At 52.3% G+C, this 122,830-nt stretch overlaps 10 protein-coding genes and 12 non-coding genes across 30 annotated transcripts in view; 12 read left to right on the top strand and 10 right to left on the bottom strand.

Annotated features, from left to right (window-relative positions):
* The first annotated feature begins 1,593 nt into the window (after nt 1-1,593).
* On the top strand, nt 1,594-1,666 carry TRNAA-GGC (transfer RNA alanine (anticodon GGC)). Its single transcript has one exon. It is a non-coding gene; the product is annotated as a tRNA-Ala (tRNA).
* A 7,027-nt stretch (nt 1,667-8,693) lies between these two features.
* On the bottom strand, nt 8,694-8,766 carry TRNAA-GGC (transfer RNA alanine (anticodon GGC)). The gene has a single exon. It is a non-coding gene; the product is annotated as a tRNA-Ala (tRNA).
* Nucleotides 8,767-14,673: 5,907 nt separating this feature from the next.
* Nucleotides 14,674-14,746, top strand: TRNAV-AAC (transfer RNA valine (anticodon AAC)). The gene has a single exon. It is a non-coding gene; the product is annotated as a tRNA-Val (tRNA).
* A 4,095-nt stretch (nt 14,747-18,841) lies between these two features.
* TRNAV-AAC (transfer RNA valine (anticodon AAC)) lies at nt 18,842-18,914 on the top strand. The gene has a single exon. It is a non-coding gene; the product is annotated as a tRNA-Val (tRNA).
* A 1,052-nt stretch (nt 18,915-19,966) lies between these two features.
* On the top strand, nt 19,967-20,039 carry TRNAV-AAC (transfer RNA valine (anticodon AAC)). The gene has a single exon. It is a non-coding gene; the product is annotated as a tRNA-Val (tRNA).
* A 1,487-nt stretch (nt 20,040-21,526) lies between these two features.
* Nucleotides 21,527-21,599, top strand: TRNAA-AGC (transfer RNA alanine (anticodon AGC)). The gene has a single exon. It is a non-coding gene; the product is annotated as a tRNA-Ala (tRNA).
* Nucleotides 21,600-24,873: 3,274 nt separating this feature from the next.
* On the bottom strand, nt 24,874-24,946 carry TRNAV-AAC (transfer RNA valine (anticodon AAC)). The gene has a single exon. It is a non-coding gene; the product is annotated as a tRNA-Val (tRNA).
* Nucleotides 24,947-30,150: 5,204 nt separating this feature from the next.
* Nucleotides 30,151-30,223, bottom strand: TRNAV-AAC (transfer RNA valine (anticodon AAC)). Its single transcript has one exon. It is a non-coding gene; the product is annotated as a tRNA-Val (tRNA).
* Nucleotides 30,224-32,394: 2,171 nt separating this feature from the next.
* Nucleotides 32,395-32,467, top strand: TRNAV-AAC (transfer RNA valine (anticodon AAC)). Its single transcript has one exon. It is a non-coding gene; the product is annotated as a tRNA-Val (tRNA).
* Nucleotides 32,468-39,022: 6,555 nt separating this feature from the next.
* TRNAV-AAC (transfer RNA valine (anticodon AAC)) lies at nt 39,023-39,095 on the bottom strand. Its single transcript has one exon. It is a non-coding gene; the product is annotated as a tRNA-Val (tRNA).
* A 1,085-nt stretch (nt 39,096-40,180) lies between these two features.
* On the bottom strand, nt 40,181-40,253 carry TRNAV-AAC (transfer RNA valine (anticodon AAC)). The gene has a single exon. It is a non-coding gene; the product is annotated as a tRNA-Val (tRNA).
* A 967-nt stretch (nt 40,254-41,220) lies between these two features.
* Nucleotides 41,221-41,293, top strand: TRNAA-AGC (transfer RNA alanine (anticodon AGC)). The gene has a single exon. It is a non-coding gene; the product is annotated as a tRNA-Ala (tRNA).
* A 10,105-nt stretch (nt 41,294-51,398) lies between these two features.
* Nucleotides 51,399-60,364, top strand: POLDIP2 (DNA polymerase delta interacting protein 2). Of its 2 annotated transcripts, none has more exons than XM_037213334.1 (8): nt 51,399-51,570; nt 55,314-55,406; nt 55,824-55,988; nt 56,205-56,310; nt 57,085-57,262; nt 57,906-58,069; nt 58,700-58,905; nt 60,099-60,364. In XM_037213334.1, exons 2-8 carry the CDS (start codon nt 55,324-55,326, stop codon nt 60,205-60,207), a joined length of 1,011 nt encoding a protein of 336 aa, XP_037069229.1. In that variant the 5' UTR covers nt 51,399-51,570; nt 55,314-55,323; the 3' UTR covers nt 60,208-60,364. The 2 variants fall into 2 exon arrangements, with proteins under 2 accessions (XP_037069229.1, XP_037069230.1); XM_037213335.1 differs by lacking the exon at nt 51,399-51,570 and adding an exon at nt 51,626-51,713.
* A 4,006-nt stretch (nt 60,365-64,370) lies between these two features.
* LOC119089734 (dihydrolipoyl dehydrogenase, mitochondrial) lies at nt 64,371-68,623 on the bottom strand. The gene is made up of 2 exons (XM_037212548.1): nt 68,543-68,623; nt 64,371-66,315 (listed from the first exon to the last, which is right to left on the bottom strand). Exon 2 carries the CDS (start codon nt 66,310-66,312, stop codon nt 64,804-64,806), a length of 1,509 nt encoding a protein of 502 aa, XP_037068443.1. The 5' UTR covers nt 66,313-66,315; nt 68,543-68,623; the 3' UTR covers nt 64,371-64,803.
* Nucleotides 68,624-77,501: 8,878 nt separating this feature from the next.
* LOC119089639 (WD repeat-containing protein 76) lies at nt 77,502-85,751 on the bottom strand. Of its 3 annotated transcripts, none has more exons than XM_037212428.1 (10): nt 85,742-85,751; nt 84,996-85,229; nt 84,218-84,324; nt 83,594-83,717; nt 82,869-83,008; nt 82,171-82,337; nt 80,660-80,874; nt 79,667-79,848; nt 79,142-79,260; nt 77,502-78,232 (listed from the first exon to the last, which is right to left on the bottom strand). In XM_037212428.1, exons 2-10 carry the CDS (start codon nt 85,190-85,192, stop codon nt 78,086-78,088), a joined length of 1,398 nt encoding a protein of 465 aa, XP_037068323.1. In that variant the 5' UTR covers nt 85,193-85,229; nt 85,742-85,751; the 3' UTR covers nt 77,502-78,085. The 3 variants fall into 3 exon arrangements, with proteins under 3 accessions (XP_037068323.1, XP_037068321.1, XP_037068322.1); XM_037212426.1 differs by having other exon boundaries at nt 85,714-85,743; XM_037212427.1 differs by lacking the exon at nt 85,742-85,751 and adding an exon at nt 85,640-85,706.
* Nucleotides 85,752-86,072: 321 nt separating this feature from the next.
* LOC119089695 (uncharacterized) lies at nt 86,073-92,057 on the top strand. 6 transcript variants are annotated; one of them, XM_037212509.1, is made up of 7 exons: nt 86,073-86,078; nt 87,287-87,337; nt 88,051-88,156; nt 88,788-89,113; nt 90,361-90,483; nt 90,678-90,827; nt 91,725-92,057. In XM_037212509.1, the coding sequence occupies exons 2-7, from the start codon at nt 87,295-87,297 to the stop codon at nt 91,904-91,906; spliced, it is 930 nt and encodes a 309-aa protein (XP_037068404.1). In that variant the 5' UTR covers nt 86,073-86,078; nt 87,287-87,294; the 3' UTR covers nt 91,907-92,057. The 6 variants fall into 6 exon arrangements, with proteins under 6 accessions (XP_037068404.1, XP_037068402.1, XP_037068401.1 ...); XM_037212507.1 differs by lacking the exon at nt 86,073-86,078 and adding an exon at nt 86,085-86,221; XM_037212506.1 differs by lacking the exon at nt 86,073-86,078 and adding an exon at nt 86,085-86,351.
* Nucleotides 92,058-92,098: 41 nt separating this feature from the next.
* LOC119089696 (39S ribosomal protein L46, mitochondrial) lies at nt 92,099-97,123 on the bottom strand. Its single transcript, XM_037212510.1, has 6 exons — nt 97,049-97,123; nt 95,370-95,574; nt 94,800-94,939; nt 94,405-94,547; nt 93,108-93,242; nt 92,099-92,774 (listed from the first exon to the last, which is right to left on the bottom strand). Exons 1-6 carry the CDS (start codon nt 97,113-97,115, stop codon nt 92,619-92,621), a joined length of 846 nt encoding a protein of 281 aa, XP_037068405.1. The 5' UTR covers nt 97,116-97,123; the 3' UTR covers nt 92,099-92,618.
* A 3,017-nt stretch (nt 97,124-100,140) lies between these two features.
* On the top strand, nt 100,141-109,283 carry LOC119090681 (dymeclin). The gene is made up of 12 exons (XM_037213527.1): nt 100,141-100,209; nt 101,013-101,228; nt 101,721-101,825; nt 102,214-102,347; nt 102,808-102,999; nt 103,668-103,849; nt 104,418-104,543; nt 105,123-105,236; nt 106,493-106,684; nt 107,063-107,239; nt 107,660-107,773; nt 108,144-109,283. The coding sequence occupies exons 1-12, from the start codon at nt 100,154-100,156 to the stop codon at nt 108,294-108,296; spliced, it is 1,761 nt and encodes a 586-aa protein (XP_037069422.1). The 5' UTR covers nt 100,141-100,153; the 3' UTR covers nt 108,297-109,283.
* A 734-nt stretch (nt 109,284-110,017) lies between these two features.
* Nucleotides 110,018-111,537, top strand: LOC119090009 (serine protease 27-like). The gene is made up of 3 exons (XM_037212806.1): nt 110,018-110,234; nt 110,866-111,066; nt 111,411-111,537. Exons 1-3 carry the CDS (start codon nt 110,080-110,082, stop codon nt 111,535-111,537), a joined length of 483 nt encoding a protein of 160 aa, XP_037068701.1. The 5' UTR covers nt 110,018-110,079.
* A 280-nt stretch (nt 111,538-111,817) lies between these two features.
* LOC119089686 (transmembrane protease serine 13-like) lies at nt 111,818-113,475 on the top strand. Its single transcript, XM_037212491.1, has 3 exons — nt 111,818-111,895; nt 112,199-112,322; nt 112,872-113,475. The coding sequence occupies exons 1-3, from the start codon at nt 111,884-111,886 to the stop codon at nt 113,045-113,047; spliced, it is 312 nt and encodes a 103-aa protein (XP_037068386.1). The 5' UTR covers nt 111,818-111,883; the 3' UTR covers nt 113,048-113,475.
* On the bottom strand, nt 113,434-117,043 carry LOC119089685 (cytoplasmic dynein 2 intermediate chain 1). Its single transcript, XM_037212490.1, has 5 exons — nt 116,905-117,043; nt 116,537-116,688; nt 116,012-116,225; nt 115,482-115,608; nt 113,434-114,531 (listed from the first exon to the last, which is right to left on the bottom strand). The coding sequence occupies exons 1-5, from the start codon at nt 117,021-117,023 to the stop codon at nt 114,409-114,411; spliced, it is 735 nt and encodes a 244-aa protein (XP_037068385.1). The 5' UTR covers nt 117,024-117,043; the 3' UTR covers nt 113,434-114,408.
* A 340-nt stretch (nt 117,044-117,383) lies between these two features.
* LOC119090008 (cytoplasmic dynein 2 intermediate chain 1) overlaps nt 117,384-122,830 on the bottom strand; it is a 6,907-nt gene continuing 1,460 nt past the window's right edge. The window contains exons 3-8 of the mRNA XM_037212805.1: nt 120,892-121,044; nt 120,595-120,702; nt 119,781-120,089; nt 119,306-119,445; nt 118,213-118,378; nt 117,384-117,455 (exon numbers count right to left, since the gene is read on the bottom strand). Coding sequence (XP_037068700.1) covers nt 117,384-117,455; nt 118,213-118,378; nt 119,306-119,445; nt 119,781-120,089; nt 120,595-120,702; nt 120,892-121,044 — 948 coding nt within the window. The remainder of the gene's footprint in view (nt 117,456-118,212; nt 118,379-119,305; nt 119,446-119,780; nt 120,090-120,594; nt 120,703-120,891; nt 121,045-122,830) is intronic.

Raw genomic sequence — 122,830 nt, 5'->3', positions numbered from 1 at the left:
AGGAACTCGAACCCACCCTGCCACGGGTGGGCGGATCGGAAGGCAGGCGCTCTAACCAACTGAGCCACCGGGACGGGGTCGTAGCTCCAAATCTTGAATTTTTCATCCTCCCTCCCCACACCGACAGACGTTCGGGGTGGGGGAAGGGGAATGAGAGATAAAGGGGAAGCACATCAAGCACAAAGGTGTATTCATCCTACCATTCACTGCACACGTACTCGGTGTTAACTTTAGAACAATTCAGGCGTTGCAGTCAATATATAACAGTGTAAGAAACATATTTGCCACTGGCTTCTGCCCTTTCCAGTTTATGGCCTTTGCGTAATACAGGACATTGACTTCTTGCGTTTTATTTTTATCATATCGCACGTCTTGCCTCTTGCATTTTTTCGCCTTTGACAATGTCCCTCAAATTTACGCCCTTCCATTGCTCTGCTGGGTCGCGTCAACTGTTCATGGGGCAGACGAGTGATAACGTTATGCTCTCTTTTTTTGTTAACTGACCTCATGCCCGCCTTACACAGCAACCATATCGTCCCTACAACCTAAACGATGTTTCCGCCCGGGATCGAACTGGGGGCCTTCCGCGTGTTAGGCGGATGTGATAACCACTACACCACGGAAAAAGCTGACAGCTCCTGATGAGCCGGCTGGTCGGGAGACAGGAGCCGACCGACTGACCTCGACTTGACCAGCTCCTCGGGAGCGGGTCCACCTCAAGTGAAGGCTGACCAGATGGTCAGCCATGGCGTCCCAACTATTGACGTCATGTTGGAGTACTACCGGAGCTGTAGACCAAGTGGTAGAGCGCTCGCTTTGCGTGTGATGGGTACGAGGGTCGATAGCCCGCAGCTCCAAAAAGTGAGTTTTTGGATTTATATGACAGGGATTGTTTTACATTGGAAAATATTAAAATAAGCATAAGATGAGATGAAACAAACTCTTTTATACCTACTAGTATACTTTTAGGTAGAAAAGGCTGCTATAACCAACACCGTGTCCCTTTTTAGTAAACATGGTCCTCGAGATAATTATCTTTTCACGTCATCATACGTAGCACAGCGTGACTGAGAACCAACTGGCAGCCATCATACCTGAAAATCATGCTCACAAATGCCAGAGATGAACGAATTGATCCTTTTTCTTGTTTTTGCCATTGATCGCCGCATTGGCTGTGCAATCACGGTATTTGAATGACGTCATGTTGACGTCATAAATACCAAGGTGACCTTGAGGTAGTCTTCCCCAAAATAGTCTCCCCATTTGCACGGGTGTGTGGATTAGAAACTAGATCGGTTAGATCTGCAGAAGGGAGGGCTGTGAACTACACCAAATGATCTTCAAAAGTGGCTATTTCAGCTACCTCCCCCGCCCCGGAAATGACAACAGTCCCTACACTGCGTGTGGTAAGTGATGACAACTACACCACGTAAACAGCGGACGCCTCCTGATGACCCGGCCGGTCGGGAGGCAGGGGCCGACCGACTGACCTTGATATGGCCAGCTCTCCGGGAGCGTGTCCACCTCAAGTCAAACCTGATTATTCAGTTAGCCATAACGTCCCAACTTTTGACGTCATATGTCAAAACCAACGGGGCTGTAGCTCAGGTGGTAGAGCGCTCGCTTGGCATGTGAGAGGTGCGGGGATTGATACCCCGCAGCTCCAATTAGTGCATTTTAGCGTTACCATGTGGGCAGAGACTCGGGGTGGGGAGGGAAATTAGCTAAGAAGGGGAAGCACAACAAACTCGGCGGGTGATAAAGCTACGACTTGGAGCTGCGGGCTATCGATCCCCGTACCTCTCACATGCTAAGCGAGCGCTCTACCACTTGAGCTACAGCCCTGGCGGCTCTCACAAATGCCGTCAATAGCTGGGACGCCGGGGATGACCGACTGGCCAGCCTGCACTTGGGGTGGACCCACTACATAAGAGCTGGTATGTCGAGGTCAGTCGGTCGGCTCCTGTCTCCCGACTGGCCGGCTCATTAGGAGGCATCAGCTGTGTCCGAGGTGTAGTGGTTATTACATCCGGCTGACATACGGAGGGTCCTGGCTCAATCCCTGGAGGAAGCAGCCTGTGGCATGTAGAACTGCTGCGGTGGTTATTGGGCAATATCTGGACCAAGTTAGTCAACAGTAGGCATATTGTGTCACCATGTTACTAGTCGTCTGCCTAATGGGCAGTTGGCGTCATCTGGAACAGCAATGAGGAGGTGGAAAGTTAAAGGGCACTGTCAAATGACAAACAAGTAAGCTGTCAGGCAGTCAATCAGGATAAAAGTTAAGCGTGCATGGACAAAACTGAAATGAGTCAGATGCCAAGAGGCCAAAATAATGCAAGTAAGCTCCAAAATGTCACCTGAGCCAGAAGTCAAAGGAGACAGAAGTCAAGTGGACATGTGCGATGATATTATACAGCAATGTCCCTCCCAACGTGAATGAACGCCCGTTGTCCCATCATGAGGACGGGACTATACGGCCGATCAAACCGGTTGACAGCTCCATGCTCTCAGCCTAATGCACCGAATGACATGAAACCTTCAACATTCGATGCCACTTGGTCGATTAGTCTTCCTTCCCAGACAATGTTGACCTTTAGTTCGGTGAAAGACTATCAAAAATATAAAAAAGGAAAAAATATATTCCCAGCCCCCCCCCCCCATGCTCCGAGTCTTTGGCACTTATGACCATGACACCCTCACCAGTTGATGCGCCATAGTCGATATCCTATTCTTCTCAGAATATGGTGATCTTGGATTAAGTCAAGGGCACCAAAATTCGGCACAAACCACCAAAGTTGGCTGCAGACATCCCCATGCTCTAAGCCTATGGCACCGAACACCACGAAACCTTCACCATTCGCTGGGCCATAGTCGATGTGCTATCGTTTCCAGAATGTGGAATTCGAGTCCGGTCAAGAGTCACCCAAATTAGCCAAAATCACCAAATTTACTGCAGAATCACCAAATAGATACCTTGGACGTGAAACCTGTTGACCTGACTCAAGATCACCTTGTTCTGGAAAGGATAAGATATAGACTATGGCGAATCGATTGGTGAAGGTCTCGTGTTGATCGGTGCCAAAGACTCTGAGCATATGGTTGTCTCCAGCCAATTTCCGTGGTTTCCGTTTTTAGTGACTTATGACCTGACTCAAGGTCATATGTTCATATGAACTGGTGTGTCATATGTCATATGTCCTTGTATGACATATATGACATACGACATATGGTCATATGTCAAGGTCACTATGGCCATTCTATCCTATGACCTGACTCAAGGTCACCATGTTTGTCAAGGCCACCAAGGCCACATATCCTTAAGTTTTCCACATTGCAATCGTTGTCCCGAATAGCGTCGGCCGTTCATGTGGAACTCAGGTGACTGCATCTGAATGCAGTGTGACTAATAATGACACATCTGTGCTGGTGTTGCACTATAAACGTAGGGCTTTTGCGGACTAAACGATGTTTCCGCCCGGGATCGAACCGGGCGCCTTCCGCGTGTTAGGCGGATGTGATAACTACTGTACCACGGAAACAGCTGATGCGGCATGATGAGCCTACTGGTCGGGAAACAGAAGCCAACCGGCTGACCTCGATATGACCAGCTATTCGGGAACGTGTCCGCCGCAAGTGAAGGCTGACCAGTCGGTTAGCCATGGCGTCCCAACTACTGACGTCATGTTGGAGTACTACTGGAGCTGTAGCCCAAGTGGTAGAGCGCTCGGTTCGCGTGTGGTGGGTACGAGGATCGATAGCCCGCAGCCCCAGAACGTGAGTTTTTGGGGTTTATATGACAGGGAATGTTTTACATTACAAAATGTTGAAGAAAACACGTGATAAGATAACCCTGCCGAGCCCAGCTCGGACCTTGTCTTCATTCCATATCGAAACTTATTCTACTTATCGTAAGTTGTTGAAAAGACAACTTTGCAAAGATACGTTCACACTGCATTAAACTCTAGCTTAAGAGAAAAACACTAAACTTGCAATTCAAATGCCCAGTCCATCACGGTAATTGGTAAACAATCTTAGGTAGTGATGCAGTCATACAAGAAACTTTAACACATGACTTTCAGGGTGCGCAATGAACAGAAAAGGTAGGCAAATTGCAGGACCTTGTCAGTTTACTCTCTAAAGCTCCTGCAAAAGCGCGGCAGTGGAAGTGGTGACAACACGTGATGTCATTGACGCGAGCGTACGAAAACAGCAGCTGTAATGGCGTAAGTAAGGATATTGCGCCAGCACGTATGCTGTCATTAAACATCTGTTTTAACCTGTACCAAGTATGATATCCATAGGCTGCAGGCACGTAATGGTCTGACCACCTCCTCATCCGGCTTTAAACTCCATGCAAGGAAGACAACGACGTTGAATGAGCTTGGTCATGCGTACCTCTTGGCTTCAGCGAGACGCTGAGATTCTCGCTCTTGGATTGACGCTCTCGGCTGAGACGAGACGCACAAAGACGCTGGGGATGGCGAAGAGGTCAAAAGCTGGCCAGAGGCACTATAGGTCAGTGCACTCATGTCTCGTGCGAAAGAGGCGACATATTCTTGTAAATACACCTACCTTTGAATATGTATATTTATAGGATTATTAATTGAAAATGTAGGGGTCAGGATCCAATTAACTGATTCAGAAGTATGTGTTACTATAAACGCAAGATTGCACGATTTGGAGCTGCGGAGTATCGATCTCCGTACCTCTCACATGCAATGCGAGCGCTCTACAGCATGAGCTACAAACCCGGAGGTGATGTAAAATTATATTAATAGTTGCAACGTCATGGCTGACTGACTGGTGAGTCTTCACTTGAGGTAGATCCGCTCCCAGAGGGCTGGTCATGTCAAGGTCAGTCGGTCGGCCCCGCACTTCCGACCGGCCGGCTTATCAGGAGGCGCCCGCTGTTTCCGTGGTGCAGTTGTCAGCACTTCACACATATTGAAGGGACTGTTGTCGTTTTTGGGGCGGGGGGAGGTAACTGAAATAGCCATTTTGAAGATCATTTGGTGTAGTTCACAGCCCTCCTTTCTTCAAATCTAGACGCTCTAGTTTCTGATCTACAGCCCGTGCAAATGGGAAGACTATTTTGGAGAAGAGTATTTCAAGGTCACCTTGGTATTTATGGCGTCAAAATAACGTCATTCAAATACTGCGATTCGACAACCAATGCGGCGATCAAAGGCAAAAACAATACAGTGATCAAGTCGTTCATCTCTGGCGTTCGTGAGCACGATTTTCAGATATAATGGCTACCAGTTGGGTCTCAATCACGCCGTGCTAGGCATCATGACGTAGATAGATAATGATGCCAAGGAGCATATTTACTAAAAAGCGGCATGGTGTTGTCTAGAGCAGCCTTTTCTACATAAAAGTATACCAACAGGTAAAAGTGAGCTTGTTTAATCTTATCTCATGCTTACTTTAATATTTTCTAATGTAAAGCATCCCCTGTCATATAAACCCAAAAACTCACGTTCCGGAGCTCCGGGGTATCGACCCTCGTACCTATCACGCGCGAAGCGAGCGCTCTACCACTTGGGCTACAGCTCCTGTAGTACTCCAACATGACGTCAGTAGTTGGGACGCCATGACTGCCCAACCGGCCAGTCTTCACTTGAGGTGGACCCGCTACCGGAGAGCTGGTCAAGTCGAGGTCAGTCGGTCGGCTCCTCTCTCCCGACCAGCCAGCTCATCAGCAGCTGTCAGCTGTTTCCGTGGTGAAGTGGTTATCGCGTCCGCCTAACACGCCGAAGGCCTCCATTCGATCCCGGGCACAAACGCTATTTAGCTGGTGGAAATGCTACGGTTGTTGTGTATGGTCAACATGAAGTTAGTCATCAGTAGACAGATTAGGCTAGCATACCTCTCCCGTTTTCAATCACGTTTTGTGCTACGTAATACAACATGTTGGGCATGTCTGATGATCATTACAGGAATAACACGGGTAATTTATAAACCTAAGAATAGTGTCATAACCGAGAATGCGAACAGAAGTGAACAGCTCAGACTCATGAACAGCTATGAAAGAACACGACGGGAAAGAATTAAAATACGAACAAAACGACATTTGCTTCAGCAAACCCGTCCAGCACTACCACCGCCATCTCTCGGCAAGTTGAACTAAGAATAGCTTCGTTGTCAGCTGTCAAGACGATATGAAATTGCGTACGATACTAGCTGTACTGAATTGGTTGGAGGAGCATTCCCCTGCAGTGTCCATCGGCTTAAGGCTACCATGCAGTGACTTCGCACTCGCGCGATCTTTTGCCATTGGACTTCATGTGGGATAGCCTGGAAGACAAATTCCTCGAGGACAAAGCAGCAAACCATCAAGAGCCCATGGTCGCAATCAGACTTGAGATGAGCCGAATCACCATCGGCCAGACAGGACAACCAACCATCTGAAGCAGGTTCAGCTGTTGCGCTTCCTGAACCGCCAGGAGACCACCAGGAGCGTCTTTGGTCGGCATTATTTGAGGGATGGAGTATCTCAGGCTACCATCAGCAGGAGAATCATCAGTCTGGGCAGTCCAGAAGTAGGATTTCCCACCAGCCCGTAGGAATGTCCGAACTAACGTTAACGTTCGATAAAAACGATACTAACGATAACGTTCAGTACTCACCCGAGCTGTCTCCTATGGACTTCGTGCGATCTGCAGGAATGCACATAAGCTTAAGCTTAATCATTAGGGGTTTAGCCCCCCCCCCCCCCCCCCCCCCCCGCCTTGGGAGGTGTATTGTGACGCTCCTTCATCTAAAGCTTGGATGCATGATGTATATTCGTGAATGTTGGCGCAAGGCTCTGTCTGATACATGTCTCCGTGAGGATGACAGCATTGTGCATTTGTCTGCTTCTTGTCAAGGTTGTATATCCTCCAGACAGTGTGACCTAGCTACAGCCGAACTTGTATGGCGATAGACGTCTGACATCCAGAGATTGGGGTGCAAATGTACGCATTTATGGCATGCATTGTTCAGGAAATAGGAGATTAATGGTGATATCCATTATGCACGTGCATTGTAGACATATATGTATGCCTACTGTTACTGTGCATTGTAACGCTTTGCTGTTGCTGCATCGGATAAAGTAAAGATTGTTTCGCTAAAGGGTCATGGGCATGTTGTCAGACGGGCAGTCCAGAAGGGAGAAAATATGAACATATGACCATATGATCATATGAACATATGACCTTGAGTCAGGTCATAAGTCACTAAAAACGGAAAACCACGGAAATTGGCTGGAGACAACCATATGCTCAGAGTCTTTGGCACCGATCAACACGAGACCTTCACCAATCGATTCGCCATAGTCTACATCTTATCCTTTCCAGAGCAAGGTGATCTTGAGTCAGGTCAACAGGTTTCACGTCCAAGGTATCTGTTTGGTGATTCTGCAGTAAATTTGGTGATTTTGGCTAATTTGGGTGACTTTTGACCGGACTCGAATTCCACATTCTGGAAACGATAGCATATCGACCATGGCCCAGCGAATGGTGAAGGTTTCGTAGTGTCCGGTGCCATAGGCTTAGAGCATGGGGATGTCTGCAGCCAACTTTGGTGGTTTGTGCCGAATTTTGGTGCCCTTGACTTAATCCAAGATCACCATATTCTGAGAAGAATAGGATATCGACTATGGCGCATCAACTGGTGAGGGTGTCATGGTCATAAGTGCCAAAGACTCGGAGCATGGGGGGGGGTCTGGGAATATATTTTTTCATTTTTTTTATATTTTTGATAGTCTTTCACCGAACTAAAGGTCAACATTGTCTGGAAAGGAAGACTAATCGACCAAGTGGCATCGAATGTTGAAGGTTTCATGTCATTCGGTGCATTAGGCTGAGAGCATGGGGCTGTCAACCGGTTTGATCGGCCGCACAGTCCCGTCCTCATGATGGGACAACGGGCGTTCATTCACGTTGGGAGGGACATTGCTGTATAATATCATCGCACATGTCCACTTGACTTCTGTCTCCTTTGACTTCTGGCTCAGGTGACATTTCGGAACTTACTTGCATTATTTTGGCCTCTTGGCATCTGACTCATTTCAGGTTTGTCCATGCACGTTTAACTTTTATCCTGATTGACTGCCTGACAGCTTACTTGTTTGTCATTTGACAGTGCCCTTTAACTTTCCACCTCCTCATTGCTGTTCCAGATGACGCCAACTGCCCATTAGGCAGACGACTAGTAACATGGTGACACAATATGCCTACTGTTGACTAACTTGGTCCAGAAATTGCCCAATAACCACCGCAGCAGTTCTACATGCCACAGGCTGCTTCCTCCAGGGATTGAGCCAGGACCCTCCGTATGTCAGCCGGATGTAATAACCACTACACCTCGGACACAGCTGATGCCTCCTAATGAGCCGGCCAGGCGGGAGACAGGAGCCGACCGACTGACCTCGACATACCAGCTCTTATGTAGTGGGTCCACCCCCAGTGCAGGCTGGCCAGTCGGTCATCCCCGGCGTCCCAGCTATTGACGGCATTTGTGGGAGCCGCCAGGGCTGTAGCTCAAGTGGTAGAGCGCTCGCTTAGCATGTGAGAGGTACGGGGATCGATAGCCCGCAGCTCCAAGTCGTAGCTTTATCACCCGCCGAGTTTGTTGTGCTTCCCCTTCTTAGCTTATTTCCCTCCCCACCCCGAGTCTCTGCCCACATGGTAACGCTAAAATGCACTACTTGGAGCTGCGGGGTATCAATCCCCGCACCTCTCACATGCCAGGCGAGCGCTCTACCACCTGAGCTACAGCCCCGTTGGTTTTGACATATGACGTCAAAAGTTGGGACGTTATGGCTAACTGAATAATCAGGTTTGACTTGAGGTGGACACGCTCCCGGAGAGCTGGCCATATCAAGGTCAGTCGGTCGGCCCCTGCCTCCCGACCGGCCGGGCCATCAGGAGGCGCCCGCTGTTTCCGTGGTGTAGTTGTCATCACTTACCACACGCAGTGTAGGGACTGTTGTCATTTCTGGGGCAGGGGAGGTAGCTGAAATAGCCACTTTTGAAGATAATTTTGTGTAGCTCACAGCCCTCTCTTCTGCAGATCTAACCGATCTAGTTTCTAATCCACACACCCGTGCAAATGGGGAGACTATTTTGGGGAAGACTACTTCAAGGTCACCTTGGTATTTATGACGTCAACATGACGTCATTCAAATACCGTGATTGCATAGCCAATGCGGCGATCAATGGCAAAAACAAGAAAAAGGATCAATTCGTTCATCTCTGGCATTCGTGAGCATGATTTTCAGGTATGATGGCTGCTAATTGGTTCTCAATCACGCTGTGCTAGGTATGATGACGTGAAAAGATAATTATCTCGAGGACCATGTTTACTAAAAAGGGACACGGTGTTGGTTATAGCAGCCTTTTCTACCTAAAAATATACTAGTAGGTATAAAAGAGTTTGTTTCATCTCATCTTATGCTTATTTTAATATTTTCCAATGTAAAACATTCCCTGTCATATAAATCCAAAAACTCACTTTTTGGAGCTGCGGGCTATCGGCCCTCGTACCCATCATACGCAAAGCGAGCGCTCTACCACTTGGTCTACAGCTCCGGTAGTACTCCAACATGACGTCAATAGTTGGGACGCCATGGCTGACCAACTGGTCAGCCTTCACTTGAGGTGGACCCGCTCCCTAGGAGCTGGTCAAGTCGAGGTCAGTCGGTCGGCTCCTGTCTCCCGACCAGCCGGCTCATCAGGAGCTGTCAGCTTTTTTCCGTGGTGTAGTGGTTATCACATCCGCCTAACACGCGGAAGGCCCCAGTTCGGTCCCGGGCGGAAACATCGTTTAGGTTGTAGGGACGATATGGTTGCTGTGTAAGGCGGGCATGAGGTCAGTTAACCAAAAAAAGAGATCATAACGTTATCACTCGTCCGCCCCATGAACAGTTGACGCGACCCAGCAGAGCAATGGAAGGGCGTAAATTTGAGGGACATTGTCAAAGGCGAAAAAATGCAAGAGGTAAGACGTGCGATATGATAAAAATAAAACGCAAGAAGTCAATGTCCTGTATTACGCAAAGGCCATAAACTAGAAAGGGCAGAAGCCAGTGGCAAATATGTTTCTTACACTGTTAAATATTGACTGCAACGCCTGAATTGTTCTTAAAGTTAACACCGAGTACGTGTGCAGTGAATGGTAAGATGAATACACCTTTGTGCTTGATGGGCTTCCCCTTTATCTCTCATTCCCCTTCCCCCACCCCGAACGTCTGTCAGTGTGGGGAGGGAGGATGAAAAATTCAAGATTTGGAGCTACGAGCCCGTCCCGGTGGCTCAGTTGGTTAGAGCGCCTGCCTTCCGATCCGCCCACCCGTGGCAGGGTGGGTTCGAGTTCCTGTGAGACCCTCGCTATTTGTCCTTGGCAGATATGGCCTGCGGCCGGTGGCAACAGTCGGGCTAAATGTCAGCTGACGTCAGAGGGCAGGACGGACCGTGGCGAGCATTACGGCACGTTAAGTTTTCGCCACTAAATTCTGCCGTTGCCTGGAATTGCGCGATCAGATGGTGGGGGTCAGGGCTCACACAACAAGCACTGCTTAGCTAGAGTGCTGATCCTAAAAATCCATCTATTCAAACCGTTCGGATCAAATTTAACAACTAAAAAATACGAGTCTTCGATCCCTGTATTTCCCATATGATAAGAGAGCGCTCTTCCACTTGAGCTACAATCCCGGTGGTACTCAAAGATGACGTGCAAAGTTGGGACGCCACAGCTGACCGACCGGTCAGCCTTCACTTGCGGCGGACACGTCCCGAAGAGCTGGCCATATCGAGGTCAGCCGGTTGTCTCCTGTCTCCCGACTAGTAGACTCATCACACCACATTAGCTGTTTCCGTGGTGTAGTGGTTTTCACATCCGCCTAACACGCGGAAGGCCCCCGGTTCGATCCCGGGAGGATTCATCGTCTAGTCAGCAAAAACCCTATGTTTATAGTGCAACGCCAGCACGAACGAGTCAACGTTTGACACATTGGATTCAGATGTAATCACCTGATTTCCACGTGAACGGTCGGCGCTATTCGGGACAACAACTGAAATGTGGAAAGTCAAGGGGCATGTGGCGTTGGTGGCCTTGACAAACATGGTGACATTGAGTCAGGTCATAGATCACTAAAAGCGGAAAGCAATCGAAATTGGCTGGAGACAACCATACGCTAAGAACTTTTGGCACCGATCACCACAAAACCTTCACTAATCGATTCGCCACAGTCGATAACTATGGCACGTCAATTCGTGAAGGTTTCATGGTCATCAGTGCCAAAGGCTCGGAGCATGGCGGGTCTGGAAATATATTTTTTCGTTTTTTATATTTTTGGTAACCTTTCACCAAACTTAAGGTCACCATTGTCTGGAAAGGATAGGTTATCGACCAAGCGGCACCGAACGCTGAAGGCTTCATATCATTCGAAGCAATAGGCTCGGAGCATGGGGCTGTCAACCGGTTTGATTGGCCGTATAGTCCCGTCCCCATGATGGAACAACGGGCGTTCATTCACGTTGGGAGGGAACTTGTATAATATCATCGCATATGGCCACTTGGCCTCTGTCTCCTTTGATTTCTAGCTCAGGTGACTTTTCGGAACTTACTTGCATTCCTTTGGCCTCTTGGCACCTGACTCATTTCAGTTTTGTCCATGCGCGTTTAATTTTTTCCTGATTGACTGCCTGACAGCTTACTTGCTAGTCACTTGACAGTGCCCTTTAACTTTCCACCTCCTGAATGTTGTTCCAGATCACGCCAACTGCCATTGGGCAGACGGCTAGGAACATGCTGACACAATATGCCTACTGTTGACTAGCTTGGTACAGAACTTGCCCAATAACCACCGCAACAGCTCTACATACCAAAGGCTGCTTCCTCCCAGGATTGAGCCGGGGACCCTCCGTATGTCAGCCGGGTGTAAAAACCACTACACCTCAGACACAGCTGGTGCCTCATAATGAGCCGGCCAGTCGGGAGACAGGAGCCGACCGACTGACCTCGACATACCAGGTCTTTTGTAGTGGGTCCACCTCAAGTGCAGGCTGACCAGTCGGTCAGCAACGGCGTCCCAGCTATTGACGGCATTTGTGAGAGCCACCGGGGCTGTAGCTCAAGTGGTAGAGCGCTCGCTTAGCATGTGAGAGGTACGGGGATCGATACCCCGTAGCTCCAAGTAGCATCTCTAGGTTTCCGCATACCCCTGGAGAGGTGCCCAGGGTAGGGGAGCGGGTAGCTGGCCCCTTGCTATTTGCAAAGGGGGTGGGGGGCAAATACATCTCCCGTCCAGTCCGTTTTTCACTTTTTTTGTTGAGAGAAACATTTTTATGACATTTTTCATAGCAAAACTTAAACGATTTCAGCCTTCCAGCAAATGAACCCGAACCGATTGAAAAAGTGGAGATAACCTGGCATAGAGTGGACTAGAAGTTCAAAAAAGCATGTCTTTCAAAAAGAGCGTCCCTCTGTAGATCACCCACCGAGTTTGTTGTGCTTCCCCTTCTTAGCTAACTTCCCTCCCCACCCCGAGTCTCTGCCCACATGTTAACGCCAAAATGCACTATTTGGAGCTGCGGGGTATCGATCCCCGTACCTCTCACATGCTAAGCGAGCGCTCTACCACTTGAGCTACAGCCCCGGTGGTTTTGACACATGACGTCAAAAGTTGGGACGTTATGGCTAACTGAATAATCAGGTTCAACTTGAGGTGGACACGCTCCCGGAGAGCTGGCCATATCAAGGTCAGTTGGTCGGCCCCTGCCTCCCGACCGGCCGGGTCATCAGGAGGCGCCCGCTGTTTCCGTGGTATAGTTGTCATCACTTACCACACGCGGTGTAGGGACTGTTGTCATTTCCGGGGCGGGGGAGGTAGCTGAAATAGCCACTTTTGAAGATCATTTGGTGTGGTTCACAGCCCTCCCTTCTGCAAATCTAACCGATCTAGTTTCTGATCCACACACCCGTGCAAATGGGAATACTATTTTGGGGAAGAATATTTCAAGGTCACCTCGGTATTTATGACGTCGACATGACGTCATTCAAGTACCGTGATTCCACAGCCAATGCGGCGACCAATGGCAAAACCAAGAAAAAGGACCAAGTCGTTCATCTCTGGCATTCGTGAGCATGATTTTCAGATATGATGGCTGCCAATTGGTTCTCAATCACGCTGTGCTAGGTATGATGACGTAAATAGATAATTATCTCGAGGACTATATTTACTAAAAAGGGTCACGGTGTTGTCTATAGCAGTCTTTTCTACCTAAAAGTATACTAGTGGGTATAACAGAGTTTGTTTCATCTTATCTTATGCTTATTTTAATATTTTCTAATGTAAATCATTCCCTATCATATAAACCCAAAAACTCACTTTCTGGAGCTGCGGGCTATCGACCCTCGTACCCATCACACGTGAAGCGAGCGCTCTACCACTTGGGCTACAGCTCCGGTAGTACTCCAACATGACGTCAATAGTTGGGACGCCATGGCTGACCGACTGGCCAGCCTTCACTTGAGGTGGACCCGCTCCCTAGGAGCTGGTCAAGTCGAGGTCAGTCGGTCGGCTCCTGTCTCCCGACCAGCGGGCCCATCCCCGGTTCGATCCCGGGCGGAAACATCGTTTAGTTTGTAGGGACGATACAGTTGTTGTGTAAGGCGGACATGAGGTCAGTTAACAAAAAAAAGAAAAAGATCGGAACGTTTTCACCCGTCTGCCCCATGAACAGCTGACGAGATCCAGCAGAGCAATCAAAGGACAGAAATTTGAGGGACATTGTCAAAGGCGAAAAAATTCAAGAGGCAAGACGTGCGATATGATAAAAGTGAAACGCAAGAAGTCAATACCCTGTATTACGTAAAGGCCAAAAACTGGAAAGGGCAGAAGCCACTGGCAAATATGTTTCTTATACTTTTAAATATGGACTGCAACGCCTGAATTGTTCTTAAAGCTAACACCGAGTATGTATGCAGTGAATGGTAGGATGAATACACATTTGTGCATGATGTGCTTCCCCTTTATCTCTCATTCCCCTTCCCCCACCCCGAACGTCTGTCAGGGTGGGGAGGGAGGATGAAAAATTCACGATTTGGAGCTACGAGCCCGTTCCGGTGGCTCCGTTGGTTAGAGCGCCTGCCTTCCGATCCGCCCACCCGTGGCAGGGTGGGTTCGAGTTCCTTTAAGGCCCTCGCTATTTGCCCTTGGCAGATATGGCCTGCGGCCGGTGGCAACGGTGGGGCTAAATGTGAGTTGACGTCAGAGGGCAGGACGGACCGTGGCGAGCATTACGGCACGTTTAGTTTTCGCCACTTAATTTTGCCGTTGCCTGGATTTGCACGATCAGATGGTGGGGGTCAGGGCTCACACAACAAGCACTGTTTAGCGAGAGTGCTGATCATAAAAATCCATCCATTCAAACCGTTCGGATCCAATTTAACAAATAAAAAATACGAGGCTTCGATCCCTGTATTTCCCACATGATAAGAGAGCGCTCTTCCACTTGAGCTACAATCCCGGTGGTACTCAAAGATGATGTGCAAAGTTGGGACGCCACAGCTGACCGACCGGTCAGCCTTCACTTGCGGCGGACACGTCCCGAAGAGCTGGCCATATCGAGGTCAGCCGGTTGTCTCCTGTCTCCCGACGAGTAGGCTCACCACGCCGCATTAGCTGTTTCCGTGGTGTAGTGGTTATCACATCCGCCTAACACGCGGAAGGCCCCCGGTTCGATCCCGGGCGGAAACATCGTTTAGTCAGCATAAGCCCTACGTTTATAGTGCAACACCAGCACAAATGAGTCAACGTTAGACACATTGGATTCAGATGCAATCACCTGATTTCCACATTAACGGCTATTCGGGACAACGATTGAAATTTCGAAATTCAAGGGACATGTGGCCTTGGTGACCTTGACAAACATGATGACATTGAGTGAGGCCATAGGACACTCAAAACGGAAAATCGCCGAATTTGGCTGGAGACAACCATATGCCACCATATGTTCACCACGAAACCTTCACCAATCGCGTCGCCATAGTCACTCTCTTATCCTTTCCAGAATATGGTGATCTTGAGTCAGGTCAAAGGTCACATTTCATAGGTATAGGTTTGCTGACACTGCAGTAATTTTGGAAATTTTGGCTATTTTGGGTGACCTTTGACCGGACTCAAGTTCCCCATTCTGGCAACGATAGCATATCGACTAAGGCGCATCCAATGGTGAGGTTTCGTGCTGTTCGGTGCCATAGGCTTGGAGCATGGGGTTGTCTGCAGCCAACTTTGGTGGTTTGTGCTGAATTTTGGTGACCTTGACTTAATCCAAGATCACCATATTCTGAGAAGAATAGGATATCGACTATGGCGCATCAACTGGTGAGGGTGTCATGGTCATAAGTGCCAAAGACTCGGAGCATGGGGGGTCTGGGAATATATTTTTTCGTTTTTTATATTTTTGGTAATCTTTCACCGAACTAAAGGTCAACATTGTCTGGGAAGGAAAAGTTATCAACCAAGTGCCATCGAATGCAGAAGGCTTCATGTCATTCGGTGCATGAGGCTCAGAGCATGGGGCTGTCAACCGGTTTGATTCGCCATGTAGTCCCGTCCCCATGATGGGACAACGGGCGTTCATTCACGCTGGGAGGGAACTTGTATAATATCATCGCACACGTCCAGTTGACTTCTGTCTCCTTTGACTTCTGGCTCAGGTGACTTTTCGGAACTTACTTGCATTCTTTTAGCCTCTTGGCACCTGATTCATCTCAGTTTTGTCCATGCGCGTTTAACTTTTATCCTGATTGACTGCCTGACAGCTTACTTGTTTGTCATTTGACAGTGCCCTTTAACTTTCCACCTCCTGATTGTTGTTCCAGATCACGCCAACTGCCCATTGGGCCGACGGCTAGGAACATGGTGACACAATATGCCTACTGTTGACTAACTTGGTACAGAAATTGCGATTTTTGGCGTTATTCGGGCAACGATTGAAATGTGGAAAATCAGGGGGCATGTGGCCTTGCTGGCCTTGACAAACATGGCGACGTTGAGTCAGGTCATAGGTCACTAAAAATGGAAAACAGCCGAAATTGGCTGGAGACAACCACATGCTCAGAGCCTTTGGCACCGATCACCACGAAACCTTCACCAATCGATTCGCCATAGTCGATATGTTATCATTCCCAGAACATGGTGACCTTGAGTCAGGTCAAAAGATTTTAGGTCAAAGGTATATATTTGGTGATTCTGCAGAAAAATTGGTTACTTCGGCTATTTTGGGTGATCTTTGACCGGACTCGGATTCCACATTCCGGACACGATAGTATATCGACTAAGGCGCATCGAACGGTGAAGGCTTCGTGGTGTTCGGTGCCATAGGCTTGGAGCATGGGAATGTCTGCAGCCAACTTTGGTGGTTTGTGCCGAATTATCGATTATGACACATATCAATATCACAACAACAACACTGCAACACAATATCAATTGATGAAGGTTTCATGGTCATCAGTGCCAAAATCTCGGAGCATGGGTGGTCTGAAAATACATTTTTTCGTTTTTTTTAAATACCTTTTTGGGAATCTTTCACCAAACTAAAAGTCACCATTGGCTGGAAAGGAAAAGTCATCGACCAAGTGGCATCAAACGCTGAAGGTTTTATGTCATTCGGTGCAATAGGCTCACAGCATGGGGCTGTCAACCGGTTTGATTGTCGGTACAGTCCCGTCCCCAAGATGGGACAACGGGCGTTCATTTACGTTGGGAGGGAAATTGTTGTATAATATGATCGCACATGTCCACATGACTTCTAGTTCCCTTGACTTCTATCTCAGGTGGCTTTTCGGAACTTACTTGCATTCTTTTGGCCTCTTGGCACTTAACTTATTTCAGTTTTGTCCACGCACATTTAACTTTCATCCTGCTTGACTGCCTGAGAGATTGCTTTTTTGTCATTTCACAATGCCCCTTAACTTTTCGCCTCCCGATTGTTGTTGCAGATCACGCCAACTGCCCATTGGGCAGACGGCTAGTAGCATGGTGACACAATATGCCTACTGTTGACTAACTTGGTACAGAAATTGCCCAATAACCACCGCAGCAGTTCTACATGCCAAAGGCTGCTTCCTCCCAGGATTGAGCCAGGACCCTCCGTATGTGAGCCGGTTGTAATAACCACTACAACTCGGACACAGCTGATGCCTCCTAATGAGCCGGCCAGTGGGGAGACAGGAGCCGACCGACTGACCTCGACATACCAGCTCTTTTGTAGTGGGTCCACCTCAAGTGCAGGCTGACCAGTCGTTCAGCCATGGCGTCCCAGCTATCGACGGCATTTGTGAGATGCGCCGAGGCTGTAGCTCAAGTGGTAGAGCGCTCGCTTTGCATGTGAGAGGTACGGGGATCGATACCACGCAGCGCCAATTATTATTATCTTTAGGTTTCCGCACACCACTGGAGAGGTGGCCTGGGTAAGCGAGTGGGTAACTGGCCCCTTTCTTTTTGCCAGGGGGGGGGGGGCAAATACATCTCCCACGCAGTTTTTCACCTTTGTTTTGTTGAGAGAAACATTTTTATGACATTTTTCATGGCAAAATCGTAAACAATTTCAGCCTTCCAGCAAATGAACTCGAACCAATTGAAAAAGTGGAGATAACCTGGCATGGAGTGGACTAGAACTTCAAAAAGCATGTCTCAAAAAAGCATCCCTCTGTAGATCACCCGCCGAGTTTGTTGTGCTTCCCCTTCTTAGCTAATTTCCCTCCCCAACCCGAGTCTCTGACTACATGTTAACGCTAAAATGCACTGTTTGGAGCTGCGGGGTATCGATCCCCGTACCTCTCACATGCTAAGCGAGCGCTCTACCACTTGAGCTACAGCCCCGGTGGTTTTGACACATGACGTCAGAAGTTGGGACGTCATAGCTAACTGAATAATCAGGTTTGACTTGAGGTGGACACACTCCCGGAGAGCTGGCCATATCAAAGTCAGTCGGTCGGCCCCTGCCTCCCGACCTGTCGGGTCATCAGGAGGCGCCCGCTGTTTCCGTGGTGTAGTTGTCATCACTTAGCACACGCAGTGTAGAGACTGTTGTGATTTCTGGGGCGGAAGAGGTAGCTGAAATAGTCACTTTTAAAGATCATTTAGTGTAGTTCACAGCCCTCCCTTCTGCAAATCTAACCAATCTAGTTTCTGATCCACACACCTGTGCAAATGGGAAGACTATTTTGGGAAGAGTATTTCAAGGTCACCTTGGTATTTATGACGTCAACATGACGTCTTTCAAATATCTTGACTCCACAGCCAATGCGGCGACCAATGGCAAACACAAGAAAAAGGATCAAGTCGTTCATCTCTGGCATTCGTGAGCATGATTTTCAGATGTGATGGCTACCAATTGGTTCTCAATCACGCTGTGCTAGGTATGATGACGTAAATAGATAATTATGTCGAGGACCATATTTACTTTAAAGGGACACGGTGTTGTCTATAGCAGTCTTTTCTACCTAAAAGGACACTAGTAGGTATACAAGTGTTTGTTTCATCTCATCCTATGCTTATTTTAATATTTTCTAGTGTAAAACATTCCCTGAAATATAGACCCAAAAACTCACTTTCTGGAGCTGCGGGCTATCGACCCTCATACCCATCACACGCCAAGCGAGCGTTCTACCACTTGGGCTACAGCTCCGGTAGTACTCCAACATGACGTCAATAGTTGGGACGCCATGGCTGACCGACTGGTCAGCCTTCACTTGAGGTGCACCCGCTCCCGAAGAGCTGGTCAAGTCGAGGTCAGTCGGTCGGCTCCTGTCTTCCGACCAGCCGGCCCATCAGGAGCAATCGGCTGTCTCCGTGGTGTAGTGGTTATCACATCCGCCTAACACGCGGAAGGCCCCCGGTTCGATCCCGGGCGGAAACATCGTTTAGTTTGTAGGGACGATACGGTTGTTGTGTAAGGCGGGCATGAGGTCAGTTAACAACAACAAAATAAGCTCCGAACGTTATTACCCGTCTGCCCCATGAACAGTTGACGCGATCCAGCAGAGCAATCGAAGGACGGAAATTTGAGGGACATTGGCAAAGGCGGAAAAAATTCAAGTGGTAAGACGTGCGATATGATAAAAGCAAAACGCAAGAAGTCAACGTCCTGTATTACGTAAAGGCCAAAAACTGGAAAGGGCAGTAGAAACTGGCAAATATGTTTCTTATACTTTTAAATATGGACTGCAACGCCTGAATTGTTCTTAAAGCTAACACCGAGTATGTATGCAGTGAATGGTAGGATGAATACACCTTTGTGCTTGATGTGCTTCTCCTTTATCTCTCATTCCCCTTCCCCCACCCCGAACGTCTGTCAGTGTGGGGAGGGAGGATGAAAAATTCACGATTTGGAGCTACGAGTCCGTCCCGGTGGCTCAGTTGGCTAGAGCGCCTGCCTTCCGATCCGCCCACCCGGGGGAGGGTGGGTTCGAGTTCCTTTAAGGCCCTTGCTATTTGCCTTTGGCAGATATGGCCTGCGGCGGGTGGGAACGGTCGGGCAAAATGTCAGTTGACGTCAGAGGGCAGGACGGACCGTGGCGAGCATTACGGCACGTTAAGTTTTCGCCACTAAATTCTGCCGTTACCTGGAATTGCGCGATCAGATGGTGGGGGTCAGGGCTCACACAACAAGCACTGCTTAGCGAGAGTGCTGATCCTAAAAACCCATGCATACAAACTGTTCGGATCAAATTTAACAAATAAAAAATACGAGGCTTCGATCCCTGTATTTCCCACATGCTAAGAGAGCGCTCTTCCTCTTGAGCTACAATCCCGGTGGTACTCAAATATGATGTGCAAAGTCGGGACGCCACAGCTGACCGACCGGTCAGCCTTCACTTGCGGCGGACACGTCCCGAAGAGCTGGCCATATCGAGGTCAGCCGGTTGTCTCCTGTCTCCCGACCAGTAGGCTCATTAACAGCAATCAGCTGTTTCCGTGGTGTAGTGGTTATCACATCCGCCTAACACGCGGAAGGCCCCCGGTTCGATCCCGGGCGGAAACATCGTTAAGTCAGCAAAAGCCCTACGTTTATAGTGCAACACCAGCACAAATGGGTCAACGTTAGACACATTGGTTTCGGATGTAACCACCTGATTTCCACCTGAACGGTCGGTGCTATTCGGGACAACAATTGAAATGTGGAAGGTCAAGGGACATGTGGCGTTGGTGGCCTTGATAAACATGGTGACCTTGAGTCAGGTCATAGGTCACTAAAAGCGGAAAACAGCCGAAATTGGCTGGAGACAACCATATGCTCAGAGCCTTTGGCACCGATCACCACAAAACCTTCACTAATCGATTTGCCACAGTCGATATCTTATTCTTTCCTTAACATGGTGATCTTGAGTCAAATCAAAAGGTTTAAGGTCAAATATATATTTTGGTGATCCTGCAGTAAATTTGGTGACTGGCTATTTTGGGTGACCTTTGACCGGGCTCGAATTCCACATTCTGGAAACGATAGTACATCGACTATGGCGCATCGAACGGTGACGGCTTCGTGGTGTTCTGTGCCATAGGCATGGAGCATGGGGTTGTCTCAGTCAACTTTGTGGTTTGTGCGGAATTTCGGTACCCTTGACTTAACCCAAGATCACCATATTATGGGAAGAATAGGATATCAACTATCGCACATCAATTCGTGAAGGTTTCATCATCAGTGCCAATGGCTCGGAGCGTGGGCGGTCTGGAAATGCATTTTTCCGTTTTTTATATTTTTGGTAATCTTTCACCGAACTTAAGGTCACCATTGTATGGAAAGAATAGGTCATCAGCCAAATGGCATCGAATGCAGAAGGTTTCATGTCATTCGGTGCATTATGCTCAGAGCATGGGGCTGTCAACCGGTTTGATTGGCCGTGTAGTCTCGTCCCCATGATGAAACAACTGGCGTTCATTCCCGTTGGGAGGGAAATTGTATAATATCATCGCACATGTCCACTTGACCTCTGTCTCCTTTGACCTCTGGCTGAGGTGAATTTTCGGAACTTACCTGCATTCTTTTGGCCTCTTGGCACTTGACCCAGTTCAGTTTTGTCCATGCGCGTTCAACTTTTATCCTGCTTGACTGCCGGACAGTTTACTTTTTGTCAATTGACAATGCCCCTTAACTGTCCATCTCCCGATTGTTGTTCCAGATCACGCCAACTGTCCTTTGGGCAGACGGCTAGCAACATGGTGATGCAATATGCCTACTGATGACTAGCTTGGTACGTAACTTACCCAATAACCACCTCAGCAATTCGACATGCCAAAGGCTGCTTCCTCCCGGGATTGAGCCCGGGGGCCCTCCGTATGTCAGCCGGATGTAAAAACGACTACACCTCAGACACAGCTGGTGCCTCCTTATGAGCCGGCCAGTCGGGAGACAGGAGCCGACCGACCGACCTCGACATACCAGCTCTTTTGTAGCGGGTCCACCTCAAGTGCAGACTGACCGGTCGGTCAGCCACGGCTTCCCAACTATTGACGGTATTTTTTAGATCCACCGGGGCTGTAGCTCAAGTGGTAGAGCGCTCGCTTAGCATGTGAGAGGTACGGGGATCGATACCCCGCAGCTCCAAGTCGTACATTTAGGCTTTCGCACACCGTTGGAGAGGTGCTCCGGGTAAGCGAGCGGGTAACAGGCCCCTTGCCATTTGTCAAGGGGGCAGATAGATCTCCCGCGCAGTCCGTTTTCCACTTTTTTTTTAGAGAAACATTTTTATGACATTTTCCATGGCAAAAACTTAAACGATTTCAGCCTTCCAGCAAATGAACTTGGACGAATTGAAAAAGGGGAGATAACCTGGTATGGAGTGAACTAGAAGTGAAAAAAGCATGTCTTTCAAAAAAGCACCCCTCTGTAGATCACCCGCCGAGTTTGTTGTGCTTACCTTTCTCAACTTATACGCTTCCCTACCCCGACGTCTCTGTTGACATGTTAAACTAAAATGTGCCATTTGGAGCTGCGGGGCATCGATCCCCGTACCTCTCACATGCTAAGCGAGCGCTCTACCACTTGAGCGACAGCCCCAGTGTTTTCGAGATATGACGTCAAAAGTTGGGACGTTATGGCTAACCGAATAATCGGGTTTGACTTGAAGTGGACACGCTCACGTTTTTTGCTACGTTATCCAAGATGGTCTGCATGGCTATTGGTCAGTACAAAAAAAAAACACTTGTGATCGATTAACCTCAGAATAGTGTCACAACCCAACATGTGAATAAAGGTAAACAACTAACACTCACGGGAAAATACGCAAGGCCGCGACAAGCAAGGGCCAAAACACGAGCAAAAGGGATACTCGCTTCAGCAAACACCTCCACTACTGCTACCGTTGCCTCTCGGCAGTTGAAGTAAGAATGGCTCCATGAAGACGGTATGACATTGCACATGGCACGGGATTCGCTGAATTGGTTGGAGGGACATTTCCCTGGAATGTCCATTAGCTTAAGGCTACCGTGCAGTGACTTCGCACTCGCCGATCTTTTGCCACTGGACTTCATGTTGTGGGCTAGCCTTAAGGACAAGGCCCCTTGAAAATCTAGCGAACCTTCAAGAGCCCATGATGCATTTCAACTTGAGATGGACCGCGTCACCATCGACCAGAAGGACAGGACAACCGACCAACTGTAGCAGGTTCAGACGTTATGCTGCCTGTAGCGCCAAGAGACCACCTGGAGCATCTTTAGCAGTCGCAAGTTGACGGATGGGGTATCTCAGACTACCATCAGCAGGAGAAATTTACATCAGTCCAATCCATCCGGAAGAAAGAATTCCCACAAGCCCATAGAAAGGTCCAAACTACCGTTCAGTACTCGCCCGACCTGTCTCCATTGGACTTCATGCGATCACCAGCAATGCACATTAGCTTGAGCTTAAGTACTGGGGTCTAAGCCCCCTTGCTTCGGGAAGTGTATGTTATGACGCTCCTGCATATACAGCTTAGATGCATGATATATATTTGTGAATGTTGGCGCCAGGTTTTCTCTCATACATGTTTCGGTGGGGAGGACAGAATATTATATCTTTGTCTGCTTCTTGTCAAGGATGTATATCCCGTAGACAATCTGACCTAGTTAAAGCCGAACTTATGTGACGAGAGGCATCTGGCATCCAGAGATTAGGGTGCAAACGTGAGAATTCATGTCACGTAATGTTCACGAAATAGAAAATTAATGGTGATATCGGTTCTGCATATACATTGCACGTATATATTGCCCATTGTCGCTGTGCATTGTAACATAATGTTATTGCTGCATGGGATATAGTATTATAAAAATGGTCTCGCATGACATATACAACTTAAAGACAAATATTGAAAACATATAAAGATTGTTTCGTGAAATGTAACTTGTTATTTTGTCAACCACTGCAGCCATGAAAGGCTACAGGCCTTTTTCAATATTTGTGCCTTGCTTGACCTCGCGTTGAGCTAACCCCCAATGGCGGGTCGTGATCCGTCCGTAGTCTGGTGCCGAACGAGTCCGACGCCGACCGACTCCGGCGTACCCGACTTCGCACAAAGTCGAGTAACATAACGGGAAAGTACAAGTATGCACCACATGAATATGAGAACAACAGTTTAAAGCATGCTGAGTTCGTGTCACCGTTTTGCTAAATTTTCGTTATTGAAGGTAGGGCAACACCGTGCGTATCCGAAGAGGGCATATCGTCCGGTTCCCTAGGTGCAGAGAACACGGCGTGCGGCGCGTGTTAACAATTACTCCTGAAATGTGAGACGCGGAAGAGTAGGCATTGGGCACCTAGTAGCTGACCGCATGTAGCAACACGGCGGCCAATGCCAGAGTATCATGATGTTGTGGCGGTGAGGAAGTGGCAACTGCAGTTTGCAACAACACCAATGAGGCGATGATCGTCATCATGACAGGGACAGAATGTGCTAAAGGTAGTCGGCACCTGTTTCGGTCAGAGGTGCCACTGTTGCAGCGTTTTGATCCGCACATTGTGAGTCCACGAGCTTAATGGGGTGTTCCATTGCCTGAGATTTTGAACTGAAATATCCATTTTGAGTAGCATTCGGTGCAGTTCCCAGCCTTACCCTTCTTAAGACCTAAACTCTTCAGTTTCCCACCCACACACTCGTGAAGATGTGCAGACGTTTCTGCGCGGGGTTGGAGGGACGTTTGTTGGTTATGCTCATCAGCTTAAGGCTACCATGCTGCTTCACACTCGCCCGGCCTTTCGAGACTGGAAGGTATTGAATTATATGTCGTTTGAATTTTGACCCAGTATACTTTTTGCAAATGGCTTTTCGTTATTCCATTGCTATCCTAAATGTCTATGCCCCAGCCATGGGGCAAACGGGTGATTGCGTTCTGACCTTGTTTTTCCCTTGTTAACTGATATCATGTGCGGCTTACACGGCAAAAGTGGCGTTTCTACAAGCTAAACGATATTTCCGCCCGAGGTCGAACCTGGGGCCTCCCGCGTGTTATGTGGGGGCCTCCTCGTGTGCGACGTCTCACCGTCTTCATGGAAACATTCTTACTTCAACTTGCCGAGAGGTGGCGGCAGCAGTGCTTGACGTATTTGCTGAAGTAAATGTCGTCATTGCTCGCGTTTTTGGTCATTCTCCTGGTGTTCTTCAAAATTTGTCTGTGAGTCTAAATTGGCTACTGTTATTCACATGCTCGGTTATTGCACTATTCTTAGGTCATCGATTAAACGTGTTATTTCTATGATGATCATTGGTGATGTCTAACTTCCTGCGGTATGTAGCACAAAACGTATTAAAAGAACGAGCAATTTCATCCTAGCCTAACATTTATATTGTCAATTGACTTAATTTTGTCCTTACGCAACAACCGTAGCGTTTCTACAAACTAAACGATGTTTCCGCCCGGGATCGAACCGGGGGCCTTCCGCGTGTTAGGCGGATGTGATAACCACTACACCACGGAAACAGCCGGTTGCTCCTGATGAGCCGGCTGGTCGGGAGACAGGAGCCGACCGACTGACCTCGACTTGACCAGCTCTTCGGGAGCGGGTCCACCTCAAGTGAAGGCTGACCAGCCGGTCAGCCATGGCGTCTCAACTATTGACGTCATGTTGGAGTACTACCGGAGCTGTAGCCGGATTGGTAGAACGCTCGCTTCGCGTGTGATATGTACGAGGGCTGATACTCGCAGCTCCGGAACGTGAGTTTTCGGGTTTATATGACAGGGGTTTTTACGTTAGGAAATATTAAAGCAAGCGTGAAATAAGATGAAACAAACTCCTTATACCTATTCGTATACTTTAAGACAGAAAAGACTGCTCTAGACAACACCATGTCCCTTTTAAGTAAATATCTTCCTCGACAGCATTATCTATTTACGTCATCACACTTAGCACAGCGTGATTGAGACCCAATTGGCACCCATCATATCTGAAAATCATGCTCACGAACGCCAGAGATAAACGATTTGATTATTTTTTTGTTTTTGGATTTGATCGCTGTATTGGGTGTGGAATCACGGTAATTGAATGACGTTATTTTGACGCCAAAAGTATCAAGCTGACCTTGAAATACTCTTCTCCAAAATAGTCCTTCCATTCGCACGGGCGTGTGGATCAGAAACTAAAGCGGTTTGGTTTGAAGAAGGGAGGTCTGTGAAGTACACCAAATGATTTTCGAAATGCCTATTTCGGTTACCTCTCCCGCCCCAGAAACGACAACAGTCCCTTCAATGTGTGATAAGTGATGGCAACTACACCACGGAAACAGCGGGCGCCTCCTGATGAGCCGGCCTGTCGGGAGGCAGTGACTGACCGACTGACCTCGATATGACCAGCTCTCCGGGAGCGTGTCCACATTAAGTCAAACTTGATTATTCGGTTTGTCATAACGCCCCAACTTTTGACGTCATATCTCAAAATCACCGGGGTTGTAGCTCAAGTGGTAGAGTGCTCGCTTAGCATGTGAGGGGTACGGGGATCGATACCCCGCAGCTCCAAATCGTACAGTTTAGCGTTAACATGTGGACAGAGACGTCGGGATGGGGAGGAGGATAAGTTAAGAAGGGGAAGCGCAACAAACACGGCGGATGATCTACGGAGGGATGCTTTTTTGAAATAAATGCTTTTTTGAACTTCTTGTCCACTCTATGCCAGGTGATCTCCACTAGTTCGATTGGTTCGAGTTCATTTGCTGGGAGGCTGAAATCGTTAAAGCTTTTGCATTCCAAAATGTCATAAAATGTTTCTGTCAAAACAATATCGAAAACGGACTACGCGGGAGATATATTTGCTCCCTTGGCAAATGGCAAGGGACCAGTTATCCGCTCAGTACCCCAGGCACCTCTTCAGGGGGATGCAAAGACCCAAAGACACGACTTGGAGCTGCGGGGTATCTATCCCCGTACCTCTCACATGCTAAGCGAGCGCTCTACCACTTGAGCTACAGCCCCGGTATTTCTAAAAAATGCCGTCAATAGCTGGGACGGCATGGCTGACCGATTGGTCAGCCTGCACTTGAGGTGGACCCACAACAAAAGAGCTGGTACGTCTAGGTCAGTCGGTCGGCTCCTGTCTCCCGACTGCCCGGCTCATTAGGAGGCGTCAGCTGTGTCCGAGGTGTGGTAGTTATTACATCCGGCTGACATACGGAGGGCCCCGGCTCAATCCCGGGAGGAAGCAGCCTTTGGCATGTAGAACTGCTGCGGTGGTTTTTGGGCAAGTTCTGTACCAAGCTAGTCAACAGTACGCATATTGTGTCACCATGTTACTAGCCGTCTGTCCAAAGGGCAGTTGGCGTGATCTGGAACAACAATCGGGAGGTGGGACGTTAAGGGGCATGGTCAAGTGACAAAAAAAGTAAACCGCCAGGCAGTCAAGCAGGATAAATGTTAAACGCACGTGGACAAAACTGAAATGAGTCAAGGGCCAAGAGGCCAAGATAACGCAAGCAAATTTCGAAAAGTCATCTGAGCTAGAAGTTAAAGGAGACAAAAGTCAAGTGGACATGTGGGATGATATTATGTAACAATGTCCCTCCCAACTTGAATGAGCGCCCGTTTTCCCATCATGGGGACGGAACTTAACGGCCAATCAAACCGGTTGACAGCCCAATGCTCTGAGTCTATTGCATCGAATGATATGAAACCCTCAGCGTTCGATGCCGCTTGGTCGATAACCTATTCTTTCCAGACAATTGTGACATCTAGTTCGGTGAAAGAGTACCAAATGCATAAAAAATAAAATAAAATATGTTGCCAGACCACCCAACCTCCGAGCCTTTGGCACTGATGACCGTGAAATCTTCACCAATTGATGCGCTATAGCTGACATCCTATTCTTCCCAGAAAATCGTGATCCTGGGTTAAGTCACGGGCACCAAAATTCAGTCAAAATCACCAAAATTGGTTACACACAACCACATGCTCCAAGCCTATGGCACCGAACACCACGAAACCTTCATCATTCGTTGCGCCATAGTCGATATACCATCCTTTCGAGAATAAATATGGAGCTCATATTTTGTCAGTAAAGAGGGATGAAAGTTTCACAAGCCGATATTTTATGCATATTTATTCCGCAGCTACGACATGACTTGAACAGTTCCAAATGTTTACCTTGCTCAGAGAAAAATAATAACGCGAGTAACATAATTATAGTAATAACACATTACGGCAGCAATAAATAACATCCAAACCCCGCCCTGCTTGAGGATCGTGGAGTTTACATACTCCTTTCTGATCTGAACCACCACCGTTTATGATGCGGCTCTAAGCGCAACTTCGAACTTCCGCGCCGACAAACATTTTAGATAACAAACGCAAGGTGCAGCGCGCACTCTGCTGCAACATGACGTCAATAGTTGGGACGTCATGGCTGACCGAATAATCAGGTTTGACTTGAGGTGGACACTCTCCCAAAGGACTGGTCATATCGAGGTCAGTCGGTTGGTTCCTGTCTCCCGACTGGCCGGCTCATCAGGAGCGATCACCTGTTTCCGTGGTGTAGTGGTTATCACATCCGCCTAAGAGGCGGAAAGGGCCGGTTCAATCTCTGGCGGAAACATCGTTTAGTCCGTAGAACCGTTGCGGTTGTGGTGTAGGCTCACATAAAGTTACTGTGCAGAGGACAATGAGGAAAGGATGAAGTAGACCCTTTCAATCACGTTTTTTGCTGCGTTATGCAAGAAGGTCTGCATAGCTATTGGTCAGTTCAGAAATAACACGTGTGTTCGATTAACCTAAGAATAGTGTCACAACCCAACATGTGAATAATTGTAAACAACTAACACTCACGGGAAAATATGCAAGGCCACGACGAGGAAGGGCCAAAACACGAGCAAAAGTGATATTCGCTTCAGCAAACACTTCCACTACTGCTACCGTTGCCTCTCGGCAGTTGAAGTAAGAATGGCTCCATGAAGACTTTATGACATCGCACATGGCACGGGATTCGCTGAATTGGTTGGAGGGACATTTCCCTGGAATGTCCATTAGCTTAAGGCTACCATGCAGTGACTTCGCACTCGCCGATCTTTTGTCACTGGACTTCATGTTGTGTGCTAGCCTTAAGGACAAAGCCCCCTTGAAAATCTAGCGAACCTTCAAGAGCCCATGACGCATTTCAACTTGAGATGGACCACATCACCATCGACCAGAAGGACAGGACAACCGACCAACTGTAGCAGGTTCAGACGTTATGCTGCCTGTAGCGCCAATAGACCACCTGGAGCATCTTTAGCAGTTGCAAGTTGACGGATGGGGTATCTCAGACTACCATCAGCAGGAGAAATTTACATCAGTCCAATCCATCCGGAAGAAAGAACTCCCACAAGCCCATAGGAAGGTCCGAACAACCGTTCAGTACTCGCCCGACCTGTCTCCATTGGACTTCATGCGATCACCAGCAATGCACATTAGCTTGAGCTTAAGTACTGGGGTCTAAGCCCCCTTGCTTCGGGAAGTGTATGTTATGACGCTCCCGCATATACAGCTTAGATGCATGATATATATTTGTGAATGTTGGCGCCAGGTTTTCTCTCATACATGCTTCGGTGAGGATGACGGAATATTATATCTTTGTCTGCTTCTTGTCAAGGTTGTATATCGCGTAGACAATCTGACCTAGTTACAGCCGAACTTATATGACGAGAGGCATCTGGCATCCAGAGATTAGGGTGCAAACGTGGGAATTCATGTCACGTTATGTTCACGAAGTAGGAAATTAATGGTGATATCGGTTCTGCATATACATTGCACGTATATATTGCCCATTGTCGCTGTGCATTGTAACATAATGTTATTGCTGCATGGGATATAGTATTATAAAAATGGTCTCGCATAACATATAAAAATTACCAGCCTAGGTACGCCTAGGATCTTGCCCTTCTCAAGACCTAAACCCTTCAGTTTCCCATCCTCACGCTCGTGAAGATGTGCAGACGTTTCTGTGCGGGGATGGTGGGACGTTTGTCTGTAATGCTCACCAGCTTAAGGCTACCATGTTGCTTCACACTTACCCGGCATTTCGAGACTGGAAGGTATTGAATTATATGTCGTTTGAATTTTGACCCAGTATACTTTTGCAAATGGCTTTTCGTTATTCCATTGCCATCCTCTATGTCTATGCCGCAGCCATGAGGCAAACTGGCGATTGCGTTCTGACCTTATTTTTCCATTGTTAACTGATATCATGTGCGTCTTACACGGCAACAGTGACGTTTCTACAAGCTAAACGATATTTCCGCCCGAGATCGAACGGGGGCCTCCCGCGTGTTAGGTAGGGCCTCCCCGTGTGCGACGTCTTAGCGTCTTCATGGAAACATTCTTACTTCAACTTGCCGAGAGGTGGCGGTAGCAGTGCTTCACGTGTTTGCTGAAGTAAATGTCGTCATTGCTCGCGTTTTTGGCCATTGTCGTGGTGTTCTTGAAAATTTGTCGGTGAGTCTAAGTTGGCTTCTTTTATTCACATGCTCGGTTATCGCACTATTCTTAGGTTATCGATTAAACGTGTTATTTCTGTGATGATCATTAGTGATGTCTAACTTTTTGCGGTATGTAGCACAGAGCGTACTAAAGGAACGGGCGATTTCATCCTAACCTAGCATTTATATTGTCATTTGACTTAATTTTGTCCTTACGCAACAACCGTAGCGTTCCTACAAACTAAACGATGTTTCCGCCCGGGATCGAACCGGGGGCCTTCCGCGTGTTAGGCGGATGTGATAACCACTACACCACGGAAATGGCTGGTGCTTGCTGATGGCCCGGTCGGTCGTGAAACAGGAGCCGACCTACTGACCTCGACATGACCAGCTCTTTTGTAGTGGGTCAACCTAAAGTGAAGGCTGGCCAGTCGGTCAGCCATGGCGTCCAAACTATTGACATCATATTTGAAAACTACGGGGCTGTAGCTCAGGTGGTAGAGCGATCGCTTAGCATGTGGGAGGGGATCGATACCCCGCAGCTCCAGGTAGTGAATTTTGGATCTTAAATGGAATGCATTGTTTCACAATAGAATATATTTAAGTATTCTTATTTCTTAACTTATCCCCCTTATTATTTCTTAACTTATCCCCCTTCCCATCCCAACGTCGACAGAGACGTTGGGATGGGAAGGGGGATAAGTTAAGAAAGGGAAGCACGACAAACTCGGTGGATGATCTACAAAGGGACTCTTTTTTGAAAGGCGTGCTTTTTAACTTCTTGTCCACTCCATGTCGTTATCTCCACTTGTTCAATTGGTTTGAATTCATTTGCTGGAAGGCTGAATTCATTTGCTGGCGCTGCCTCTGGGCGAGTCGAACTTAGGTAAAGTCAGTTCTGAAAAATTAATTGGTTAGAGCGCCTGCCTGTCGATCCTCCCTCGCATGGCGTGGCGGGCTCGAGTCGCTTTTGACGCTCGCTAATTGTTCTGGACAGGTGTGGTCTCTGGCGGAACCATCATATGATTTTCATCATATGATATGATGAAAAATCAGGTTTGACTTGAGTTGGACACGCTCCCGAAGACCTTGTCATGTCGAGGTCAGTCGGTCGGTTCCTGTGTCTCGACTGGTCGGCTCATCAGGAGCGATCTGCTGTTTCCGTGGTGTAGTGGTCATCACATCCGCCTAACAGGTGGAAGGAGCCCGGTTCAGCCTCTGGCGGAACCATCGTCTAGTCCGTAGAAACGTTTCGGTTGTGGTGTAAGGTTCACATAAAGTTACTTTGCAGTAGGCAATTAGGAAAGGATGAAATCGACGCTTCCAATCACGTTTTGTGCCACGTTATGCAAAAAGTCTGCATGAATATTGGTCAGTACTGAAATAACGCGTGCAATCGATTAACCTAAGAATAATGCCATAATCCAACATTTGAATAAAAGTAAACAACTTACACTCACGGGAAAACATGCAAGGCCACGACGAGAAAGGGTCAAAACACGAGCAAAAGTGATATTAGCTTCAGCAGATAATTCCAGTGCTGCTTCCGCCACCTCTCGGCAAGCTGAAGTAAGAATGACTCCATCAAGGCGGTAGGACATCGCACATGGCACGGGCTTCACTTAAATTAATTTAGTATTGCTCTTCATTTAAAGCATTTAAAGCATTCAAAGCATTTAAGGCATTCTCCAAATTTACAGCAAATAGACAGCAACCAATGAATAACTGGCAGAATTTGTTGAGGGGCGCGTCATCCTTTCCGCGGGGTAACCGAAATAGCCATTTCAAAGATAATGCGGTGTATTTCACAGCCCTCGCCTTCTGGAAACCCAGTCATCTCCAATTTCTGGGCTACATCCCTGCGAAAGTAGAAAGACTTTGGAAGGGAGGTTTCAAGGCAACTTTGGTATTTATGACCCTGTAATAACGCCAACCAAATGTTGTCATTCCATAACCAATGCAGCAATCAAAACCAAAAACATAGCGTGATCAAGTCACCCATATCTGGCGTATATGAGCACGAGTTCCAGATATGACGGCCGTCAGTTGGCTCTCAATCAATGCTGTGCTGGTTATGAAGGCGTAAATAAACCATGATGTCGAGGATCATATTTACTAAAAGGAAAAATTGTGTTGTTTAGAGCAGTCTTTTCTACCTTAAAACATACAAATAATTACAAGTGTGCTTGCTTCATCTTGCCTGATGCTTACTTAAATATATTCTATTGTGAAACAATGCATTCCATTTAAGATCCAAAATTCACTACCTGGAGCTGCGGGGTATCGATCCCCTCCCACATGCTAAGCGATCGCTCTACCACCTGAGCTACAGCCCCGTAGTTTTCAAATATGATGTCAATAGTTTGGACGCCATGGCTGACCGACTGGCCAGCCTTCACTTTAGGTTGACCCACTACAAAAGAGCTGGTCATGTCGAGGTCAGTAGGTCGGCTCCTGTTTCACGACCGACCGGGCCATCAGCAAGCACCAGCCATTTCCGTGGTGTAGTGGTTATCACATCCGCCTAACACGCGGAAGGCCCCCGGTTCGATCCCGGGCGGAAACATCGTTTAGTTTGTAGGAACGCTACGGTTGTTGCGTAAGGACAAAATTAAGTCAAATGACAATATAAATGCTAGGTTAGGATGAAATCGCCCGTTCCCTTAGTACGCTCTGTGCTACATACCGCAAAAAGTTAGACATCACTAATGATCATCACAGAAATAACACGTTTAATCGATAACCTAAGAATAGTGCGATAACCGAGCATGTGAATAAAAGAAGCCAACTTAGACTCACCGACAAATTTTCAAGAACACCACGACAATGGCCAAAAACGCGAGCAATGACGACATTTACTTCAGCAAACACGTGAAGCACTGCTACCGCCACCTCTCGGCAAGTTGAAGTAAGAATGTTTCCATGAAGACGCTAAGACGTCGCACACGGGGAGGCCCTACCTAACACGCGGGAGGCCCCCGTTCGATCTCGGGCGGAAATATCGTTTAGCTTGTAGAAACGTCACTGTTGCCGTGTAAGACGCACATGATATCAGTTAACAATGGAAAAATAAGGTCAGAACGCAATCGCCAGTTTGCCTCATGGCTGCGGCATAGACATAGAGGATGGCAATGGAATAACGAAAAGCCATTTGCAAAAGTATGCTGGGTCAAAATTCAAACGACATATAATTCAATACCTTCCAGTCTCGAAATGCCGGGTAAGTGTGAAGCAACATGGTAGCCTTAAGCTGGTGAGCATTACAGACAAACGTCCCACCATCCCCGCACAGAAACGTCTGCACATCTTCACGAGCGTGAGGATGGGAAACTGAAGGGTTTAGGTCTTGAGAAGGGCAAGATCCTAGGCGTACCTAGGTTGGTAATTTTTATATGTTATGCGAGACCATTTTTATAATACTATATCCCATGCAGCAATAACATTATGTTACAATGCACAGCGACAATGGGCAATATATACGTGCAATGTATATGCAGAACCGATATCACCATTAATTTCCTACTTCGTGAACATAACGTGACATGAATTCCCACGTTTGCACCCTAATCTCTGGATGCCAGATGCCTCTCGTCATATAAGTTCGGCTGTAACTAGGTCAGATTGTCTACGCGATATACAACCTTGACAAGAAGCAGACAAAGATATAATATTCCGTCATCCTCACCGAAGCATGTATGAGAGAAAACCTGGCGCCAACATTCACAAATATATATCATGCATCTAAGCTGTATATGCGGGAGCGTCATAACATACACTTCCCGAAGCAAGGGGGCTTAGACCCCAGTACTTAAGCTCAAGCTAATGTGCATTGCTGGTGATCGCATGAAGTCCAATGGAGACAGGTCGGGCGAGTACTGAACGGTTGTTCGGACCTTCCTATGGGCTTGTGGGAGTTCTTTCTTCCGGATGGATTGGACTGATGTAAATTTCTCCTGCTGATGGTAGTCTGAGATACCCCATCCGTCAACTTGCGACTGCTAAAGATGCTCCAGGTGGTCTCTTGGCGCTACAGGCAGCATAACGTCTGAACCTGCTACAGTTGGTCGGTTGTCCTGTCCTTCTGGTCGATGGTGATGCGGTCCATCTCAAGTTGAAATGCATCATGGGCTCTTGAAGGTTCGCTAGATTTTCAAGGGGGCCTTGTCCTTAAGGCTAGCCCACAACATGAAGTCCAGTGGCAAAAGATCGGCGAGTGCGAAGTCACTGCATGGTAGCCTTAAGCTAATGGACATTCCAGGGAAATGTCCCTCCAACCAATTCAGCGAATCCCGTGCCATGTGCGATGTCATACCGTCTTCATGGAGCCATTCTTACTTCAACTGCCGAGAGGCAACGGTAGCAGTAGTGGAAGTGTTTGCTGAAGCGAATATCCCTTTTGCTCGTGTTTTGGCCCTTGCTTGTCGCGGCCTTGCATATTTTCCCGTGAGTGTTAGTTGTTTACCTTTATTCACATGTTGGGTTGTGACACTATTCTGAGGTTAATCGATCACAAGTGTTTTTTGTTTTTTTGTACTGACCAATAGCCATGCAGACCATCTTGGATAACGTAGCAAAAAACGTGAGCGTGTCCACCTCAAGTCAAACCCGATTATTCGGTTAGCCATAACGTCCCAACTTTTGACGTCATCTCGAAAACACTGGGGCTGTCGCTCAAGTGGTAGAGCGCTCGCTTAGCATGTGAGAGGTACGGGGATCGATGCCCCGCAGCTCCAAATGGCACATTTTAGCGTAAACATGTCGACAGAGACGTCGGGGTAGGGAGGCGTATAAGTTGAGAAAGGTAAGCACAACAAACTCGGCGGGTGATCTACAGAGGGGTGCTTTTTTGAAAGACATGCTTTTTTAACTTCTAGTCCACTCCATGCCGGGTTATCTCCCCTTTTCCAAGTTCATTTGCTGGAAGGCTGAAATCGTGAAAAGTTTTTGCCATGGAAAATGTCATAAAAATGTTTCTCTAAAAAAAAAGTGGAAAACGGACTGCGCGGGAGATATATTTGCCCCCTTGACAAATGGCAAGGGGCCTGTTATCCGCTCGCCTACCCGGAGCACCTCTCCAATGGTGTGCGAAAGCCTAAATGTACGACTTGGAGCTGCGGGGTATCGATCCCCGTACCTCTCACATGCTAAGCGAGCGCTCTACCACTTGAGCTACAGCCCCGGTGGATCTAAAAAATACCGTCAATAGTTGGGAAGCCGTGGCTGACCAACCGGTCAGCCTGCACTTGAGGTGGACCCGCTACAAAAGAGCTGGTATGTCGAGGTCGGTCGGTCGGCTCCTGTCTCCCGACTGGCCGGCTCATAAGGAGGCACCAGCTGTGTCTGAGGTGTAGTCGTTTTTACATCCGGCTGACATACGGAGGGCCCCCGGCTCAATCCCGGGAGGAAGCAGCCTTTGGCATGTCGAATTGCTGCGGTGGTTATTGGGTAAGTTACGTACCAAGTTAGTCATCAGTAGGCATATTGTGTCACCATGTTGCTAGCCGTCTGCCCAAAGGACAGTTGGCGTGATCTGGAACAACAATCGGGAGATGGACAGTTAAGGGGCATTGTCAAATGACAAAAAGTAAACTGTCAGGCAGTCACTCAGGATAAAAGTTGAACGCGCATGGACAAAACTGAACTGGGTCAAGTGCCAAGAGGCCAAAAGAATGCAAGTAAGTTCCGAAAATTCACCTCAGCCAGAAGTCAAAGGAGACAGAGGTCAAGTGGACATGTGCGATGATATTATACAATTTCCCTCCCAACGGGAATGAACGCCAGTTGTTTCATCATGGGGACGAGACTATACGGCCAATCAAACCGATTGACAGCCCCATGCTCTGAGCATAATGCACCGAATGACATGAAACCTTCTGCATTCGATGCCACTTGGCTGATGACCTATTCTTTCCATACAATGGTGACCTTAAGTTCGGTGAAAGATTACCAAAAATATAAAAAACGGAAAAATACATTTCCAGACCGCCCACGCTCCGAGCCATTGGCACTGATGATGAAACCTTCACGAATTGATGTGCGATAGTTGATATCCTATTCTTCCCATAATATGGTGATCTTGGGTTAAGTCAAGGGTACCGAAATTCCGCACAAACCACAAAGTTGACTGAGACAACCCCATGCTCCAAGCCTATGGCACCGAACACCACGAAGCCGTCACCGTTCGATGCGCCATAGTCGATATACTATCGTTTCCAGAATGTGGAATTCGAGCCCGGTCAAAGGTCACCCAAAATAGCCAGTCACCAAATTTACTGCAGGATCACCAAAATATATATTTGACCTTAAGCCTTTTGATTTGACTCAAGATCACCATGTTAAGGAAAGAATAAGATATCGACTGTGGCAAATCGATTAGTGAAGGTTTTGTGGTGATCGGTGCCAAAGGCTCTGAGCATATGGGTGTCTCCAGCCAATTTCGGCTGTTTTCCGCTTTTAGTGACCTATGACCTGACTCAAGGTCACCATGTTTATCAAGGCCACCAACGCCACATGTCCCTTGACCTTCCACATTTCAATTGTTGTCCCGAATAGCACCGACCGTTCAGGTGGAAATCAGGTGGTTACATCCGAAACCAATGTGTCTAACGTTGACTCATTTGTGCTGGTGTTGCACTATAAACGTAGGGCTTTTGATGACTTAACGATGTTTCCGCCCGGGATCGAACCGCGGGCCTTCCGCGTGTTAGGCGGATGTGATAACCACTACACCACGGAAACAGCTAATGCGGTGCGATGTGCCTACTCGTCGGGAGACAGAAGACAACCGGCTGACCTCGATATGACCAGCTCTTCGGGAACGTGTCCGCCGCAAGTGAAGGCAGAACGGTCGGTCAGCTGTGGCGTCCCGACTTTGCACATCATCTTTGAGTACCACCGGGACTGCAGCTCAAGTGGAAGAGCGCTCTCTTAGCATATGGGAAATACAGGGATCGAAGACTCGTATTTTTTATTTCTTAAATTGGATCCGAACGGTTTGAATGGATGGGTTTTTAGAATCAGCACTCTCGCTAAGCAGTGCTTGTTGTGTGAGCCCTGACCCCCACCATCTGATCGCGCAATTCCAGGCAACGGCAGAATTTAGTGGCGAAAACTTAACGTGCCGCACAGCTCGCCACGGCCCGTCCTGCCCTCTGACGTCAACTGACATTTAGCCCCACCGTTGCCACCGGCCGCAGGCCAAATCTGCCAAGGGCAAATAGCGAGGGCCTTAAAGGAACTCGAACCCACCCTGCCACGGGTGGGCGGATCGGAAGGCAGGCGCTCTAACCAACTGAGCCACCGGGACAGGCTCGTAGCTCCAAATCGTGAATTTTTCATCCTCCCTCCCCACACTGACAGACGTTCGGGGTGGAGGAAGGGGAATGAGAGATGAAGGGGAAGCACATCAAGCACAAAGGCGTATTCATCCTACCATTCACTGCATACATACTCGGTGTTAGCTTTAAGAACAATTCAGGCGTTGCAGTCAATATTTAAAAGTATCAGAAACATATTTGCCAGTGGCTTCTGCCCTTTCCAGTTTTTGGCCTTTACTTAATACAGGACATTGACTTCTGGCGTTTTACTTTTATTATATCGCACGTCTTGCCTCTTGCATTTTTTCGCCTTTGACAATGTCCCTCAAATTTCCGTCCTTCGATTGCTCTGCTGGATCGCGTCAACTGTTCATGGGGCAGACAGGTGATAACGTTCTGAGCTTATTTTTTGTTGTTAAGTGACCTTGTGCCCGCCTTACACAACAACCGTATCGTCCCTACAACCCAAACGATGTTTCCGCCCGGGATCGAACCGGGGGCCTTCCGCGTGTTAGGCGGATGTGATAAGCACTACACCACGGAAACAGCTGACAGCTCCTGATGAGCCGGCTGGTCGGGAGACAGGAGCCGACCGACTGACTTCGACTTGACCTCTCGTCTCGATCTTGACCTCTCGATCGACCTCCACGCGATCTCGACTTGGCCTCGACGACGAGGAGGTGGAAAGTTAAAGGGCACTGTCAAATGACAAACAAATAAGCTGCCAGGCAGTCAATCAGGATAAAAGTTAAACGCGCATGGACAAAACTGAAATTAGTCAGGTGCCAAGAGGCCAAAAGAATGCAAGTAAGCTCCGAAAAGTCACCTGAGCCAGAAGTCAAAGGAGACAGAAGTCAAGTGGACATGTGCGATGATATTATACAACAATGTCCCTCCCAACGGGAATGAACGCCCGTTGTCCCATCATGAGGACGGGACTATACGGCCGATCGAACCGGTTGACAGCCCCATGCTCTGAGCCTAATGCACCGAATGACATGAAACCTTCAGCATTTGGTGCCACTTGGTCGATAACTCTTCCTTCCCAGACAATGTTGACCTTTAGTTCGGTGAAAGATTACCAAAAATATAGAAAACGAAAAAATATATTTCCAGACCCCCATGCTCCGAGTCTTTGGCACTTATGACCATTACACCTTCACCAGTTGATGCGCCATATTCGATGTCCTATTCTTCTCAGAATATGGTGATCTTGGATTAAGTCAAGGGCACCAAAATTCAGCACAAACCACCAAAGTTGGCTGCAGACAACCCCATGCTCCAAGCCTATGGCACCGAACAGCACGAAACCTCACCATTCGATGCGCCTTAGTCGATATGCTATCGTTGCCAGAATGGGGAATTTGAGTCCGGTCAAAGGTCACCCAAAATAGCCAAAATTTCCAAAATTACTGCAGTGTCAGCCAACCTATACCTATGAATTGTGACCTTTGACCTGACTCAAGATCACCATGTTCTGGAAAGGATAAGATAGTGACTATGGCGACGCGATTGGTGAAGGTTTCGTGGTGAACGGTGCCAAAGACTCTGAGCATATGGTTGTCTCCAGCCAAATTCGGCGATTTTCCGTTTTGAGTGTCCTATGGCCTAACTCAATGTCATCATGTTTGTCAAGGTCACCAAGGCCACATGTCCCTTGACTTTCGAAATTTCAATCGTTGTCCCGAATGGCGCCGGCTGTTAAGGTGGAGATCAGGTGATTTCACCCGAACCCAATGTGTCTAATATTGACTCATTTGTGCTTGTGTTGCACTGTAAACGTAGGGTTTCTGCGGATTAAACTATGTTTCCGCCCGGGATCGAACCGGGGGCCTTCCGCGTGTTAGGCGGATGTGATAACCACTACACCACGGAAACAGCTAATGCGGTATGATGTGCCTACTCGTCGCGAGACAGGACACAACCGGCTGACTTCGATATGACCAGCTCTTCGGAAACGTGTCCGCCGCAAGTGAAGGCTGACCGGTCGGTCAGCCATGGCGTCCCGAATTTGCACATCATCTTTGAGTACCACCGGGACTGCAGCTCAAGTGGAAGAGCGCTCTCTTAGCATATGGGAAATACAGGGATCGAAGACTCGTATTTTTTATTGGTTAAATTTGATCCGAACAGTTTGTATGCATGGGTTTTTAGGATCAGCACTCTCGCTAAGCAGTGCTTGTTGTGTGAGTCTTGACCCCCACCATCTGATCGCGCAATTCCAGGTAACGGCAGAATTTAGTGGCGAAAACTTAACGTGCCGTAATGCTCGCCACGGTCCGTCCTGCCCTCTGACGTCAACAGACATTTAGCCCGACCGTTCCCACCCGCCGCAGGCCATATCTGCCAAGGGCAAATAGCAAGGGCCTTAAAGGAACTCGAACCCACCCTGCCACGGGTGGGCGGATCGGAAGGCAGGCGCTCTAGCCAACTGAGCCACCGGGACGGACTCGTAGCTCCAAATCGTGAAGTTTTCATCCTCCCTCCCCACACTGACAGACGTTCGGGGTGGGGGAAGGGGAATGAGAGATGAAGGGGAAGCACATCAAGCACAAAGGTGTATTCATCCTACCATTCACTGCATACATGCTCGGTGTTAGCTTTAAGAACAATTCAGGCGTCGCAGTCAATATTTAAAAGTATAGGAAGCATATTTGCCAGTGGCTACTGCCCTTTCCAGTTTTTGGCCTTTACGTAATACAGGACATTGACTTCTTGCGATTTGCTTTTATCATATCGCACGTGTTGCCTCTTGAATTTTTTTCAACTTTGACAATGTCCCTCAAATTTCCGTCCTTCGATTGCTCTGCTGGATCGCGTCAACTGTTCATGGGGCAGACGGGTAATAACGTTCTGAGCTTATTTTGTTGTTGTTAACCTCCTCATGCCTTAACCAACCAACCAACCAACCGACCTCATGCCCGCCTTCCACAACAACCGTATCGTCCCTACAACCTAAACGATGTTTCCGCCCGGGATCGAACCGGGGGCCTTCCGCGTGTTAGGCGGATGTGATAACCACTACACCACGGAGACAGCCGATTGCTCCTGATGAGCCGGCTGGTCGGAAGACAGGAGCCGACCGACTGACCTCGACTTGACCAGCTCTTCGGGAGCGGGTGCACCTCAAGTGAAGGCTGACCAGTCGGTCAGCCATGGCGTCCCAACTATTGACGTCATGTTGGAGTACTACCGGAGCTGTAGCCCAAGTGGTAGAACGCTCGCTTGGCGTGTGATGGGTATGAGGGTCGATAGCCCGCAGCTCCAGAAAGTGAGTTTTTGGGTCCATATGACAGGGAATGTTTTACACTAGAAAATATTAAAATAAGCATAGGATGAGATGAAACAAACACTTGTATACCTACTGGTGTACTTTTAGGTAGAAAAGACTGCTATAGACAACACCGTGTCCCTTTTAAGTAAATATGGTCCTCGACATAATTATCTATTTACGTCATCATACCTAGCACAGCGTGATTGAGAACCAATTGGTAGCCATCACATCTGAAAATCATGCTCACGAATGCCAGAGATGAACGACTTGATCCTTTTTCTTGTGTTTGCCATTGGTCGCCGCATTGGCTGTGGAGTCAAGGTGTTTGAAAGACGTCATGTTGACGTCATAAATACCAAGGTGACCTTGAAATACTCTTCCCCAAAATAGTCTTCCCATTTGCACGGGTGTGTGGATCAGAAACTAGATTGGTTAGATTTGCAGAAGGGAGGGCTGTGAACTACACTAAATGATCTTGAAAAGTGGCTATTTCAGCTACCTCTTCCGCCCCAGAAATCACAACAGTCTCTACACTGCGTGTGCTAAGTGATGACAACTACACCACGGAAACAGCGGGCGCCTCCTGATGACCCGACAGGTCGGGAGGCAGGGGCCGACCGACTGACTTTGATATGGCCAGCTCTCCGGGAGTGTGTCCACCTCAAGTCAAACCTGATTATTCAGTTGGCCATGACGTCCCAACTTCTGACGTCATGTGTCAAAACCACCGGGGCTGTAGCTCAAGTGGTAGAGCGCTCGCTTAGCATGTGAGAGGTACGGGGATCGATACCCCGCAGCTCCAAATAGTGCATTTTAGCGTTAACATGTAGGCAAAGACTCGGGTTGGGGAGCGAAATTAGCTAAGAAGGGGAAGCACAACAAACTCGGCGGGTGATCTACAGAGGGATGCTTTTTTGAGACATGCTTTTTGAACTTCTAGTCCACTCCATGCCAGGTTATCTCCACTTTTTCAATTGGTTCGAGTTCATTTGCTGGAAGGCTGAAATTGTTTACGATTTTGCCATGAAAAATGTCATAAAAATGTTTCTCTCAACAAAATACAGGTGAAAAACTGCGTGGGAGATGTATTTGCCCCCCCCCCCCTGGCAAATAGAAAGGGGCCAGTTACCCACTCGCTTACCCAGGCCACCTCTCCAGGGGTGTGCGGAAACCTAAAGATAATAATTGGAGCTGCGGGGTATCGATCCCCGTACCTCTCACATGCTAAGGTGATTGAGAACCAATTGGCAGCCATCATATCTGAAAACCATGCTCACGTATGCCAGAGATGAACGACTTGATCCTTTTTCTTGTATTTGCCATTGATCGCCGCATTGGCTGTGGAATCACGGTGCTTGAATGACGTCATGTTGACGTCATAAATACCAGGGTGGCCTTGAAATACTCTTCCCAAAATAGTCTTCCCATTTGCACGGGTGTGTGGATCAGAAACTAGATCGGTTAGATTTGCAGAAGGCAGGACTGTGAACTACACCAAATTATCTTCAAAAGTGGCTATTTCAGCTACCTCCCCCGCCCCGGAAATGACAACAGTCCCTACACCGCGTGTGGTAAGTGATGACAACTACACCACGGAAACAGCGGGCGCCTCCTGATGAGCCGGCCGGTCGGGAGGCAGGGGCCGACCGACTGACCCTGATATGGCCAGCTATCCGGGAGCGTGTCCACCTCAAGTCAAACCTGATTATTCAGTTAGCCATCACGTCCCAACTTTTGACGTCATATGTCAAAACCACCGTGGCTGTAGCCCAACTGGTAGAGCGCTCGCTTAGCATGTGAGAGGTACGGGAATCGATACCCCGCAGCTTCAAATAGTGCATTTTAGCGTTAACATGTGGGCAGAGACTCGGGGTGGGGAGGGAAATTAGCTAAGAAGGGGAAGCACAACAAACTCGGCGGGTGATCTACAGAGGGATGCTTTTTTGAAAGACATGCTTTTTTAACTTCTAGTCCACTCCATGCCAGGTTATCTCCACATTTTCAATTGGTACGAGTTCATTTGCTGGAAGCTGAAATTGTTTAAGTTTTTGCCATGAAAAATGTCATAAAAGTGTTTCTCACAACAAAAAAGTGCAAAACAGACTGCGCGGGAGATGTATTTGCCCCCCCCCCCTGGCAAATAGAAAGGGGCCAGTTACCCACTCGCTTACCCAGTCCACCTCTCTAGGGGTGTGCGGAAACCTAAAGATACTACTTGGAGCTGCGGGGTATCGATCCCCGTACCTATCACATGCTAAGCGAGCGCTCTACCACTTGAGCTACAGCCCCGGTGGCTCTCACAAATGCCGTCAATAGCTGGGACGCCATGGCTGACCGACTGGCCAGCCTGCACTTGAGGCCGACCCACTACACAAGAGCTGGTATGTCGAGGTCAGTCGGTCGGCTCCTGTCTCCCGACTGGCCGGCTCATTAGGAGGCATCAGCTGTGTCCGAGTTGTAGTGGTTTTTACATCCGGCTGACATACGGAGGGCCCCGGCTCAATCCTGGGAGGAAGCAGCCTTTGGCATGTAGAACTTCTGCGGTGGTTATTGGGCAATTTCGGTACCAAGCTAGTCAACAGCAGGCATATTGTGTCACCATGTTCCTAGCCGTCTGCGCAATGGGCAGTTGGCGTGATATGGAACAACAATCAGGAGGTGGAAAGTTAAAAGGCACTGTCAAATGACAAACAAGTAATCTGCCAGGCAGTCAATCAGGATAAAAGTCAAACGCGCATAGACAAAACTGAAATGAGGCAGGTGCCAAGAGGCCAAAAGAATGCAAGTTCCGAAAAGCCACCTGAGCCAGAAGTCAAAGGAGACAGAAGTCAACTGGACATGTGCGATGATGTTATACAAGTTCCCTCCCAGTGTGAATGAACGCCCGTTGTCCCCTCATGAGGACGGGACTGTACGGCCAATCAAACCGGTTGACAGCCCCATGCTCTGAGCCTCATGCACCGAATGACATGAAACCTTCAGCATTCAATGCCACTTGGTCGATAACTCTTCCTTCCCAGACAATGTTGACCTTTAGTTCGGTGAAAGATTACCAAAAATATAAAAAACGAAAACATATATTTCCAGACCCCCCATGCTCCTAGTCTTTGGCACTTATGACCATGACACCCTCACCAGTTGATGCGCCATAGTCGATATCCTATTCTTCTCAGAATATAGTGATCTCGGATTAAGTCAAGGTCACCAAAATTCGGCACAAACCACAAAGTTGGCTGCAGACAACCCCATGCTCCAAGCCTATGGCACCGAACACCACGAAGCCGTCACCGTTCGATGCGCCATAGTCGATATACTATCATTTCCAAAATGGGGAATTTGAGTCCGGTCAAAGATCACCTAAAATAGCCAAAATGGCAAAAAAATACTGCAGGATCAGCAAACCTATACCTATGAATTTTAACCTTTGACCTGACTCAAGATCACCATGTTCTGGAAAGGGTAAGATAGTGACTATGGCCACGCGATTGGTGAAGGTTTCGTGGTGAACGGTGCCAAAGGCTCTGAGCATATGGTTGTCTCCAGCCAAATTCGGCGATTTTCCGTTTTGAGTGTCCTATGGCCTCACTCAATGTCAGTTGTCCCGAATAGCGCCGGCCGTTAATGTGGAAATCAGGTGATTTCACCCGAACCCAATGTGTCTAATATTGACTCATTTGTGCTTGTGTTGCACTGTAAACGTAGGGTTTCTGCGAATTAAACGGTGTTCCCGCCCGGGATCGAACCGGGGGGCTTCCGCGTGTTGGGCGGATGTGATAACCACTACACCACGGAAACAGCTAATGCGGTATGATGTGCCTACTCGTCGGGAGACAGAAGACAACCGGCTGACCTCGATATGGCCAGCTCTTCGGGAACGTGTCCGCCGCAAGTGAAGGCTGACCGGCCGGTCAGCTGTGGCGTCCCGACTTTGCACATCATCTTTGAGTACCACCGGGACTGCAGCTCAAGTGGAAGAGCGCTCTCTTAGCATATGGGAAATACAGGGATCGAAGACTCGTATTGTAGTGTGTGTTTCTGTTACGTGTTACTTTACCCTGCTTTACTTTCTGTTACTTCACCCTGCAAAACTACACATTGGAAAAGGGGGACGTGGCGCAGGCACAAATGCCAGCTGTTCATGGGGCAATCCGATGCTTTTATCCTGCAATTTTTTGCATGCTGTTGACTAACTCGGTACCAGCTATCCACTGTATCCCTGTCGTTGCCACCAACTAGGCTTATATTTGCCTTAGCATGTCTATTTGCAGTTTGCTTTGTTATATTCTTTTGAGCTATATTACATTTGACTTGTTGTTCAATTGGCTGTTTGCAAATGGCTTTTAGGCTTTCAACTTTTCGGCCTTCGACTCGTTGTTGGCTTTTCATCTTTTTGGTTTAACTGTTATCCTATTTGGCTTCCTGTCATATGACTTTTTCTCATTTGGCTGTGTCCCTTGACTTTCCGCCTTTCATTGTCCGTAGTCGCGCCAACCGCCCAGGGGGTAATCGGGTATCCTATCCTATCCTATCCTATGTATCCTAGCCTGATCTGTATACTTTTGACTCACCTGGCGTTAGCCTCATACTACAACTGTAACGTTCCTACAAACTGGACAACTACAAACCACAACCGCAGGGATAGGAGTACGTAAAAGGTTTTGGGAGGCTGAGAGCCATATTTGAAGAGAGAGAGAGAGAGAGAGAGAGAGAGAGAGAGAGAGAGAGAGAGAGAGAGAGAGAGAGAGAGAGAGAGAGAGAGAGAGAGAGAGAGAGACAGAGAGAGAGAGAGAGAGAGAGAGAGAGAGAGAGAGAGAGAGGAGAGAGAGAGAGAGGAGAGAGAGAGAGAGAGAGAGAGAGGAGAGAGGGAGAGAGAGAGAGAGAGATGGCGAGAGAGAGAGAGAGAGAGGGAGAGAAGAGAGGGAGAGAGAGAGAGAGAGCCATGCCTGGAAGGGAGACAGGGTCCTGCTTTCCCATACTGAGATGGGCGGATAAATTCCAGTCTGTGACTAAATGGGATAATGGGTTGTGGGACAGATCGTCCCCGCTGTTCCACACAGCGTCGTGGCTGCATGGAGGGCGCTTACGCCCCTATGGGTTAGGTTTTAACGTATCACTTAACTTCTACGTTTATCTTTTTTGGCATATTCCGCTTGGCCGGTTACAAATGGACGCATGTAGCAACGCGGTATTATCCTGTTTAATTTGCAGTGTTATCTCTTTCGATTCATCGCGATATGCCTTTCGATTCATAGCGGTATCTCTTTCAATTCATGACGTTCATTCATTCATCTCTTTCGATTCGCCAGGGAATCCCTTTGAATTTGCAGGGCCATTTTTCCAATGATATGCGAACCACAAAACTGTCGTCCTGGAGCTGCGGAGTATCGATCTCCGTACCTCTCACATGCTAAGCGAGCGCTCTACCACTTGAGCTACAGCCCCTGCGAAAATTACATAAGACGTCAATAGTTGGGGCGCCATGGCTGACCGACTAGTCGGCCTTCACTTGAGATGGACCCTCCCTCGAAGAGGTGATCATGTCGAGATCAATCGATTGGCTCGTGTCTCCCGACCGGCTGGCTCGTCACACAGCATCAACCGTTTCCGAGGTGTAGTGGTTATCACATCCACCTGAGAGACGGAAGGGGCCCGGTTCAATTTCTGGCGGAAACATCGTTTGAGTTGTGACAACGCTGTATAATTGTTGCGTAACGCCAGCACCAAATTAGTCAAGACTACACAGTACAATTGGTCAAGAGTACACAGGGACCCGACCAATGTAAATCGTGGGCCCGGCCTTGCTCGCGTTGAGGAAATGGACCCCCAGGGCTCGGACTGACACGGAGGCGACTGTTCGGTGTTGGTGGTCCCCAGCCGAAACCGCCTCTCGCACTGCCCAGGGTTCCTCAATTGATTCAAGGAGGTCTCATATTCACATTTGAGGTCACGGCCTTACGGACGGGAATCGTCCTTATGTGACCTACGGTCAGTCCTTTCGACCATTCGGGACCTTTAGCCTTCGGCTATTTGGGCCTTTGACCTTTGGTTCCGTGGAACCCTTCGGCCCCTCTTTGGGCCTCCTCAAACAAGGCCCACGACGGATTTGGGGCCACTTGCCGACAAATAGGCCCCTGTCAGACACTGTAGGCCCCTGACCGACATAGGGGCCCCGATTATTGTTTTAAGGAGGCAGACCTATGCAAATCGTGGGCCCAAGCCTGACTCCTGCTTGGGAAATGGGCCCCCAGGGTTTACACTGATACGAAGCCAACCGTTCGGTGTTGGTGGTCGTTGGCTGATATATTGTGTCAAGGGGTCCTCAATCGGTGCAAGAAGTCCTCTTCAAGTCACGACCCTCTGAGCCATTATCCTTTATATGATGGACCTTTGATCGTAGCATTTGGTGGGCGCCTGTACCCCTCTTCTGGCCTCATCAAACGCTGTCTTGGTCGACTCGGGGCCGTTTGCCAACACAGGAACCGCAGGAACTCTGCTAGGTACTGTGGGTTCCTAACCAATCAACCATTGTAAATCGCTGGAGTCTGCTTTCTCACTGCTTGGGAAGTGGGCCCTCACGCCCATACCGATACGGAGCGGCTTGTGCGGTACTGGTGGTGCCTGGCCAACGTTAAGGCCCTTTCAACTCAGGGATCTGCGATCGGTGCATTCTGGGCGTCTAGTTTTCTAGACGTAATAGACGTTGGTGCTTTGGCCATAAATAATTTGGAAGATTCTGATGGAATTCTTAGCAGACTTGGAACCGCCTGAGCCCTTCGGGCAATTATTGGTGTGGAGCGCGCCCCGACCACCGGGACAACGCATCTCCAGGGATACCTTGGCTTTGTGCGATCAAAATATCTCTCCTTCATCAAGAGGCTGTTACCATCGGCTCACATTGAACCAGCGCGGGGTACGGCGGTACAGAACCGCAATTATTGTAGCAAGGAAGGAAGGTTCGTCTCTTTTGGTGACTTTGATGTCCCAGCGCGAAGCCGAAGGACACCTGGCCTCAGCGCAGACCGTAAGACGAGAGGTATGCTTCGCGACCTGGCAGAATGTGCTGCGCATCGTACAAAAGATTCGTCAGCTCTCATCAGCAGGTCGCAGAGTCTCCTGCGCCGTAGTTCGGAGATCCGTGACGCGCGCGCTCGAAGAGCTCGGTATGAGAGGTTCAAGCAACTCAAATTCCCCAATTCCCACAAAACACATACATAAAATGATAACGTTTATTAACACCGAATTTCAAGTCCTAGTGAAAGCTTTAACAATAGCACTCTTAAAAACAACACGAAACTTAAAAAACTAAAACTGCATTTCTTGAGAGCATTGGCGTTCCCGACGCAGTCTCCATGCCAAATCTGTCCGATGATAAGGCTATCTGCGGAAGAAATTCACTGGTTACGAAAGGGTATGGTAACAGAAGCGCCTCCATTGTACACAGTCGATGTAGGCGTAATCTTCCTAGAGGTACGAAATGGTCGAGTTACATCAAATAATTTTGTATACAGATATTCTTGCATAGATTTCTGGTTAAAATCCCCTTGATCCATGTATTTCAGGAAAGTAAGCTTCCATTACGCATGTACACTGGATTCGGCACCCGAGGTTTTACAACAGTGCCACCAGAGTTAATACCACGAACAACATTCGATAGAGGCCGGTAACTAACCGTAAGGACCCGTAATGCGATCGCCTTAAAACATTTTCAAAAGCTGCGCGAAACAAATGCCATCTGTCTGGATATTCTTGGCACTAATGTCTAAACTACCAGTCGCTTTACTTGAGGCATACATACGATGCACCATTACTTGGATTTTCAAAAATTTTGTCATCTTTCTTCGTAGGCGGCGACGGCGGAAGTGGTTCCTCCGGCGCGGCTCCCATTTCTCGAACCGACGACGCCGGAACCGCCAGAACCTCCTCCGGAACGCCATCAAGACCGTCCGGGTGCACAATATCCCACCGGTCCGCAGATAGTTGAGACTCGTTCGGAAGGAGAGTTGGCCAGACCCAACACCGGGCAAGAATCAAAGCGGACTACCCGTCCGAAGTACTTGCCCGACATTATGTATCCATTTTTGAGCGAGTCAAGAGTATTATACGAAAATTTTGATTGGTATTGCCGAGTCACATCAATTACTTTACCCTTAAAACCTTTCTGTGGAAGCGGAAAACAATATTCCTAGTTTAAGTAATCCCATCAAGTAGCACAAACTCAAAACAAGCTTATAAAAGATGGCCCAGTTTAGATTTTCCGTGTCCCTTCCCCCCCCCCCCCCCCTGTCGCTAATCCAAAGGACGCGCCGATCACCCTGATCTGCCAGTTTGCGCACAGTGGACACCTGCCACTGTTTGAGCTTGAGTTGCTTGAACTTCTCATACCGAGCTCCTCGAACGCGCGCGTCACGGATCTCCAAACTACGGCGCAGCAGGCTCAGCGACCTGCTGATGAGAGCTGACGAATCTTTCGTACGGTGCGCAGCACCTTCCGCCAGGCCGCGAAGCATACCTCTCGTCTTACGGTCTGCGCTGGGGCCAGATGTCCTTAACTTTGCGCTGGGACATCAAAGTCACCGAAAGAGACGAACCTTCCTTCCTTGCTACAGTGATTACGGTTCTGTGCCGCCGTACCCCGCGCTGGCTCAATGTGCACGAAAACCCACTTATTTATCTATTTATTTATTACACGTCATCAGCTCACTCCACTCAGGAATGTGGCTATTACAGACCCCGTGTCATGGAAATAAAACACTTTAGGTCAGGGAGGCTCGCGCAAACACGTACACACGCAGGCACACATACGCAGGAACTCACACATTCGCTATGAAGTATAGAGGTTAGAAATATCCACTAGCCAGTCTCAGCTCTTGTCTCTATTTGCCGTAGTAAACACCGTTCGATGTTCAAATGTTCGCATTCACTGTCTTTGCACGCACAATTACGTCTCTTCACACACTCGTTGTCTCTCCACCCACTGTCTTCCCGTCTCAGCTCGCCAACACAAGAACGAAATGTCCCCACCGCTCGACAGTTCGCAGCGCACCACCCCCCCCCCCCCCCTCAGCTCTCTTTCGCCACTGTTCCCGGGCGTGGCATGGCGCCGCCGCGCCGGGCGTCCCTCCGCCCGTGGCCTCCCCGGCGTCAGGTTTCAGTGGGGACGGGCTGGCGCCGGCTCCGCGACGGCCGCTGACCCCGTCCTGGACCGCACCACATGCACTGTGCTATACATACATAACGCCTCCATACATCACATCACATGCTAGTCATTTGAAGTAGGCGTCGCTATCCGTTATTGATCTGCCGCTGCAGGATGCAACTATGCAACTCGCGTTTTAATTATGGAAGGCTCAGCTCGCGAATATTCTGCGGTAGTGCGCTGTAGGCGGTCACGGTGTAGTAAAAAAAACGCCGCCTTCCCGATTCAGGTCAGATCCACTGGTTACGAAAATAAAAGTGAATCAAAGATCACATGAGAAAACGCGTCATTCATTACAAAATTACATTTTTAAGTGTCATTGTTGGCGTTCGCGCATTCCCACGCCACACATAGTGTACGGGTCCTCCATTTTGAAGGCTTTTTAGATGTAGTGCATTTTAAGTGCAAATCACCTAACCAACCAAACTATGGGTCCAAGGTAATAGTAGGCTTGGACCCAAAGTGGTTCGCTTTATTAACTAACTGGCCTGCGACCCTCTCGAACTACCTCGCAGGGGTGTATCGGCCTGCGGCCTACAGGGTGATGTCGGGTTCGTTCGGGTGTTAGATTACAGTGACATAACCTAACCTTACCTAACCTAGCCTTTTGTTGGGTCAATGGGCGAATTGTGTGTATGGACGAAAGTCCTTTCCCCCAATTCCCACAAAACACATAAATAGAACATTTACTAACACAGAATTTCAGGTCGAAGTATAAGCTTTAGCAATAACATCCTTAAAAACAACATGAAACTTACAAAAACGGGAGATTTATTTCTTGAGGCAGAATTGGCGTTCCCGACGCACACTCTTGCCAAATCCTGCCAATGATGGGGCCGTCTGCGGAAGAAATCCACTGGTTGCGAAAATCAAAACGGATCAGAGATGAAATGAGAAAACGCGTCATTCATTACGAGATCTACTTTTTAAATGTCATTGTTGGCACTTACGCATTCCCACGTGACATAGTTAACGGGTCCCCCTTGGGTCTCAAATGAAAGCCTTTTAGCTGTCATTTGAAGGCCCGTCCCCGCAGACGGGGGTCCCTGAATAAGACTCTAGACGGCCCCTCGTACCCGTAGCCCCTTCAATCGGACCTTTGATCGTCGGTCCCGGTGGGCTCTCCAGGCTGTCTTCGGGCCCTCTCGAACACTATCTCTGGCCGACGATCGGGCTCCTTGCCAGCACAGGGTCCCAGTTAGACACTGCGTGCCTCTGAAAGACGCTTGGTCCCCCACCATTGTAAATCACAGGCCCCGACCTTGTCTCTGCTTGGAAATGCGTCCTGGAGCCAATTCCGACACGGAGCCGACTCTGCGATGCTAGAGGCATCTGCCGATACATAGACCCTCATTGACTCAGAGGGTCCCCGGTCGGTGCGAGAGGCTCTCTGGCTGGCATTGGAGTTCCCGGCCCCACTGGCCGGGACCCCAGAATACGACCTTCAGCCGGCCTTTCGAGAACTTCCCTCAAAATCTGCGGCATATATCACGTGCTGCCTATGTCTCCACCCCGTGCCTGTTCTACTGTTTGCAGTGCCAAATGAATGCTAATGCACACCCTGACTGCCCACCCAGCACCCGCCTATGCTGGTCGTCGCCTGGCCGTCTGATGCGCATCAGCTATCTATGCTTTCAACGCCGCCCTAGCGGTCAACTCTGGTCTTAATTTGTGGCATAAGATGCGCTCTTGAGACAAAACTTATGACGAAAAGAAATTCAGCGGCGAAAATTTCACGATTATTTTGAAATCCATTGGCTCTGGCGCCAGCTGGGCAGATGTGGGCGATATACATGTAATCTGGAGTGAGAAAATCTGATTTGTGCCCAAACGACTTGTTTTCCCTGTTTGAGGGCCCAGTTACTTCAAGCAATACTCGTCAGGTGGGCTGTCTGTTCGTGTTTATGTGCCGCCAGGCGCAGTCTGTTCGTGTTTGTGGGGCTGTGTGTTCGTGTTTATGTGCCGCCAGCGCCGCGCTCACAGTCAGTTCCGTTTTGGAGATGACCCTGTAACTTCGTGGCTATGGGTGGGAAGCCAGTCTGTAAAAGATTGATCCGTTGCGCGAGCCACTGATAAGACATCTGTGCTCTGAGCCATGTGCCCATGTTTACTGAACTCAGGCCAGGCCAATTTTTGTTTAATTTTCAGATTGGATCGGTGTAGGAGTATTTGGGAGTGTATTTTATCTGAAATTATAATTGTGACATCATCATTGCTTGAAAAATTGGCTCTTAATGCACTGAAGTTGGTGGAAGCCATGGATCAAGGGCTGCATACCTGGAGTGCACACCTGCTGAAATTATTGTCTGGGTGTCTACTATCACAAACATGGTTGGGGTAGGGGTGGCAAGCACTATATTTATGCTGTGTTGTGAGAGTACTGGTCCAGTGCTAATGTTGAGTCAAATGGGAAATGTAGGAGATGATTCAGGGACTGGTAAATTGTTGAGGCTGATGACCTGCTTTATTGGGTTGTGATTTCCTGATGTTTCCAAGGAAAATGCATGTCTTATGTATTTTAGGCCTACACTGTTAGAGAAAACTGGCTTGTTTCCATGGACAGACCTTATTTTACCACCAAGCAGCCTTAATGCCAGTTACCACAGCTTAGTAGATCCATTTCATTTGTCACAGGCCATGTGTCAGTATGCAAAAAATTCATTCATTGCTCTGGATGCCTGAAGTGCTGAACCTTGTGCATGAGTGTGTCTAGTTCAGGCCAGGATCAGCTGTGCTGAATTTTTCATTGTGTGCTTGCTCTTCAAACTGTTTGAAAGTGTTCTGCTTCAAGTAATCTTTGTAAAAATAATTTGTGAAATATTTTGCCCTCTATGCACAAACTTGGTATTGGCCTTACACTAACTCATAATGCTCAGACATACAGCTTGCATGCATTGAACTTGTAAGTGCAATATCTCATTCAGCTATGCTGGTTTGCTCAACACATGTTGTTTTGCAGTCTGGGGTCACATGGGCCTTAGTGGTAAAAAGGATGCATGCTTTTTAGACTGTCCAGGTTCCACCATTCTTGATGGGAGTGTAGGTAAAAGTGGTGAGAAGCTTAGTTGTAGGCAGTGCCTAATGACAGGGTCCTTTCATTAGTCATGCTCCAGATTAAGGCTAAAACTGCTGAATTCTTACAGTGTTAAGGGGAAACTGAGCACAGAGCTAGATACCAAGTAAAAGAGAGTGTGCTAGAGCTCTCACCTAACTCACCAGAGGTGTTTTTTCATATGGTCAACTCCTTTGAGTGCTGCTAGGCATGTACAGATTGCCACAGTTACCAACATGCTCACTTATTCCCATCTCCTAAGCTGAGGAACATGTGTCATCAATACTGTGATTGTCCTTGTGGGCACACAGCCAGAACTTTCCTCAGGGGAGGGGCCAGTTCTCAAACTTTCAGAAGGGTTGGGGGTTGGGGGTAATGCCAATTTTGATGCCAATGTTTGCTGTCCTTGTGAAATCTTAAACATTCTGAAAAGTGGGTGGTGGCCATACCTATATATATATATATATATATATATATATATATATATATATATATATATATATTATATATATATATATATTCAAAATATATATATATATAATATATATATATATATATATATCCTGTTCCTGCAGCTGTGCAATGAAAAGCATTGAACCTTGCTTTTTGATAGTCTGTTAACCTTTCAGTCCTGTGAATTCATAACTTTGGGGGCTTATCTGATACCAGCAAAATACATCAGAGAATGTAGTACTTAGGATACCAGTAGTCTTGTGGTTGCACTGCATATGTGTATACATGCAGGGTGCTGGGTTTGTTGCTGCACATTGCCTGCCCTACCTGCCAGGGTGAGAGGCAGGAGGTTCCATGTAGCTTCAGCAGCTGAGTGTGTCACAAAACCTCAATGGTTCATTTACACTCACAGACAGCACAGAGTACTCATTTTAATTTGGCAAGAAAATACACATGATGCCACAAAATATAATGTCACTGGGGCAAAACACTTCACTGTACAGGTTGACTGATTGATTGGTTCCTCCCCAATTCCACCACAGCAAATCATGCAAGAACAAGCTACAGATAGCCCAATCCTTCTGCTCAAGCAAGGTGGTTCTCTCTGGAAGGAAATTTGATATTACATCAAGTCATGTTCAGGGGAAGCTCAGTAGTTGTGACCCTTCATCATCCCCCATGCTGAAGGCATCTCCTCCTGAAGTCTGGAGTCCTGTGGTAGGTGGCCATATAGTCTGTTTGCTTACAGTAAACTTGCTTGAAGAGAGCCTTGACTGGTGCTGGTCATAGCTGCAGTCCACCGCTTTGGCGTAGATAATCATAATGTTAGTTAGTAAAAAAGCCTGATGAAAGGCAGATAAATTGGCCTCACACCTTCAAGGCCCATGACCATTGTTTGCACAGGGTTCTGCAGGTAAATTATTCCTCTTCATACTTTGTGGTCTCCTTTATTCATAGTATCTATTTAGTAGAAATTCTGACAGCAATATATTTTGCCTCAGAAATTTGTTTCTTGTTCAAGGCAAACTCACCTCACCAGATTATGTTGTGGACAATCCTGTGATACATTCTAAACTGAGCTGACATGGTTTTTTATGGTATGGCAGTATTTCTCACACTGGATGTAACTGGGCTTTTTCTGGTAACATTTGGCAGCTAAAAGTTCTAACACCAGATATTACCACATTCTGCATTGCACAGTGACACTGAAAAACAGATCAGGCTCAATCCAAAGACAACCAATATTCCGAGTGGTCTCTTTGTGCTCCCTCTGTATTACAGAATGGCTACACATGCCACCACAATTGGGCTTTAAGGTCTGTTTGGTGGGTAGGGACATAGGCTTCGCCATAGGGAATGAGAGAAGGGGGCAGCGGTGCAAGCTGCCTTTCAACTTAAAAAGCATGATGTTACGTTCGTGTTCCTATCGCATAGTTTTTGGTCATACACGTCTGATTTCATCACGTCCGATTTCATTGGCGATACAGTTTTTTCTCTCGAAGTCCTGAATAGCTCACTATTTTACTTTTACCTGTCACTTTTAAGGCCGGAGGCACGCAATGTGCAGGTTAAAACAGCTCAAAAGTGGTACCTCTGGTCTATAACAGCTGATGACGGCCCTCAGCGGACCACTACCGTCAGTTGTCGCGGGCTAGGGCCACACCTGAGGTTGCAAGGAACGAAAGTACTGCAGCGCTGTGACAAAACGTCGACAGCGTAATTTTGTCTAAAAAAAACTTATTGAAACCGGTATCCCCATTATATCTTAATGGTGCTGCAGTGGCCCTAACCATTGCTAAAGACGCAACAAGTCCTGAGGTTTCACCAGGGTATGTTTTTGAAATCTGCCCGAAAGGTGGGGCAATCCCCTTAAAATGAAACCCACAGGTCCGGGAGAAAGTGGCGGAGTATTGATGACCTTTCTCCCATTCTATAAGCCTCTTGCCAATCCTTCTTTCAACATGTTTGTCCCTTCAGCATAGTAGTGATGGAGGCGCCATCGGCTCGGGACCTTAACTGCTGCGAGTTCACACACGTTCCAAGCTTTATGACAACTGGACGTTGTGATGCCTTGCGTACAAGTGTATGTGAATGCGCTTTCTGACTATTCCCGCTCAGCAGGTAGATCAAAATGATCCGAGTGTGGGCTTCATTTCTGTTAAAGCAAACCAGTCAGCGACATGTCACGTATCAGCTTTGTGCCAGTTTCACCAGGTAACTATGCACTTATTAGCTTCTTTACACCATTTCCATTATTGATTGGCCGTAACCGTGATCACGTGGTTTTTCGCAGGTAACATATTTTCAAAACGATGCATTCATCTTTGCGGTCGCTGGTAGCCATGCATATCGCAACCATTCAGTTTGTGTGTGAGGCGCATCGATATGCTTTGTCGATCGCTGTTTCCCCTTTATGTTGCAATCTATTTAAATGCAAGTACAAGCCAATTAAGCCAATACATTGCTTCTATTGTTCAGTATTTCAGTGCGTATCCCGTTCGTCGATTTCACGGATGAACGAATGTGGTGGTACTTCATTCGAGACGTTGGCTGCTCGCGGGCGGTGGAGTCCGCTATTAAGCAACGCAACTTTGTTGAGCAACCACGAGACTTCGCGCCTTGTTCTGGCAGGCTGGCTGAGGTCGGAAAGCTGGTGGCTCCTCGACCTTCGGGCAAGTATGACACCGGGCAGCTGTTCCTGCACAGGGTGTTCGGATACCGGGGCGTTATACTGTTCCCATGGCAGGCACGTGTGTACGACAGGGACACAAACAAAGTGGAGGACACTCCTGCCAGGTGAGCTTTGTGGTGTGGTCCTCACAGCTTTATCACATGCGATGAATTGGGAAAGAAATGCTGTATGGCCATCGCCATATTTGTGAGGAACTAAAATACGTGATGTGTGGCAAACTGCCAAAACAACACATTGCGTTCCTTTTTCTTCACTGGTCCATCTGAGCCGAAACGGTGCCGTGCTGCGAGCGACTCAGTCCCACAATGGTGACGTTTCAGCGCGGAGCTGGAGGCCCCGGCCCTGAATCCGGCCGGGAAGGATGTCAAGAGCAACACGCACACGTACTACCAGGCGCTGATCGACTCCCGGGACTGTCCGTTTGTGGTGAGCTGCCCCAGCCTCCCTCGTGCGGCATCAGCTTCGCCCGAGGACAGCAGTGGGGCGGTGATTGGGACCTTGCCATGGACGGGACCTTGCCTTGCCATGCCATGGAGCCATGGTCACTGGCGTGGTCCGTCATAAAGCGGTGGAACTAGCCCAGGGGCCATCTGAACTTGTCGTGATTCATTGGTTTTGAAATTGATAGTTTTTTTGCATGCATTTATTGGGATAGCATAGGTGCAAGAGGCTGTGACAGGTGAATGTTATGGTTTATTGATAGCAGAATCATCCATCGAGTATCATGACAGGACCGACAGTTGCTTGCTCTATGCCACGAAACCTAAGCCTAGCTATGCACAGCGTTGTCCTATCCAGACAGTCGATGTAGCGAACTGCACGATAGGGGAGGGGTCACAGTTAATGAGCGGTGTACCGACCGCCTGTTTGGACGGTGTGGGCTGGTGGCCTGTCACTTGGTGGCCCGGTGGCCTGTCGCCGGTCGGCAGGTGGCCTGGTGGCCTGTCGGCAGTCGGTAGGTGGCCTGTGGTCTGGCGGCCTGTCGCCGGTCGGTAGGTGGCCTGGTGGCCTGTAGGCAGTCGGCAGGTGGCCTGGTGGCCTGTCGGCAGTCGGCAGGTGGCCGGTGGCCTGGTGGCCTGTTGGCAGTCAGCAGGTGGCCTGTGGCCTGTGGCCTGGTGGCCTGTCGGCGGTCGGTAGGTGACCTGGTGGCCTTTCGCCGGTCGGCAGGTGGGGCTGACCGAGCGGTGCCGTGTTTGACAGAGGGCGCAGACCGAGTCGGTCACCTTCCTAGGCAGCCACGAGAACAGCAGGTCCCTGTACGCCATCCCGGGACTAGACTACGTGGCCCACGACGACATCATGCCGTACTCGACCACCGAGCGCACCCCGCTCTTCCACGAGCTGTTTGACAAGTTCCTCGAGTATGAGCCAGACAGAGGTGGGTGTGGCAGTATGGACCAGACAGAAGTAGGTATGGTGTACTACCTTCTTCGGTAATGATTGGTGTAATCTGCTTTGATAGGATGTTCTATTTGCATTCGGCCAATTCAGTCGAAATTTATGTGTATTTTGATGAAGAATTTTGATATATTTGATTCATAGGCCCAAAAGGAGATGTGACACTCTTTCTGCAAAAACAACCTGGAGGTTCAGTGAGTTGCTGTGCTGGATGACTGACGCCCAATCATACATGCTAGAGCCACTGGTCTGTGTGATGGATGACCTGACCTCATATACTAGATCCGCTGGTCTGTGTAATGGATGACTTGGCCCGACATACTAGAGCCACTGGTCTGTATGATGGATGGCCTGGCCTGATATACTAGAGCCACTGGTATGTGTGATGAATGACCAGGTCTGATATACTAGGGCTACCGGTCTGTGTGATGGATTGCCTCATCCATCCTGAGAGGGCGGCCTGTTATTTATGGCGGCCGTTAACGGTCCTGACTTGTAGAGCCGCCGGTCTGGGTGACCGGTGACGGAGCTGTGTAGCCGCTGTTCGAAGTGACACGTGAACGGTGATATGATCTGTGGGGCCGCCGGTTTGGGTGACGAATGACGGGTGACCTGACCCGCAGAGCCGCCGTTCGCCGCGCGCGAGACGCTGCGCGCCTGGCAGGAGAAGAACCACCCGTGGCTGGAGCTGTCGGACGTGCACCGCGAGACGACCGAGAGTGTGCGCGTCACCGTCATCCCCTTCTACATGGGCTGCCGCGAGTCGCAGAACAGCGCCGTCCACTGGGTGAGCGTCCCGTCAGGCTGCACAGCGCCGCGCGAGCCGGCCCGAGCGAGCCGGCGGCTTCCACGCCGTGCTCGTCTGAGCGGCAGCTCCCAGCTTATGTTTCATTCGCCGTGGAGTTGTCGTTGGATTTGTTGCGACTGACCCCAGGGTTGCGGGGAGCGGCGCTGGGGCGACAGGGCCGTTTCCCTCTGACTCTGTCGCCCCAGGGCCGCTCCCAGCTGACTGTCGCCCCAGGGCCGCTCCCCACTGATTCTGTCGCCCCAGGGCCGCTCCCCGCTGACTCTGTCGCCCCAGGGCCGCTCCCAGCTGACTCTGTCGCCCCAGGGCCTCTCTCCACTGACTCTGTCGCCCCAGGGCCTCTCTCCACTGACTCTGACGCCCCAGGGCCTCTCTCCACGGACTCTGACGCCCTAGGGCCGCCCCCCATCGATTCTTTATTTCAGAGCCTAACTTGGTTTCCCCAGGGCCGCTCCCCGCTAACCTGGTCACCTCAGGGCCTCTCCCCACTGACCTGGTCATCTCAAGGCTTCTCCCCACTGACCTGTTCACCCGGGGCAGCTCCCCACTTATTTGGCACCCCCAGTCGTACCCCTCCCCCCGGTTAGTGACGCGGCCGTCTCCTGTCCCCAGTGGCGCTACTGCATCCGGCTGGAGAACCTGGGCCAGCAGACGGTTCAGCTGCGCGAGCGCAACTGGCGCATCTTCTCGCTGTCGGGCACGCTGGAGACCGTGCGCGGTCGCGGCGTGGTCGGCCAGGAGCCGGTGCTCTCGCGCCACCAGCCGGCCTTCCAGTACAGCAGCCACGTCAGCCTGCAGGCGCCCTCCGGACACATGTGGTGCGTCGCAGCTGCCGCTAGCCCCGGCGGGCTTTTGGCCGGCATCTCTCAGGCCCGGCGTCTGCTGGTCCGCCTCCCCCAGACCCGGTGTCTGCTGGTCCGCCCCCCTCCCCCCCCCCCCAGGTCCGCTGTCTGCCTGGTCCGCCTCCTCCAGATCCGGTGCCTGCTGGTCAGCCTTCCCTAGACCCGATGTCTGCTGGTTGGCCTCTCCGGAGCAGACGTGTGTCAGGGTACCATTAACAGTTTTTTGTTTTTGTTTTAAGTGGATAGAATGAGGTTGCGGTCGAGCAGGCGTAAACTAGCTGTGGGTGCTAACTCGCACGGCTCGATCTGAGCACGACTCAGCTTATCTGGAGGTCTGACTGGATTTTTTTCGGGCGTATTGCTGACGCCAATGTTTCAATATTCAACCAATTGGGATGTGAGGCCGGAGATATTTGTCATGCTATCACACTCCCAGGGGGCGATGCGAGACCTGTTCTTCCTCCCCACACTGAACATTGGCCAATCAGTACCGAGCCTGGCGGCGGTCAACCAAGGCGTTCTAGGCTTGAGGCGTAAGGCAGCGGGCATTGTTCATACTATCGTTCCCCGGGGGGCGGTTCGAGACCTGCTTCCCCCCCCCCCCCCTCCCTCACTGAACACCGGCCAATCAGTACGGAGCCGGACGGCGGCCAACCAAGGATAAGGTGTGGGCAACCAACGATTCTGTCTGCTTACGGAGGCCACGAGAGAGCCAGAATTGTGGCAGCATGACGTCACAGTTCCATCCTGCACCCCCAGCCGGATAAATTTTGAAACGCTGTCGCTGGCCCACCGCCGCTGATTTCCTGCTTTGTACAGCTCGCCCCACGGTCATCCAGGGATTCGTTGGCATCAGATCCAGTTGTTGCATCCACTATGACCAAGGGACATGCTCTGGGTCATCAGTCATGAGGTCATTGTCGCCACGGAATGTCGTATTCCGGGGAGTATCGGCGGCGCTATCGCGTATTAATCGTGTACTTGCCGAGACTTTGTGGTCACAAGTTCTCCGGCTTTCTCCTTGTGGAATTCGGGAGCACGTCGCTCACCGCAGTGCTCTGGCTGTGGGCTCAGTGCTCCGGAACCTGTGTACTGTGCACTGATAAGCGGTGCTGTGTGTGTGTGTGTGTGCGATCGTGTGCCCGCTGCTGACCTGGCTGTGACCCCAGGGGCACGTTCCGGATGACGCGGCAGGATGGCTACTCGTTCGATTGCCGGATACCGCCCTTCTCGCTGGAGAGCAAGCATGACGACGGCGATGGCTCGGCGTCCGCCTAGCGGCCTCTAGGGGTCCGGTGACGTCACCGGAGCCGGTCGGTAAAGCGGAACGGCGTGTGGAGTGCCTAGCGCGCCCCTGCGATTGACGTCATCGGAGGGGTGCAAAGCCGGTCGGGAGAGCTGGACGGCGTGTGCTGCCCTCCGGTGACGTCACTTAGAGGGCGGAGTCGGGGCGGTTAGAAGCGGGACGGCGTGTGGAGCGCCTGGAGCGCCCCTCCGGTGACGTCACCATAGAGGCGCGTAGCCGGACGGTAGAGCGGGACGGCGTGTGGAGCGCCAGGCGCGGCCCACTGGCCACCCGGCTTTGATGTATTGACCCGAGTGCTCTGAGAGCGAAGCCTGCCCTTTATGATCGGTTCGAGTCTGCAATATTTCAACGAGGTATCGCCTGTGGCATTTGTACAAAGTGAATTGCGTGTGATACGTGTACGCGAAGTGTTACGTGGCCGGGGTTTCGTCTCCGCGGAACATGTGATCCGTCTGTCTTGGAGGCGCCGCGCACTCGGCAGTCTCGCGTGTGGAGCTCAGTTGCTGCCTTTTTCTTCTTTTTGTGTTTTCACCGCGCGCGCAACGGACAATATGCGCAATTTTGAACTAAGGCAGGCTGACGAATATTGCGAGGGTACCAGAATAGTCGTTTCTATCTAAACTGATCGGATAAGACTTGTCCATGGCAATCTCATGCGCAGTTTGGTGTGACCCATGAAAACAGCACGTAAGAAGCGTTGTAGATGGTCCAATGTCAACGCCCATAGGCCAGGTGCGGTGCTGCGCTGTAGCGGGATGTCGGAGTGAACGCCATGCCACTCTATCTGAGCAGCAAAAGGCCATACTGCTGTATCACTTTCAATGGACTGTGGTGTACATGCTTGGTAAATACATCGCAACGGTGCTTACTATTGCCTGAGAGACAGTTGGCGAGTCCGAAGGAACTGCGGAAGAATTTTGCGTGAGTTAGTTTTTCTGATTGAATTGTTATTTATATTGCATTTTACTACATCTATGGTGCATATATCATGTCTGTAATCTGAATAGTTGTAAATTAAATTGTTAACGTAATTTGTTCGTAACCATTTTCAATATTTCCCTTTCTCTAGGAAGCGACCTAGTAGTGGCACGGCTTAAGGCACCACCGTAATGCTGGTAAATGGTAGCTGTGCTATACCCTGGTGGTGCGAGCCCCCAATGGCCGCCAGAGCCCAAGCTTATCCAAAACTTCACAGCAAGTCACAGCGTGAAGAGCTGCCAGTGGGAAGATGCCTGCGTCTGGAAGTGTTCCAAAGTTCACCCAATAGGGTATGCAGGACGTGACTATAAATTCATGCTACCAGAATCCTGGCTCTCCGGAGGCGCCCGCACGCAATTCGTTGGCGCTAATCCATTGCCCTTTGACCCCGATCCAGATATCTAACCTATACAGCCCATTTGTCAAGCCTGAGGCGCATAGATACCGGTTTATCAGCCGCCCGGTTCGATGCTGATTGGCTGATTTTGAGCAAGGGTATGGGCCTTGGCATTGAGCCCAAAGCCGGGATGTAAAAGCATGAAAGAATATCGACATCTCTGCAACCAGAGTGGCCGAGTATTGGAACACCGGCGCCACCAAAATTGCCACGTACGTAACAACGCGCCGCCTGACAGGATCATATTTCGAGACGGCTTCGCACATGCATTTGTGTATTGCGTTGAAATCCGTGAACTTGTGTGTAGCTGCGCCGGCTACGATCAATCGCAGAGAGGGGGCACGTGCCCCCCCCCCCCCCCGCCTTTAGGTTCCGAGGGGCTGTTAGGACCCCTCGGAACCTACGATGAAAGGCCCGATTTGAGAGCCCGAAGGGCCCGAAAAGACAGCCAGAGGTCTTATTCGGAGGCTTCGTTCCACAGGGCCGGGCTCTTAAGGTTCAGCCAGAGGGCCCTGCGCGGTGATCAGGGGCCCACTGAGTCGATAAGGGCTTTTATTTTGGTCAGACGCTAACAGTAACGCGCGGTTGGCTCCGTGGCGGCGTGGGCCTAAGGGCCCAGTTCCTCCCCTCCTGTTTCGTTCAGGGGCCCACATTGCCAAACAGGATATTCTGTGTCAACAGGGGTCTGGAATCGGTCGGAGGAAGATTTGTTCAACAGGGGCGGAGCCCGAATAGCAAAGGGTTTCTTGCGTTGATCGGGGTCCTCTGACGGTTGAAGAAAACAAGAACTTATGATGAGTGCCCACATTGAGAAAATAGAAGAGTCCTGTGTCAAGTCCGGGCCTCCAGCACCGAACGGTGAGCCCTTCAACCCTTTTCCAGCATGGGCCCATCAAGCCCAACTGGATTCTATGTGTCAATTATTTGACCACCTGCGGTGAGCAGAGATGCGCCGGGTGCCGACGGTGTGGTGTTTCATGCGCCTGCAGTAGCCACCGTGCGCCTGGGAAACCCAAGGTACGCGGTTCGATTCCCCGCGGTGTCCGCTTTTCCCGCCAGGGTGAGAGGCTTGCAGCACCATATAGCCCCAGCAGCTGACTGCGCTATAAGGCCCCAATGACACTGCCGTAATCCTGGGAACCAAGGATAGCGGTGGCTTGGGTCGCAGTTTTCGTAAAACCCAACGGCGTTGGTCACTGCCAGTAACGCCAGGGGGCGGGCACCGAGCGCGCAACAATGGCCATAGAAAGAAAATAATGCCCCTGAATGTCTTCCAAAATTAATTCGCACAGTTCAAGAATGGCACTTGGCGAATCTTTTTTATAACTTTAAGGATGTACTCTGGACGGATCAACAGTTACAGCAACAGAACAAACAAATTTTACCTCTTCTCCTCCAGTTCCACAACCAGGATCCAGCACCACTTGGCGGTGCTGTAAAGGCCAACATGTCATTGTCATCAATCTAAAAACCGCACAGGTGATACATACGCCCGAAATGTCTCTAAATGTACCATTTGATGGCCAAAAGCGCTTAAGTTTTTTTCATATGCGTCGCTATTTTTGTCCAGCTCTTGGCCGCGGTCTAACATAAACCGCAGGACCGACGGTACGCGGTCTAAGGAGACTGCAACGCTTGACGTCGAGTTTTTTGTTTCAAGATAGTGCGACCGCGCATGCTCAAAACTACGTTACATAATTCGTACCACTTATCAAGTCTGACTGACTGTTGAAGATACCCAGACAAACATGACCTGGTATGTTTATTTACTACACATTTAAGGCAGAGTTTATCTCTTGGTAGCGCTGGCCTAGCTCCCTGTTATAGAATGTAAATGTGTTATATATATATATATATATATATATATATATATATATATATAAGAAAAAATGTCCTCTTTGACAAACAGGTCACATCCGGCGATTTTTCGGAGCCCTTTGCCAACGCTGTGCCCCCCTCCCCTTACCAGGGCTCTGGCTGCGCCCCCGGCTACGGTGAATATCAGCGGTTGTGATAAGAACCACAAAATCAAAGCTCACCGGCGTCGCGACGCACCGTGCCTAGTCTCCATCCTTTGGACGCCCTGGGACGCCCTCGCCTACCGCATTGGCTTGTTATATATGTACCAGTACAGTGCATGCCTCAACCAACCCCATGATTAAAGCTGACGCAGACTGGCACGAGACACGCTTTACGTGACATTTCCTCCATCACTGGTAATCGCTCGTGTTTGGTGCCCCAGACCTGGTCTGCGCCAGCTAAGGCCGTGTTTCTGCCGTGGTCATCTGCGCGCCAACACATCCTCGCTGGCGGCACGGTGACAGTCGCCACGGGATGGCGACCGTGACTCTCCATGTCATATACGCCGACACACCCTCGCTGACGGCACGGTGACAATCGCCACGGGATGGCGACCGTGGCCGTTCATGTCATATACGCCGACACAGCCTCGCTGATGACGCAGTGACAGTCGCCACGGGATGGCGACCGTGGCCGTTCATGTCATACACGCCGACGCAGCCTCGCTGACGACGCAGTGACAGTCGCGACGGGATGGCGGCCGTGGCTGTCCATGTCATATAGTTGGCATTTGGACCCGTTTGGTTCGTGTCATAACCGTCGCTACATGATAAACTGGTTACGCAGCTTTATCGAACACAATTATGGTTGGAAACAGTGTCCTTTCGACACCCCTAAACACTGAAAACTTGGTATCGGTCCATCTGTCGTCTATCATCTATCCTGAGAGAACGAGCGAAATAAAAATTAACTGAGTGTATTCATGGCTCAACCAGAATGCCGTGCGCCCATCTACAAGATAAAATGCGGAAACAAATAACAAAGATGGCTGCGTCTGGAACGTTTAAAGAGCATCATTAGCTTCGAAAACAAATCAAACGCACTCCGAAACCACACCACCATGACTAGCAAAAGGCTTTCGAGCAGGTTGCTTGGGTTTGTATTGCAGATTGATGTTAATTCTATAGACATCCGATGCAATAATTCCAAATGTGACAGAGGGCCCGCACTGTACAGGTTCTTAACAGGCCTTCGATCAATTTGCCACAGCGTCCTACAACTTGAATACTAATAGCCCACGTTTCGTCAACACAGACACAACAGAGCCACCCGCCTCGCGCTCCCTCCCCCCCTCCCATTATAGTCGATCGCAGCCGCCACAGGTGCGGCCCACTCAGCAGTTGATGGCCTTGCCGAAGTAGGCGGCCAGGTTGGCCTCGCGCAGCGCCTCGCTGCAGGTGGGGTGAGCGTGGCAGACGCGCGCCACGTCCTCGCACGAGGCGCCGTACTCCATGGCCAGCACGGCCTCGTTGATCATCTCTCCGGCGCCCGGCCCGATGATGTGCACGCCCAGCATGCGGTCCGTCGCCTTGTCGCCGAGAACCTTGACGAAGCCGTCCGTCTCCTGGTTGGTCTTGGCGCGGCTGTTGGCGGCGAACGGGAACTTGCCCACCTTGTACTCGACGCCGTCGGCCTTGAGATCCTCCTCCGACTTGCCCACCCAGGCCACCTCCGGGAAGGTGTAGATGACGGACGGCACGCAGTTGTAGTCGATGTGGACCGGACCGCCGGCGATGCCCTCCACGCAGACGATGCCCTCGTCCTCGGCCTTGTGCGCCAGCATCGGGCCGTGAATGCAGTCGCCGATGGCGTGAATGTTGGGGATGACCGTCTGGAAGCGGGAGTTGACCGGGATCCGGCCCTTCTCGTCGCGCTCGATGCCCATCAGCTCGAGGCCGAGGTTCTCGGTATACGGCCGGCGGCCGACGCACACGAGCAGCGCGTCACAGTCCAGCGTCTCCTGCTTGCTGCTGTCCTTGGCGTTCTCGATGGCCACCGAGATGGTGTCGCCCGACCGCTCAGCGCCCGTCACCTTGTGGCCCAGCTTGAACTTGACGCCCTGCTTCCCGAGGATGCGCTGGAAGTTCTTGGAGACCTCGCTGTCGATGCCGACACCGCCCACGTGGTTGAGGAACTCGACGGCGGTGACCTCGGCGCCCAGCCGCGACCAGACCGAGCCAAGTTCGAGGCCGATCACGCCGGCACCGATCAGTACCATCTTGTTGGGCACCTTCTTCAGCGAGAGAGCGCCCGTCGAAGACACCACCGTGTCCTCGTCAATGGTGATGCCGGGGAACGGCGTCACTTCCGAGCCCGTGGCGATCAGGATGTTCTTGGCCTTGATGACCTCCTTGCTGCCGTCGGTGGCCGTGGCCGTCACTTCGTTGGTGCCGGTGATGGTGCCATGGCCCTTAACGTGCGTCACCTTATTGTTTTTGAAGAGGTAGGCGACGCCCGAGGTCAGCCCACTCACCGCCTTCCGCTTGGTGTTCATCATCTGGTCCAGGTTGAGCCGCACGTTGTCGACGTCGATGCCGCGCTCCTTGAACTCGTGCACGGCCTCGTGGTAGAGGTGCGAGTTGTGCAGCAGCGCCTTGGACGGGATGCAGCCCACGTTGAGGCAGGTGCCGCCCAGCGTTTCGTTCTTCTCCACGCAGACGGTCTTGAGGCCGAGCTGGGCGGCCTTGATGGCGGCCACGTAGCCGCCCGGACCAGAGCCGATGACCACCAGGTCGGCCTCGTGGCTGGCCTCCGAGTACGGCCGCCGCTGCATGCTGGCCGGCAGCCGCGCCAGCGCGGGCAGCCGAGCTGCCGTGCGCACCTGTCTCACGGCCGCCTGCATCGTCTGCCGGAAGACAACATGCACCATGCTAAGTGGATCTCCAATCGTATTCTTCACTCGCACGCCGGAGACGCCGGAGTGCACGGGAGAGCAGAGGCCAGTCTATCCCACCCTCCTGCTTTCCTAAATGGCATGCAAACTAAAAGCAGCAGGCAAACGAACTTCTGACATACCTATAATTCCAGGAGATGTAGAGTAAAGTCAAAACAACCAAATTGGCCACAAACGTTTCTAGTTACAGCATATTTCTTGGAAAGAACTTTCTGCCATCAGAGCCATTTCATCAGCATTCAATGTTAATAACTTTTGGCATTCTCAAAAATAATTTATCATTGAATGAAGCATTTGCAAAAGACTTCTGTGGTCCCAGCCATGCCATGCAATTACCCATCAGCTGGATGGCAGACACCAGTGTCGTGATCACAGAAGGCCATGTGAAGAAGGAGGTAATGCCACTACTGGGAACCCTCTGTATATCTGTGACTCTGGATGTGAGTGATGTGATAACTCTCATTCTTTGACTAAATGTCATCCTGCCTCTCCACAGCTCTACTCCTACCTTTTGCTTATTGGCAATAGTTTCCTCTAAGACTCAGCCTAATTTCCAGTGCTCCTTGTAGATCTACCTTGTCTTCCCTCCCATAATCTTGAATACCTCTATAAGATCCCCTCCAAGGCTATGGTATTTCAGTGAATACAAATACAAGGCTTTAAACCTATCCTTTTCTAAGTTGTCAATACCATTTATCATCCGGTTTGCTTTTTGCTGTACTCTCTTCAGCCTATCCATATCTTTTTGGAAGCATGGGAACCAAGCCTCAACACCACATTCTATATATGACCTGACATAACCTAAGTACAACTTTTTGATAACATTCCTACTCTTGTAATGGACATTCCTGTTAATAAGTCTCAGCACCCAACGTGCCCTGTTCCTAGCAGCCCTAAATTGTCTTTCAGCCTTTAAATCCCTGTAAATTGCAACAAATCAGTCATTTTCATCCTTGATCTGGTCCAATTCTTGACCTCCCATTTTATTGCTAGTGCCCTCACTACCAGAACTACCCAAATGCATCACCTTACACTTATCTTTATTTAATGCCATTTGCCACAGGAAGCCCAGTTCACTAGTTTCTCTAAGTCAAGTTTAGCCCAGTCTGCATCCTTCAATACCCCTATAATCTTCATGCTGTCATCAAATCTATGCATCTTACATTCTAATTTTATCTCCATATTATTCACAAAAATAATAAGAGTTAAAGGCCCAACACAGACCCCTGTGGCACTCCACTCTCTACTACCTCCCAATGAGACTTAGTACCATTGAGCACTACTCTTTGTCTCCCATCACAAGCTTTTAGCACACAGTTCTATCATCTCCTACAAATCTACTCCCTGATCCATCATTAACAGGTCAAATGTGTAATAACTTTGCTGCATCATTTCTGGACAATGGTCAGTCCACAAAAAGTGCTCAGTATGCATTATCAGTGTTTACTTCTGCCAACAGCTATCATGATTATGTGCCTTGCATTTGTTCACCTCTACCTACCTGCTATACTGATCACCAGGAGTCAGCAGACATAATTATTTCATTTAGGGGGTAAGGTGATGGGGTAATGACACAAAAACATCACCTCTTGTGGCAGGACTGTACTTAATAATTCAGCCCTGGGGAGGGAACAGTTCCTAACTTGGGCCCCAGCTCCTTCAACTAGAGAAGAAAGTAGCCAAATCCTTTAAGACGTACCTTTGCTGCTATTTTAGGGTGTGGGTAGTATCCTTTTTCACTGCCCAGCCCCCCCCTCCCAACATATTTTGCACACTATTCCCCTGTTTTGTGACCATCTCTAGCATTGTGAGCTGCAAAACAATTATACCAGTTTTATCAGGAAAGACGGCATTAGTAAGCTTAGTTCTTAATAGTTGACTTAACTATGCCATTGCTGTACAATCCTTTTCAACTGATGCATTGGATCTTGTATTTGATAAAATCAAGAATAACACACACAATTAACAGAGTGAAACCAAGCCCAAGCAATGTGGAAGGCTATTGTAACAAAATAAGAATGGAATGATGCAGTCTGAGGCCGAGTTGTAGGCGGCCTCCGAACTGGCGAGATCCTTCGCTCCATTATGTAATCCTGACAGCAATATCGCGCCTCGTGCTAGTAACGAAGCATAAAAATAGACTACCCGACCGAAGCCAAAAAAATACCTGGAAACGTACATTAACACCTTGCAGGAGCCTCCGCGACGACACCGAAGGCTGCGCAGGTTCGGCACCGCTACGACGGCAAGAGCGAAAGGAAAGGACGGGTACGGCAATAGCGCGCTATTTGTGTCGACAACAATCAGCTGTTTTTCCTATTTTCCATCTATAATATTTCTTGAATATTTGCATTTTCACGCAAAACATCTTTGCAGTTTGAGCTTGAACGTAATTTCTTGAAAGCATGCTTAGCCTTCTCTCTGAATAAAAGAATGAGTTGTGCAATATTTCAGCAGCGGCATTATGGTCTGAAAATACACCACGGGTGTGGTGCAAACAATCTAAAACCACTACCTGACACACTTCGGGATACTGCAGACTATACGCAGGTACGCAGTCACCAGCGTAAGTCATCCCCGGCTGCCAAACCGGGAAACGACCGAGCACAGCGATGTAGTTTCGCAAAATGAGTTGACAGGACGGGCTGGACAGCAAAAAATGAGTCGTGACTCAGCCTACCCCGAAAAACGATCACAAACGGGCTGCTCTGCGGATTTCGGCCTTTCTCTCCCAGAAGTTGTGAGGGGAGAGGCTGCCTAGACAATTACTGCTAATGTGGACTTTGCAGAGAGACAATGTGGCGTTTTATCTCAGATAAGTGCTCCGATTTACGTGCACTGCAAGGACAGTGCTTTGGCAACGGGTGGAGGGGTGAAGCTGAAGGGTTGAAATGTTGGCAAACACCCCCTGATGATTTAAAAGTCATCCAAGAAGGGGTGAAAAAGCCAACCCATGTTTTACTGGAAACACTCGACATTCAGTCAGGGACTGAGAATCGATAAGTGATAGACAAGTTGTATTCGATGCTTAAAAGAATTCTCGGTCGGACTGCTTCACACGCAGCGGTGAACTGCCGCACACGACGCAGACAGGAAGGGACCTCCTACATGCCCGAGCAGCACCTCTTATACTCCTTCCAAGGCTCATACCCGCAACACGATCTGCGTGCGACTGGCCGGCGCCACCGTGACGCACCACCCGGGCCGTGATTGTTCTCCTCACTCCGACAAGAGTCATCGCCCCACTCGCCTTACATGCTGACACACTGTCCTGGGGCATGGTCCACCGCTACACCCGCCCCTGATCTTCAAATATCATACACTCACACCAACGTTTCATAATATCCAATCACTCGACACACCAAAAAGTTGGCTCGGTTGCCGGCGCACACGCTGGTTGCGTCGCAGCGACATCGTCGCAACTTCTTCCGCCGACGGCTCAGGACAGGCCAGGATGCATACCGGTTCCGTCCCAGTCGCCGTCGGCGCGTGCTCCGCGTTGTCCGGGTTGTCAACGACCGCGCCAGAGGCCTCCTGGTGTGACGGGCCCGCGGCCAGGTATAGGGGTCCGTCGTCCTCCTTGTCACTGGCGTCACATCGTGATGCATCGCTGTACCGAGGCCGCAGGTCCCGCACGTGCCACGGTACGCCATCCACCTCGTCCATTTGCGGTGACACGATCCGCGTGACGACGTCCTGACGGGATGTTGCCGTACATCGCGTACCACGGCGGCGCATCCAGACGAGGTCACCAACTTGGAACGTGGAGTTGCCGAGCCGTTGGCGCGCCTCGTTTGGCGCCGGTGGTGACCACTGCGAGTCATCGGCCGTATCACACTGGCTGGGCTGCACGCAGTCTCGCATCTGGCACTGGTAAATGCCAGCGGCCGGTGCGTCCGCGGCAGAGTGGCCAGAACGCGAGGTGATTGTACAGGTGCACGGCCTCTGCAATGGTCCAACGTCGCCGCGCAGCGATCACTTTTATCGTGCGATGACTGCGCTCCACGATGCCGTTGCCCCCTGGCTCGTGGACGGCCCGGAAGCGAAGAGCTGCGCCCCACTTTGACGCTAAAGCAGCCATCTGACGGCCCCGGAAGACCGTGTCGTCCGCCAGAATTTCTGCCGGCGCGCCGCGCTCGTAGAAGATCGCCTCTAGATGTTGGACGACTTCCGTTGCATCGGCACGGCGCAGCCGCCGCCACGGGCTGTACCGGGACGGGCCGCAGTCAATCAGGGACAGGTACGATCCACCTTGGTAGAGGGTTACGTCTATCGCGAGACGTGTCCACGTGTCGGGGACGTGCAGCGAGCCATGCCGGCACCGCGTTGGCGCTGGGTCGATGGATCGGCACACATCGCACCGACCCACAACCGATCGCACGGCGGCTCGCGACGCCTCCCGCGCTACGTCGCGCCTCACGAAGTACTGTGTCCGGCGGATTCCTGGATGGCCGGCACTCTCGTGTGCAGACATGATCCGCGCCTCGATGTCCATGCTATCGCTGCCCTTCGCTGCGTCAGCGCCATCATGTACGGCAGCAGCTGCCGCCCTGGAGCCGATGCGCATGCTCTTGTCACGTCCCACGGCACCTGCACCCCCGGTGCGTGCCAGGAGCGCAGCCATTTCCTTGGGACACAGGTCAGAGTATCCGCTAGGTTTTCATCCGACCGCACCAGCGCGACTGTCAGCGTCAGGTTCAGCTCATCCACCAACTGCCGAATGATATTGATGCGCCGTCGAATCAGCATTTCGCCATGCGCCTTGGTGCGGAGGCGCGCTCGGCCGCTCAGCGCGTCGTCAATCCACCGGTGGACCGTAGCGGAGTCAGTGCGGAGGTCAATGATCTTCATCCCCCAGGCGACGGCCGGGTTGATCCCGCGCACCGCCGCATTCCGCTCCGCCATGTTGATGTGTGCTGACATCGCAGTCTCAGGGTGCAGCCAGCAGGCATCCTCTACCACACCGTCGTCTGGGCTCTCGATAACCACACCTGCAGCAATGGCGCTGGCGTCTGTCCAGACGATGGCCTTTTCACCTATCAGGCGGCACGGGCCGCGGGCCGGGTCGTTCGTCCTCAGTCTGTCTGCGGTCTGAGAGATTTGGGAGAGGAGTGCCACGTCCGTGGTGGCGTCGTCCCATCCGTGAGTGACGGCATTCACCCTGCGCTTCAACCAAGCGACAGCAGGGCGAAGCCAGCTGCTGACGGGCAGATGAGCCACCAGCCGGCCGCACCATGCAAATACAGCGCGCCGCGTGACCTGCTCCGATGGTGCAGCGACGCCATTGTCGCGCGACCAGTGCAGCTTCCGCTCCACCAGCTGCGCGCGCAGGCCGAGCAGGCGCGCGCCGTCCACTACACGCTCCGGCGCTTTGCAGGCCAGGCCGAAGCGAGCGAAGTGACGCACCACGCGGTCTGCGCTCACGATGTACTCGTCGACCAGCAGGTCGTCCACATATGGGAGCACGGCGCGTTGCATGTCGGCGTCCTCCGCCAGCACTGCACGAACGACAGCCTCCATGATGAGCAGGGCGACGTTGAGCCCAAACCCCAGTCGTGTCAGGCAGTAGCGCTGTCTTCGCCCATGACCGTCTGGTAGGGCCACAGTCAGCGTTCCAGGCGCAGCTGCGGGCACGCCTTGCGCCGGTCCACCACTGCGACGCGTGTCCCATGTCGCCGCCACTTTCGGAGCTGGTCGGCGCAGACGTCCCCGTCCGCCGAGTGGGCCGTCACAAAGCTGTTAAGCTCTCGATAGTCCAGGACAGGTCTCACCTTATCCTGATTTGCCTGCCGTACCGCCATCAGCGGCACCAGACCGCGCGGCGGTCCATCCACCTGTTTGTCGTACGGCGTCAGCCAGCCATTGCTGATCCATGCGTCGATCTCCGCGTCGTACGCCTGCCGCGCGTCCGCGGGGACAGGATACTCGACCACCACGTTGCGTAGACATTCTGGACCTGTGCCGTCCGTCCACTTCCAGGCGACCGTCCACGCCTGCTGCTCGCTGCTAAGCTTCGCCGTAGAGTCGGCTGCATCCACCTCCAGGCCTCGCTGGGTCACAGCTGCCGCCGCACAGAACCGCACGTCTGTCGGCGTCCGCACGCTGATACCTCCCAGGGCAGTGATGCCACTCATGCCGAGCACGACGTCAACATCCAGCGGTCAGCCCGGCACTACCAGGACCTCGAGCGTCACTCGACGGTCCTTGGTATTAACCACTATGCTGCCGGTCCCGCAGCATCTGAGTTCTTGGCCGTTAATCGTGGACATTTTCACCGTCCGCAGTGTCCATTGTTCGCAGCGTCCACTGCATACGAGCGTGTCCGTACAGCCCGTGTCCACCAGCACGCTGACCATCCGCCCGTTCACCTCCAGCCGGGTGATGGGCAGCGCGCCCCTTAATGGCGGGGAGACGGCGCTCGCGCTGACGCGGCGGCCCCCGACTCGTTTCCCGTCCGACGCTGTGGACAGGCGACGGCGATGTGGCTCGACTCCATGAAGCATGGTTTTTATAGGCACTATCTGGAAAAAAAAAACAAGAACCGCAGGTACCACCGGCCTAGGCGTTGCATTCCATGACACGGTCTTAATCGACGGCATGTAACACGATAGCCATACATAATTAAGATTAGCAGATACACAAGCAATTCGCCAACACTTCAAATGCCCTAATTTAGCGCCATAGAGCTAAATGAGGAGTACATGTATGTGCTATAAGCTGGCAATAAAAAGCGTTTTACCTCACACCTAACTCCCAATAAGCCTGCTATACCTGCAGCGAGATGGGCGGCGTCATTATTTTTCCAGTATTAGCGACGATGAGAAAGCTCTGATGGCTCGCTCATTGGCTATACGGTTCCAGGGTAATAGCTACCAGGATAGTAGATGTGGATGATAGTTCCAGGGTCCAGGTACGGCTCAGTCCACTTATATGATCGCTTGGACGAGTCCATTTCGCATATATGGGTAAATTTTGTAGGCAGTCTCGCCCTGAGTAACAGAACCATAGATAATCTACGAATAGAACGCTATGTGCCGCCGGCTTTCGGTCGGTCCTTTAATGTCTCTTCCCCAGCGGTAACCGCGAACGGCATTTCAGTTAGCGTCGGGAATGTTAAGACTCTCAGCGTACCCCGCCTCTAACAATAGCAAGCTCGCTCAGACGTCAGGCGTTCCAGTCTCCCTAGACCGCGCAACGTCGGTTTCCCAGACGCGCAGTGGTTGACGCAGGAGCGTGAACCACTACACTATCGGCACCCGGCCGTAGGCTCAAACATTTTGATGGTGTTTGTTTCACTAGTCGATTCAGCAAAAAATGAACGTTCTCGAGAAGACTGACTAATGAGACCCCTGATTTTTTTCCGGTAAAGGGAACCCGTTGAGCATAACACTGCGGGGTACATTGCTGTTCTCGGTCAGGAGCTGGAGGGCCATTCTGTCCCACCGCGTTGTGTTTTCCGGTCTTCATTCTGGCGGCACGCGGCGGCGTCCCCCGGCCAGTACGGAGGGGGATACGTCATGTCACATTGGTTCACTCCCTGACGTGGAAGGCCTCCTGACCCGCGCAGCTAACCCCCGGGTCGATGCATGAACCGTCATCGACGCAACAACATCCCTGCTCACCTCAGGTGGTCAAATAATTGGACCATAGACTCCAGTTCGGATTAACTGGCCAATGCTGGCAAAGGCTTGGAGGGCCCACCGTTCGGTAGCGGGGGCCTTGACTGGCACAGGCCCCTTCTATTACCTCAATGAGGGCACTCATCATAAGCTCTTACTTTCCTCAACTGTCAGAGGGCTCCGACCAACGCAAAAGAGACCCTCTGCCATTCGGGCTCCCGTCCTCGTCCCGGTTGAGCAAATCTTCCCCCTAACCGATTCAAGACCCCCTGTTGACTTAGAACGCCCTGTTAGGCACTGTGGGCGCCTGAACGATACAGGAGTGCGACCAAAGTAAATCGCGGGCCTGGTCTTGTTCTTGCTTGGGAAATGGGCCCCCAGGGTTCAGACCAACATGAAGATGACTGTTCGTCACTCGTGATCTTTGGCCGAAACAGAGGAACGCTCTGTCTCAGGGGTCCCTGTCGGTGCAAGGAATCGTCTTACTGAAATTTGAGATCGCGCCCTGTGGACGGGGGTCCTTAATATGACCTGCAGCCAGCCGTTCGGACCCTTTAGCCATCCCATCTGGCCCTTGATCTCTGATCTCGAGAGGCCCTCCGGCCCCTTTTCGGGCCCCCTCAAACGCTGTTCCTACTCGGAGCCACTTGCTGCCACATGACTCCTGTTCGGTGTTATGGCCCCTAAGCGACACAAGAGCCCCTCATTGTGTCAGCGGCCCCGAACATTGAAAAGCGGGCTCCGGCCTCGTTTCTGCTTGGGAAAGGGGTCTCAACGGCTCAGATGGACGTGGAGTCGTCTGTTTAGCGTCCGTGGTCTCTGACCGATTTCGATACCCGCATTGTGTCAGGGGTTTCTAAAACGGCGCAAGAGGACCTCTGACTGATATTCCAGGTCACGACCATATTGGCTGTGGTTTTGATGTGACGTACAGCCAGTCATTCGGGCCCTTATGTCCTCCAAACGAGCCTTTGGTAGTCGGTTCGCCGTCTTTTAGGCCACCTGCTAGGCTGTTTTGCTGTGACTCCGGCTTTGCCCCTGCTTTGGAAATGGCCCTTTAGGACAATGCGGCCACGGAGCCCACTGCGCGGCACTGTTGGCGTCTGACCGAAACATAGGTTCTTATCGACTCAGTGGGCCCCTGATCAGCGCTCAGGGCCCTCTGACTGGCATTTGAGCGCCCGGCCCTGCCGGCCGTGGTCCCTGAATGAGACCTCTGGCCGACTTTTCGGGGCCTTAATCGCAGGTTCCGAGGGGCCTTCCGGTTAGGATTAAGAGTTACGGTTAGGGTTAAGGGCCCTCCGGCACGATCAAGGGCCCTCGCCTGCGCTACTGCCGATGGGGGTTGCATCAAACCCACCTCAAACGGTGCGATTTATTTACGATATCCACGCACGAGTCCACGCCTTTGGTAGGAGCTTTACATGCATGCATATATGCACGCGAATGAGCGAGCTCTCATAGCTTCATTGTGCCGCAAAAAATCAATAATGATGCAAGGAGAAGTTGGATGTGCAAAGATAACAGTCAAAAACACTTACAGCTGATTGTGACGTCACATGACAAAAATAATCGCTAACCTGATAATGTCGCATGGGATCGGACAGCACGGGACGGATCCAGGCGGGGTGGGAAGGAGCCGAACGGGCTCGGCGCGATCGAACAGGACCGCATGTAGCCAGATGGAACCTAATGAGACCAGACGAAACCGGATGGTTCCGGACGGACCAGTCGAACTGAGTGGGACCAAACGGGCTTGAAAGTGATCAAACCAAACCCGGACGGGATCAGACGATATCGGACACCACCGGACGTGGCGGATAGACACCGGACGGGACTAAACGGGACCGGATGGCGCCAGATGGAGCGTAATGGGCCCAGCCGGGACCGGGCGAAATGAGGAGAGACCAGTTCAGACCGGATGGGCGACGCAGGTCACACGGGACCTGACGCGATGGTATAGGACTGGACGGAACTGGATGAAACCGGGCGGGACTGGACGGGACTGGACTGACTGAAAAGGTCTCGGCAGGGCTGGACGAGACGGAGTGGGACCAGACCAAACCAGATGGGACCAGGCGGGACCAGGTGATACTGGACAGTCCCGAGTGGATCCAGACGAGGTCAGATGGGACCATATGTGACCATAGAATCCCGAAGATCTCTTCCTGTTCCGCTCCGTTCCTTATGGTCACGGCTCCTGCCATCCAGTCTCGTCCCATCCCGTGAAGTCGTCTGGTCCCGTCGGGCTCCGCTCGGCCTAGTCCGGTCCCAGATCTCGTCCGGTTCTATCCGATGCTATCGGGTCTCGTCCAGTTTCATCCGGAACCGTCCGGTACCGTCCAGTCTCGTCCAGTCCCATCTGGTCCCATCTGGGTCACCCGGTCCCATCCGGTTCCGTCTGATCCCATCTGGACCTTTTAGCGTCCCATCCTGTCCGTCTGATCCAGTTCAGTAGCACTGCGCTCCGTTCGGTCACGTCCAATGCTGTCCTGTTCCATGTGATTTCGTCCGGTCTCGTCTGCCCCGTCCGGTCCTGTCCGGTTAAGCCAAGTACCTCTTGGTCCAGTCCCGTCCCGTCTGGTCGTGTCCTGTTGCATCCGTTCCCATCTGGTCTCATGAGGTCTCATCCGGCTTCAACCGGTCTGGTCTGGTCCCGCCCGGTCGCGCCTGGTTTGTCCTGGTTCCGCCTCGCCTTATGATATTTTGTCCGGTTCCGCCCGATCCGTTCCGGTTGTGTGGTCCGTTCTGTCTCATCCGGTTCCTTTCGGTGACGTTTAATGCCGTCTGAATCTGTTCAGTTCGACAAGGCATCTTCTGATTTCGTCCGGTCTGCGTCCGGTCAGTTATGTCTCATTCAGTTGCGTCCGTTGCGTCGGTCCCGTCCGCTGCCGCACGGTCCCGTACGCTGCCACCTGGTTCTGTCTGCTTCCGTCCAGTCTCGTATGATCTCATCAGACCTCGTCCGGTTCCATCCATCCCGCCTGGTCTAGTATCGCCAGGTCTAGTCTGAAGTGGCACCTTCCGGTCCCGTCTCGCTTTATGACGCTCCATCCAGTTCCGTCCGGTCCAGACGCGCATGTAACCATCACCAGACTGAGTGATTTTGCGCTTATGAGACATCTTACAATCAGCTGGAGGAGTTGGCGACCTTCACTAACTTCGTATAATCATAATCAGTGCTGCACATGGTCGTAACCAGCGCTGCACAGCCAGCGATGCTCTGACCCATGCGGTCTGAGCGGCAGGGACAGCCGGGCTAGACGCCCACGCCTTCCGCTGTGTGGCGGCCAACGCATGGGCAGAATCGGTCGAAAGCGTTGGTCTTATTTGCAGTCAACAGCAGCGTCAGTTGTCTTACCGTTGGTGGTGCTCACAGCACACGAGCGAGCCGTTTTTCAAATGTCTTGACGATGTCTGTCAAGGCAAACGTGAACGATGGCGAGCGGTCTCGCGGTGGACTGGGAGGCGGTACCGGACATTTTCATCCCTTTCTCCACAAGGACCGGCATAGCTATCAAAATGTATTTAGAAAAAGCAGCATCGTATTGCCTACCTTACACTCATATAGAAAACATCGCACGATGCTGAAATTCGAACTATACTACACTAGTGCATAAAACATCGCACGATGTCACATTTCGAACCATTCTACACTAGTGTATAGAACATCGCACGTTCCGTCTTTTGTGCATGCTTCTATAAGAATTGATGGCACTTGATGTGTAACCCAGATCTGGAATACAGCGCGAAATCCTACTAGAAATCAAGATGACCTTGGAAAACCACCGCAGCATTACCTACTGAAGTGAACTAATTAAACTACAACATCGTAAAAACTATTGAACCACTACATCCGGTGGTGCGGAAGGCTTCTACCGCAATGTTGTATCAAGGCTATCAAACGTTGGAGAAATTTCGATTACCGGTGAGCATGCAGGTACTGGAGTCATGGTAAGCCTCGCACGAGTCGGCGAGCCATACTGCACGCCTCCGATTGGTGACACATGCGCCCGCACCCTCAGCCGGTGACAAGGCGCGGACCCGGTCCAGGGGTCAGGCGTCCGTGGAGCCCAGCCACGCGGCACCAGCTGAGGCGACCCTCACTGGAACACGTAGACGCGTCCGGACGAGTTGCCGCCGGCTATGGCCGGCTGGGTGGGGTGGCACACGATGGTGGAGCACACCGACTGCAGCTCCTCTCCCATCAGGTAGTGGTACACCGGGCCGGCTCGGTCGTATACCTCCATCTGCAGCACGAAAGCCGAGCTGAGGCGGCGGACGGCGGCGGGCCGGCCTCGCACGGCCACACGCGAGTGTGTCCCGCCCGCAGACCAATACAGACCATGTCCCGCCCGCAGACCAAAACAGACCATGCCCCGCCCGCAGACCAACGCGGACCATGTCCCGCGCACAGACCAACACAGACCAGGTCCCGCGCACAGACCAACAGACCATGTCCCACCCGCAAACCAGCGCAGACTATGTCCCGCCCACAGACCACAGACCATGTCCCGCCCGCAGACCAACAGACCATGTCCCGCCCACAGACCGACACAGGCCATGTCCCGCCCGCAGACCAACACAGACCGTGGCTTCGGCCGACGACGGCAGCTGGTACACCTTAATAATGGCAATGCCATACATTTGCCAGTAACAAAGCTAGTGCTGCGAATTACAAGTTATCTTCCAACTAGTTTGGCCACGAAAATCTAGTCCTTGTTAGAAAATTGGTTGAACTGGAGAATGTAAAACATAACTGACACGTATCAAATACTGAGAATAGAGAAAAATGTGTGGCCTGCAGCGCTATGGGAACGAAGAAGGTTTCGGACTCGGCTTCTCATAGCCAATTTTTTCAAAAGCTTTGGATTCGGCTTCGAGACACTTTCCACGGCCGGCTTCGGCTTCATGCCACATTCTTAGCTTTGCATTCGCTTTCAAAACCCAAACCCTGGTTTTGCCCCCCTGTCTGGTGGCCCAAATCGTTCCAGACATTCCAAACACCCCAAAGAATATAAGTGCGATTCGAGCCCACACTGACTGTATTGCCAGCAATAAGAACAGCGGAAACATTCCAACACAGACCGGAGTCCTCACTCTACAGGGTTCGGCTTTGGCGGCCCGGCCGTCCCGGTCTGGACCGGGTCATCTCTCACCCGTCTGGGCCGGTCCATGGAGCCCACCAGGAACAGGTCGTCACTGTCCGGCAGCCAGGTCGGCTTGAACGTGGTCAGCCACCGGCCGGTGTGGTTGTTGTGTCGGATCGTCTTGGTCGCTGAGGGTGGCACGCCACGAGTCAATATCATCACCGTCAGTCAAACGACGACAAAACTGGCGCTTGACGATGACATGTCAGAACATTGGAGACGGAGGGGAGGGGAGGGGGCAGACAAAACATATCTAGGCGGATGATACAAAATTGTACTGATGTGTCCCACAGAGTGATTGCGTCGGGACAATCCATTATTAGCTCCATGGTGTACCGTCATTGACCACCAACACAAAAGAACCTGTCGTCGGAGCTCCGCAACTACCCCTGGACTGACGTCCACCGCTGCCAACACAGTGGCCACTCACGCCGGTCGACTGCCCCGGGTCCGACTGCCGCCGCCGGCACAGTCGCCACTCACGCCCGGTCGACTGCCGGGGTCCGGTCGCCGCCGCCGGCAGCGGCTACTCACGGAGCATGTCGCCGCTGTTGAGGCCGCTGTACAGGCGGATGGTGTCGTCGCTGCTGAGCGCCACCAGGGCGTCGCCGGCGCGCCGGCTGATGCTGGCGCTGCTGCAGGCGCGCGGCAGCTCCACCCGCTGCAGCGCGCTCCGCTCGCCCTTCAGCCGGCGCATGTCCCACAGGCTGATGGTGCTGGAACAGCGGCAGACGGCTCCGTGGGAACGGTTCTCCGGCGGGACACCAGTCACCCGTCCCCAGGCAATGGCACACCGGCTCCCGGATCCCGGTTACGCCGGCTCCCGGACATCGGTCACACCGGCTCCCGGCCACCGGCCACACCGGCTCCCGGACACCGGTCGCGCCGGCCCCAGGACACCGGCCACACTGGTTCCCGGCCACCGGCCACACTGGCTCCCGGCCACCGGCCACACTGGTTCCCAGACACCGGTCACACTGGCTCCCGGACACATCCAGCCGCACTGGTTCCCGGCTACCGGCCACACTGGCCCCCGGACACCGGCCACACTGGCTCCCGAACACCGGTCACACTGGCTCCCAGACATCGGTCACACCGCAGTGCTCATGTGTCCAGAACAACGGCACCACGTGACGCTTAAAAGGTTCACCGACGCTCCTCCTACTGATCTGACCTTGTCCGATTTTTAACGTACCAAAATCCACCTAACGTAAGCGTAGCAGTGACATGGGCACATTCTGTCCGGTTATCGACGATGATGAGCTCAATTCTCGTTTTAGTATGCTTCACTAGATACTCTAGCGTCGGCTGCACTGAGCGAATCACAAAGTTGCGTATAATTTCATTGGGATTTTGGCATGGCAAAACACTGGAAGTGCCTTACAAAAAGCAAACGAGCACACGCTATCCAAGTCTGGCAGAGCATGTCAGCAGTGCAAAGAGATGCAGCCCTTCCATGACGTCCCAGGCCACCCCGGGGTCGCAGCGAAGCCGGCGCCATCGGCCTTCCACGCCGTCCGGTCCCACCTGGGCCTCTCGACGGTGACGACCGTGTGCTCGCGGCTCGGGTGCACGCTGATGTAGCGCACGTCTCCGGAGCCGACCCTGTGCAGGACGCTGTCGGAGGAGCGCAGGTCGACACGCACCAGCTGCCCGTCACTGCGGCCGATCAGCAGGCCGGCCGACCCCACGTGCGCGTGGTGGATCAGGTACAGATCGTCCGAGCCGGCCGTCGCGTACACCTGGCGGGGCGCGCGGGGTCAGGGCGGCCGAAAACGGCCGTGCGAACGTAAGAAAACGTTCAGCAGAAGCACTAGCCCGGCACCTGAACCATGAAGATCGTTCTACAGCTTACTGTTATAACAAGGCGCAATGTCATAACGTTATAATCTCATTAACGCATTGGCTAACACGCGCTCGGGTGTGGAAGTCAAATTGACCCACCCCCGGAATATTTTTTTCCAGAATGGTTTTCAAACAGCGCGGCGCAGCCGTGCCAAATTTTGCATAGCTGTAGACAAATGAATAGCGGATCGTTACGCATCAAAAATTTAGATGTACCTTGTAAGGTCGCTGATCTATGGCAGGTCAAAGTCAGGCCATGGTTTCAGCGAAGTAAATTTATAGGGAATCGTTAAATCTGATGCAACAACGGAGTGTTAGGCGAAGCCATACATCTCTGAGGTGCTTTCTAAGGCAACACCAATATTGAATGAGCAAATTGCGTTGACCTGAGGTCAGGTACAAAGGTCAGACCAAGGTCAAACCAACTTGCCTTTTACTCTAGGGCTTGCAGTATGCGATAGTTTCTGGTGCTCATTTCGAATTTATTGATAACACGAACCGCATTATTGATCTTCCATGGAGTTCTTAAAGGTCAGAATAGGTTATTGACCTAAAATGACCGGGGTCGACATTTTGCTTCTAAAAACATACTGCCTAACGTAATCTTTGCTGCTCATCAAAATGCAAAACTCAGAGGTCTTGCATGATTTTGGTCACCATGACCTCTAAAAAATCAAACAAGGTCACTGACCTTAACTGAACACGAGAATTTTGCTTACAGTTATGTAGGTTCTGGGGGCGCCTCGGAGACCAACCTGGAAGTTAACCTTATTTGATATTATTTGACCCGGAGGTCATGGCCTAGGAATCTCCAACTTTGACCTCAGTGAGTTCACATACAGGTCAACATGCCTTGTGAATTTGGTGTCCTTGGCTCCCTTAGTTCCCGATATCTCAGGGGGGTCAAATTAACCCCCCACCCAAGCAAAGGGTGCCTAGCCGGCCACCCTAGTGCGTGTTAACAGGGTCACACAAAGATGTTCACGTAACGACGTCATGACCTATCGGGGCACTGAATCCTTATGTTCTCACGATGCTCCGTAGCAACAATATGCGAATGTAACATAAAATACATGTTACAATGATAAATCAACTACAATGTCAGAATCGTGAACGCTGGTATCATTACAACCAGCCCACTGCCGGACGTGTGTCGGCAGCGTCGCGTCAGTCGGCGCGACCAGTCCGCTGACCTGATCCAGCTCCATCTTCTGCAGGTCGAGGCGGCGCGTGATGCCGTCGTAGCTGGTGGTGAAGCAATGATGGCCATCATGCGGTGCGAAGCTGAGGCCGTTGATGTGCCGGTTGTGCGCCGCCAGCTGGTGGACGCCCGCGTCCGCCAGCGACACGTCCCACAGGCCTGCCGCGGCGCGCAGAACCAAGGCCGTCGGACACGGCGCGGGGCGGTGTGGTGCGGGAGTCGGAGGGGGCGTGCATTTCCACACGAGACGGGGCCCGCCGGCCTCGACGACGTCAGAAGCGGCGGGTCAACCTCACCACCGACGGGGTGGGGTACATCTCCACACGAGACGAGGTCCGCCGGCCTCCACGGCGTCAGAGGCGATGGGTAGGCTTCATCACCCACGCACAGACATCCAGACGCATCATGAGCGCACCACGATTCGTACATACACCGACTACCCCGACCGTGCATTGCAGGTCCGGAGTCGGTCTAACATGAAGTCGACACAATGACTTCTCCGCCGGGGTACCCGCCGGGATGTGAAACCATCTTTCCGCCCGGTTCTCCCTCTGATCTGGTCCTCCATGTGCTGCGCCACAGGCCGGGAACATGCCGTACAACTCCGGCAGGCAGAAGAGCCGGCGACGCCGCAAAATGACACTGACACTGCCAACTGACACTGACACTGGCGGCAGCACCGACACGTACCGAGCACACCGCGCTTGTCGCCGGCCGCCACCACCAGCTTGTCCTGCAGCGGACAGAAGGCCATGGAGCAGATGCGCTGCGGCGTCACCTTGGTCCACGTGTCCTCCGTCACCGTCATGTTGGCCAGCGCCTGGGTGTAGCTGTGGGGACGCCCCGAGCCACGCAGAGCCGAGTCAACGCTCAGCACGACACCGCCAAAACGCAGTGGTGACAGCCAGAGGACCACTGCCACGAATATGCACGCGATACAAGAACTGAATCCGCTGTGCCAACAGCACTTGATGTCAAATTGACGATGATGATTTTGGCTTTGGGAGCGCCGACTACGATAGTCATGTGGCACCCATGTATCAAACTGACAAAGACGACAGGTCGCAACCCAAAAAAAACACCACAGAAATGTAAACAACACATGGTAATACAACTCGTCTTGCAGCATACCAGGAGCGACAGGGTAATCGGACACCACACCGTTTTAATGACGGTACGCGACGCTTCGGTAACGGGCCCATACCAGGAGCAGCTGGCTGGTGATAGTCCATCAATTACTAGACAAGACATCCGGATACTGTTACCTGTCGATGGGGACATCCTGATGCTGTTGGCTGTCGGCGGGGAGGCCCTGATGCTATTAACTGTCGGCATGGATGCCCTGATACCGTCACCTGTCGGCGGGGATGTCCTGATGATCTTACCTGTCGGCGGGGATGTCCTGATGATCTTACCTGTCGGCAGGGATGTCCTGTCGCCGCTCCTGCTTGCTCAGCCACTGTTTGATGTCCTCGATGAAGCCGAGCGCGCCGTCCGCGGTCGAGCCATCCACCAACGCGTCCTGCACCGTCTCTTTCCCTGAGCACAGATGGGGATACGCCACCTCTTACCCGACCGTCCTGGAGCGTCTCACAGCGGGGCGGGTCCGCCGCCACTTCCTAGAGACACCTCCCCCCTCCCCCCTCCGCCCCGTAGGGCGGCCTGGCGCAGCAAATAATGCCGCTAGGGTAACTAAAAATTCCAGGGAGGGCAAACATTTGCAGCCTAGGCAGAGCCAACGTTATGCTGATTGTCATGGGTGTGTGGCAGCAGACTGATGTGTACGCGGCAAACACCCAGCTGGCCGTGGGTATGGAACCCGGCAGGTCAGGCGCGGCGCCCGGACCGGTCGGTCCAACGGCACCGGAGACCTTACCGGAAGCCAGCACCAGGAGTCCACACTTCGACCGGGTCCTGGCGGCACCCAACCGAAGGTCCCCGACCAGGGCCCAGCAGCGACAGGAAATCCACTCATGCCAGGTCCCGCGGGCCCCCTTCCGCCGGGGGCCGCGGGACGACTGTGATGGAGCACCACTGACCGAGTTTGCGGGGTGGCGGCGGTGTGACCGGCCGCTCGGGCAGCGGCTCGCCGCTCGGCTCCAGCTTGCTAATCCGCAGACTGCGCCGGGTTGGCACCGAGCTCATCCTGCCGACAGATGGGCACCAGTGACAGACGGAATAGCCACCAGCTGACAAACTGGCACAAGTGACAGGCAGTGCCTTGGCATTCACCAGAATGCCTAACAGAAGATAATCACTACAGAGTGGTGCTGCTCAATCACTGGCTACTCCTTATGACCAATGGACTGGATGCAAACAACACATCATACAAAGAAGAGTTTGCTGATCTTGTATGGACTTACTTCATGAATTAAAATAAACAGAAAAGCAATGACTAAGCTGGTTGTAATGAGCATCCTGAAGCATGCCATGGTTGAAGTAAAAAGGTCAGGAGCTCCACATGCAGGCCAGACTTGTAGTGCACACTTTATATGCAAGATCAAAAAGACAGTGGACTTAGTTGAAAGGCCCTGGACTTTTGGTTGGAATCCCAATGTACTAGTACCCCTATTTAAAGCAAACAATCCCAAAAAGACAATACCTTTTTGGCCCAAATTGAGCCAGAAATACAAAACAAAACAAGAGGAATCATCCATTGGCACATAGAAAGGAAGATTATTACTTACAGTGAAGCAAAGCCAACATGAAAACATTTTTCCAACACTGCTCTGAATGCTGCCCTGTCCACACTTCATGCTCTCAGAAAAGACATCCAAGGATACATCACATAAGCATGGATAAGCTACAATGACTCACGGTTCTGGTTTTGCTCTTCTGAACACCTTCCGCTTCTTCTTGGGTGGTGAGATGGCTGCCTTAGCTTCTTCCTTTATAACATCTAAATTCAGCTTTTTCAGCATCTCCATTCTCTCTTTTATGTTTCTTTGTATAGTTTTTTCATACTCTGATATATATCCCTTGCCTGGATTTGGCTCATGCTTTACCTGAGGCATCTTTGAGAGATGGTTGATTTCCAGCTCTATGTAGTACCTAGAAGAGGACATGCACAAATGCACCTACCATCAGTATTGAAAACAATTGCATCAAAACAGACCTGTACCACCATAGCTCACAGCTGCTTAAGTCATCTTAATCTGGAAATACACCCATAGGCACAAACTCGGTGGCACTGATGCCAACCATATCCTACCCACACTTCATAGCTATGTTACATAACCAGTTCAAACAGGAAAGTGCCATGAGTTATGGGCAGTCACCACACTTATGAGTAACACTAATGTCACAACACCCAATGATAACAATAATTTCGTTGCTCGTGCGCTACGAAACTGGCAGAGGCATGTGTACTATATTCCCATCTATATTCTAGAATTTCTAGGGTGCATTTCATCCATGAATAACCCATCTGAGTACCCTCGAAACAGGTACCTCTATCTCACCATACACTCGCATGCAATTAAAGACGCCTATTCTAGCCCCTACTAAAAACCACTAGCAGGAATGCACGTCATACGCAATTAAACGCAGGTGTAACAAGTTACGACACGTCTCCCTCGCTTACCTCGTGCACAACAGAAGCACGACTCGTTTTCACTGTTATGTCCTTGCTCGGTCATATATGTATTTGGCGGGAGTATTACTTATAGCTCTTGATAAATATTCGCGTAATAAAGCTCTTTTCTCTATTTAATCATAGTTCTTTGTTGAAAAATAGGTTCTAAATATTTTTGATCACGAAAAAGTGCACAACTTATTATCCAAGTAGAGATTTGCTGAGCGACCTTTGTTGGGGTTCTTGCAGTAACAAATAGACCTTGATTTCCATAGATGCTAAAAGCGACGCATCGTGCATGTAGTCGGCGTGAGGGTCGAGGCGGTGTATGCGTCGTGGAGGCACAGCAGTGGAACTGGCCTTGAGTGGGACATTTTTGTCGTTCCCAAGGCCCTTCGTTCCCTGGCATTGGTCCGAGGCCGCCGAAGTGCGGCGAGAATACGAAGGAAGGGCCCTGGGCTACCTACTGGTGAAATACGACCCTCTCCTAATTTACGCACTCTGTTTCACTGGGAACAAATGGACCCACCCGCCTTTTCACTCAATGCGGCAGTGGCATCTGAGAACGTTTAGAGCAAGCATCTTAGCGGAAAGATAAGGCCAGTAGGTATTGTTGAACATCTTACTGTTGATACTATTGTCATCAAATGAGACATGTCCACATTTGATAGTGTTGCAGTCCAAATGTTGGTAATGCTATTGTTTCATTGACAATTGGTCCATGTTTTGCACTAGCCATTGACCAATTTGTAACAAATGCTTTGACTACATTTTGTGCCTGCAAAACACTGGTGTGCTGAATCATTTAGCCACTTGTGTGGAACACTGGCTTAGCCATCTTGCAGTGAATTTCAGGCTTATTTGTCATATGAACAAAACCTTGACAGAATATATGCACCTAAAATGACTTGCAGCATCATATTTTCATAAGAGATTGACTATGTACTGAAATTGGTTGTGATCATCCATCAAACACCTGGCTCTTGGATTTATAGCATACATGCACATACATTTGTACATGTTCAAAGTACACCTTGCTTTGCTTAGCATCTTATGGAACCTTGTCCAAGCAATGATGCCTGCCTTGGTTGCATCATGGGTTGGAGGGCTTGTCATAAGATATTTGTCCACCTATGTCAGCATAAGATGTTAAGGGTTTTTTTATTTACTCCTGACCAGAGGGCCTGAGACCAGTGGCAGCAGCCAGTTTAAAGGTCAGGTGACATCAAAGAGCAGGATGGACCATACCCAGCAATATGCCCTACAAAGTTTTCACCTTGTAATTATCCTAATGCTCCTGAATTATCAGGTAGTGGGGCCTGGGCTTATGCAACATGTGTTGCTTTGTGTGAATGCTTATAGCAGAAATGCTTTTTATCAAGGGGTCCCCTCTATATATGCAATAAACCTTACTGAGTATTAGTCAGTTTGGTGTAGCTCCTAACTTGATATATTACAAGTGGACATAGTGTAGATTTACCCATGAGTGTTATATGCCTGATTTCAATGTTTTTCAGGTAACCTTTTCTTGCAGATTACACCATGAGCAAGGAAACTTTTGTGCCACGCAAACCAGACACAGAAGGTATGGATTTGCGTGCTTGAAGCGTTTGCTGCCTGAATGATGCTGTTCAAATGGAAATGATGTCTAATTGCTGTTAAGTATGTATATTTCAGTCATGCTCATGCTTTAACTGGAACTCTAGTATTGACATGTAATGTCACAGTCATCAAAGCAAAATGTAAGGGAAGCTTTATGACAGGCCTACCCAATCCATTAATACCTGAGATAGAGGGCTTTGCCAAGCAGTAGCAAGAAGATGAGTGCATCATCCAAACAGGGGGGGATTGGTGGCCCCTGACCCCTGATTGACAGGTGGGTGGGTGGGTCATGTGGCCTCTTGTCTGCAAGGTGACATGGGTTCAACTGATCAAAGGCAGTCATGGTGCCCTTGACATGCTGTGTACACTGGCTACACTGCACAACCAGCCCAAGACTGAGGAGAGCTCTGCTACCTGACTGGGGATGTGGTTGCTGAGTCATTGTACAGTTCAGGCCCTGGTGCCACATCTGTGCCATCTGCGTACAGTCCACCTCGCCAGCGGACCACCATGGAGCTGGGCAGACCAGGGCCAGCTGTGTAACCAGTGGTTGGATCTGACGAGCGCACCTTCCAAAGCTGTGAGAGCTTGACACGCAGATGGTGTGTGCATGATCTCAGGGTCGGGCATGCTGCATGGATGGCAGACAGCACGTACCCAGACTGATCTGGGTATGTACCATTGTCCGGCCGGCAGATGGGGTGTACTTCGACGACCCGTCGCTGCCCGAGGGCTGGACCCGCAAGTGCGTGCAGCGCTCCTCCGGTGTCTCGGCCGGCAAGTGGGACGTCTACGTGTACAAGTGAGGGTCGGACACGTTCATATGCCCAATATGTGCTCTGCAGACTGTGCTTTGGGCACACTGGGCGCCAAATGACCACTGCAGTTGGCGCGCCCAAAAACACCAATAAACAACAAGCGGTCGTCTACGGGACTTGGTCGGCGGCAAGCTACCCGGCTGACAGGAGCACGCATACCGGGCAGTGGCAGGTGCCAGATGATGTAACAATAGAGGGAGAGAGTGGATAGAGCCAGTGTTGCATGCCTCTGGATGTGACGATACACGACTTTTGGTGCAGAGGCATTCGCGAATTGGCCCTGATTTTCAACCTTTTCAATTGCATTATTCTTAGCTGAATGGGCTGGAACTGATTGTACCAGATTAGTTCTTGAGTTAGTATTGCTGATTTCATCAAAGTTTGACCAAATGTGATGGTCTTTATTTGCTTGAGTGAAACATTCCACATCACAAACGCACACGTGTGACAACGTGTGACACATGCATGTGTCGCATGTGTGTCACACTTTTGTATTTAAGAAACGTGACGATTGTGTTAACCCACGGCGCTCTGCCGTCAATGCCGCCAGACCGCCGACGCCGGCCGTCTCCGCCGCGCCGCCCCGCGCAGCCTAACACTCCTGTCCCATTACAGTCCAATGGGCAAGAAGTTCCGCTCGCAGAACGAGGTGCGCCACTACCTGGAGACGATCGGCAGTGACCTGGACCCCGAGCTCTTCTGCTTCAACGCCCACATGCAGGTCGGCATGGCGTATAAGCGGCGCGGTGCGACCACGCCGCGGCCGGCGGCTCACGCCCACTCGCACAGCGCGCGCATCGCCAAGGCCATCAAGCGCGCGCGTGGCCTGCCCCGCAAGCCGAAGTCCGCCTCTGTGACCACCGACGACGTGAACCAGAAGATTAAGCTCAAGTTCAGCTTCGCGCGGCGGCGTCTGCTGGCGGCCGGTGGGCGCGTGCAGGGTGAGTCGAAGCGGCCTCTCTCCAGCTGGCAGCGGGCCCGCAGCTGAGGGCCGGCGGCGGCGCTTTTACCGCTTTATTGACAGCCGTGAGGGCGATTAATCATGTGAGCCGCGTGAGGACGGGCGTCGATTGCTGACGGTGGTGACCGTCCGCACACCTGGATTGTGCGTTGGGAACTGGCGTGACAATAATTATTTGTTAATACACGTGCGAAAGATTTGTTTGTTTTGTGGTCGGCGGCGCGGCGGAAGCATGGCTGATGTGGTCACAGCCCAACGTCGGGTTATTGCGATGCTAAATTTGACCTGACGGGATTTGGAACGGAAAGCGATGCCAGAACGTTTCTACAGCGCCTTTCTATCTCAATACCATCCGAAACGAAAGCGCACGTTCCCTTCACAAAGGGATTCTCATCTTCACTCGATCTGGCAGTAAGTGTCGGACAGAAGTTGGCGGTGCTGGTAATGGCCGAGAGAGCGCTTAACATTCGCCAGCAGCTAATAATCGCGGTCCAAAATGCTGACATTGGAAGGAGACAGTTGAAGTGAAGTTCGTGAAATATTCCATATTGGTGGGCCTTGTTTTAAGCTGCTGTTGAAATTGCATTTCTTCCGCGTCAAATTTACCACCAAGCAAAGGAGAGAACTAACATGACCCACTATCTCCTCATGGTCGGAGGCTGCCTGTACTGGGATCTTCCTTGTCTCTTTAACACGAGATTGCTCTGATACTATACAATGCTGGTCGTCGAGTCACGGGCCGACCGGCGCGGCGATCGCCGATACCATCCGTGCCTGCCTGCCTGCGGGGCGCCCCACGGTCGCACCGAGCGTGATCCGCTGACCCGCCGCTGGGTCTGTCCCGGCAGTGCCGCTGTCCGGAACGCCTGTCAGTGTGACCCGCTGACCCACCGCTGGGTCTGTCCCGGTAGCGCCGCTGTCCGGCCGCCGGCCGCCGCTCAGTGTGACCCACTGATTCACCGCTGGGTCTGTCCCGGCAGCGCCGCTGTCCGGTCGCGGCCCAGTGTGACCCGCTGACCCGCTGCTGGGTCCGTCCGGCAGCGCCATCGTCCGTCCACCGCTCAGTTTGACCCACTGACCCACCGCTGGGTCTGTCCCGGCGGCGCCGCTGTCCGACCGCCGCCCAGTGTGACCCGTTGACCCACCGCTGGGTCTGTCCCGGCAGCGCCGCTGTCCGGCCGCCGCCCAGTGTGACCCGTTGACCCACCGCTGGGTCTGTCCCGGCAGTGTCGCTGTCCGGCCGCCGCCGCTGGGTGCCGCCCCGCTCGCCCTACAAGCTGATGCAGGAGACCTACTACCACGACCCCTGGAAGCTGCTTATCGGCACCATCTTCCTCAACAAGACGGCCGGTAAGGGCAGTGCATAACGTACCCGGATTCCACCCTATGAAACCGGGGCAGGCACGAGTCGGGGGCGCGGCTGGTGGTCGGTAGTACGCGGTCACCGCTGGGGCCGGCTTGGGCGAATGTGCTGGCCCCTGGCCTCGGCTGACCTTTGTTGTGCTGACGTTTGACCTCAGCTGACCTGTGTCGGCCGTCGCCAGGTCGGCAGGCGCTGCCGATGCTGGAGACGTTCTTCGAGCGGTGGCCGGATGCGAGGGCGGCGCGCGACGCCGACGAGGCCGACGTCATGGAGTTGCTGCGGCCTCTGGGGCTGGCCGAGCGGCGCACGCAGTGCATCGTCCGGTTCTCAGGTACGACTGTCACCGCTGGTTCTCAGGCACGACTGTCACCGCTGGTTCTCAGGCACGACTGTCACCGCTGGTTCTCAGGCACGACTGTCACCGCTGGTTCCCAAGTACGACTATCGCCGCTGGTTCTCAGGTACGACTACCGTCGCTGGTTCTCAGGTACGACTGCCGCCGCTGGTTCTCAGTTGCGACTCAGGTTCTCAGGTGCGACTCAGGTTCTCAGGTACGACTGCCACCGCTGGTTCTCAGGTACGACTGCCGCCACTGGTTCTCAGGTGCGACTCAGGTTCTCAGGTACGACTGCTGCTATCATAAATATTGATGACTACCGTTTTCATTATACGCCCTGCTTTCATCATTCATGCTTATCCTGAGTCTTCGCAGCACCCTGTTTATCCGGGGAAGGCTACGTGCATCAGCCAGAAGGGGGCGTGATTCCCTGGCTAGCACCCCGCCCGAGCGTCCGCTTAAACAGCAAAAAGGGGGTCCTGCGTGGGGTACATCTCAATAGCGGAGAGCTCACACTTGCATGCTCTCTTGCCCCAACACTCCCAACTCACTTTCATCCCATAGCCCTGAAGTGATCACTTCAAAGGAGCCCTAATCGCCCCATATGTCGGTTTTCGTGTCGATTTTGAACGAATTGGACAAAAGTCGCCTCTGACGTTTCTGTTAACAATGACCTGGGGAACATTTTATTTCTGCGTGAGATTGTGTTGACCTACCGGCTCAGACAAGTCAATGAGCGCTTTCGCTGTCTGGTCGTAATTGCCTTTCGCTACATAAGACAGTTAACAGCAGACCGGCTTGCGTGCCGAGGGAACCAAAAGTGACGTGTGCAGCATGTGCTGGGAGTTTGGTATCGCCGAGATGAGGTGACGTGCTCCCCTCACATCTCAGACGAGTTCGTCTCCAAGACCTGGAAATACCCGAACGAGCTGTACGGCATCGGTCGCTATGGCAATGACTCGTACCGCATCTTCTGCCTCGGCGAGTGGAAGCAGGTGCGACCGCAAGACCACATGCTGAATCTGTACCACAACTGGCTGTGGACCAACCACAAGGCGCTGGGTCTGGTTTGAGCTGCCGCGCCTGGGTCTGGTTTGAGCTGGGGCGCCGTCGGACCGCCGCCATACCAAGCGCTCAGTGATGGCGACCGTTTGTGTATATGGGGTTTTAACGGCCGCATGCCAGCCGGGTGTGCCAACCACTGCCCTCCGTGTCATCTGAAAACCGACGCCCGTGAAATCATGGCAGCAGTGTAAATGATCCTGTCATCTTCAACGCACAAATATATTGCACCACGCTCACACATGCAGCACTTTAAGCCAACGCACCACATGCGCCGATCCCGTCGACATAATGCTGGTGACCTGAGACGGTGCCTCGACGCCGCACGGCCGAGACGCATGAGAACCACGCCTTCCGATGAGTGATCATGAGTGGACCGCCGCGGCATCAACGGCGTGCAGGCACCCAGCGCGGTGGCCGGACCGAACGCCACCGCCCCGCACAGCCAGTCAGTCTACCGTCAGCGAGCCGGCGCCCGGCGCGGCAGCCGGACCGGACGCCGCCGTGCCGCACAGCCAGTCAGTCTACCGTCAGTGAGCCGGTGCCTGGCGCGGCAGCCGGACCGGACGCCGCCGCGCCGCACAGCCAGTCAGTCTACCGTCAGCGAGCTGGCGCCCGGCGCGGCAGCCGGACTGGACGCCGCCGCGTCGCACAACCAGTCAGTCTACCACCAGTGAGCCGGCGCCTGGCCGTCCTCGGGAGCCGCTCTTTCTCGCGCGCGCGTTAGTCCTCATCCACCAGGAAGCGGTGGACGGAGCGGTAGTAGCTGGAGAGCAGCTGTTGGCGCAGCTCGCCCCGCGTCAGCCACTTGTAGTCGGCCACCTCGTCGGCGGCCGGCTCCACGGCGCCGCCCGACAGCACGGCCTTGAAGAAGAACACCTGCGGCAGGGCGGGATGAGCGTCGTTCGCCGCTGACGCCAGCCGCATCAGCCCCGGCCACACACCGCACACGGCTGCCGCCCAGCTGGTGCTTCAGAATGCACGGCACACGCACACACACTATATGTATACAGGACATATATCCATATAAAACATGTTATATATGGATATATATTCTCTTCTTGTACGGGTGGTATCGCCGTAAAAAACGTGTGAGCTCGTAACGAGGCTTGGGTCCGATCTATTCGTGGCACGAGAGGAACACGGCTTCATCTAAGACAACAAGAGCTATCAAAAATGCCAACATTTGCTCTCACCAGTTATGGGTCTCACCTTGCCGCCAATGGCACCGGACTCGCGGCGCAGCGCCTTGGGGTATTTGTATTTGTAGAAGCCCCAGGGCACGTTGCCCAGGAACCGGGCGCGGACGTCCGGTCCGACCACCGTCTGCAGAGTGCGCTCCGCCGTCTGCCGGAACCAGAGCAGAGTTCAGCCCGAGCACAGCCAGGCACACGGACCAGCCTGCCGCGGCGCACAGCGTACCGGCCGACACACGGGCCAGCCTGCCGCGGCGCACAGCGTGCCGGCCGACACACGGACCAGCCTGCCGCGGCGCACAGCGTACCGGCCGACGCACGGACCAGCCTGCCGCGGCGCACAGCGTACCGGCCGACGCACGGACCAGCCTGCCGCGGCGCACAGCGTACCGGCCGACGCACGGACCAGCCTGCCGCGGCGCACAGCGTACCGGCCGACGCACGGACCAGCCTGCCGCAGCGCACAGCGTACCGGTCGACGCACGGGGTGGTCTGCTCGACATAGAAGACGGCACCCAACGCAGCAGGACACCCGACACAGAGCACGGCACCCGACAAAGATGCGGCACCCAACACAGACTGGTACAAAAGTCTGCCCGACACAATGAGCTAACGAACTGGACACAGCACTGCTGGACTCAATTTTCAGGAAACTAGTGAAGGTTTGAGACTTCTTCAGTCATACAGGCCCTATTCAGTTCAACCCACAGACATGAATACTCAGGTCTCGGGGCACGCGTGATACTGTTTAATACACCGCAGGGGAGACGACCATTCAACATGATAGACTCCCTCCCGCACACCGACCAACATTCAGGACAATAAACAATAAATTAAGATAACCATGAAACAAATAACATTAACATCAACAATATGGTCGCGTGGCCATTTAAGCAATCAATACTAAATCTGTTCAATAAACAGGACAACATTTGGCACACTGGACGGGACATCTACATGCAGGGTACTGCCTACGACACAAACAGACCAAAGCACGGGACGCTGGCTGACGAGGGACGCTTCGACGCACAAGCTGCCGCATGACGCAGGGCAACAGAACACCACACAGGACAAACAACGACACGGGGCAGCTGTCGCAGTCTGAGCTGGCGGTGCCTGGCTGGTGCTGGTAGCGGCAGGCAAATCCCTGACAGCTGCAATCCACATGCAATGATACCTCCCAGCCCCGAGTCTGGACACCAGATATCAGATATGAGATATCAAATACGCAAACACAGACACCCGCCGATACAACCGTCCGCGGCGCCGCGCCGCCGCCCCGGCCACACCCGTGGACGGGGGCCGCCACCCACCTGTCTCATGGTCTCGCCCGACTGGTGGCGGCCCTGCGGCATCATCCACTTGGCGCCGGTGCCGAGCCGCTGCTGCACCACCAGCACGAGACTGGCGGCCAGCTCGCGGTCCGTGGAGCGCAGGTCGCCCGTCCGGTCTGCCTCTGGGGACGCGAACGGCGCCGGCCGGCCACGCGTCAGCCCCCGGACAGACCAGCGCGGCCGTCATCGGACACAGCGCCGGCTGGGTGACGGCTCCTACCCGCCGGCGCGACCACAGCAGCGAGTTACCCCTCCAGCGAGCACGCGGGGAGTCACTCATCTCCACCGGGGGTATGGGCCGTCGTTAGCTGCGTTGAGTTCTGACTCGGCCCGTCATTGACCGACCCGCCTGACCTGCGGGGCGCATCGCTGACCTGTGAGCATCGGAGCTGATGTGAAGGCGGCCAGCTCCTCGGCGCAGGCGTCCTCAAAGTCGGCCGCCGTCTGCATGCTGGCCGCGTCCATCAGGTCCGCGTCGTCGCCATCCGACAGCCGGAGCGCCTCAGCCGTGGCTCTGGCAAGGTGCCGGGCGCACACAGATCAGCCGCGACCGGTGCGCGCGGACATCAGCTGGGGGCCGGGGCGGCCCGGCCCGGGCTCCGACCGGACAAACGTCACCCACGGCCGGAGCACGCAGACGCAAACACGCACCGCTCCGCCAGAAACACGCCACGTGATCGCTCTATCCACGGAGTGCTGCACCAGATGACGGCGGCCAGACGGACTGCATTTATTGCACATGGTGTACACTCAGGCTTCAAGATGTGCCATGATTGATTGGCATGATCATGCTGAACATGAGCTTTAGTACTCTGCCAAACAACATATTTACCTGCAATCGCAAATGGATCGCGCGAAACTGACCCCTCAGGCGCCCTACCCTTCCCGCGCGCAGCTGGCACTTACACGGCCGCACATGACACCTGCCTGCACCTGTTACTCACATGTCGCGCTCATGGCGCATTTCGTGGTCAGACTTGAGGCTGTTCTCAAACTCCAGTCGTCGCAGCAGCGTGGAGAATTCCCGCTCAATAGGTGAAAGTGGAGGGGCCACCACTGGTAGCCGCTCCAGGCAAACAGCGCTGTACAGGTGCCACACCGGCTCACCATGATGATGTGGCGGCTCCACCGCCGCCTCCACACTGGGGGCTGGCAGACACAATAGTTCATGCCAGCTGCAGAATTAAACTTGGATAGGTCCCTAGGCTTCCAGACAGCATTAATTCTTCTCCATGCACAGACTACTGATAACCTTCACAAACTATAGCATTTAGACCATGGTGGTGTTTCTTGTGTGAGGGCTTGGAGGTGGGTGGGTGGGGGTAAACCATGATCACTTCACTGGTCAATCTCAAGAGCTGATACAACTGATGAACTGCTGGTAATTTCTGGCAGCCAAGTATACAAACATCAGTATCATATATTCTTAAAGCAATCATGGCTACACTGCTATGATAAAATGACAATATCACACTGTACACATTAAGACAATGTTGTCTTAGCCCAACATGAAATCTCACCTATACCCTGCATGTTACATGATCTTTCAAAGTTATTGATGGATCATGCTGCTATTTTGGTTGAAGTGTTGCAAATATTTTTGATAGTTGGGTCAGGTCACATGAGTTGATCTCACCTTAAAACTTTATCTTCATCAAGGTACTTTACTTTCATCTCCAGCAAAACAGGAATTGACTGGTTACTCATAAGTGATACCACTGCTAAACTAGCAAAACAAGGCAGGGTGTTAAACCTCCAAATACCTTGTCTAGCCATAAAATGGATACCTATCTTAAGTCATTATAACCTTTATTGTCCACCAGTCAATCTATCATTCCATAGTCAGCCTACTGCAAGCCAGCATTGTCTTGTTTATGGGTAAGTCATATGATGATTTTAAAATCCTGTCTTGTCTTTAGGCATTGGCTATCACAATTTTGGCCAATACTTGTTTCTCCAAATCACATTCAAGTGTCATTCCTGCATGCATGATTCAAGTCTCCATGATTGCAAAAGTTCAAAATATGCTCATATCTGCAATGCTGCTGGCCTGTAAAAAATATACATTGTACAGGACACCTACATATTAGTGAGCTACATTTGCTTCAAAATTGGGCCACTACACATTGCATTGAATTGATGAATAACCAGTGTGAAACAGGTGTTGGGGTACTATTTGCGCCACATTTCGCTCTCAGCATAATCACTGAAATATTTGCACCCTATCTGCTGAAGCCAGAAGCATTGTGCGGCAAATTCCAAACTTATGGCTGCTCCAGACACACTCATTGTGACAAATAATTTTTGCCACTGGTAATGACGCAGGCTGATGCCTCACTGGGAGCAGCCTGGTTTAAAGTAAATAAAGGACTGGATTCAGTTGAGTATTTCACATATTACAAATGCAACCCTGGTGGGTATTTTGGAGATCAACTCTTCGTACACAATATACCAACTGGACTCAGTTCACGCTGGCTAGGTGGCTGGTTGAGTTAGTTGCGTGCCGCGCGTAATATACTCAAGGTGGCCATCCCCCTTCTTCCAAAAATTGAGGAGTACAACCTGAAGAGGAAAGGAAAGAGACAATCACAGGAAAGAAATTTTAGCAGACAATTCCGCTTACCCTGTACATAGCTTCGGTTGATAAATGGGAGCCCTCTCCCGAGAATTCGCCTGATGGAGGCCGCCATTGTTGAAAGGATGGACGCATCTTGTCACATGTGTGCCTTCAAGTACCAAGTACTGTTATGATTTGCTTATATTTTGAAAGGATAGGATTTTATAAATTATTGACTACCAAACTAGGTTACAAATTTTTGCAATTGATGACATTATTTGATCACTATATTGATGGCAAATCCTGCAGACGCTGGGAAAAAGAAGTACTTTTATGCACTATAATTATATGCTCTTCTCTATAGTCACGTCAACAAATCCCGCACCCGCACTCTCGGCCTCGGCTGAAATTTGGTGTCGCGTGGAGGTGGTGGTGAGGGAGGTCTCGTGGTTGCTGCGACTGGGGAACGCGAGGTCCGCTGGAACTTTGCTAGGTAATATATCTCCTGTTATTTTCAGGATAATAATTGGTCTATTTTGTTACCGGTCAGGTGTGGGCCTACGTTCTTCGAATAAGTGTTCAGAAACTGTCCCTTGCCTAACCTTGCAGCGTTGGCCTGGATTTGGTTCAAAGTCCTTTCGTGCCAGGCCTGGACGGGCGTCAACATTACGAAGGTCACCAGCTCACGAGATCCACAGGGAAGAATGTTTTCAGCACCTTTCCAAATGCGCAGCCTGTATTTTTCAATAGTTACAGCCTGCTCATGTGTAGTGTTTCAGGTCATTTATTTGTTTTGGAATGTAATGCCTCCGCAAATTATATGCTTTGATGCTAGCTCAAGTGAGGTCACTGCCATATCACGCACATGAATGGTGACCGCTAGCATACTTGTGATCAGATCTCAGTCAATTGGGACTTCTTTTCGTGTTTTGGTTTTATCATGCACCCAAAATGGCATCAACCCATGACACCAAGCATTGCAGAATGTCTGAATGCACACCTAGTTTAACCTCTTTTAATGCGGTCACATGATCATGGCACAAATGGAATACCAAAGTACAGGAGTGTGGTGATGGTTTTTATATTGCATTGCTATACTTAGGTATTGTTTCTTGAATTAGAAGTTTTTTTTTCTTAATGGTAAAAAGAGAATCAGAAAATCTTTTGGCAGACTCAGCCCTTCCTTGTCTCTCTGAGAAAACATATATTGCACATGAAATTGTATGCTATTTTTAATAAAAGCTTTACACTGACTGGTGCAGTCATTGGAGGAGCTGTGTGATTTGAATAAGATCTGCTTTATATAATGCAGGAATGTTTTTACTCAAATAGCAGGTACAAATTGTGAGAATGTGACTGCAGTGATGATGGAAGGTGGAGTGGTCTGCCATGACCTAGTCCATGACATGCAGAATAACAGGATGGAGGCTCAGAAGGTCCTGCCTAAAGGGCTGCCATGACCAGTTAAATCTAATTTAGAGGACATGATGGATGGTTTGTGCCAGACACCATAGCAATTCACTCTGTCTTAGTCTGATGACAGCTCTAAATCACTTGCTCTAATCATTCTGCTATATTGCTTGTACATTATCATGCCATGTACACAACATCTCTGGGTGCTGCAGTGGAGCTCATTGCCATTGAGCCTCCAGAAGGGTTTGGTAGGACAGTTTTGCAGCTCTCTGGGAGTGCCCCAGCTGTCATCCATAGGCCATAGGCTGTATGTAAGGTATGGCACAAACCCTTTAGGCATTTCCAGTGGCTCAAAGGGAGGATGGGGGACACAGAATATGTACCCTGTCAGCCAGGAGCCAGGACCTGACTGGCCCCTCAACTGCACCACACGCCTGACCTTGGCTTGGCACCACAAGGGGATGCTGCCGATTAACCAAACATCAAGGCCACATGACCTAGACTAGCCGGCAGCACTGACAGCCGGGCCGCCGCCATTACAAGCGGGGTGATGTGCAGTGCCTGGCATGGGCACGTTGCTCACAATAGTGTACATGGACGCCCCACTGCACTGGGTATAGCACATGTTGTGTGGGTGTGGGTGTGCAAATCAGATATTTGCAAGATGAACTTCCATAGGGAATCTTCTGCACATCTTGTTTCCTTTTGTGCTTTGAGACTATGGATGATATTGTGGCATACTGAACACACATCTTTAAGATGCTGAAGCATGGAAGATGTGGAGTTATGTGGGAGAGCCAGATACTGAAGCAAAGCAATGTATTCCAAGTGTGATCCATAATGTAGTGAGGAGATAAGGAGCTATAGGTAAAGCGATATTTTTACAATGACTTCCATATGAAGCCATTGTGTTCAACTCTTCCTGAGATGGTAGCAGCTGCACCTGTGCCCTCCCCATCTTTCCCACTTTCCACATGTGTAGTCCAGTAAGTGAACCATGATTTTTCATTAGGGTAGATTTAAAGTCTTTGTCACATTATGTGATCCATTCCTAACTTGGCCTGGGACATACTATGCTGCTAACCTGGCTAGACAATTTTCCTGGCTGCCACCACACTTGCTCTAGTACCAGAGGCCATCAATGTGTTGCAGGTGAGCTTGGCATTCGCGGCGATGGGCGCCGGTGCCAGTGACCTGGGCTCCCTGTCCGAGAGCCCGGAGCTGGCGCGCATGGTCAGCAAGGAACTCATCGCTCCCAATGATCCATTCTGGGACAAACTGCTCGAGTTCCGCTTCAAGAAGAGGTTAACAAAGTAAGTTTGTGACTCTGTCTTGTACTGAAGGCACAATGGAATATCAGGCAAAAATATTTTCACCACATAGTCAGACTCGTGCATTCATTAAGTCTCTTGGCTCCCGCGTGCGGTGCCTGAGCTCAAATCCATACAACCCTACAGCACCCAAATGCTCAAATAGGCACTGTAGTCGCTGGCTCTCCTTACGAGATGTGCAACGACGTCCGACGGGTTTCCTTAAACATAAACTAAATAATGGATCTGTGTTTGTGTACCTCTTTTCATCGACATCAGCAGTAACACCATTCGTCAGTAGCACCTGTCGTTTCGTGCTGTCACACTGAAGGTCGTGGCTTTTTCCCTTATCCCCAGGGAGGATGACTGTAGACTGGAGGAGAATGTCTCCAGCTTGTTCAACCTGTTTTTAACGAACAACCTGGAGACGGGGAATCTGGGCTCACTGATGCATGTCTTCCTGCTGAAGGCCTCAGATCTGAAGGCTTCAGCTCAGCTTGAAGGGTGAGGTAGTCTTTGGCGTGCTTTTCATTTGCTTTGATGGTCTAGATGTTGCTGCCATTGGCGTCGTTATTGGCGGTGAATGACAAGCAGGCGTTTTGTACAAGTCCTTGACTGCTGGGCTACATCCTTATGTCACAGCCAGTCACCGTAGGGTCGCCAGAGCACTTTTTTAAATGAATGATAAAGTTACCTAAGTTGTGAATTGCATATGCGAGGAATATTATTCACATAGAAAATACTGTAGTAATAGCCTCATGTCGGATGTCGGATGTCGGATGTTGATGTCCTGTAAAAACTGTGGGTCGCTGTTTCCAAAAAAAAAAACGCTGAAAAATCTAGTAGGACCATTGGCAGGCAATTTTGAATTCGCTTCTGCTATTGTTGTAAGAAAGGCATTCTGCCGAAATCCCAACACATCTGTATCTCCATTTTCCTGTTGTTTTTTATGTCTGACGAATAAGGCTATTACTATCGTCTTATCTAAGTGAATGGTAAAGTTACCAAAAGATGCCCGCATTCTGAAGCTCTAAATTCGCTCTCATTCAAGATGTATGCATATGCCTTCAACGACGGCGACACGCGCTAAATGGATGGTGCCAGAAGTGCATATGGCATTCGCCTTTCATACCATTGGTAACGGAGGTCACTGTATTAGTATGTCGTGTGGGTCGCGTCATGATCTTGTGACAGCAGTTTGTTCACAAGTTTGATGGTGTGCTGCACAAGCGTTTGCGAGTCCAAGATGGCGTCGCTAACTTTTGTCCCCCTCCTCCCGTACCCTCCCCCTTTCTCCCACTGCGCAGCAACCGGCTGGCGGACGAGACCTTGAACGCGCTGCTGGCCATCCGCTGCATTTGCAAGCTGTGCGTGCAGCTGCTGCGCGAGGAGGAGCTGGTGCGCCAGCTGGAGGCGCGGCCGCGACCGGCGGCCGGCGCGCCCCCGGCCGCCGCCGAGCCCGGCAGCCAGCTGGAGACGCTGCTGAACGCGCTCATCGAGGTGCTGGTGGACGTACCCCTGCTGTGAGTGTGGCTGGACTCCCGGCACCACGGCTGGGCCGGTTTGCCGAGCGGTGGCTGCGCTCCACGCGGCACGTGGTCCCGGGGTCGCGTCGTGTGGCGCGGTCCCCTGTCGTGCCGTGCTAACGTTAGGCGGCGAAGACTATTTATACAATTGTAGCCAGGAACGTTCCGACGGCAGCCTCAACGCCGTTACCGCGCTGATTGTTGTTCGAATGAGGCAGTGGTCGTGCTAAAGGTCAGGTGACAGAGGGCAGGACGGATTTGGGCGAGCTTTGCCGCACGTTTAAGCTTTCGCCACCAATGCTGCCGTTGATCTGAAATTTCCCACTTAAGTGGTAGTGGTGAAAGTTGCACAAGTGCTGAGTAACGAGAGCTTTGATTTAAGAGCCCCAGAAGTGCATTATTTCAAAATATGACTGAATCTTAAATTGAGTAGGCGCCGTTGGTATCGGCGTCTGCTGCCGCTGTTGTGACGCCTCGCCCGCTGCACAGGGACGCGACTTACTACATTCACCTGGAGGCTCTGAACACGCTGCTGATCCTGCTCGGCTGCCAGATGTACTCCACCAAGCAGGCGCACTCGCTGGTCGTGTACAGGTGCGGCGGAGCCACCGCGACGTTGTGGGGTGGGGTGGCGCGGTCGGGGGGGGGGGGGGGGGGGGACGGTGTGCGGGATGCACTGAGAGGGATGTGGGTCTGTGGACAGTCGCGTCCAAGTATCACAGCGTGCGTTTTTCAGTCCGTGTACAAATATGGAACCAACCGATGGGAAATGTTTGGTCGTATCCCCAGCTGAAGATACCACGTAGCCAGGAGGCATTCGTGTTTTACTGCACAGCAGCACCTATTTTTGTTCCAAAGGGGTGAGGCACATTATAGGGCTGACCAAACCGGCTGACGGTGGCGAGAGCTGTGTGTGAGGACGGACCGGGCGCTGTTGGTTTATCCCCCCCCCCCCCATTGACGCGCTATCTCCCGCCGGCAGGACCCTGATGTCGGGTCGCAGCGCCATCCACGCCTGCATCCTGATGAAGACGCTGCTGAAGCACGTGGTGACGCGCCAGCCGGCGCCGGACAGCCGCTACACGGGCGGTGGCAGCCTAGTTCTGGGAATCGCCAGTCAGTGTATACGCGCGCGCGTCCACGCATGAATGTGGGCTGCAGCCGCACGCACTTGTGTCACCGCGTCGTGACGATGGATATACTTTTTATGACAAAACATGAGGTATGAAAAGTGCGTTTAAATATTAAAATGCATGGCTGACAGTTTTGCGACGGAAGTTGACCGTGTGTTGACCGACGGCCCGCGGAGCCCGCCTCCTCCCGACTCTGACCCCGCCCCGGTGCGTCGCCAGGCGGCCCGCGGAGCCCGCCTCCTCCCGGCTCTGACCCCGCCCCGGTGCGTCACCAGGCGGCCCGCGGAGCCCGCCTCCTCCCGGCTCTGACCCCGCCCCGGTGCGTCACCAGGCGGCCCGCGGAGCCCGCCTCCTCCCGGCTCTGACCCCGCCCCGGTGCGTCGCCAGGCGGCCCGCGGAGCCCGCCTCCTCCCGGCTCTGACCCCGCCCCGGTGCGTCGCCAGGCGGCCTGTGGAGCGCGCTGACGCTGGGCTACGGAGCGCAGCCGGCGACGGAGGAGAAGACGGCCGGCCGCCTGCCGCCGCTCACCCAGCAGAGTCTGCACCTGCTGCTGGTGCTGGGCAACCACTGCACCAGCCAGAGCCAGCTGCACAACCCCTTCCGGCAGGCGCTCTTCCACATGTCTAACCTGCAGGGTAAGGCCGCCCCGGCCAACCGACCGAGCAGGAGATGCAGCAATGGGGGTGGGGGAGGAGAGCGGGATAAATCACCCATGCGGTGTGGGTTGGTGCTTGCGAAAACATAAAAGCCGGCAGCCAACAAAGCTCATTGTAACGATAGTCATCAGAAGGTCGTTAGGCTGCGTTTTTGTTGTTATTGGAGTTTACGACGCACTCAGCTGCTGAGGCCATATGGTGCCGCCTGCCTCTCACCCTGGCAGGAAGGGCGGGGACCGCTGGGGATCGAACCCCGTGCCTCTGGTTTCCCAGACTCGCATTGGTTAACGCATGCGCCTTAACCACTACACTACCGGCACCCCGCTGGGTTTTTGTTTGCACCGGCTGTTTTCAATATGTCAGTGGGTGTGTTCGGATTGTATTTACTGTCATGATGGCTGCTACAAAATGACTTGGCCCAAAACCTGAGTAATGACGTTTTGCGTCTGCATTGGAAAGATGCACTGCTGATTCAGGGATGAAAAAAAATAATAACAGCTAGCTAGTATGGTCTAGGTCTTGGGTGGAACGTAGAAGCAGAAGCGAGGATTCGTTAGCAGATAGTTCTGCGCGCGACGCACACGGCGCGTCACGACTGCGTCTTACCGGCTGACCTGGTGTGGTTTTGCTGTGGTTCGCGCCGACAGACCCGGCCGAGACGCAGCTGGTGGCGGCGCCCGAGGCGTTCAGTATGGAGCTGAACGGGCTGTACGCCGCGCTCTGCTCTCCACCCTGCACCGACCAGACGACGCTGCTGCTGTACCTGCTGCTGCACAAGAACACCGCCTTCCGACATTACGTGCTCTCGCGCACCGACATCGACGCCCTGGTGAGTCGACGGGCCAGGCGACAGCGCTCCTGCGCTCACCGCCGGAGCTGGCTCTGGGCTGCCTAGCAAGAGTGACCTTTATGACAGAGCATAGGATACTGATCTTGTGGTGGAGCATAGGAGGACGCGTCGCGGAGACACCCACCAGGTGCCTGCGGAGTGCAGCGCTGGTTTTCGCGCGCGGCCTGATCTACCCGTCGCCGGTCCGCTCCGACGGACAGCAGTCGTCTGTCGTCGGAACGGGACATCTCGTGGCGCCCATTGCCAGCCAGCCTGGCACGACTGGTGCTGTCTGCCGGCCAGCCTGTTACGACTGGTGCTGTCCGCTGGCCGGCCTGTCACGACTAATGCTGTCCGCCGGCCAGCCTGTCACGACTGGTGCTGTCCGTCGGCCTTTCTGGACGCACGGCTGGAGGGCTTCGTGCTGGCTGCGCGTGTGCTCCGTGCTGCGGCTCGGCTTACCAGGAGGGGTCAGGCCGCCGCCGCCTGACCGGCCTCCGTCCCCGCTGCCCGTTGGCCGGCCTCCGTCCCCGCTGCCCGCTGACCGGCCGCCGTCCCCGCTCGGCAGGTGCTGCCCACGCTGCGGGTCCTGTACAACGCGCCCGAGAGCAGCAGCCACCACATCTACATGTCGCTGATCGTGCTGCTGATCCTGAGCGAGGACGAACTGTTCAACCGCAGCGTGCACGCCACGGTACGCCGGGCTCGTCCGGCCGCCGCGGCCGCCGCGGTCCAGGCCACTGTGGTGACACGGACTGTGCCGGCTCGCCGCTCCGTCTGTCGCGGAGGTGTTTGATCATGAAGGAGGCGTGCGAGGCGGCCGGACTGCGGCAGCAGTCATGATGTGGTGGAAGGATCCGATACGGACGTGTAGTGGGGCTTTGTCGGGAGGTTACTACGGATGAATGGCTGACGCTGCAAGCGGGAGCACACTCGCCATTGCCGCGGCCGATCTGTCGGTGTATGGGACGGGTGGGGGCGGCCCATGGGTGCCGATCTTGCCGGTGTGTGTGGCGGCCCGGGCGGGCGAGGGATCCTTGGGCGCCAGTCCTGACGGTGTGTGGGGCGGCCTGGGCGTGTGAGGGTGCTGATCCTGCCGGTGTGTGGGGCGGCCCGGGCGGGTGAGGGTGCTGATCCTGCCGGTTTGTGGGGCGGTCTGGGCGGGTGAGGGCGACCCTTGGGTGCCGATCCTGTCGGTGTGGATGACTGTAGGCGGTGGCCGCCGGCGGGCACGGCCCGGGTCCGGCTGACGCCTCTCCGCCGGCACTCGCAGATGCTGAGACAAGTCAGCTGGTACACAGAGCGGCCGCTGGCCGAGATCTCACTCGGCGGCCTGCTTATCCTCGTGGTCATCCGAACCATTCAGTACAACATGACCAAGATGAGGGTAAGTCGTGCCGCCGCTCCGGGCAGACTGACTGATGCCGGTGTGAAGGAAACACGGCGGGGTGGAGGCTGCCGAGTGACTTCGCGCGACACGTTGCTCTCCAAGACACGGCGAGGAAATTATACTCTGCTGCTCAGTGGGAACAAAGACATGATGCGGAAAGCTTACATGGAAAAATATAAAATTATGTAGCTAGGAAGGAAAAGCCGAGCTTTGTTCACCCCTTCACAATGATCCCGTGATCACAATGATCCTGGCATCGGCGAGGGCGCCGCCGCACAACGGCAAAACAACGATCAGGGCTTAAGAGTTACGAGCTAAAACGATCAAGGCTTAAGAGCTCAAGAGTTACAAGAGTTTCGGAGATAAGTCCGTCACCTCAAGACGTGTGAGAGAGTTCCCCACGGCCGGCCCGGCGATATCGCGGCGATGTCGATGACCGTGGAGTATCGATCAGAATGTGAAATCCGTCATTGGCTCACGCCGGCTGCGGTTTCGCATTTTGAGAAAAGTTTCCAGTCGTTTCAGAGAGTTATTTCAAATAGCCTGCGTGGATGGCGTTAGGTTCATGGCATGTGCCAGGGAAGGAGTGTTGCATGTACCATGCGACCGTGTTTCAAGCTTTGTTATTTCAGTTAATCGCCTAAGTTTGCCCTCGCGCCTGCGCTAGACAAGACCACCAATGAGTTTGCACGTCGCACAACGTGACGGTGCGGCCACCCCGGGCCTGGGTTAACCCCCGTTAGTCAGTGATCAGCTAACCTTTCCTATCAGCCAAGCCAAACAATGGGCCCGCCGTGGAATTCGTGCACGGCGGCGGGGTGGCGAACCCAGCATCAGTTTCCTCGGCTACCCGGAGGTGGCAACCGAAATATCACTACAGTTTGGTACGAAAAATGTTCAGAAGCGGCTACCATCTACCAACCTATCATAGGCGAACGGTGTTTTGCGATAAGTGCCTTAGCTGTCACCCTTCTTCAGCAGTCCGCCAGCGCGGCGGTCGTGCTGGCGTGTGGTCAGGCCCAGTGATGGTGCCGTCACCTACTGTTTGGGGTTTTCGGTTTTGTAGTTCCAAGGGTTTAGCTGAAACCACTTGTTTATGCTGGTATGGTGCGGTAGTGGAGGAACGTGTGCGAATGTAAGGCCATGATTGAATCAATATGGATTATTTCATGGAGCTGCGTGTGTAGCGTTGTACATGTGTGTATGTGTGTGCGTGTGTGCGTACGTGGGCTGACGTTGTTGCCGCCCGACAGGACAAGTACCTGCACACCAACTGCCTGGCGGCGCTGGCCAACATGTCGTGCGAGTTCCGCCAGCTGCATCCGTACGTGTGCCAGCGGCTGGTGTCGCTGTTCGAGCTGCTGGCGCGCCGGCACGGCCGCCAGCTGGAGCGGCTGCGCGCCGCCGCCGACGCCGCCGCCGAGCCCGACGACGAGGCCGTTCAGGTGTGCGCGCCGGTTCCGGCGGTGCCGGGCCCGCCTGCCGGCCTCGTCAGGCCGTGATCAGGACCGATGACGCGGGCGTCGGCAGTGTGTAGGCGCGTGCATTCGGACGGTAGTTTGACTCTGGGACGGCCCCGACGGCAGACTTTGACTCGGGGTGTCCAGCTTTTGTGACTGAGTGATATGTACTCGTGCTGAGGCAGTGATTGGATGGCATGACGATGAGATGATTGCATCCAGTGGGACTGGCCGAGTCATTGCCGTGTGTCTCTGCGGCGCCTCTGCTGCAGCTCCGGCTGGTGTGTGGTGTGGCGGCCGGTCGGTGTGCCGCTGCTGGTGCCGGCTGGACGCCGTACTGAGCCGGCGTGTCGCGCTCCGCAGGACCTAGCCGTGCTGGAGGAGGTGCTGCGCATGGTGCTGGAGATCATCAACTCGTGCCTGACGTCCCAGCTCCCGCACAACCCCAACCTGGTGTACACGCTGCTGTACAAGCGCAGCGTGTTCCACCTGTATCGCACACACCCGAACTTCCAGGACATCACGCAGAACATTGACACGGTACGTGTAGGGACGCCGGGACGGCCGCGCTGGTAGCCCGCCCTCGGTGGGCGAGGGAGAGCGAGAGAGAGAGGGGGAGAGAGGGCGGTGGGCCCATTTGAGGTGTGCTCGGATGGCGGTGGGCCCGCTGAAGATGTGCTCGGATGGCGGTGGGCCCGCTGAAGGTGTGCTCGGATGGCGGTGGGCCCGCTGGGGGTGTGCTCGGATGGCGCGCTGTATAGACGGTGCACCAACCTCTTGGCAGTCCTGTGCCTGTTCCGAGGGTGTGTGTTTTGTATGTCCCCCGGTGTGCGTTGGAGCTGGTCCAGGCACGCCCACGCTCCGGTGTGTGGCTCCGGCCGTCTGCGACAGCCGCCGCCGTACGCTCGCCGCCGAGCTGTGCCTGGCGCTGTCGACTGACTGTACTTCCGCTGCCGCCAGATCCTGTTGTATTTCAACTCCAAACTGGACAACCTGCACAAGGACATCGGCGTGCGGGATGTGCTGGCCGTCATCGAGGACGGCGCCAAGAAGTTCCCCCTGGAGCGGCTCAAGGTGGGTGGTGCGGCCTCGTTCCGCCGCGCGGCGTCCGACGCCAGGGCGCGGTTCATACGCGTGCGGTCTTGGAGCCGCCGGCCGGTCGCCCAGCTTCGGGCCGCCCTGTGCTATGCGTGGGAGGACGCTGGCTCGTTCAAGGTGTGGACGCCGACCCGTTTGGGGTCTGGGCTGAGGTCGTCTCCCTTCGCGGAGCGTGACGCTCCTTTTCGCCCCCCCCCCCCCCCCCGCCCCTGCCTGCCCGGTCTGTGCACCAGGCGGGCACCGATCTGGGTTATGTAACGCTTGGACAGAGAGCGACGCCGGGAGGGGTCGTGTGTTGGAGATGAAGTGAGCTACTCACCAACGCCTTGTCTCCCTGCTCCCGCAGAAATTCCCCGAGCTGAAGTTCAAGTACGTCGAAGAGAACGAGCCGGAGGACTTTTTCATCCCGTACGTGTGGTCTCTGCTGTTTAACGGGAGCGACCTGCGCTGGAGCCCTGCCAACGTGTGCCTGTTCAGCCCGGAGGGCACGGAGTCTTGAGGGGTCCGCCGTGGCGCCGGCCGGCTCCGCTACCGGCCGTGCGGGCGCGCGCCGGCGGACAGCGTCGCCGCCGCCGCCTGCCGTGGCTGGCCCGGAGCGCCGGTGACACGACGTGCTGACTGCGGAGTGGTGAATGTCATTTATTTATTGACCCGGTTTTTGAGGAGATGGACTGGGTAGGGGAGTAACGTCTCGCCGCTGGGTATATCCTGCCTGTGCGAGCAGCTGGTATAATGCAGAACGCACGCGTGTTGCTCGGCACCTTCAGGGACAGGCGTTTTCTGGCGGGTTTCAGTTAGGAAATGCTTGTTTAACATTCTGTATCTGGTATACATCCTTTTCCCCAATGATTTATGGGTGGCAAAATATTCCTGGCAACGTTGTGTATGTTTGCTCGTAATCGGTACGACAAGGCTGACCCGAAGTGCAATGAAAGGCATTCTTGTTGAGCAGTGGGCAGATTTATCTTAGAATATTTAGACTGTAAATGCGGCCCAGCTCTGGCGAACCTTTCCGTTGCCTTTGACGGTCAGGGGCGTCTGCCTCACTTCATCGCGCGTGGTACCGTGTCTATTCGACGAAGAGGCGTCGGCGGGCGACGCCACGGCTGCTCCGTCTGCTGCGTCCCTGCCAGCGGCGCGGACCGTCCGCCGCCGTGACCTCTCTGCATCGCCACAATGCCAGCTCGTGGCCGGCCTCGCCGCATGACCTCTGGCTGCTGCGCCAGCCGCGCGCCCCGCCCTGCAGTTACGCCAGGGGCGCGCGGCCCGGGCGGCGCGGTCGCAGCTTGTGATAGGACGCAATCTTCGCTGCCGCGCACCGCCTAGATCCCCTCAGCTCATGACGTGTTTACTTCATGCACAGTTATCCTGCTTTCACCGCGGATGTTTGTCACGGGTGTGAATGGATGGCGGCCTCGGTGCTGCCCGTGTTGGCTTGCGTTGTTACAAGTAGTTACACTGTTACGACGCAAATTGATTTAATAAACGGTATTGATTATTGTGACTGTGATTGATCCGTTAGGAACAGATTTGACATCTGTGTCGGTGGAGGCAGGATCGATCTCGAAGAAACCTTCGCCATAAATTGGGAAAATGCCTAAAGTAGCGTTACGCCTTTACTGCACTGCATTTTCCACTGCACGCCTGACTGGGTAGCATTTCTGTATCGGCCTCGATGATTATCTCAGTGGTTCTGTTGTTCATGTACGTTTTAAGGCCCATTATCTTAGTGACTGAGGCACTGGCGACTTATGTGAGCATGTTCATTCAGGTGTATTACATTGGCATGTCCTTTCAAGTGCATTGCATTAGCATGTCCCCTCGAGTGCATTGCATTAGCATGTCCCTTCAAGTGTACTGCAGGGATCATGGACGAATTTTGTGCCCACTGTGCCGCCCTGGTTGGTATGTGGGTGAATTGCCCCGAGTGGTTCAATCTCGACATTTTGAACTTACCGGGTTTGATCGTAACATTTATCGGGATGATGCACCGACCTGTTCGAGGCTCAATGTAGGTATGGGTGCGGAAGCGTGGCTATGGAACTTTTATCATGTCACGCGCTTGAGGTTATGTGCAGAGGAAACCTATTTCTTGCCAGCCTCTACGACCATAGTAAGTGTTCAAAGCACAAAGGTGCTTTGCGCGAAACATCACGAGTTCAGACCAATCAAACTTGTTTTGATTCCTTAAAGCTTACGTGCTAATGAACTTAGTTTGCTCTGAATTCGCCATGGTGGATCACATCATGACCAAATTCAAGTGTTGATGGAGCGCATCTGAGATGTTTGCATTTGTAATCATATTCATTTTCTTCGGTTTGGATAAATCTAATGCAGCCCTCAACTGCACATGTGGACAACCAGGCGTCTCAAGCTCTAGAATCGTTAATGGTGTGGAAACCGGAAAGAACGAATTTCCATGGATCGCCGCGGTGAGGTAAGGTACATGTGGATGCCATCAGTCTGGGTCAGTATGTAATGAGAGACTTCGAAACGTTTGCGTTGATACATGCGACGTGCTTACGCATGCTTTGGATGCAGCTTACCGTACCCAGCACCACCGGCTTCGCGAGTCCACGCGACGAAGAGAAGCGACTTCTCGTAGATTTGCTCACCGATCCGCTAGAGCACAAATGCTAAGGCGGAGCGCGTTGTGAACGCAGCTTTTGTCTTTTACTTTGTGACAGTGGTTCCGTTGACATATTTAACGTCAACATTAAAAGTTTTCCCTGGGGTGGTTTTGAGCTCGTATGACGTTTGCAACGGTCACGGGCCTCCATAATGTTCATTACCCAACCATTATACATCTCCAGAACCACTAGACAAGAACGTGTCGCGCACACATTACCAAGGCGGAGCGTAGGGTGGCGCCGGCTTTCCATATTTGTTTCCATCGAAATCAGAAGCTTGTGGACCTTCATGCTGAGTGTTTCAGTACACTCAAGAATCCAATGAAGCTGATCGTCCGGGGTTGGAGGTCCCACGTGGTTACCTGAGAGCTCGGGGTGTCTCAGCTGACGCGGTCCGGTGTGATGTGGCGCCTCACCTGAGCGTGCCTCGGTTGGCAGGATCAAGACATCCCCTCTGGCGACCATCCCGAACCTGCCGTACTGCTCGGGCAGCCTGGTGTCGGACCGGTTCGTGCTCACCGCCGCCCACTGCCTGGCCAAGCTGCGCAACGAGGACTCCTGGCGGCGCAGCGAGCTCGTGTTCGGCATGCACTGGGCGCGCAGCGACCCGCCCGAGGTGCAGCTGCGTAACATCAAGAGGTAGCGTCCGGCACACGGCAACAGGGGCCGCGCCACAGGCCGCCAGCTGGTGACAGCTCGCCCGAGCTGGACGCTAGCGCCGTAGTGGAAGCGCAATCCTTGGATGCCTATTTCCTTACGCTAAATAATCCTAGATGAACTTACATTAATGGTTTATTAATTCCTGTACCAACCGCAATGGACGGCTGCACACATCTTTCACCGAATTCATGATGCAAGCCGTGGAGCAATCAAACAATTTGATGTCCCTGTTAGCTCGAGCATAAATCATCAATAACACAGCTGTAATACGTATTCAATTGGTATTTGGTATATTATCCTCATATCCCGATGAGCTTCCGCAGGGCGGTGATGAAGGTGCAGTATCAAGACACCAACAAAGATTACGACGTAGCGCTGCTGGAGCTGGACGTGCCAGTCGAGATCAACAAAGTCATCTACCCAATATGTCTACCCTATAACCTCAAGTGAGAAGCGAGGCGACGAACGATGCAAACCGTCAGTGACGATGCGTCCTGCATGACTGGCTTGTTCATTGCGCATAACTCCACCATTGCATTGCCAAGTTTATGAAAAAGTTACGTGTCTTGATGTGGTGCAGTACCAACGCGAGAGGTCGATGCTGTTTCTACAGAAGCTACCTCCACCGTCAATGTGTGCCGACTGAAGAGGACGGCAGCCATGAATCTGGTTGGCACTGCCAGCTTAACCACAGTTTGGTGCGGATGTCGCCGGCAGGTTTCCTGCGAAGAACCCGTGGGTGGTGGCTGCGGGCTGGGGAAGGACCTCGTACGCTGGACGTCAGTCCGAAAAACTCATGAAGACCAAGGTATCTACGCAAAGGAATGCCAAACACAGTAACATCGGTCGGGTCCTCGCGTTTGTGCAGCAGCTTTGGGAATTTCCATTGCAACCAGGTCAAGGGTCGTGTGTATGTGCGTTTGACCAGCCATACTGATAGTAACGCCATCGAATGGTGCCCGTTTCCGGTGAAGTCCATACTGTCCTTGCCGACGGCGTCCGATTGGAGGAGCGCCGTTGGTCGGCTTGTGAGGGCAGTGTTTGCTGCGAGTCTGCACCGCCGTAGTGGCGCGTGGCCGCGGGCACCAGCAGCTGAACCGTGTGCCGTCAGTGGATGGAGCTGGTGCGCTGGGACACGTGCGAGGCCAGGACCAAGTACCGCTCCCGCAGTCTGCTCACGGAGCGCATGCTGTGTGGCGTCTCCGACCTCACCGACGCCTGCCTCGGCGACTCGGGTCAGTCGGCCGGGCCATGCCCCGGACCGGTAGCGGTCAGTGCCTCCCCCCCCCCCCCCCACTGACGACAGTGGGGGGTGGGGGACGTCGATCCCAGCCAGGCAGAAGACATGCTCCCCGGCTGTCGTGATGGATGCGTTTGGCACACGACACAGCCGGGCGCATTTGGCGTGAGGAACACCGACATGGTGTGACTGGGAGCAGTCATCTGGCTGTCTTTTAAGCGTCGTTATCCGTATTACTGGCGTGATGGACGCAGACGCCAGTCACCGCCAGACGGTGCTGATGCCAGCACACTGGGCCTACCCCAGCTGTTGGGGCGACATGTCCTCGTTGTCCCATGCGTCAACGATAATTAAAATTAAAAAGAATGTCTGAAATGAGACGTCGGGCTTATGCAGTCTTCAAAACACTACACTTTCGCACTTTGCAAAAGCTTTGCGTTCCACGCGTTGCTCAAACGCTTGTAAAATGTCACTTAAGCCCCCCTGTTGTCATTGTAACTTCGAATTTTCCGTTGTCAGCTCTGACTGTTTCCTGTGCCCTCAGGCGGACCGCTGATGTACTACCACCCTCAGTTTTACCGCTGGTTTCTGGTCGGCGTCACCAGCTTCGGCTGGGGCTGCAACGAGGTTAACGACCCGGGCGTCTACACCAACCTCTTCCACAAGGACATCTTGGGCTGGGTGACATGCGCGAACACAGGCGAAATGTGCAAGGCCTAGCTGAAGAGCGCTGGAGCCGCAGGCGGCCCGACGCGATCTGACGATCCGCGGCTGAGGAGGGCGACGGCCAAGTCTGGAAGCCCGCCGCAGCATGGGCGGGGCGCGGCCCGCGGCGGCGGCCGTCACAGCTCCCGCCCGAGTTCTGCCGCTGCCTCCCCACCGCTGGCAGACGCGGCTAAGCTCCGTGCTTCTCGGTAGCTCTAATGGTAATGGTGTGTAGTGGAGGAGCAGGGTGCTAGTTGAAACAGTAACAAATCTGTCATCGTACGCAAACTGGGTACCCTGAAAACGAGCATGTTTTGTTCTCAACTTCTGCGCTCAATGCATCGGCCTTCAGAGCCCACCGCATACGGTTTTAATCAGCTTGCGTCACCCACAAAATCGTCATTGGCATCAAGTGTATTTGAAAATATATACATATACATTAACGTATCTACGCCGCTGGCGGTAGAGATGTGCTGTAACAACGGTCAGACCGGCGACGGTCCATCAAAATGAGACACATGTAATATACGGTCAGGCCCGTGAGCGCAGGACGGACTAGTTGCAGTGAGATCACAGCAGCTGAACGGTGATTGCATCTTCATACGGACGTCAGGTAAACACACGGCAAGCACGCGCAAATAGACTACTGATACCACATAATGCTTACCAGATATCAGGGATGGTATTCTATCTACGCAACCCACATTTTTCCGGGATCTGGCGGAAAGAAACAATGAACAAATGTGACTAGGACAGGGGTGTATGCCACAGCGTTCTATAGCGTGCCATCGAGGGTGCCTACGAAACACTGAACTGGGTCAGCATGCCCACGTGTAATGTATTTAAGGCCACGATCGCATTGGACGGAGAGATCATGTGTGAAACGTTTAGACCTTTGCATTGACGATTACGCATCGTGTCAGCAAATAAAACGCTGCTTACAGCTTGATATATAGCTTCGGCCAGCAGCAATATCACTGTTTTCCCACTTCCCCGTGAAAGAACGACATCCCCTGCTTGAAACTCTGCCTGCCTGCATGTGAGCCAATCCAGCGCGTCTCTCTGGCCCCAGACTGCAGTGGAGGTCTCGCGTCCTCCAAGTCCAGGCACCCAGCATAAATCTCACGCAAATCGGCAACGTCTCACCCCCGTCGACGGTTTACACACTTCTACAACAGCCAAAGCCGACGGACGGCCCGAGTGTGCTGCGGTCAGCAGCGGCTGCTGAGGGCGTATAAAGGTGCGCTAGCCGGGTGCGCGCCCAGCACACGCGAGGCGACCGCGGCGAATCGTCGGCGACCCGCTTCGAGCCGCCGCCCTCGCACGTCCGCTGGGCGGCGTCCGCGCCGCTGCGGTTCCGTCCCGCTCCGACCATCTCATATGATCTGGACGTAGTGCAGGAACTGCTCCATCTCGGTGCTTGCCGCCTCGTCCGTGGCGCCGGTGTAGGTCTCAGAGATCCTGTGCACCTCAACAGTGCCGGCGTCCGTGCACACGGCCTGCGACAGGGACCGGTGACACCAGCGCGTCCGCAGGCCAGGCCGGCAGACACCGGCAGTCAAAACCTCCCATACAGACGCTGGACAGTACAGATTGTATCACTACTTACATACAAAGTCAGACTGCCATGTTTTGGAGGGAGACGAGTTACCAACATTTAAAAAAACAAAACGTTTTCTTGCTGCTACAGCACTTAACATTTTCACACAACGGGGCGAGTTTACTTCTCACTCTGTGCCTCTCCTCATTCCCGGCAGGCATCTCAACTGGCGAAGCGCAACGACACTACTATCCCACTGTCTTTCCACGTCTACAGACGTCCTAAGTAAGCCCCTTGTATCACTTGACCACTTGAAGCTGAATTAGCAAGCCTTTCCAGGCGTTAAACATCACTTTAAGTCTATCCATGTTCATTCGCACTGTCCACCGTGTCATGGTGCGCGTCATATCACGAACATACATACTCAGATACAATGTACGGGACAGCTAAATATCAGGCCGTTTGTGTTTGATTATTCAGAATGTTTTTTCTTATAATCTGTACATTTATTGGTGTATGCAACTGAGCTACAGAAACACCAATAATTTACCCGCAGTGTAAAGAGTAGTCTCCGATAAGATGGTGTGAGCAGTTTTCCTCTCTCGCTCAAAGTATTTTGATTCCTTTCACTGTTAGCAAACCGCTTTCAACCGCCTTTTGGAAGGCTGGCCGCGTGACGGACCCCAGTGGGTACCCATTAGCCACGCGGAGCAGGGACTAACCAGCACGGAACACAACCTCGATTGTAGTGGAGGCGGCTGATGACACCCACCGGTGGCCAAGTGACCAATTTAAGCGACAAAGTGACAGCCAAGCGAGAAATCTTCTTTAAATGACACACTGGTCGCAGCCACCCGAGCATTTGCCGGGAGCCGACCGACGTCCGCTGGCCGCCGGCGCTCAACCTACCAGGTGGGTGACGGGCTTGTCGCCCTCCGCGCCGTAGCTGAGGTCCATGGCGGTGACCTGGCCCGACTTGACCTCGTCCGTCTCGGCCGGGAATATGTCGCCGGCGCTCAGGTCCCACACGTGGATCCTGCAGCATGGAGCACACGCACGGGTTGCTCGGCGTCGAGCCACGCGGCGACAGACGTCATCCCACCGCACCCACGGCCTGCCGCTGTTCGGGTGGGATATGTGTGGGGTGATGTAACAATTGTACCGGAGACACAGGCTGGGGAGACGAAGTCGCAATAATCCCCGCTGACGTAGTAGAAAGCTAATCGTCGCTAGCGCTGACAGGCCACGCGAGGCATGAGACAGCTTCCCTCGACATGAATGAAGCCAAGCGAGGGCTCCTTTTTCCACGCCCACATACGCAGCATGCCGGGTGGCGGACTGTGATGCAGTCGAGCGGCAGCGGGCTTTCCGCACGCGTGTCCCCGCTAACGGAGCCGGCGGCGCCAGCTGGGCACGGAGCAGCGCAGCCGCCGGCTCACTTTGAGTCGGCGTCGAGCACGAAGAAGACGCAGGGCCGCGAGCGAGACCAGCCGAGCGCCAGCACGGGCGCGCCGGCCGTCGCGTTGTTCCAGGTGATGAGGGGCCGGTCGCCCGAGGTGGTGTGCAGCCGCAGCGAGCCGTCCGCACCGCCAGCCAGCAGGTACGGCTGGTCGAACGGGCAGAACGCCAGGCACTGCACCGGCACCGACAGGTCTGCAACACGGACGCCGTACGCTGCAGCACACGGGGGGCGGCAGGCGCCGGCAGGCCCAGCAGGAGCACGCTCGGCCGGGACACGCTGAGTACGACGGGTCAGAACACCCCGCATGACTCGGTGCCGCAGACCCTCCGGTGCAAGGAACAGCGGTACAAGGAATTGCTCAGCGTACGACTGACTGAAGAACTTACTGTACCTACTTACTCGCACAAGTGACTGAAGAATTCACTGCACTTACTACCTACATGAATGTGCTAGCCAGTTAGCCAGACGGAGTGCACCCTGCCACCCAGCGCTCCTGTCTCACCTATTTCTGGACGGAACATGCGTGGCGTAGCCCTGATGCCTTGGCGTGTACAGTGGATAATTGTGCCGCTGTCCGTGCTCACATATATGTGGCTAGGATCGGTCGGGTGGATGCGGAAGTCGTGCACTTCCGTGAACGTCTTCTGGCTGCTCCTGTCGACACGTCACTATCGTTGCCGAACGGAACTTAACACATATTTTAATTCGAGGTTATCTTTTAATTTGAGTTAACTGCGCAGACAAACGCAAGTTCAGAACGCACGCTGGCCCGATACTGGTACACGTTAGACACACAAACAGAAACAAGGACGAGAAACATACACCTCCTCTCCGCCAAACGCAAACAAATAGAATGTCAGTTTGACTAACGCATCCAGGAAGTCGTCGACGGTGACGTGGCTGATCTTGACCAGCTTGACCCTGCCCCAGGGCGCCATGCCAAGGTCGCCGTCCAGAACCTCGAGGTTGGCCTGCTGCCGCGCACTCATTGCCACCCAGAAGACGAGCCGGCCGGCCGCGTCCAGGCTACACATCTGCCAGCAACGCGCCCCACTCTCAGCGTCCGAGCCGGTCAGGGAGTTCTACACCGACCGACACACCACACAACACGCCCCATTGTCAGCGTCCGAGCCGGTCAGAGAGGTCGGCACCGACCGAGACAGCTGGGTCAGACAGGTCGGCATCGACCGACACACACCACACGGCACGCCCCACTCACAGCGCCCGAGTCGGTCAGACAGGTCGGCATCGACCTACAAACATACCACACAACACGCCCCACTGTCAGCGTCCGAGCCGGTCAGAGAGGTCGACACCGACCTACAAACATACCATACAACACGTCCCACTCAGCGTCCCAGCCGGTCAGAGAGGTCGACACCGGCCGACACACACCACACGGCGCGCCCCACTCTCAGCGTCTGAGCCCGTCAGACAGGTCAGCACCGACCAACACAGCTGGGTCAGAGAGGTCAGTACCAACCGACACACACCACACGGCACGCCCCACTCTCAGCGTCTGAGCCCGTCAGACAGGTCAGCACCGACCAACACAGCTGGGTCAGAGAGGTCAGTACCGACCGACACACACCACACGGCACGCCCCACTCTCAGCGTCTGAGCCCGTCAGACAGGTCAGCACCGACCAAGGCAGCTAGGTCAGAGAGGTCAGTACCGACCGACACACACCACACGGCACGCCCCATTCTCAGCGTCTGAGCCCGTCAGACAGGTCAGCACCGACCAACACAGCTGGGTCAGAGAGGTCAGTACCGACCGACACACACCACACGGCACGCCCCACTCTCAGCGTCTGAGCCCGTCAGACAGGTCAGCACCGACCAACACACAGCACACAGAGCAGCCACAGCTTCGGCAGCCGCGGCGTGTCACTGAGCCGCTCGGCAGGCCCCGCCCAGTGTGGACGTCTGCACACACGTCTGTCTCGGGCCGGAGTAGTCGCAGCTGACCGGACCAGAGCGGGTCAGTCTGGTGTCTGGCTGGGTCCACCCCGTTGCGACCGACGGAACTATCCACCAGTACGCACATTGAAGCGGCTTGACACCGCACGCCAGCCGCCTGACGCGGTGGCCTCGCCGTCCAGACACGCCGCCGCCGTACCTGGAATGAGCCGGGCTCGACGCCGGCCTCCTCGGCCTCGCCGCTGCCGACGGGCACCGGCCGCAGCGCCACCACCGGGTCGGTGTGCGCCTCGGCCCGGTGGATCTCGGCCGTGCTGTAGGTGGGCGAGCGAAGCGCGGCGCCGGCGGCCGGCCGCCGTGGGCCCGTATGCTCCGAGGCCGGCTCGTGCAGGTCCCACACGTCCAGCGAGCCGTCGGTGCACCTGGCCACGCGCTCAAGTTAAGGTCTGTCCGAGCACCTGCCCACGTGTTCAGGTCAAGGTCCGTCAGCGCATCTGTCCACGCGCTCAGGTTAAGGCCCGTTGGCCAGGCCAGATGTGAAGGCCAGGAGCCGGAGCCGGTCACGGCTAGACTGAATGTCAAGGGCGCAACGTTAAGGTCATAAGTCACATATGAAGGTCAAGAACTGCAAATCAAAGTCAAATATTACTGGTGACAGTTCACTTTTAACCCCTGACCCGAAACAGCCTTGGTGAATGTCAGGGGTCATGGGTACGGGTTATGGGCCAGATGTGTTAACAGGGGATCCGAGTAGGTCAGGTCAATGGTGGTCACGACTCAGGGGCGAAGGTCATGGGACTGGCATGATGACCAGAGGTCAGAGGAGTCAGAGACAAAGGTCAGGTGCCAGAGGTGGGGACTACGTGAGAGGTGAAGGTCAGGACTACCCGTGAGTGGCGTGGGGTCGGCGGTCATGCGGACAGGTCGGTACAGATGGGAGACGCAGACCATGCGACAGTCAAACGAAAGGACACATAAGGTTGGCGCAGGGAATCGCCAAAATGAACTACATTATATAAATCCAGCGCACGCCAAGCCATCTGGCGGCGCCACCAAACATGTCAGAGACACCTCGCAGCAGAATGGGAAAATACAACAATACAACGACAAGGTCACGGATTCGACGAAATATAAACGAACCATTTAATCACAACGAGTTGCACCTGAATAAATATTCAGGGTTACACTTTTACCGTTCCCCATCCCTTCCCGATCGTATTAAGTACACCGGTATGTGGTGGCCTCCCACTAAGATGGTGTGTCCAACTTGGTGCTAAACAAAACTGAACTAAACTGACTAACAGCGAAGTCCCACCCCCTGACGCCGTCGAGTGGCGGACCACGCTCACCCGGCGAACGCCAGGCGAGGCTTGACGGGCGAGAAGCAGCAGCAGACCGGCTGGGAGGAGGTGATCAGCACCTTCTGCGGCTGCGACGGCTCATTCACCGACCACACACATAGCAAGCCGTACTGGTCCACTACCGGCTCCTGGGGAACAACAGGTTGATGAGTGTGACCACTGAAGGGCCGTACGCACATCACACGCTAATGCCCGCTCACACACCCTCGGGAAGTGGAGCAGGCCACCGGTTTAAGGTTTCCGCGGGTAGATGAAGCCTTCAGAAATAAAATGGACACTTGCAGAATGCGTGATGCTTTCAAAGGACATCAGGTTAGCTTCCCAACTCATCTGGGATGACAGCTTGCTGAACGAAAAATACAAGCCACCTCGTTAGTCTAAGACTAATGAAAAAACAGCCCGACTCGTACACGGCCCACGCCGGCCGGCGCCCCAACACCCGCCGCTTAGCGGGAGCTATCACCTCCGCGTCGGCGGACCCCTCGTCGTCCGTCTTCTGCGCCGTCTCCTCGTCCGGCTTGTCTGCCGTCTTCTGCGCCGCGGCGGCGGCGGAGTCCCCACCGGCGGCCGCCCGTGCCCGGTGTGCCGTGACCAGCAGCTTGTTGTCCGTGTCGCAGAAGCTGAGGTGGGAGACCGACCGGCCGGCCAGCAGCTCCTTTATACCGTCCCCGAGCCGGACCGAGGCGCTGGTGAAGTTGAGGTGGCCAGCCGATGACTTGCTGTCCGGCTGGGCCGTGCGGGCCCGCTCCTCCTCCAACAGCATCAGCATACACTGCAGCCGAGGGTCAGCAGCGTCAGCATACGTTGTAGTGAAGGGTCAGCAGCATCAGCACACACAGCAGCCGAGGGTCAGGAGCCTAAGCAATGCAGCAGCGGATGGTCGGCAGCATCAGCACACACAGCAGCCGAGGGTCAGCAGCCTCAGCATACACTGCAGCCGAGTGTCAGCAGCATCAGCATACACTGCAGTGAAGCATCAGCAGCCTCGGCACACAACGCGGCTGAGATCTAGCAGCGTCAGCAAACAAGGACCTGATGAGATGTGTGCGGCGAGGGCGGGTAAAGCTATCGTAATTTGCAACAAATCTGACTGGTCATTAACTGATGCTTGGGTCGCGCAATGCTTGCTAACCCAATTGCCACCAATGGAACAAGACTGCGTAGCCCAAGCATAATTCAAGGGCGACAATTGCGACATGACCTCTGCAGGAGCCGCTGGAGAGTCGGTCGCGCCCCAAAGACTGCTAGTGACGCTCCGTATGACTCTGACTGCTCACCGATCCAGCGGCGCCCAGGAACTTGTTGAGTCTGATGGCGCTGCTCTGGCGCCGGTCCTCCATGTTCTCCTCGTCCTCCTCCATGTCGCCGCCCACCCCCATGTAGTCCTGGGGCCACACAGGAGGACTGGTGGCAGCGACCGCACGTCTACACCGCCCTCACACTGGACAGGGCGCAAGCTGGCAAGACCACGGATGCTGGACAACATTCAGACCACGTCATCTCCATCAGCATCGACCACGTCATCTCCAACACGCGGGAGCGGCAAGTCACGACGTCCCTGATGGGGCACTCACGTAGTAGGTCGGACCGCTGACAACCTCGCCCTCGTTGTTGGTCGTCACTTTGACGTCGAACTGGATCGGGTGCTGGGTCCACTTGACCCGCATCTTGACTTCATCCGTCTGCAGCTCCTCGGTGAGGTCGTCCTCGTTGGTCTGAGACGTTCCCTGCACGATCGAAAGGGATTTCCAGTAAGAGCTCAACCAAAGCGTTACCTATAGCTAAACCAGACGACCTGCTTGCGCGACGCGCAGTGCTTCACAAGGTAAGACATTTTTTTAAACCGCGATGATATAACTTAGCCTAGTGCTAATACGGGTAGCTCAGTCCTCACACCAGCCGATAATCAGGGTTTACAACACGGCAATAGTTTTATGTATGTGCATGCCCTTTGTGTCACAGTTCTTGTCATGACATTGTTACCAGTCAGTCCTGAAAAGCCAGCTGAACTGTTTTGAGATACCCTAACCAGCCCTGCCCCTGAAGCCTCTTAACACTTCACGTGCTAAGCCCTAGTGGCTTATATCCTAGCTCGCGAAGGATCATACACAGGTGGTTCCAACTTATCCCTGAAGTTCTTTTCATCAGAAACAGATTGCTCTAAGCTTTAAGTCCAACGACGACCTAAGGGGGAAAACGCGAACTCCATCGGATCAACCTTATTTAATTTAGTTATGTCAGCATTATGTTCTTCACAAAACTCGGATGTACGGTTTTCAGTTAACACAACAAATCACAGAAATGGTACGATTTGAATGGCATAGTTGGTAGTTCAATGGTGAATCTATTGAAATGCTTCGGTTGTTCACCGTCTTCCATGTTAGATTAATGAAGCTCTCTTCTTCTTTGACTCAAAACCATTGGACCAACTACGTGATGTTATTAAATCACACACTCGATCCACTTTCTTATTGTCAATCATTCGTTGTTGTTATTCCATTCGACCCAACCTGTTCGCAAATTGTGCTGAGGGTGCGCCTTGATGTTTGCAACACAGTGTATGGTGGATATATGTCCTCTTCAGACAAATGCTGCCTATTTCATGGCTAGAAGACAGGCCTTCCCAAACCTCGCTAATAAAAGTAACGCATTTAGGTGAACAATGCAGACCATCTGATGACATCACATTCCACTACGCTTTACGCTTAGCTGCGATTCTCTTCCGCATAGACTTTGGACAAAAATAAGTTCAGTGAACGCGTAACAACTGCCTATCATGGATGTCTTGGCAAGGTGGCAGTTCGTGGTCAGCTCAAATTAGCGCGCGGTGGTCAGCAGGCTACTTTGGTAGCGCGATTTCATGCATTCCCTCGCCAAAATTTGTTCTCTTCGACCCCAACGCCACGCTCAAGACGATGCTTCTCCACTTCCCTCCAGTCAAACATATTCACATTCGATTATTGGCACTGCTATAGGAGTGTCAGAGGCTGACCTTGCTACCTGATTGACGAACAAATCGAACGACAACAATATGTGATTAATGTTAATGCTGTATGCGATCGGGTTGCCGGCCTACGATACACTTCTAATGCAGATCAGACCCGGCAAGCTCATAGCTCGCAGTTTAGTGCAAGGAACCTGCTGAGGACTGGCGCGTACACCTGTATCAGTGCTATTGTGCGATACACTAAGCGAATATTGCCTTGTTCCAATGAGCCGGCGCCGCGGCAGTCCAATGATGGTACACCACCCAAACACATTCTCAGCAAAAGCCCTTGGTAAGCTGATAATTTGAATGATATTCAGCCCGCATCACAGCCTTAGTGGCGACTCTTCGAATGACCAGAAGTTAAGCATGTGCAATGACAAAGCTTATCCCGAGGCGGACGTTATGATATTGACCAGTCGAAAATACTTTGCAAGCTCGTCCTCCAGACGACCTTTACTTATTTCGGCGGCCCAATTTATCACTTAGGATCAACTTTGAGCCACATGCGCTGAAGCCTGTCAATT

The sequence above is a fragment of the Pollicipes pollicipes genome, unplaced genomic scaffold (assembly GCF_011947565.3).
Source record: "Pollicipes pollicipes isolate AB1234 unplaced genomic scaffold, Ppol_2.1 Scaffold_3087;HRSCAF=3621_pilon_pilon_pilon, whole genome shotgun sequence".
NCBI lineage: Eukaryota > Metazoa > Arthropoda > Thecostraca > Pollicipedomorpha > Pollicipedidae > Pollicipes > Pollicipes pollicipes.
The sequence above is the reverse complement of the archived record's forward strand: the minus strand, read 5'-3'. Positions and strand labels throughout refer to the sequence as shown.

Bases quoted from the DNA above. Each gene is read 5' to 3' on its own strand.
- POLDIP2 (XM_037213334.1), top strand. From the start codon at position 55,324: ATGATCCGAGTGTGGGCTTCATTTCTGTTAAAGCAAACCAGTCAGCGA. The intron at 55,407-55,823 runs GTAACTATGCAC...TTGTTCTGGCAG, and splicing joins CTTTGTGCCAGTTTCACCAG to GCTGGCTGAGGTCGGAAAGC. The intron at 57,263-57,905 runs GTGGGTGTGGCA...CCTGACCCGCAG, and splicing joins CGAGTATGAGCCAGACAGAG to AGCCGCCGTTCGCCGCGCGC.
- LOC119089686 (XM_037212491.1), top strand. The intron at 112,323-112,871 runs GTCAGTCGGCCG...CTGTGCCCTCAG, and splicing joins CGCCTGCCTCGGCGACTCGG to GCGGACCGCTGATGTACTAC.
- LOC119089696 (XM_037212510.1), bottom strand. From the start codon at position 97,115: ATGGCGGCCTCCATCAGGCGAATTCTCGGGAGAGGGCTCCCATTTATC. The intron at 95,575-97,048 runs GTAAGCGGAATT...TGTGTCTGCCAG, and splicing joins CAACCGAAGCTATGTACAGG to CCCCCAGTGTGGAGGCGGCG. The intron at 92,775-93,107 runs GTGAGACCCATA...GCCCTGCCGCAG, and splicing joins CCGGTGCCATTGGCGGCAAG to GTGTTCTTCTTCAAGGCCGT.
- LOC119089685 (XM_037212490.1), bottom strand. From the start codon at position 117,023: ATGAGTGCGCGGCAGCAGGCCAACCTCGAGGTTCTGGACGGCGACCTT. The intron at 116,689-116,904 runs GTTAGTCAAACT...ACGTGTCGACAG, and splicing joins GTCGACGACTTCCTGGATGC to GAGCAGCCAGAAGACGTTCA. The intron at 115,609-116,011 runs GTGAGCCGGCGG...TCCATGCTGCAG, and splicing joins GTGCTCGACGCCGACTCAAA to GATCCACGTGTGGGACCTGA.
- LOC119089695 (XM_037212509.1), top strand. From the start codon at position 87,295: ATGAGCAAGGAAACTTTTGTGCCACGCAAACCAGACACAGAAG. The intron at 87,338-88,050 runs GTATGGATTTGC...TCCGGCCGGCAG, and splicing joins ACGCAAACCAGACACAGAAG to ATGGGGTGTACTTCGACGAC. The intron at 88,157-88,787 runs GTGAGGGTCGGA...GTCCCATTACAG, and splicing joins TGGGACGTCTACGTGTACAA to TCCAATGGGCAAGAAGTTCC.
- LOC119090681 (XM_037213527.1), top strand. From the start codon at position 100,154: ATGCATGTCTTCCTGCTGAAGGCCTCAGATCTGAAGGCTTCAGCTCAG. The intron at 100,210-101,012 runs GTGAGGTAGTCT...CCCACTGCGCAG, and splicing joins GCTTCAGCTCAGCTTGAAGG to CAACCGGCTGGCGGACGAGA. The intron at 101,826-102,213 runs GTGCGGCGGAGC...TCCCGCCGGCAG, and splicing joins CACTCGCTGGTCGTGTACAG to GACCCTGATGTCGGGTCGCA.
- LOC119089734 (XM_037212548.1), bottom strand. From the start codon at position 66,312: ATGCAGGCGGCCGTGAGACAGGTGCGCACGGCAGCTCGGCTGCCCGCG.
- LOC119089639 (XM_037212428.1), bottom strand. From the start codon at position 85,192: ATGCCTCAGGTAAAGCATGAGCCAAATCCAGGCAAGGGATATATATCA. The intron at 84,325-84,995 runs GTGAGTCATTGT...ATCTGTCGGCAG, and splicing joins AGAAGAGCAAAACCAGAACC to GATGAGCTCGGTGCCAACCC. The intron at 79,849-80,659 runs GTGGGACCGGAC...CCGCTGTTCCAG, and splicing joins GTCACCGTCGAGAGGCCCAG to CACCATCAGCCTGTGGGACA.
- LOC119090009 (XM_037212806.1), top strand. From the start codon at position 110,080: ATGTTTGCATTTGTAATCATATTCATTTTCTTCGGTTTGGATAAATCT. The intron at 110,235-110,865 runs GTAAGGTACATG...CTCGGTTGGCAG, and splicing joins CCATGGATCGCCGCGGTGAG to GATCAAGACATCCCCTCTGG. The intron at 111,067-111,410 runs GTAGCGTCCGGC...GAGCTTCCGCAG, and splicing joins CAGCTGCGTAACATCAAGAG to GGCGGTGATGAAGGTGCAGT.